The sequence below is a fragment of the Lepisosteus oculatus genome, chromosome 4 (genome assembly GCF_040954835.1).
Source record: "Lepisosteus oculatus isolate fLepOcu1 chromosome 4, fLepOcu1.hap2, whole genome shotgun sequence".
NCBI classification, from domain to species: Eukaryota; Metazoa; Chordata; class Actinopteri; order Semionotiformes; family Lepisosteidae; genus Lepisosteus; species Lepisosteus oculatus.
In genome coordinates, this window is record NC_090699.1 from 65,334,553 (window position 1) to 65,437,846 (window position 103,294).

Genomic DNA, 103,294 nt, shown 5'->3' on the forward strand with positions numbered 1-103,294 from the left:
TTCCAGGATTTAAGTGGATCCCGAGTTCTTAAAACACAAATCACAGCCATGTCTGGTCTTTTGTGTGTACCAAGAAAAACAGGTGTGTGCAGATTCAGTGACAAAATGAAGTCCCAAGTCAAAACTGTACTCCAGCGGTGCAATGTAGTTCTTGAAGTGAAAAAACACCACTCACCTTCACCGCAGTCAAGTCATCCGGCAGCGTGATGTCATTCACTCATTCATCCTGGTTCGCCGCACGTTTCCAGACAAGTAACACGCCTCCGAGAACATGCCCTTCCCACATCGTTAGCACCCTCTGACCTTAAATCAATTAAACTGATGAGAGCCCTGGTGGTGAGTAATTCAATTACCTGGCTCACGGCCGCAGCCCAGAAATGCGTCAGTGTATAGAAACGCACCAGCGCGTTTACAGAACAGCGAGTTCCCGAACGAGCGCACTTTCCGCCCCGTCCTGTCCACACGCCCCCCTGGAGGAATAAAGACCCAGGGCTCACGCCAGCTGTTCCTGATCAGTTTATTGGTAGCTGTACTGTACAAAACGTGACAGGGGAGAAAGTGGGGGAGTCGGGGGGCAGGGGGGTGGCGGCGGCGGCCACGGCGGCTTTGGGGAGGGTGGTAGTTCGGCGCCTGCAGACAGAAGGGGGCGCCCTCACCCCAAGGTTTCCCACACTGCCTTGCTACAGAGATGCACAGAGCAGTCCAGCTCCTCTATAACCTCCACAAGCAGGCCCTGAACCCAGAGGGTGCCTGTCCAGCTCCTCTTCAGAGTGCGTTCAAACCACCGAAGGGCCTGGATGCCTGGAATGGAGTATTTTATGAAAATCCAGGAGGAAAAGGGAGGATTTTGGGATGAAAATCCCAACTCCTGTAGCTCTTGAGAGATAAATGTACATGTCACTTCCTGAAGAAAGCCTGAAAACACTGCTAACGGGGTATGAAGCTGTGAAGCAGCTGCCGCTCCAGATGTCGGGACCAGCGCAGCCCGGGTGTGTTGGGATTCGCTGCAGGCTAGTGGACCGGTAGGGAAGAGCCGCAGAGGCGAGAGGAAAGGGCCACGCAGAAACGTCTTCGTGCAGGACAGACACGCACGCGCACACACACGCGCGCACAGAGAGACGCACAGCACAAGGGAGCAGCGGAGGACCCAGCTTCGCAGACGTGGGGGGCAGGGGGTGATGTTTATCACGAAGGTTGTGTACCCTCACAGCACACACACACGCACACACTGCTGCGTGCAATACAAGCGCAGCACTTTCCAGAGAGTCTTTTACCAACTTAGACGAAAGAGGCAGCCCTCATTCCCAGCACTGCTGTGCACCAAGCCCAGCTCCCTCCCGCGGAGCAGACAGGCCCAGCCTCACGGGTGTGCGTGACGGGAGATTTTCCAGTAGTGACCATGTGCGAGGGAGACAGACACGCCAGATGAGGTCTCTCCCAGCCCCTGCTCACTCGTGAGCTCCGAGCTAACTCCCATCATGCCCGCAGACCAGGAGCTCTAGACTGGCCCAGACTTCGGCAGGAGGTGACGTCACTCCTGTCCACGGCTCGGAGCACGAGCCCAGTCCCCCCCGCTCCCAGAGAACAGCAGGACAGTCGGCTACTGCAAGGCTCCAATGTAAAAACGCACAGCGGCCTGCGAGACTCTCGGACCCAGGCAAACAGACGACGGTCTGGGCTCTGGGCTATGGCTTCAGTAGAAATTACGAAGGAAAAAAACAAAACAAATTCATGCTCACCCCTATCTTAACATCTGAAGCCATAAAACAAATCAACAGGTCTGAATTAACAGCTCGATCTCAAAGCCCCTCTTGACCAGGCCTTTCAAAATACTCATAGGCACCTGCGATGCATCTTCACAGCACTGTTTATTTTTAGGTTGTGTCTCAGCTCTTGAACAACACAGACTGTTCTGTGCATAAGACATAGCACAACGCCCCCAATCCATCATCACATCTCAATGTCTCCCGTTTCTTCACTACTTTTAAATATTTGTCCTTATGCAGCCTATTCACATACCGCATACATATTTTTCTAAAAAATATGCCAAAAAATGGATAAAATCATAATCCCTTAAAAAACATAAAGCAGTCAACCTTCTGGATATCCTACTGCACAGGGCTCACCAGTGGGCCCTCATGATGCACTGCCACCTAGTGGTGGCAGGCAGGATTCTTGGAGCTCAGGCTGACCAGGCGAGACAGCTGCAGGGACCTGCTGAACATGAATCTCATCCCCACCCCTGTCCAGTCTGGAACGATCCCTCAAGACGAAGGCAGGCTGTTATTTCTGCCTGACCTCTAGGGGGTGCTGTTGAGAGGTCAACTAAATTAACCTGCGGTGATATTCCCTCACAAGTCAGTCCAGGACACCGCCCTCGGCGAGATCAGGCAACGGGACTCTGGCTCCGGTATGCATGCAGGGATGGGAAGACCTCTGGGCTTCGACGTTTGACCCCCCCTGTCCCTCTGTCCTTCCCACCAACGCTTCATGATCCCAGTGACCCCCCAGCTGAGGAACTGAACCCCTGGGCAGAAGGAGTGCCTGTCACAGCACAGGCAGGAAGACGGAGAGCCTGGTCACCAGCGAGACGGACAGGCCAGCAGGCTGGCACAGACGTGGCCAGAGAAAGCCAAGTCGATCCCCTCGGTCTTGCGCAGGACAGCCCGTGTGCTGAAAGAAGCCCGTTGAGCTTGCTGTGCCGGAATCCGGGAATCCTCCGGGGTCTGTCCCCGCGTCCTAACTCCACCAACGGCTCGGGCTACAGGCTGGTCCGTCCGCCCCGCGTCTAGTCCAGCTGTCGGACTAGTGGAGCTGTGTTACCGGAGAGCTCCGGTCCCACTGGTGCAGCCAAACACACGCACCTGCACCGGTCGACTGCGGTGGAGCAGACAGACGCAGGCGGAAGCAGCACTGGGGAGAGGCCTGGGACGAGAACGGCCCGGCCGGCGGTCTCCAGCGCTGCCGCTGGGGGGAAGAGTCCGGCTACAGCGCAGCAGTGGCGTTCTGGGTGAAGGCAGCGTGCGCGGGGGTCCATGGTCCACTACCTGCAGAGGACGCCCATGGCCGGCCCAGGCCCAGTCCCCACCACCGCCCCCGCCGACAGAGCAGCGCCTGGGCCGGTTTGACCCTGGACCTCCGGGCGCCACGGGCAGAGCTGCCGTCTCCAGCCTGCTGACCGGCCCACGGTCCGACAGCACCGAGAAGGGGAAACTTCGAAGGGACGTCGGAGACGCCACGTCTCGCAGGGGAGCCACGGACGACGTCCCGATGGAAAGAATGGAAAACGGGTAACTGAAGACCTGAAAGTGGACGTTTTATGTGAGCGGAAAAAACTCCCTCACCTCTTCAACGACTGGGAAGACGACCTGCACACACCTGCAGGCGTTTTCTCCGCGGGGGGAGACCGGAGTCTCCCCATTACTGTTCCTTCCTGAGCAATCAATGAAACAAGCCGCCTACTTATTTACTTCTCAAGGTCCTCGACAGCTGCTCCCTCGGTCCCCTCCGTCTTCACGCAGGGGGCCGGCAGCTCTGAGGTTAGAGGTCTGGCCATCAGGCGGTTCATTGGATAATTAGCCCAGCCCTGCAACTGAGAGCCCAGCTCCTTCGGGAGCCCAGCGAGACCCCTGCCCCAGCGGGCGCTGCTTCACGAGCCCATAAACACACTGGCCAAAATACGAGGAATCCAGTATGAGAGACGAGGGCGGGCCTGGGTCTCACTCCTGCTGAACAGGCTCTTCAGCCCCACACCACACCCCCGCAGCGGAAGACTTGGGCCCTCCGCCTCTCCACGGCCACGGCGCACGTAACCGCCACGTTTCCGCGGTACGGAGCGGGGGGGGGGCGGGAATCTTAATATTTTGGCCAGCGGGGCATAGTGATTCTTTTTTAAAAAATTAAAATTATTGCAAACTCTATAAGAGAATACTCTTCCAATCTGACGAAGCATCCCGCCAGCGCGGGGTCGGAAAACAAATGATGCAGTGGGACAAAGGAGGGGGCAAAGGAAGAGGATGCTCTCGGTCCACCCCTCCGCGGACTCGGGTCGGCTCTGCAGCACCAGGGGCAGCGGGTGACCCCAGTTTTCACACACACACACCCCCACCCTCCTCCACTCCGACGCCAGGGCAGGTCTGCAGGCTCTGTGAGTCTGTGATGGGGGGGGGTAATTGCTCGATTACAGTAGAAGCAGTCCACTCTCCCCCACCCCACCAGAAGCAGTCCAGGGGTCCCCCTACAGCAGGGGGGGATCAGGGACCTCCTTGAGGTACAGGGGGGTGCTGCCTGGGGAGGGATTCTTCTGTGTCCGACCTCCTCTGGCCACAGGGCTGCAGGACCCCACTCCCATCGACTCCTCTCTCCCCTCACATCCTCTGGAAGAGGGGACTGGAAGGGGCGGCCCCTGATCGCCCCCCCACCAAGAATTCACAATTAAAAAAAAACTAAATTCAAATTAAAAAGTTCCAGATAAAACGAAAATGTCCGGAGCAGCAGCAGCAGCAGCATGATGGATCTCCCTCCATCTTCCCGATTCCCACCTCCGTCTGGACCCGGGACGCCTGACCCCCCCCCCCGAGTCCCAGTCCGCACGCCGGCCTCGCCCCCGCCCTCGCGCCGCTAGAACAGCACGCTCTGCCTCCGGCTCTTGCCCTGGGCTGGGAGAGGAGAGAGGAGAGAGAGAGAGGAGAGAGGGATTGCGGCCCCTGCCCTGGCGCCGTGCTCCGCGGCTCGGGTCTCTCGCAGCTGCGCTCCGCACTGGGACAGCGGTCTGTCTGCGCGAGACGCTGCGGGGGGGCCACGCAGCGCTGGGGTCCCGGGTCCCAGTATGGACCTGGGGTGCTGTCTGTGTGGAGTTCGCATGCTCTCCCCCGTGTTCCCCCCCACAGTGCAAAGGCATGCCAATGGTTTAATGGGCTTCTGGGAAAACGGGCCCCGGCGCGAGAGCGAGGGAGTCCGTGTCTGCGTGCCCTGTGATGCGCCAGCGTCCTGTCCGGGCTGTACCCCGCCTCGCGTCTGTTGCTTGCTGGGACAGACGCCGGCTCCCCTGCAGCCCTGAATGTCAGGGAACGGTTTAAGAAACGGCCGCATGGAAATGACATTTTGAACGGGGGTGAAAACGGACCCCAGTTTGGTCGGTTCTGGGGATTGCGCCTGTCTGGGCAGGAGCTGCTGTGTCTAGGGGGACAGAGTCTCAGACTGTGCACCCAACACTTTGGGCCCCAACCTCACTGCGATCATTGTTTACACAGAGATGTCCTTGCACACACAGATCTTTTCTCTGGTGTATGTTAAGAGCAGCTGTGTGTGGATTTTAATGACGTTGATATCTTTGTCCTGGGCTGCTGTGCGTTTCCCATACAGCACTTTGGGATACTTTTGGTCAAGTTCTAGCAGGCTGAAGATGAGATGGGCTGGATGGACTCTGATCACTGGCCTTACGTCCTACACTCAGGGGGACAGATGAACCTTGGACACACCACCGCATCAACATCCACTCTTGGTCCTGGAGGGCTGTGGTCCGGCAGGTTCTGTGGCTAACTCCCACTCCTCAGTGATCCCGACACGCTGACAGTGGTAACACACTACCTGAACGGCTGCTTCAAATGAACCCCTGAAAAGTCCAGGGAGGAACGAAGCCAGAGGGACAGCGCCGCCCTACAGGACCTGGAGTGAACAGCACTGCACTACAAGATACAAAGCCACGCACAGAGGTGCAGAAAGACCACCAGCGCCCATGCACACACACCAGGCCACCATGCTAGGATGCGTTCACACATGGGGTACACACAAATGCCACAAGGGGACCCCGATTCCCGTGTGAAGGCACATATGCAGTGTCAGCACCGACAGCTGCAGGTCCTTCTGCAGGAGTCTGCACACAGCTGGACAGTGACCGGGAGACGAAACGCAAGGAAACTGAAGTCTAAATGCTCAGCAAATTTAACTCCATTTTCCACTTTGAGTTCAGAGGTTTGAATTGGATTTGACCGGCCGATACTCCCCAGTTAGCGTCCGCTTTGTAGAAGAGGCAGGAGGCTGATCCGGTGACAGCTGAAGCAGAGTAACCAGTGGACACTGGGGGAACCCCCAGACAGTAGTGTTTGTGCATGCTCTGATCTGTGCTAGGTGTTGTGCGTCCAGGCTACTCACCTGAACACAGAGGGGGGGACAGGAGTGGTCAAGGGGACACCCCCCCATTGCCCCCGTTAACACTTCACACAAAGACGTCACGTCATGACGTACAGGTGAACTTGGGACTTTCCTGTGGGACAGCTAAGGTGCTAAGGCTCTGTCTGATCTGTAACAGGAGGAGGAGGAGGAGGGTGCTGGGGTCCTGCCCAGTCGCGAGTCCGCTTGGCGCTGCATGCGAACGGAGACGAGGAAGAGGAGGGGGGGACAGGAGAGGAAGAGGCAGCTCTATTTACCGGAGTGGCGGGAGTGTTGCTCAGCCAGTAGACGGGGAGGTGAGAGCGTGGGTTTGACTCCGCGCTTTGGCCCCGTCTTTCTGGAAGTATTCCGATGAGGCAGAGCCCAGTTTTTGGGGTGCTGATGTTGCGTCGTGGGGTGGAGGGTGTGTGGCGGGGAGGGAGAAGAGACAACCACGGTAAAATAAAAAGGAAAGAGGGAAAGATGGAAGGAGAGAAAGAGAGAGAGAGACAGAGAACCATTGAGCACCAGGAAGGCAGACGTCGGAGAACCGCAAAGCTCGGCTCACACTGTCCACTGTTCCGACTGCTGCTACAGCAGCAAGCAGACCTGCTGCCTCTGGGAAATAGCCCCCCCAACGTCGACTACAGCAGGCCCTCTGAGGCCAGGCAGAGGCGAAAGTCAGCACAGAGCACTGACTGGGGGTCGACAGTGAAACAGGCACCCCAGTGCACAAGAGGAAAGGACAACAAAGTACATTCAGGTGCTCTACGCAAAGAGATGCTGCCGTCTGGGACAATCAGGCCAGCGATGTGCTCTGAGCCCATATACTGGGATCCTTGGGGAAGCAGCAGGATGAGATTTCGGGATTCCCAAGCTGTCAACCAGCAGGGTACAGCGGGGCAAACGGAGCTCTTCTCGCTGGAAACTAAGGGAGCAGGGTGCGGCAATGCTTAAGGCTCTGTACTCCCGGCCAGAGGGTCACGGGTTCCAATCCCAAATGGAGCGCTGCTGTTGCACCCATGAGCAAGGAAGGCGCTTCGAATTGGCCCAGTGCGCGCCCTGCTGTGCAAATAGGCGACCCTCCAGGTGGTCAGAGCAGGTGCAGAACCAATCCCACAGCCTGAGAAGGGTCCGTCTGGGCCTCGCGGCGTGAACCGGGCTTGACACAGCAGCCAACAGACAGACCGAGCCAAGGCAGTGAGCGAGGAGGAAAGAGGGACAGACAGACAGAGAGAGAGAGTACAGACAGCACACCGGCAGACCTGACAACACCCTTACAGCCCGGCGCTGCACCTCAGCGGACTGGGCGACGGTCTCGGAAGACGACAGGCCGAGAGCCCGCGCCGTCGGAGGGCCCCTGCACAGCCCCCGAGGCGCCCCCCGTCCCCAGATGCCCAATCCGATCGGACTCGCGCGCTCGCGATTCCAGGGAAGCCAGCCCCAGATCCGGCGACTGCGACCGTTCCCTCTCCCCCTCACCTGATTCGGGGTGTCCCGTCGACCGCTTGCCGGGGTCCCTGTGCAGCTGGATGTCCTTCACGGAGAAGATGGACGCCGCTGGAGAGGAGAGGGAAGACGAGTGAAGTCCCCCACTCCGGTTCTGACCCGTTATAAAGCACTTTGAATGGAGTGTCTAGGAAAGTGCTATATAAGTGTAAGGAATTCTTTTTATTAATTATTGTTGTGGCTCATCAGAAGGCAAGCCCTGCATGCTGTGCAACACACATCCACTAGAGGGCAGAAGAAGCCCGTCTTGGCCAGATTCATTTCCTTTCAACGTCAGTGTGCGCTGTTACAGGCTCTCCACGACTTACAGTGATAATATATCCATCAACACCGATTCCTTGTGCTTCGCACATTCGTAAAGCATCACCTCCTGCTGTTTAAGAGCCTCTGCAGAGTATTTAAAAAACCCAGATCATTAAAACACTCCAGAGAGAGAGGACTCACTGTCGGGTAACGTCTGAACCTGCTCCCCCAAACTCCTGAAGTAGGGGTGTCTAAGGGCCTCCTCCGCTGAGATTCTCGTCTTCGCTTCAAACTGGAGAGAGAGAGGAAGTAAAAGAGAGGAGCAGGGAGAGTCAGGTTCCGAAGTGGAGTACGGATCAGGAATAAAGATGGAAGGGAGAGAGGAAAATGAGACAGATGAAGCAGCTGTTAGCAGGATGTCTAGATATGAGGAGATTCCCAAAAACAAGTATGTTTTCTACTTGTGTATACAAAAAAGAATTCCAGGTACAAACCTACCCTGATGTCCAGACTGTAAGTTGTTCATTAACGAAGGGCCCGGACAGTTTGTTCCTCTATAAGATCAAGTGTGTGTGTGTGTGTGTGTGTGTGTGTGTGTGTGTGAACCTGTGTGTGTGAACCTGTGTGTGTGAACCTGTGTGTGGCACAGGCCTTCCTGGTACCCGGAGGCGAGAGACTCACCTGCAGCAGCTTCGACAGCAGGTCCAGCCCGTCGCTGTCTATCCTGCAGACAGACACACACAGCGCTGAGGTTAGTGGAGAACACCGGCCGTTTGCTCACCTCCACAGCTTAACAGGACATGTCAAAGGAACAGGGGACTTGGACATACTGGACACAGGGAGACAAAGGGGGGGGAGAGACGAAAGGAGAAGGCCGTGGGAGTCTCGAACCCTGGGGCTTTCTAGAAACGGCTGGACGACATCCTCCAAGACAGGACGGGAGGCAGACTTTACGCAAAGGCCTGTGGCATCATGGGACAACAACCCAGCCGTGTTTTTTGAAGAAGGTACTCTGGCTTCTTTTCAAGACACGGCTGGATGACGCACTCCATTCAACGAGCCGGCAATTCTGTGGTCAGGCCAGTCAAGCAAGTCAGTGGTACATTCAGCGACCACCTCTTGCTCCCTCGGCGCCAAGCCGTTAATGGCTCCTGTGGCTCGGCCAGGCACACTCTGAGCAACGGCTCCAGAGCCACCTTGCACAAGCCGGACATGAACATCTCTCGGGGCGGTCGCCGGCGGCGGGACAGACGGGCGGGCAGCGGGACCGTGCCTGGGCGCGTGGTTCACCAGGGGCTCGGCGCAGTAGCGGGGGAAGTTGTAGGACTTGAACTCCTCGTTGGCCGCGATTCCCGGCCACGTCTCTTCCGTGGGCGTCCCTGGAGACGAGAGACGACAGCGCTGCTGAGACCGAGGGCTGAGAGGCGTTGGGGAGAGTCTGAGCAGGGGAGGGGGAGGTCCCCACCACCTCGCCCGCTGAGAGCTGCCCTCGAGGGGCACCTCCGGTCGTGAGGAAGAGGCAGGGGGCGCGGGGCGGCCTTACCCAGGATCCGGAAGATGAGGTGCAGTTCGTCCTCCACCGTGGACCCGGGGAACAGAGGCCGGCCGGTCACCATCTCGTAGAAAATGCAGCCCACTCCCCTGGAGAGAACAGAGAGGGGGGGTGAGGACGGAGAGCCAGATAGCGAGAGGAGGAGGAGGAGGGGAGTAAGAGAGCCACTTAAGCTCCCTGCTCGCGTTTTGTTTTGTTTTTTTACCGTCTTTCCCTGCGGCTTTTAAAGCAGAGGACCTGACCTGAAAGGAAACAGCAGAGCGTGGTAAACCGGCTCCGGCAGCGGCCCTGACCCATTACAGCGCGCTAGCAGGGGCTCCGCGTTAAACCACGGGAAAGGGAAAGTGGGGGGCCGGATGAGCACGGGATGCATGGCGAAGGAGGACGAGAGGGGGGGCAACAGCAGACCCCACGGAGAAGGCCGTGACACGGCCCCCAGGGCTACGGGGCTCTAGTGCAGCGCACTGGGGCAGAAGAGGTGGGGGCATTAACAAGGAGCAGGAAACGAGGTCAGAGCTGCAGAGCTCTCCTCCCCCACAGTGCAGGTGGAGACAGTCCCTGCCCGCGCGCTGGAGACAGTGGGAGAGGAGGAGACGGGCCCTGGGGAGAGGGCAGGGGGCCGTGGGCACTGTGCCACGCGGGCAGGGGCCTCACCACATGTCGATGGGGGTGGAGTACTCCGTGGAGCCCAGCAGGACGTCGGGGGGGCGGTACCACAGGGTCACGACCTCATTGGAGTACGTCTTCGTGGGGACGGACTTGGCCCGGGCCAAACCTGGGACAAAATCGGTAGCAAGACAACGACAACAAAAGAAGATATCTGAGAGAGGGCATCTCGGAGTAAACGTTTCTAAAAAAGATATTAAAACTACCAAGCTCGTGATGATAAATACAGATTTCTGTATTACAAATGCAAACAGACGCCCAGGCATCCCGTATTCGTAACCGCAGAGATACACCAGCAGGAGAGGTCAACATGCAGGCGTGTCCAATTTCAATTATCCAGGCGATTTCTAGCCTGAACCTGCAATACTGGAATGCAAACTGCACACACAGATGCGCCTAAACAAACGTGGCAGCCTCCTCACGAGAGGATAACAATCTCCAGAGTGAAATTCTACCAGCCATGACCAGACCTGCACAGTCCTGCGAGCCAGAGGCACAAACACTGCCCGACGCCCGACTGCCACTGCAGGACACATCCGAATATCTCCAGCCGCATCCCGAGTTCAGAGGATCACGAACTAGGATTCAGAACTAAAGCTTTCCGTTTTTTGACTATTTGTAAGCGACATTTTGCGTCGGTTTTCCTCATCAGTCTCTTTGGTGATGCTACACCCTGTGTCATGTGCTACAGACCCCTGGTGCACGGTCTGTAAACAGCAGGCATGCAGAGGGTATGTCTATATCTGCCAGGTAGAGTAGTAATCACTTCATTCGAGGAGTGTACTGAATACTCAGTGAACAGTAGGGGTTTTCATATACGTACAACCATGAAAACAGAGGACACTGGTGGAAACTATAAGGAGGTGCACTGAACACTGGTCACAGGAGTTGCCTTTGGACAATGTATACTGGCTGTATACAAAGAGCTGCAGGGGCCTGGGCCAAGCTGCCCAGCCACGTCACTAAAGCTGGATAAGACCCTGGGATCAGTACGTTTAACAGCCCCACAAAACTAAGTTACAGGCAGGAGGGGCCGGGCAGCCTTCTCTCCAACATCTAGAAGAGGCGTTTGGACCTGTTCTGTTGCGGGGGTCCAGCAGAGAGGGGGAACCCGGGAACAGGCCGGCCCCCAGGGGCTAACCCCCCCACGGCTCTCACCGAAGTCGGCCAGCTTCAGCTCGCCCCGGTCGCCGATCAGCAGGTTCTGCGGCTTGAGGTCGCGGTGCAGGACCTTGCGCCGGTGGCAGTAGGCCAGGCCGCGCAGCAGCTGGAACAGGAACACCTGGCAGGAAGGGGCAGGAAGGGTCACCGGAGGTCGCCGCGGCCGCCCACCTGCACGCACCGTGCTTGGACACCCCAACCCCCCGCCCCCCCCCTGAGCTCGAGACTTAAATAACCAGCGGGCAGATCTATCCAGGGTACACAGTGCCCTCCTGGTGAGTCAATAGCAAAAGCACACTCCCACACCCACAACACAAGCACACGCTGCACAGAGGCTGTTTACCTAAGGGACACACAACAGTCACACGGGCTCGGGCGTCCTGGCCAGCCCAGACAGCTCAAACAATAGGGGACAGCAGGCCCACGGAGGTACCGCCGGGCCAGGCAGCACTGTCCGGGGCCGAAGAGCTGCGCCGTCTCAAACAGCTCTCGGGCAAACGGAAAAGCAGCCCCGCCCACGCCCACCCCCTCACCTTGACGTTGTGCACGCTCATGATGTTCCTGCAGTCGTCCATGTACTGCTTCAGGTCCTTCTCCTGAAAGCACACAAGAGCGCGGCGGGCTGCTTCAGTCAGTGACCCCCCAGACCGAGCAGCCCCTCCAGTCCCCTGCACACAGCTTCTTCAACTCGCACTCACACACTAACAGTGGGTCTGGGGCCAGACACAGGCGAGGGGCTCAAGTACAGAAGGAAAGGAGGTGAGGGAGCCGGCAGGCAACAGAAGGCACGCACGCACGCACGCACGCACGCACGCACGCACGCACGCACGCACGCACGCACGCACGCACGCACGAAAAAGACACACACACGCACGCGCTGCGCGAAAGAGAGGTGGCGACGGACAGACTCACCAAGTACTCGAAGACCAGGGTCAGGCACTTGTCTGTGTGGATGATGTCATGAAGAGTGACGATGTTTGCGTGTTTCAGGTCCTTCAGCAACGACACTGGGAGCAGAGAGAGATGGGGACAGAGGACAGAGGGGTTGGAGAGAGATGGGGACAGAGGACAGAGGGGTTGGAGAGAGACCGGGAGAGAGGAGAGGAAACAGAAAGGTCAGAAAACATCCAACCAGATTAAGAAAACCTCAGCTCATCTCGGCACGCCCAGGGTAACAGTCCGGAAGCTGCCGTGTGCGGGGGTGCTCCTACCCTCTCTGATGGCCGTGCAGGGCGCCCCCTCCTCGTGCTCCAGCCTGATCTCCTTCAAGGCCACCAGGTTGTCGGTCAGCTTGCTGCGCCCCTTGAACACCGTGGCGTAGGTGCCCTGCGGGAGAGAGGCAGGCTCGAGAAGGGAAGACTACGGGGGGGGGACCCCGACAAAGACAACCCCCGGACTTCTCCCGAACCGACAGGGAAACGGGGACCAGAGGGATGAAGTGAATGATGCTGTGTTTTTTATTATTCTTGTTTTGCAGCCATTTGTTGTTTTTTGTCCCCGATTTGTTGTTTGTTTTTCTTACGCAAAGGGTGGTGGGAGTGTGGAACGAACCGCCCAGCTGTGGCGTTGAAGCCCATTCCCTGGTTCTGTTGAAAAAATTGCTGGATGGGATCCTCAGGTCCTCCTCTCGATTGTGACCCGTCTGTTGTTCTTGCACACAGGCACAACGGGCTACTGCTACCTGTGCCGACGTCTACATTTGTTTTCCATTTTTTATTTAGAATGAATAGTAAAGTGCAAATGACATCATCTCTGGACCTTCAGGTTTCCCTGGCGACCACCGGAATGTCCAGCAGCGCTCTAGAACACCTGGAGTCCAGAGCCCCCAGACTCACCCACCTCCTGTCCCGGCAGCAGACAGACACAGACACGGGGACAATGACAGCAGCAACAGACACAGACACGGGGACAGACACAGGGACAGCAGCAACAGACACAGGGACAGCAGCAACAGACACAGACACGGGGACAGCAACAGCAACAACAGACACAGACACGGGGACAGGGACAGGGACAGCAGCAGCAGACACGGGGGCAGGGGCAGGGACAGCAGCAGCAGACACAGGGGCAGGGACAGGGACAGCAGACACAGGGGCAGGGGCAGGGGCAGCAGCAGACACAGGGGCAGGGACAGCAGCAGCAGACACAGGGACAGGGACAGCAGCAGCAGACACAGGGGCAGGGACAGCAGCAGCAGACACAGGGGCAGGGACAGGGACAGCAGACACAGGGGCAGGGACAGCAGCAGCAGACACAGGGGCAGGGACAGCAGCAGCAGACACAGGGGCAGGGGCAGGGACAGCAGCAGCAGACACAGGGGCAGGGACAGCAGCAGCAGACACAGGGGCAGGGACAGGGACAGCAGACACAGGGGCAGGGACAGGGACAGGGACAGCAGACACAGGGGCAGGGACAGCAGCAGCAGACACAGGGGCAGGGGCAGGGACAGCAGACACAGGGGCAGGGACAGCAGGAGCAGACACAGGGGCAGGGACAGGGACAGCAGACACAGGGGCAGGGGCAGGGACAGCAGACACAGGGGCAGGGGCAGGGACAGCAGCAGCAGACACAGGGGCAGGGACAGCAGCAGCAGACACAGGGGCAGGGACAGGGACAGCAGACACAGGGGCAGGGACAGGGACAGCAGACACAGGGGCAGGGGCAGGGACAGCAGACACAGGGGCAGGGGCAGGGACAGCAGACACAGGGGCAGGGGCAGGGACAGCAGCAGCAGACACAGGGGCAGGGACAGCAGCAGCAGACACAGGGGCAGGGACAGCAGCAGCAGACACAGCCAGGATGAAAGCAGCAGTCGAAACAGAGACAGGAGCGGGAAGGACAGCCATGACAGAAACCCACACGGAGCCCGAAGCCCCCGCAGCAGCCCAGGGGCCCCCCTCAGCTGTCACCATGGGAACCCCGCGGGCGCAGGGACCAGGGGCTGCTAACGCCCCGGACGCACCGCCCACAGGGGTACCCGCGCTCGACCCCCGCGGGCGGGGAGCGGGCGCGGCCGGCGGCCTGGGGGCGGCCCTCTTCCACGTGGAGCAGGCGCTGGAGCTGCTGGAGCGGGCGGGGGGCCGGGACCGGCCGGCCGGGGGCGACGCCGGCGGGCCGGGGGGGCCGCCGCCGCCTGGCGGGCCGGAGGGGGGCGCGTGGGGCGCCCTGTCGGGGCGCATCGCCGCCTGCCTGCTGCAGAGGGCCGCCACGACGATGCGCCTCCTGGCGCAGGGATGGCAGGAGAGGAAGAGGGAGCGAGGAAGAGGAGGCCAAACTTTCCCACACAACTTTGCCGCATACATGGACTCCGATGAATAAAGTACAGAAGCGTGGAATCGAACTCTAGTGTGTGACGTGCAGGAGACAGTTTCGGGTGAATCTACATCCTTTTTTTGCCTGACAGACGCGCTACTTTAAAGAAGCACTTTAAAGAATTAAAAACCCTCGGGTGCATCGCTCGCCCGGGGGAAAAAACAATCTGTTAGACAGCACCTTCCATGCAAACAGGGAGCACAGGATACCTGATAGGGCATGAAGTTTTAATGGAGCATTTCCTCAGTGCCATGAGCATTCTGATCTCGTCAGAGATGAAACAGGAGCTCTGAGCGGTGTGTCTGCTTTACCTGAGTAACGAGCTCACACTCATCAGAGATGAAACAGGAGCTCTGAGCGGTGCTGCTCTGTGCTGTGCGTCTCTGCTTTATCTGAATAATGAGCTCATACTCATCCAAGATGAAACAGCAGCTCTAAGCAGAGTTGCTCGGAGTCATGTGACCCAATGCCTGAATAACAAGCTCACACTCGGAGATGATACAAGAGCTCTGAGCTGCGTTGCTCAGTGCTGCGTGTCCCTGCTTTGTCTGGATAAGAAGAACAGGCCGTAGGTCAACACTTTACAGTGTAGGTGAAAATTAAATAGGCCAGACAGAAAGGCATACCTTTAAATTAGGTGGTAAAAAGATTAAATAAACGGAATATTGTGAGATACTGTAAGAAACACCAATTGTGGCCACGGACAACCTGTTTAAAGAGCCTTTGAATTCTGCTTCATGAATATTTAGTCCTATATGCCGCAATTCATAGGCAGGATATTACAGTGTCACTGTCTCCTCTTACCTCTCCCAGTTTGTCCAGTTTAACGTACGTCTCCAGCTTCCCAAACCCAATCTCGGACTGCAAAGACAAGAGCAGCAGGAAGTTAGCAGTCTGCACTGCCAGACACCTTTACCCTGGCACCTGCCACAGGCCCTGTCGGGTACAACATTCCACAACAGAGGTGACTGCGGTGCAGAAGGGCACACAGCACCATAACTGCAGTCACAATGATGTCACGCCTACAGTAATGTTAGTACAGGGAGGGCGGCCCAAGTGCCACACGGAAAACAAATAGGAAAACCAAACAGAGCAGAAGCTGCACGGAAACCTGTCCTTCTCAAATCCCGGTGGAGTGCTTGACCTTAGGCTGCAGGACAAGTCAGTTTAACTGGGACACTTAAAGACGGGATGGAAGGGGTCGGATGTTCTAAGAATTCGGAAGGGTTCGGGTCATGGGAATGACCACGTCAGGCCCTGGCACAGCGAGCTCACAAGCCAGGGCTGAAGTCTGCTTCTTCTGCGTGCTGGGAGTTCTGGCCCCACGCACGCCACACTCCCTGTCAAAGCTGAGGGCTGACACATCCTCTCCAGCGCTCTCACGCTCACTGCGGCACTGCGGAGTCCGGGCGGGGGGGGTTGGGGGCTGCCTGAGACGAGACCGCCCAGAGCGAACCCCCCCCTCCTTCATCAGCCAGCCTCGGTGGCGCTGGGCAGCGGCTGAGATCACGCCACCGCCCCGGCTGTTTCTGGGCCACCGCTCAAGCAGAAGGAACGAGCAGCGCATGGGTTAGAGCACCCCGGGGCCCCACGTGCTCCAACCCATCCGCGGCCCCTCTCTGCTCCGAGCGCACACGCCGGCCGCGCTGCTCTCGTCCAGTCTCTGCCCACCCTCCGACTCCTCCTGATCGGGCTCGGCCCCCCCGCCGCGCCCTGGGGCGACACGGAACCTCTCCAGCAAAAATACAGCCGCCTGATCTTTAAACGGGCGGCGATGCTGCCAGCTGGACACCGGGGGGCGCCAGCGCTGCCGGCCGGGGGTTTGGGCAGGAAACACACCGAGCGAGCCAGGCCAGCAGCAGAGTGACCCCCGTGCCACACGCCCCGAATCCCCCGCCAGGAGAGGTCCTGTAGAACCTAACATCCCAACCGAGCTCCGGAACAGGGCAGGCACTGAGCTCAGAGACGGGAGCGGCCATTTTATTAGGGACACCTCCTCGCTTTTGGATCGAGCTGCCTTCCTCTGCTTCCTGAGGCCGTTCCAGGGTGAACGATTTCGTTTCCGATTTAAAGTTCCGGGAACAGGCTCCACCTCTCCCGTTCTGCGACGCGGCTCGTGCCAGTTCCTAACCCATCCGCGGGGTTCCTTCAAGGGCCGGTGATCAACGAGCTGATCAATAATTCACTGTTAACACCCCCCTCTCCCTTCCGTGACAAGTAGGGACAGCTGGTGCAGAACAGTGAGGGAGGGGGGGGCTTTCAGCTCCCGAGAAGCATGGCCAAGACGAGGGACAGATGGAGAGGAGAAGACGCTGCAGGCACCTGACAGGACGGGAGACCAGCAGAGCCCTGAGTCAGGACCCCAGCTCTCTTAACATTTACCAGCTGAACACACATACGCCACACACGTTGCCACATTCTGTACGCGCGGCTCTCGGCTCGGTATGTGTCCACTGGCACGATGGCACACCAGAATCGCCGACTGACCGCGGTGCACTCCGCCAGCCCTGGGGTTTCAGTACCTGCGGTCAGTGTCCATCTGTCCTTGTCGACTATTTCTGTGCTCCCCCCGAAACTCTTAACCATGAGCAGCTGCCTTCTTAAAGGGGTTTTTTCCTTGCTTTACAAACCAACTCCCAAAAGAAGACGGCTAACGTTGGAAATGCGTTCTTACAGCCCAGAGGGTCAGCCCCTGCGGTACTGGTGCCACCGGCGGGGGGACTCACCAGCGAGGCGCGCCGGAGCCTGCGGCTCAGGGGCTTGTCAAAGGGCGGGCTGTTCATGGCGAACTTCTCCAGATACCCCTCTGGCAACCGGATGTCCGCAGGGAGAGACAGGCGCTTGTTAATGTCCTGGGGGAGAGGGGGAGAGAGAGAGACAGGCGCTCGTTAATGTCCTGGGGGAGAGAGAGAGAGGGAGAGAGAGACAGGCGCTCGTTAATGTCCTGGGGGAGAGGGGGAGAGAGAGACAGGCGCTTGTTAATGTCCTGGGGTAGAGGGAGAGAGAGAGACAGGCACTCGTTAATGTCCTGGGACAGAGAGAGAGAGGGAGAGAGAGACAGGCGCTCGTTAATGTCCTGGGAGAGGGAGAGAGAGAGAGACAGGCGCTCGTTAATGTCCCGGGACAGAGAGAGAGAGACAGGCGCTCGTTAATGTCCCGGGACAGAGAGAGAGAGACAGGCGCTCGTTAATGTCCCGGGACAGAGAGAGAGACAGGCGCTCGTTAATGTCCCGGGACAGAGAGAGAGACAGGCGCTCGTTAATGTCCCGGGACAGAGAGAGAGACAGGCGCTCGTTAATGTCCCGGGACAGAGAGAGAGACAGGCGCTCGTTAATGTCCCGGGACAGAGAGAAGGGAGGGAGTCGGCTCTCCGCCGCGGTGCGTACCTCTGTGGAGATCCGGCGGTGGCTGCTGTTCCTCATGCGGACCCGGACCGGGCTCTGGACCTCGTCCGAGGAGGTGCCGGACGCCTGGTCGCTCTCCCCGTCCGACCCCATCTTCACATTCTCGTGGACGATGCCTGGGGGGGAGACAGAGGGGGCGTCATCACGGCCGCTCCGGGCCCTGTCTCGCCCCCCTCCCCCCCGGCCTCCCTCCTCATTCCCGGCTTTAATAATCGAACCCCCAGCTGGCTCCATCAGTCCTTTCTGAATTGCGATTTGCCACCCCGTCTCCCAGCACCCGCTTCCACAACTGGGGAAGGAGTCGCCCCCTCACGACGAGCCGGATCCACACCGGGTCTGGGGGTGCTGCCGGTTGGACCCCGCGGCCCGGCCGCACCGCGCAGGGCGAACAGCACCTCCTCCGGTCCACCGCCAGCTCGGGCACCGCGCACTAAACACACGAGGAGTGGCTGGAAATCTCTCTCGTCCTCGGGATCTGGCCGTCTGCAGACAGATTGGACTCTACACACGCACTGGCTGGAGATGGGACGTTTGTAGCCGCAGACGAGCTTCTTATGACATCAGTAAAACAATCCCCGCCAATACCTACCAGAAGCACTATTTTTACGATCGCTGCGAGGCACATTCTCACGCACAAGCAGCTGGCAGCTTTGTGTCATCGAAAATCAGCGTGCATGTATATATATAGAGATTCACACTTGGAGGAACTAACAAGCTCTGGCCCCGTTCTCTTAATTAAGCTCAGGAGGAGGAGGGCACTGGCAGGAGCTCTGCACAGTTAGAACTGGGATCCACGGTAATGACAAATCGTTGCAGAGGACACAGGCTCATCTCGCCTCTTCCACTGTGAGGCAAACAGCTTCTTCCACATAATCAAGCATCCTTCCCTCTCACAGTGGCCTCGGGGGACAGACCAACATTCGCTGCTGCTGCTGCAGGGGGCTCAGTCTCCCACAGCAGACAAGACAGGCAGGGCGGCTGTCCTTCAGATCACAGCTGGGACTCTGACAAGGGAGGCACAGGCCGTATACACGTGCAGGCAGGAAAAAGGGAAGCTCATCATGCACAGAGCCTGCCTCATGTCAGGAGTGCTGCTGTTAATACCTCACACCACCGGCACAGAAAGAACCCGGACAGAGTTCTGACCCACAATCAACCCGGACGGGGTCCTCAACCACAAATGTCACAGGCAGGCAGGTGACGGGAACTGAACCTCCGCAGGTTTTGCACACAAAGGGGCCTCAATACAAGAAGTTGAAATCCAGAAGGTGACTGACAAAGACAAGGCAGACTACATCAGGACCAACGGGAAGCAAAAGCGAGAGGGGACAAGGGGAAACGACCGGCAGGTCCTTTTGCAAAAGCAGATTCCTTGATCGTTTCACAGTAAGACACAAGTCCGCACATCAGTAACACGAGCATAACGGGGCAAAACGGCTTGGGCTCTCATTCCTGCCTCTCGACGCTATCCCAGCTCTCCCTGCCGCGGCCCAATCGCCGCGGGGTTCCAGGACCACCAGTGACAGCAGCGAATACGAGATGCCCTGCCTCCACCTCTCTTAGCGCACAGACCCAGGCTCCTTCGCTACGCCTTCGGGCGCACCCCGCTGTCAGAGGGGCACAGGGGCTCAGCTGGCCGAGATCGGACCCCTCGGGGGCTCTGCCAGCGATACCTGATGGCCCTGAACGGAGAGAGAAATGGCCGACAGCAACTGCCTGTGCACCCCCCCTCTGCTGGCTGCGCCAACCCCGACTGTGACAGGGCCCCCGAGACCCGTCGCCCGACCGCAGCCGGGCTGGCAGAGCAGAAACACGGCCAACGGCACGACACGCCACAGCACATAACCCACCGCTCCGTCTCCGAAAGAGAGCGGGAGAGGGATTCCCGAGGAATCAGGAACTGCAGGTCCAAATCTTCACCTGGCACTGGCTCCTGGCCTACACGGGTCTGCCACCGGGGGGGGCGCACACGCACACTCGCCCCCTCCCCCCGCCGAGCACGGATCTCTCCCCACATGTTTCCAGGCTTTCCCCTCCCCTGCGGGACTCACCGATGCGGTTCCCGATGGGCCGGCACGTCTCCAGGATCTTCAGCATGCGGAAAGGGGAGAGCCTCTGGGGCTCCCGGCTGGGGTCCCCCATCCTCGCCCCTCAAGAGAGGCTCGGGTTCGATTTAGTTATTTATTTCTGAACAGGAAGGAAAAGTTCAAGGTCCCACCTTCTGTCCAAAGCGGGGTTTCCAAGAGAGATTAAACCCCCAATCCCGAGGCGCCTCGGCTTCACCCCGTGCCCAGCAGAGCAAGATCTTCGGAACAAGGATCAAAATCCAGCATCCCTCCAAAACACCAGCGGACGGAAGCCGGTCTCAAAACGAGCTACGCCGACGGGAGCGTCTCTTGACTGGCCGGGTCTGGCCGGGCTGACGGACGCGCAGGTGGGGCAGGCAGGCGCCTGTCCCGCATCCCCAGAGAGCGCGGCTGAACCCGCTGGCTGTCCGGGAAGCAGAGCCCCTTCCGGACCTGGAGGAGGTCCACCAGATCCCACTGCAGCCCCACGGAGCTTATTCTCCCTCTCCTTTCTTCCTCTCCTCTCCTCAGCCCTCTGGCCCTCCCTGCTCCCCTCCCGATCCTCAGAATTCACGGGATCCCGGCCCTTTCCTCTGTCCTCTCCCCGCGTGCCCAGGTCTGCTCCCCGTTCCCTGCGCCGCACATCAGCTGCCTGCCTGCCGGCCCGTCTGCGCGACTCTTTTGTCTCGCCTGCCTGTTCGCGGAGGAAATACCAACGGTGTTGTCTCTCTCTCTCCCTCCCCCCCCCGACACAAACAGTGGAAATACCAGCTAACTAGCGTGAACGTGCACCCCCCTCCTCTCCCCAACAGAGGACAAACCTGCTCTCCGATTCCCAGCCCCCCCCGTCTCCTCCGATCCGGGAGAACACAGTGGAGCAGCCTGCTCGCATGGAACTGAAAGCTACACAGTTGCTCCCTCCTCCCTCCCTCCCTCTCTCTCTCTCTCTCTCCCTCCCTTCAAACAGTCGGGTCAGTCCAGTCCGGTCCGCCCGCCTCTCTCTCTCTCTCTCTCTCCTCCTGTTCAATCGCTCCCTCAGTGCGAACAGTGAGCTCGCCCCTATCCCTGTCCACAGCCTCCCTCCCTCTCCCCGCCAGCAGCAGGGCCTGAACAGGCCAGTGTTTGAGCGGCGCCACTCCCCAGACACGGCCTGGGAACACTGGCCGTTATTCATCTCCGACAGGAGCCCCGCAAAAACACGGAGAGACGGAGGCGCGCTTAACCCCTTCCCGCCCACGGGAGAGACCCGGCCGACTGCTCTGCAGACACCCCGCCTGCCGCTAAGCCAACCCCCCCCCACCAGCCCAGCCCTCATTATCACGGCTCAGAGACCACCCCGCACCGAGGGGCGCTTCAATGAGAGAGCGAGTGCTTCCCCTCGGGGAACCCCTCCATCGGGGGGCGCAACGCCCAGCAGGCACAGCCCTTGGCGGGAGGATGTGCGCCTCCTCATCGAGGCCTGGGGGTGCGTACCCCCCCCCCCCCCGAGCTCTTTCAAGAGGAGCCGCCCACCGGCCCGGCGGGCCGGTACCGGCCGTCAGGGCTCCCCCTCGGCCCGGCCCGGCCCGCAGTGCCCCGCTCCGACTACAGCAACGCCGTTCCGCCCGGCCTGCCTCTTCCAGCTCCTGTGCTCTTCCCCCGCCGGACACCGGCGTCGCCTAGGCAACACCGGACACAAAGCCAGCGACGGAGATGACCGTGACCTACAACCTTCAGGGCTCGCCCCTGTGCTCCCCTGAGCCAGACCCTCTCCTCGGGCGGGGGGGGGTTAGAATAATGAAATCTCACGATCTCCCTCTGCTGGCCTCTCACTCCCAGCGGACTGCGTTCGGATGGACCGCGCTTGGCCGATATCCAAATCCCACACGCCTGTGCGCTGGCACGCCTGTCCTCCAACCAGGGCTGCAGGTTCCAATAACCAAGCGCCCACAAAACCACAAGCCAGAGCTCAGCGAAGCACTTTTTAGATTTTTCTGCTTCCAGGGGTGACGGGGTCTCCACGTGACCCCCCCCAGTCGGCCTCGCTCGAGGGCTGGTCACCCCAGAAATGCTCCTATTTTAGGCCGTTCCCATCACAGAACTGCAGAGGAAACTCAATCACCACTGAAGGCTGGGGAAGGGATCAAACAGCAGATCACTTAATGTGTTAATGTTACAGAAATCTAGCGGATACATTTGTATCTGTGTATACAGCTGGGATTTTCAACAGGAGAAATCGAAGTGAACTACCTTGCTCAGGGGTATAACAGCTGTGCCACCAAGGATGTGAACCCTAAACCTTTCTGTTCAAAGGCCAGAGCCCCTGAACACTACTTCTCACTGCTCCCTATGGTCCCCAAAAAAACCCCAAAAAACCCAGTAAAAACTAGACGTTGCAGTTCCAGAACAAAATGACATTTTGAAACATTCGTTTCACCGCCCGGCAGGACAAAGTATAGCACATCCCACACCCGAGAGCTGGCACTCGGCAAGACCTGGAGTGGATCTCACTGCTCGGCAACAGAGGTCACACAGCGGCTTCCAGAGACAGCCCCCCCAGCGCTCACTCGAACCTGCTGCACCGGGTCAGTCTCCGTACCCCGCTGTCCGCTCCTTAACACCCGACGCTTTCTACAAACAAGGAAAAGGCCAGCAGGGCTCGTTCTCTTGTTCGCTTGCTTTTCCCCTGTTCCATTTGGCGAGGAGCGAGCGAGCGAGCAAGAAAGAGAGGAGTGACCTGGCCACGGCCTGCAGACAGGATCGGTGCTCAAACGCCCGGCCACGCGCACACACAACCCGAAACCACCACCCTCCTCCGCTCGGTAACCGATAAGCCCTCTCCTCCCATTAGAAACACTGACCCTGTAAGGAACCGATAGCTCCTTCAATTACACTCAGAAACAAAGTGGGGTGAGGGTGGGGGCTCTGCAGCTGGCTGGCTGGCAGAAAGTCAAGGCTAATTTAGACATACTTAACAATCTCCACAGACACAAAGCCCCTCGCACCACGGCTAGACAGCAGCTCACACCGAGAGAGATCCGCCAGGAACCTGACCTCACAGCTCACAGCGCGATGCCTCAACTCACTGTAGGGTAAGCAGCAGCACAGGCTGCGTGAGATGCGTTCGGTAATAAGCCATTTCACCCACAGATCTCACCCTGGCTTCTTGCAAGAAACGCTACACATTGGCTTCAGCACGGTTGGGCCCTTTGCACAAAGAGATGCGAGAGCATGGAACAGGCTACCCAGCAGTCCTCCGATCAGCTAGCTATAAGAAAACAAACGAGCTCGACATGCAGAACCCTCATCCGTGAGCAGCATGTTGTGTTCTTATTCAATTCTCATCCAATTCACCCTAGAAAAACCAATACCTATAGGTGGGCAACACGTATTTCACCTTCTGATGAAATAAGTTGCGCTTTCACATTAACGGACTGAAAGCTGTAGTGTATTTAGATCTGTGCTTATTTTAACAAACCACCTGCTGAGATGATCAGAATTAAAGCACTCGAATGCCTGTCGCAGTGTGGGAGAGCAGGAGAACACCAGTGAAGGCGGCCCAAAAAGATGGACTTCTTTGCTTCGAATACCCAGACCTGGGGACAGGCAATGTGGCTTCACTCCCTCTGGAGCAAGAAGAAGCACTTAAAATGGATCGACAATGAAGACGGTGAGCGGATTGAGCTCATCGCAAACCAGACTGCCTGTCTCTGCACCTGCGATGACGGGATCGGAGCACACATTGATCATTCCAGCCAGAGACCTGGGATCCATAAGGCCAGTTACAGACAAGACACCCAGACAAACGTGCACAGCAGAGGACAACACCATTAAGGAAATGGAAGGGCTGGAGTTAATGTTTAAAGTTTTATGATTCAGCGTGCAGCCTGCCTGTAAGTGCTTGTTACAAACGAGCTTATAAAAATAGATGACATGCCATTCCTATTAATCATGATTACGGCGTTCAAGGATCCAAGATGGGGAACTGGCCAGTAATTGGCTCAGGGATATTGATCTCGTGAGGACAGCGGTCCTTGGGATTTTGTTTAAATTCTTCCTTGCCATTTCCTTAATGGATTCGCCGGTCGTTTCTGGGGTTCTATGTAGCTCGGCGATTTAAATGAAGCCCTTGACTCCTGCTGCAAAAATGATTTTGAAATGTCAGTGCAGTAGTCTTTTAATGATTCATTCCACCAGAGCCCGCGTCCCGCTCCCCGCTGCCTGCCTGGGACGCCGGGACACCGGGACACAGGGCCAGAGAACCGGAGGAGAGGCCCGGATTTCAGACCTGCCGCAAGAGAAACTCCGGAGCAGTTCGTTTCAGCACCGCGGCGGAAGACAGTCCGGTTTCCCGTCCTCTCACTCTGCCTCCGCTGCGCATGTGTCTGACAGGGCGAGAACTGGCCCCTTCGTCTCTCGCCCGCGCCCGCCGCGCGACTGGGCAAAGCAGAAACCCGGAAGAGCCCAGCTGACCCCGCAGGTTAAAAACGTCTCCTTCGCGGAGGGGAGCGTGGGGGGGTCAGGGCTCGGGGCCCTTTTCCGGAGCACCTTCCGTGCGGAGCCTGCGTGTTCTTGTGGGCCTTCTCCCCAGGATCCCCGATTTCCCCCCAGCTGGGCTCCTCTCACCAGCTGCTGTGAACTCTCCCTTTCCCCGCGGCCCTGCGACGGACCCGTGTCCCCCCGGAACGACCCTCACCAGGGATAACCGAGGGGTGTGGAGTCCCGGCGGGGCGATCAGGGAACAGGGCAGTGACTTACGGGGACTCCACTGCGTTCAGCAGCGCCTCCTGGAAGCTAGGCAGCTCATTTCTGCCAAGAAAAATGAATTCAGGTGGGAGAGAAAATCCTCTTCTCTTGTTCTGATCCTGTTTTCCAGTAGTGCTCCCTCCTACCCCTCTCCTCTCTCCTTGTGTCTGCGCGGCTCTCTCCCTCCAGCTACAGACCTGCGGGGGCTCTGCTTCCTATACTTAGTCCTGATCCGGCAGAACTAATCCTGCCGTCTCCTGCTGAGCGACGGCACAGGGACGAGGCAGCGTCTGTGGCTCGGTGGAGCCCCCCGCTGGCAGACCAGAGGGAGCGCGTCTCTGCGCGACAGGCCTGTGGCCCGAGAGAGCCCCTCCAGCAGGCCCTGCAGCCCGTCCTGAAATGGCCGACTCCCAAGCCATGACCACAGCCTTTTTATTCCAAGCGGTTCCAGAGGTTCAGCACTGTAACTCGCAGATCAGTCGGGAAGAAACCAGCCTCTCCAGGCGTTCCTTTCCGCTAAAGCAGCAGTGCTTCTGTACCGAGAACATCAGTTCTTTTCCGATCTCCCGTTTCTTTCCGGATCCTGCAGCCCGGGAGTTAACTGCATTAACAAAGTGAAGCTCCACTGAACTGGAAGCCTTCAATCCCAGCTGCGGCAGCCCTAATGCAGCGCATGGCCCGGCTCCAACCCGTCACGTCGAGCCCTGCGGACAGCAGAGGCACACGGCACAAACGGCAGCTCTCCGGCCGCGGTCCCTGCTCGGCAGACCAAGGACCTGGCCCCACCGCCGCCGCCTCCCGAAACGAGTGGATCAGCAACGGAGAGAAAGAGAACGGGTCGGCACCCCTTTGCACAAAGGGTGGTGGGAGTCTGCAACAGGTTGCCCAAGCCGTGTTGCGGAAACTCACCTTCCAAGATCCTCAGAAGACAGAACGGTCTTCCCCTCCCGATTTACAACCTTTATGATCTTAAAATCACGCGCAACGCCCAGTCCTGGCCGCCCTGGGCCCTGAGGGCTTACAGCTGCCCAGACTTCTCTCTCAGGCTGGGCCTTCTGGACCCCTGTGTGCGCTGGGCATGGCCAGCTGCAGCCTCCTCATCCACCTTGAATCACCCTCTCCCCATCGGTGCTGGCTCTCCAGCGGGGGGCGCCGCCGCAGGGCTGGCAAGGGGTCGAACGAGTGAGGGCGCGTGGGAGGGAAGCACTCCGCCCTGGTGCCAAACAGATCCGCACCCAGAGGTGCGACATCGTGCAAAGAAAATGAAGGAAAATATACAAACCAGGGGCGAAAAGGTCAGGTTAGTCCAGCCCATCAGCAGGTCCAGCACACGGCAGAGTCGGGCACGAGTGGCATTGTTCCTTGGGTCTGTCCCGGGGCTTTCGTGTCTTTCCAGGCCCCGCAGAACCACAGCTCTTCCCCTGACTCGCGACTCTCTCCCCATCTCGCTCTTCCGGGCCGGTGCTGGGCACCGAACCGCCCCGTGACCTCGACCCGGGCAGGGGAGGACCGGTGAGGGGCTCCGGCGGGGCTTGGCCGAAGAAACCGCCCCGATGACCCAAGACCAGGCCTGTCACGTCCAGCCCAGTCCCTGGCATTCTCCCCCGCTCTGTCTGGGTTGGGACACTCTCCACGGAAGCAGGAACGTTCCTTCCCAGAAGAAGAACAATCGGAAGCAGATGCAGACACACCTGCAGCACAGCGCCACGGAAAACGCAGGATCTGCGGTTTCTGTCCCACCCCGAGCTCCGCGGACCCGAAACCGGGCCGGTTATGACAGCCCGACGCGCGCAGCCGAGAGAGGGGAGCTCAGAACGATCATCCTGAGGGGTCAGCTCTTCCTCCGCATCCTGCTGCCCAGGGGCACCACGCACTCCCCTGTTTTCTCATTAAGACACCATCACCGGAGTAAAGACCTGTGCCCTGCTGCAGGCAGAGAACGCACTGCTTTTACAGACTTGTCACAGTACGCTGCGGGTCAGACAAACTTCTGCCCGGCCTGAGGTGGGGCCTGTTGTTGCCTAAAAACCAGACGTCAACACTCAACACCACCAGCAGAGGGCAGCGCGACCCCATTCCCACGCTGGTTCTGCTCTGCGGCAGGAAAAACAGGAGTCAGCGGGATCTTGCACAGACATTTCGCCCGGAGAGGACGGAGGCGGGATGGAGACGAGCACACACACACACACCCACACGTGCGTGCGCGCGAGAGGACAGAGTGCGATGGGGACAGACGGCCGGGCTCACCGAGCGAGCCGGTCCTCTCCAGGGCCAGGTAGGGCCGCTCCCCGGGCGCCGCTGCCGGGTCCCGGCGCAGAGCCGCCCGGCCCAGAGAGCCCGCGTAGTGCCGGAGGAACGAGGGGGCGCTGTGAGAGGGGGCCGGGCGCACAGGGGACACCATGGGCTCTGGGAAACAGAGGAGAGAGGAGACAGGGAGCACACAGGGGGGAGGAGGAGAAGGGAGGAGACAGGGAGGACAGAGGGGAGGAGGAAAGGAGACGGGGAGGACAGAGGAGAGGAGGAAAGGAGGCGGGGAGGACAGAGGAGAGGAGGAAAGGAGGCGGGGAGGACAGAGGAGAGGAGGAAAGGAGACGGGGAGGAGGAAAGGAGACGGGGAGGAGGAGGAGGAGACAGGAGACAGGGAGGACAGGGGGTTGGGGCGAGAGATACAGAAAAACACCAGTAAGAAGAGAGGAAGCAGCAGGAACCCCGAGGGCCCGAGCAGCGTCTGAGCACTCTCTCCTGCGACAGCACTGCAATGTCCTGCGCCCCCTCGTGACGGGGACCCCCACAGGTCAGAGTGTTGAACCCCTGCTGGCGGCCCAACGGCTCTTCAGTCCTCAGTGAATACAATCACGCAGATCTTGTGATCTCAGCACCTGGACAGATTTCTCTCTCCTTGCCCCTCTGGGCATTTCCCTTCCCCGTCTTAAACAGGGTGGGAAACCCCCAGCAAAGACAAAGAGCCCCCCGCCCCCTCATCTCCACTGCTCAGCCCGGGAGTAGGACCCACAGAGCTTCTGCCATCCTCACGCCTGGAGCCCCTGTCACCTGAAAAGGAAAGCGAGGTCATGGGAGCTCGGCGGGGTGGAGACGGGGAGCGGGGATGAACAGCGGACAGGACAAGCGATGGGAGCGGAGGCCAAGGCCGTCGTGCCAAGGACACGGACCGGCCAGACAGGCAGAGGCAGGCAGCAGCCAATGGGAGCGCGAGGTGCAGATGAACCGGCCAATGGGGTGGCGCCGCGCAGCCTGCGGGCGACGGGGAACCAATCTCAGCCAATGAGAGCGCAGGGATCTCGAGCCCGCGTGACGCCAGCGTTCCTCGAGGCCCAGCCGGGAGCACGGGCCCTGAGCCCCCACCTCCAGCGCAGGCTCGTCCGGTCTCGACGGGCCGGCGCGAAGCCAGCAGTCCGGCCCCCCCAGCCGGGCTCTTGCCACCCCCCTGTCCCGACTCTTCCTGAGGCTGGCCTCTCTTTTCCATCACCGCCCCCCCGCAGGACGCTGGCGCACAGCCTGCCACAGCCCCTCCGCGAGAGAGAGGATGGAGAGAACGCAGACACACTGGCCAGACTGCAGCTCTGCAGAGCGACACTGCGTCCTTCAGACGAGGAGAGGCTCAGAGACTGATCGCTCCACACCCTCCGCGGGAGGGAGGGAGAGAGAGAGAGAGAGAGAGAGAGACACGCCGCCGGCATGCCAAGAGACAGAGCTCTGCTGGAGAACTCTCCAAAAAATCTGTCCCGAAGGTCTCTCCACCGTCAGCGGAAACGCACAGGAGCACTGCAGCTCCACTGGAACGTGGGACGGGCGCCAGGAGGAGCGAGGAACACGAGGAGGAAGGCACAAAGGAAGCTTCTGTGCCCAGCGCACCGCGCCCCCAGCTCCCCGGCGCGTGGCAGGAAGAGGCGTGGGAGCCCGGGGCGAGATCCTCCAGCTCCCGAGGCCAGCAGGACCGCGCTGGAAAACAGGCTGACGCTGAAGACCAGCAGCCATGTCACACTGCAACGCACCACTGGAGCTCAGCAGTGTGGGCCTGGCCAGTACCTGGAGGGGAGACTCCTGGGAAAGCTGAGGCTGCTGCTGGGAGAGGTGTCAGTGGGGCCAGCAGGGGGCGCTCACCCTGTGGTCTGTGTGGGTCCTAATGCCCCAGTATAGTGACGGGGACACTACACTGTAAAAAGTCGCTGTCCTTCAGATGAGACGTAAAACGGAGGTCCTGACTCTCTGTGGTCATTAAAAATCCCAGGGCATTCCTTGAAAAGAGTAGGGGTGTTACCTTCGTCACTCTGCTCTCCTCCCCACTGAGAGCTGGGGTGTGGGGGGCGGACTGGAGCATCATGCAGGTGGAGGGTCACACTGGTGGGGGTGGAGGGGATCCCCAATGGCCTGTAAAGTGCTTTTAGTGGAGTGTCCAGACAAGTTCTCACCACACTCATGTAAAAAAAAAAGGCAGGGCATCTGCCGGGCAGAGCAGTCGAGAGAGGGGTCCATCAGCCAGGGAGCCCTCTGTCCCCAACACGCTGGCCGCGGAGGGGGCGTGGCCTGGGGTGGGCGTGTCGGGGGAGGAGCCTGTCTGCACGTCCTTGACGTGCTGCTGCAGAAGCCTGTAGCCATGAAAAAGCTCACAGATGGCTTTTTAAAAACTGGCGATCCTACACGAACGACAGCACTGATGATTGGGCTTGTGGGAAGAGACTGCCTGCCCACCTCTTCCCCCCCCACCTCTGCATACAGGCGTCTCTGCCAGAAAGCAGGTTTGGAAACTGACAATGCCAGATCTGAAGAATAAAACAGGAGCCAAGGCAATAAAAGAGAAGCCCGATAAGGAGTTAAATCCCAGCGGTGAGCTCAGCCGTCTGCACTCGGAGCCAGGCAGGCTGAGCTAATGACTGGGTACGGGTGCTCTCGCCGCCTGCCTGCTCTGACCTGATTTCAGGAGCAGAGATGTGTAATTACAATAATCACACACTACAGCAACGCACGCCCTGGGCTCGCCGCCCCAGCAGTACCGCAGGCCACCACCAGAGGGCCTCCCTACTCTGCCCTCCCTGGCTCCCTTAGCCCAGATTCTGACGGAGCACCTATAAAAGGAATGCCCGACAAAAGTCCTCAAACACATTTTCCAAAGGGAACACATGGTGGAGGAGCCGACAGGTAGGTGTCACCTTAGCTGGCACGGGGCTTCTCTGCTGCGTTGCAGAGTTTTGTGCCGTGATCCTAACAGAGGCGCTCTTTGCCCCCATTAAGCGATTCGGACTGAGAATTAAACACAGAGTTCACGAGACTGTCTCTTGCACAAAGACTGGCAGACTGGGGAGCCCAGGACACGGGGCTGCCCCAGAGCTCCAGACGGGCTGACTGCAGCCCACTGCTACACAGAGATAGCGTGGCTCTGACCCCTGGGTCAGAAGGTCACCCACCCCAGCCCGGAGCAGCCCACAGCCAGCCCAAGGGCTACCGGGCGCCTGTGCCAGACGCCCCAGGAAGACTCGACGGACAAAACGAGGTTTTTCTCCTCTCTGCTCTTTCGGCCGGAATAAAGGCCGTCTGCTGGAGCCAGCCAACCTATTTCATCAGATCGGCAGCCCTGGAAGATTCTCCGATCGGGAAATAAACCCAGGGGACACAGACGAGAAATAACAGGTCACGGCCTGGGACTCCGGGACCAGCACGGGCTCTGGACGCACGGAGCCCGTCTCACCAGACACGAGTAAAAGACCACCAGAGCGCCTGCGAAGCCGCCAACCCGCGCCAGGCACAGTGCCCCCCCCCCTGGGATGTGTTGCGTGGACATGGCGATGACGAGGAGGGGGGAGGGGGGGGGGACGATGGCCGCCGGCTGCCTTACCGTTGTCGCGCGCGGCGGCGGGCTCGTCCAGCGTGATCTGCTCGGCGAGCTCGGACAGCGACTCGTCGACCGGCCGGGCGCTGCGCAGCGTCATGGACAGGCGCCGCTTGATGACCTTCATCCTATCCATCCGGCCCGGCCTGCAAAACAGGAGTCGGGATCAAGACCGGGAGCCAGAGAGCGCGATCCATTTCAGGACCTGGGGGCTGCAGGCTCCCTTCTGAAAGTACTGTATGGCCTTACTGGCCCTGAAGAAGAACAGGGTCCCTTCCAGGCAAAGGCTCAGAACTCGAGACCAGGAACAGGACAGTTTACGCTTGTCGTGCTCCAGATTTTCAGCAAAGCAACAAACATTTACAGTGAAAGAGCAGCGCTTCTCCAGTGATAACAGTACAAGCTTTCTGCTGCTCGAAAGTCTAGGAATGGATCAACATTGCAAAGGAGCAGGACTCCAATGTGCTACCCAGATCATTGGACAGGAACCCAGCAAACTAATCCCCATCTCTGAACTGGCTCCAACACTCCGCGCTCCTCCCCACTGTAAGCTGGTGTGTGTGGGGAGCGGACTGGAGCATCATCCAGATGGGGGTACACACTGATGGTGGTGGGGGGGATCCCCATGACCTGTAAAGCGCTTTGAGGGGGGTGTCCAGAAAAGAGCTACATAAGTGCAAGGATAATTATTACAAGTCTGAGCAGCCTGGACTAAGGATCACAGGCATGAAACAAAATGGACATCTGGAACAGCCTGGCCTTGCGCAGGGAGCAGGGCCTGACGCAGATGCTCACACACAAGAGGCCTGCTGTACCGCAGGGCCTCATTCAAAAGAATGCAGACCCAGTTCTGCAGACTGACCTCCTGGAGCGATCAAGCTGTAAACTACAGGGCACAGAGCTGGTGACTCCGCAGGTAAAGATAAAGCACCAACAACATACATGGGTGGGGGGAAAAAAATCATAATACTAATAAAACCACCCAGAAATCTTTTTCTCCCCTGAACATCTGCGTTTCTGTCCTGCTGCCCCTCCCCGCGCTGATCGCGTTACAGGCGGCGGTACCAATTCAGTGGGTAACCGGGCCTCTCCCCGACCCAGCCCGACCCGCAGTGCCCAGGAGCAATGCCACTGCAGAGCAGAAGCCCGCAGAGACCCGCTTTTCTGGGGACAAAACAGCTGAGGGGCCCGCGGGCCGGAGACGAGACGCCAATCGCCCATCGGACTGCTCGTCCCGCACGGCGCCAGTGGCCCGTCTGGGGATCACAGCCCCCCCAGCGGCAGGGTGGCCCCCCCAGTGCGTCACGTGTGCCTGCTCGCAGCCGACTGACCCTGGGAATTACAGCCTCCCGGCGCCAGTCTGCGGGCCAAAGTCCGGGACTCCGGCTGCAATCCTGCCAACTCCCTCCTCGTCACCCTCCAGCCCCCACCCCCTCCCGGAAACTGCCGGCGTTCCTTGGAAAGCCAGGGCATACGGACACCCGCGACCTCGGCCCCTGGAAAGCCAGGAGTCGTAGTCACTCCCGGAGGATGGGATCCTCGAATCGGCCCGGTGCAGGAGGGGGGGAAGAGGAGAGAGGAACGCAGGCTTTGATCCCGGGACAGACTTTCCATTTCCGGTGGAAAACTGCAAAAGCCCAGCGGGAAAGAACCTGCACCTCCTCTCTCGGTCACAGAGCAGATACCACCACGACCACAACAGCAACGTTCCCAGCGCTCATGGTCACACTGCAGCCTGCTGGCAGAGCGTCTGCATCAGGCCCTGCATCCAGCACCGGAGGCAACAGCCCCCACCCCAAATCAAAAGTCAGACCTCCAAAGCGGAGATAAACAACACGACTGCTGCTACGTGCGGCACGCAGGGCCTGACACAGACTCTCACAGCTGTTATGCCGCAGGTGCCCAGGTCCAGGGGAGGAAGACAGCGCCTGGAGGTGATCCCGCGCGGCGTAGCGAGAGAGCAGGCCTCGCGGATCACACCTGCCCGTTGGGACGCTCGCTGGGGATATTTTTAAGCCTCCGTTCCAGTTCTCCGCGTTATATAACAACTCGGCCACATGACGCGCACACCAGACCCTCCCGTCTCTGATGACCCCCCCCGCCCGAAAAAGAGCAAAGAACCCTCCGATCTCCGCAAGCGTCTTCACCGAGCTGCCCCCCCGCGGGAGAGAGGCCGATCCCAGGAGCTCAGGATGTTCCCCAAACACAGGGAAAATCCATTCCCCGGAGGCCTTGCTCACATCAGCATCCTCGCGAGAAACCGACTCTCCCGGGCCGAGCCAACCTTAAACCCCCACGCCCACCCCACACCCGCCCGCCCGCGCGTTTCACAGAGAGGGGAAACAGCCGGCTCTTCCTCACGAGCCCCGTGCGCGGCACGATGTCCCGGCCGGCCAGCTGAACAGCCCACTCCGTCCCACCCGCCTGCAGGCGGCATCTTCCTCATCGCTGCCCGTCACACGACGGCCGCGGCGGACGAGCCTTCATCTCTCCCGCCACAGTCGCTCCTCCAGCTCAGGACGCAAAGCCCCGCCCGCTCTCCTCCTCCAGCCCGCAGTCTGAGGGCAGACGCGCCCAACCGCCCGCGCCCGCGGGGCAACGGCAAGACTCCCACGGCACGGCGGAGCCGTCTGAACCGCGGCGGGCTCGCCCCCCAACTGGTGAAGGGGAAAAAAAGCCCGGCGCCCGTTTTTTCACGTCTTCCCTCTGCCTCACTCGCGCTAGGGCTAATAGCCACGAGACAAACGCTCCAACCCCCATCCTGACGCCACACGAGCCCCCACATCCCGGAGTGCCCCTGCGGGGCCCCCTCAACCTGCAGACAGACGGCCGGGGAGAACGGGCGACGCTGGCTCATGGATTCCGACGGCGAGGGGGGGGCCGCCTTCCACTCCCGAGACAGGGACCACGGTGGAGAGAGAGCCGGAGGAGGGCCGGGAGAAGCAGGACCATCCCAGCAGGCCGGAAAGGGGAAGTCGGTCAGTCGGCACAGTTGGGCGTGAGAGTGTGAGTGAAAGAGAATGTAAACCTCAGCCCCTGCTTGCACCAAAGAACTGGGGGGGCTCGAGACGAGCTGCCCAGCCCGATACGCTGGCTTCTCTCAAGAACCAGCTGCATGAGATCCTGGGATCGATGAGCGACTAACGACCCAACAGAGCAGGCGGGCCGCAGGGCCCGTTCCTGTACCGTCTCAGGAAGCGAAGAAGTGCTGATCCGCAGAGTCTCTGCCCGCAGACACACAGAGACGGACAGACTTTGCTCCAGGAGGCCTCACTTTCTCTCCGTCACGGTCTTGCCCCGTCACGGGCACAGAGACACCCCCCACAACCCCCACCGCCGCCGCCGCCTCGAATTTTACTGCCCCGAGGTGCACCAGTCTGCATGGCGCAGGCCTGTCCCGAGACCAACAGCTGCTTCACACAACCTTAAAAAAAAGGATTAACAAGGAAACAAAACAAGGATATTGTTTCCTCCAAACAGAAGATCTTGCATAAACCTTTTTGCTCTTTATAGCGCGTCATAAAAGAGCTTTTGTAATGACTAATCTTCCTAAGGTGTGGATTCAATCAGAACTTTGACCCATCAGTCAATTGCCAATTAGAAACCTAGCTCTTGGTTGGATGGAACATTGTGTCTCTTAGCCCAGGGAAACTCAGGTGTTGGGCTGGCTGGTAGATTACACTGGGAGACTGGACTGGAGACACTGCTAGAGACACTGCTGTCCCTCCCCTCTCACACTGACACACAGAACAAGGTGTTGGGCTGGCTGGTAAATTACACTGGGAGACTGGACTGGAGACACTGCTAGAGACACTGCTGTCCCTCTCCTCTGACACTGACACACTCCTGCCTGGACTGGAGACACTGCTCGAGACACTGCTGTCCCTCTCCTCTCACACTGACACTCTCTCACTGGACTGGAGACACTGCTGTCCCTCTCCTCTCACACTGCCCCTGAATTCACTCACTGACACACTCCTGCCTGGACTGGAGACACTGCTGTCCCTCTCCTCTCAATCAGAGACTCCGTACAGATTTACTGTCCTCAGCTGCCTTCGGGGAGACTGTAACCCCTCAGCCACAGACGACCCCCCTTCCTCCAGAGCCAGATCCCCGGAGTTCCCCAGCACACGGCTCCTCAGCTCCAGAAGGAAAGGGGATACGGCTGTTAGAGGAGAAGACGGGAAGTGATCATGCTTTCAATCCACAGAGAGATGGATCGAGAGAAATCAGATTATTTATTCAGAGCTTTTCTTTCTTCCTCCTGACTTTTTTTTCGAGTTGCTAGGTTACCGGTTGCTGCAGAGTTTTTTTTTTTTGTCAAAGCTTGTGTTACATAAAGTCTCTTCCAGGTCAAGCCCGACTCCTGCAACGCCGGCCTAAAATTCCACTCAAGGACCTCGTCGCTGCCCTGCTCGTTAAGGTCGTTAACTGGTGCGCGGTCTTCTTCAGGGTGCCAGACGAGCCATTGGAAGCTGGGTGCTTGATTCGTCAACAGCTGTTAATTGGTCGGTTGTTAAATCCGGTCGCACCTGGCTCTGCAGAGGAGGGGGGGGGGGGGGGGGGTGCATCCGCAGGGGGAACAGCGCCCTCTTGTGGGGAGCCGGAGAATCGCACATCAAGAGCAATCCAACACCAGCCCAGTCCTGACCACCACCTTCCCCTTCCCTTGAAGATCACACCTGCGTGCACCCCCCTTTTGTCAGCAGCTTGGGGAGCTGAGGGCATGCACCCAACAGCTCCAACCCCACCCCACTGGTCCTGATCACTCCCCCTCTGGCAGTCAGTCTGACTGACCTCTAAGACACACCTCAAGCACCAACCGAGATCTCAGAAACGTTTCCACCTCAGTCTTCACCAGACCAAGGGTTGTGCTGGATCACAAAAAACACGAGGGGTTACCCTGGGCTGAACGCGCCCTGAGGAGCCCCCCCATCCCCCCATCCCATCACCCTCCCAATCTTGCACGTCACACAGAGCTCAGTGTAAAACACAACAGAGTCTTATTTCCAGCTGCGACACGTTTCACTCCATTTACTTACTGCATCAGAAGCAAGACTTTAACCAGCTAATAAATCAGGCTGTTTTATGTACAGCCGGTAAGGTCTTGCCACCTGTCCACATAAAACACCAAAATAAGCAAGCTAGCTCGTCTAAAAAGCTTTTGTCTACCTAGGCAAGTCGGGTGAAAACAATTTCCCATCCACCCTGAGACAAACTCCTTTACCCACCATGCACTGCGGTGGGCTCAAATGAAGGACCTTGCTCAGGAGTAAAACAGCCAAACTACCCCCTGGGACTTCAACCGCAATCCCAACCACTACTGCACACCGCAGCCCAAAGCTCACACAGTGTACAACAGCTAGAGACAGAGACAGAGACAGAGACAGAGACAGAGAGACCTGGCTGCCCAGAGAGGACAGGCTGAGCTCCCACTGCCAGCGGGGAGAAACAGAGACAGAGGTGCACTTCCTACTGCACTCCGACTGTCCCACTATTCTGGGATTTGAGAAACATTCTCCCCCCCCAAAATAACAAAACTAATCCCAGAATTCCCACACCACGCCAGAATCACAACGGGTCCCACTCCTACTGGGAGAGGGAGGAGGGAACTCAGCTGAACTGGCAGCCCAGTGTGCGACCTCCCGTCACAGCCCGAGGGACAGTGAGCCCGTCTCTCAATACAGTTCCACGTCGTATGCGAACGTCTTGCATTGCTCATGTCTGTAGACGTCCTGTTAAGAGCATGTGTTCTGGCAATGCTGTAATTCGTCGGGCCCATAGAGCCGTTTGGAGGGAACAGAGGACAGGTCTGGGAGAGTCAGCACACGGGCCGAAAGAAGGGGGAGAGAGAGAGCAAGAGGGAACAGCGGACAGAGGCTGGGGGAAACACCCACAGCTCCGGGACATTAACAGTACTAGTCACCAAGCGGGGCGAGAGGCAGGGGTCAACCCCCAGGCAGACCAGGAGACTGTGGCTTGCCAGGCTGGCTGGGGCTCCCATCTGGCCCGGCGCACGTCAGAACTGATTGGATCATTTGCTCCGTTAGACCCTCCCCCTCATGCCTGCTCCCCCAGGCCCAGCTGGTGAGGCGCCCAGATGTCAGAGTCACCGCAGCGGCCAGGAAGCGGCCCGGGTCACATGACGCCGAGCCATGGCGCTTGTGTCTCCGCTTACACATTTACACAGGGCACCCAGGGCGGGTCCTGGGTCCTGGGACCCATTCCACCACACACACACACACACACACACACACACACACACACACACTCATTAGCTCTCATCCCTGCAGTACAGCTCCCCTCTCCTTGTGGACATCTTTACAGCTCGCTGTCTCGGGAGGGCTGGAAGTATCGCTCAGGGCACCAGTCCTCCTGGCTCCTCGCTGTCCCCCCCCCTGCCCTCTGGGAAGCGTCCCAGGAGCAGAAAGGCACGGACTCGGAGACTGTTTCTTCCCACAAGCCGGCAGATTACTGAGCTCTGCCCCTACCACCGCCACACACCGGGGTTTTGTAAAGTTGTCTAGTATTTAACTTGCTGTTGCTGCTGCTGTTCTGTGTTTAGTTTTAGTGTTTCCTTGGTACTGGAGCACAAATGCAAATACTGGGCTCGTGCGGCTGACGAGCTGAACTGAACGAGCTCTGCTCGGGGCTCGGCGCGAGCGCTCGGTTTGCAGTTCCTTCATCGTGCAGGAGGTCGCCCTTTTACCCGTCGTCTTCCTCACGTCGTTTAAAATCTCCGACCTCTGAGCAGGTCTGAGCACCCCACACCTGCGGCAGAAAACACTGTTGACTGATCCGACATCAAGCACCTTAATGGCACGATTAAGGGCTCCAATTATGTCATTAAGGTTGGCCGCAATAAAAGCCAGGTGCGGCCCCACAGCAGCTGGGCTGGGAACCCCTGGGGTTCCAGGGTCAAAGGAGCCGCAGATGTTGCCCGTGTCCTGAGCCCCATTACTGAAAGAAACAACCCCTCCCAGATTTTCAGCTTACCTACAGAAGGCCCACGTGCAGGACTCTCCAGGCACCCCCCCACCCCAAGACTACACCACTGCGCTGGAATTTAATTTCTCTGCACGGTTAATAATTATACAGTTACCCCCCCGGAGCGACCACAGGTGTAAAACCGATAACTGCTGGGGGGGAGGATGTCAGCTGCCCCCGAGTGCGGTATTTCTCCAACCTCCCGCTCCACACAGGAAGAGCAGACTCTCCGCAAGGTCCGAGGTCAAGGCTGCTGCTCCACCACCAAAAAAAAAATCCGCTTCCTGCCTAGAATGCATTCCCGTACCAGATCGAAAAATCAATAAAGCGCTAGCATACTATTTTTCAGGTTTGTAAGATCCGTCGTATTGCACGGTCCTGTGCCGGGCATGTGGCGAAACCCGGACACGAACACCCATTTAACCTTTAAATCCGGACGGGTTCGACTCACTTAAGCCTTCGCAGGAGCTCAGCTCAGCCTGGCTTGCGCGTTATATAATTTCTCCCCTCACGGGCTGCAGCGCAGGCTGGACGCGTCGGTGCGCATGTTCCCGCACTCCGGAGGGAGAGAGACTCGCCCGTCAATAATTCGTGCGTTAGGGGCGCCGTACCCCGCTCTCCGCCAAGACCCTCGCCCCGCAAAACTCACTAACGTGTCGCTCAGCACCCCGAGGAAGATGAACGCGGGGGGGGGGCTTGTGCGCCGGGTAGCCGCTTCTCCTCTCTTTAAAAGCCGTGCAAATGCCTCGATGGTAACAACACGCAATCGATTCGCCCGGTTACTGCGGCAGCTGGCGTGCGGGGAAGCCGGCGCCGCACGCCAGCGTCACTCGCAGTTCAACAAGACCACGGCGCCGGCCGGCCGGCCACTTTGATTAAACCCCCCCCCACCAGTGTCACGCATTTACCGCCCGCCCGGGAACCCCCCGACTCTTTGGAGTTGTTCTACCTCCCCAAAATAACACCTTTTCACCAGACCGAAAGCGAATCGATGAAACGCGGATCCCGGGGCCTTGATCTCGGCTTCTCCCCGGCTTTTCCTGATTCCAAAAAGCCAGAGAAAGGGCACTGCCTGGCCGGTGACGGTAGCCCAGCTCATCCCGGCCCTGGGGCTGGGTCTTTGTCCAGATAAACACATAACCAAATATCAGCTTGGCCAAGAGGAACTTTGTTTTTCTCCTCACTGCAGCATCTCCTTTAAGCGCAAACCCGCTCGTGTGACCGTTTTCGCGAGCAGTTTAAAATTAGTTTCTTGGGAACTTGGTGGACGCTACAAGATCTCACAACCAGACCGGTTATTATTTCAGGCGTTCGGGAAAACCTCGCCAGACGTCCCAAGGCACTCAACGAAACACAAAGAAGAAACAAAAAAAAAAACGTTTCGGTGATATCTACCTGATCAGAAAAGGTCAGGAGCAGAGAGCACGCAGCTCCGTCCAGAGTTTGGACTTTCAGCTTTCGTTACCTGCGGCATTATAACTTGAACTGATTTAAAAAAAAGGGCAAGATGTGCTCGTCTTAAGAAAAAAAAAACATCTTCAATAAACCGTAAAGGCTACATCTCTAACGCCGTACGACAGCTACACGTACACTAAGACAGAACCCCCAAAAAAGAGCTACAGCTTACCTGGCGCACACCTCACACGAAGATGCAGCAGAATTCACGCCGGGAGCCGGCGGAAAGTTTTCGGCCAGTCTTCCCGTTTCACACTCACCAGTTTGGAGACGGGTCCTTCAGCCTGCCTGCGCACGGCGATACAGCGGCGTCGTGTCCGCTGACACAAGTTATCCTACTCCTCCGCTGAGCCCGCAAGCGTGTTCATTTATTGTAAGATCATTCCGGCTACCCACAGCCCCGCGCGTCCGCGACAGACTGGCGGATGTTCCTTCTGCTGCCCGGGCGACGTGGGGGAAGACTCCGGCGCACAGGGATCGTGATTCAACTCACTGTAAAATCCGCATCACGGCTGGTCCTGTACGTTAAAACCAAAACAACAACATAAAAACACACACACACATATACACAGCGGGGAGTCAGTCTGCCGAAAGATCCGGGAAAACAGCAGCATGAACGCGTGTGTGTGTGTGTTGGTAGATATCGATGCTGCGCCGGTGTGCACCAACAAGGAGAGAGAGAGAGAGGTGGAGACAGGGGAGGAGGAGAAAGAGAGGCTGTAACAGAACCCCCATCCCTGCAACACAGAGAGAGACCTGTTGTTATAAACTGAACAACTGGGGTTCTTGGAGTTGGTCTGGGGTTGGGGGGGCTGGAAAATCGCAGTTTCGCAGAGAGTGGAAAACGGTTCCCAACACACACCGTGGGCGAAACAGGTCGACCGCAGCAGTTCAATTACTAATCGTCATCCGGCAGAAAGAGCCCCCTTCTCTTACACGGGTCCGTGTTGTGGGCCCGGGTGAGAGCGGGTAAATGCAGAGGCATTCGCGGACGCTGTCGTCAGAACAGCAGGTCGTCTCCCCCGCCGTCGGTGACGACCACGCCAGCGATGTTCCCAGCCGGGAAGGAGGGCTTCCCCCTGGTTAGAAACCGAAGCCCACAGGCACAGAGGCGAGGTGTGCGGGCGCCGAGGACGGTGGTCCCCGTCTGGGAGGTGAAAGTTGAATGCCCTCTGACTCGGGCGCTGCTTGGATGCAGAAAAAGAGACAGCCGGGACCCGGTTCTGAATAACAGCAAGGAGACATTCTCCCTCTCCGACATCGCTGTGGTCCGGCCCGGACAAATAGTAAAAAAAAGTTTTCTGATACGCGTTTTGTTGAGATCCTTTGAAAACCCTTGTTCTTAAACTACTAAATTATTTAGCTGGAGCTTTAAAACAAATAAAATTACCCTGGCACCCATTTTTTATACACCTGGGTATTTGACTGGAACGACCTGGGTGAAATAAGGGAACAACTGCAGTGTGAACACAGAGCTGGTCCCAGCGGTATGGAGCAGGGACCTGTGAACTAATCACACAGTACACCAGTCACACACAGGACCACTGTCACACAGTACACCAGTCACACACAGGACCACTGTCACACAGTACCACAACACTAATCACACACAGGACCACTGTCACACAGTACACCAGTCACACACAGGACCACAGTCACACAGTACACCAGTCACACACAGGACCACTGTCACACAGTAACAGAACACTAAGACCACAAAGGTGGAAAAATGATCTCCGTCATAACTATATATGAGACAGAAGATCATCAATAATCAATAAGGTTACAACTCGCCTTTAATTATGCAGGCAAGAGTATTGGGGTGAGCTGTTCTATCTAAATCTCCCCCTGGCCTTTACCAGTCATGGCCTCCTAATAACCCCCCTCTCTGAACTGGCTCCATCCCTCTGCTCTCCTCCCCACTGAGAGCTGCTGTGTGGGGAGGGGACTGGTGGGGGTGGAGGGGATCCCCATGACCTGTAAAGTGCTTCGATTTTATTATTATCATCATTATTGCAGTTTGGTGCTCGTAGGCCCTGGGCACTTTCACTCCCAAGTGTGCAGAAAGAGGGGGAGACGCCGCCTGACATGACGCCCTTTAAACTTCTCTCACGCTAAACCCCGTGACTGATGGGGCGAGTCGAGCGACCAGCACTTCGGTTCCTCTAGTATCTGGAACAGCGCAGGATTATCGATCTGGAGCACCTGGAGTCGATCGCAAGCCTGTTGTTTCAGCTGGGTTTTTTTTTTTGTGGGTCGCTAGTGTTTCCCTCCTCCGTGGGCCCCAAGAATGTCGTAAGGCCCTAGTGCCTCATGGGAAACCCGGCGCTGATTTCAGCTGGGGCGTGTGATCGGGAGAGAACGGCACGGCTGGGACCGTGACGCCGTGAGGAGATGAAAGAGATACCAGCCCCACCCCCCCACCCCCCAGGCCGGACTGCACTTCACGGTGGGGGTGGTGGTGAATTGGGCCCCTCCTGCATGTCAATCGCTTGGACCTCCTTTCGGGTGAGCAGCGCTACGGAACTGATTCCAGTCCGACCGCTGACACCGCTGCTGTGGTCGTCTGCTGATGTCTCAAGACGCCGTCACTGCGAGGATTGGTCATATCGCAGCTAAGCTCGACTGGCTAGAGGAGGGACGGTTATTCTCCATGGACGAACTATTGGCATTCTGTAAAAAAAAAAATGCCACCAAATCACGGCGTACGAATGTATAACCGTTACACGGCATCGCCCACTGATTAGTGCAATCAGAGCGATGAGCTCAGCGTGCCGCACGATGGATCAAGCCTCACGCCCGAGACCTGGCTGATTAAAACGAGCAGCCCCCTTCGACGATCTTCGTGACTTCGTGGGTACGAAGTAGCGTCGTGACGGGGGAGAGTGGGGGCAGCAGCCAGGCGCAACCCGCGCGTCAGCCTCGGGGGACCTCCCGCGCCATGGGGGTGCAGTTCGTTGAAGTTCACCTGTCCGGGCAAGACGTTACTTAAACGAAGCAGTAAGAACTCACACGCCGCCTGGACGCCCTCCACACAGCGGGTCAGGATGCCGGGCAGTGCGGAAACGTCCTTGGCTGAGCCAGTTCAATCTTACCGCCTCACCCCGCTGCCTGTAAGCCAGCTCTGCCGTCCGACCCGTTTTAACCTCCACACACACGCACCCTCGTTACTATCGAAGGCTCCGACGTCCCGGTGCCTTTGTAAGACCTTTCAGATCCATGACGGAAGTTGAGCTCAGTAAATTTAAAGCGGGTTTCACTATCCCCCCCCCAGAGACCACCTCGCTTCTCTTGCCTGCCCTGGTCGATGAGGGGGTGCCTGGGGTGTGGAGCCGCGGACGGTGTTTCAGACCCCGGTTTTCACCTCTCCAAGGCCCCACAACACAGGGGCTCCTCGCTCGTTAAAAACACTTGTCTCTTCTCTGCGTTTGCGATCTACCATTAGTCAGCTCCCTCATACACAACACACACCCCTCACACAACACTCATAACACACACATCCCTCACACAACACACACTCCACACAACACACATCCCCTCCACACAATACACACGCCTTACACAACACACACTCCACACAACATACAACACACACCCTCTACACAACACACACCTCTTCACCCAACACACACAATTACCTCTCACCCAACACACACACCCTCCACACTACACAGACCCCCTCTCGCAACACACACACACCCTCCACACAACACACACCCTCTCACTCAACACATATTATTATTATTATTATTATTATTATTATTATTATTATTATTATTATTATGCAAAGGAACAAGTTACGGGTTTATTCCCTGCTGAAAAGAGAAGAGAGAAAACACAACGTTTCGGCTGGGGAGAAGGGTGAAGAAGGCTTGAGCTGTCTGCCCTGTCTTTCTCCCAACCTGAAGAAGGCTGCTTCCCAGCCGAAACGTTGTGTTTTCTCTCTTCTCTTTTCAGCATGGAATAAACCTCTTACTTGTTCCTTTGCAGACTACGCATGCTGACGCAGCTCCCCACCTGAACTATTACTTATTAGTAGTATCATCATCATCATCATCATCATCACCACAAGCGCCGACTGGCTGCGCTGGGGCCGAGACTGTGTGTATGTGCAGTACTGGGTGTCCGCCGCTAGGGGGGAGTAGCGCGTCTCCCCTCCCCTTGGTCTCCCAGCGCGGTGTCGCTCCTCTCGCCCGAGCCGCTCTCCTCGGCGCCGGCTGCCGCAGTTGTCAGGGTAATGGCGTCGGACCCGTCCGGGCGAGTGCGGCTGAGAGACATATTTGGCCAAGTCGATTGATGCTGTGTTGATATCCGTGACGCTGTCTTCTGGAGCGGGGGGGGAAGAACAAAACAAAACAAAACAACGGTACCCGCGGGAGTAGCAGCGTAAAAGCAGAAATGACTTTTGACCGTCCGGGAAAGACGTGTGTTATTTTCCCGGGGAAGAGTGATTTGTGTTTTGGTTATTGAGATCGCGACGTCGAGAAGACGTCGGTCCGCTTTAAAACAGCCCAGCAGAGTCGATAGGTCTCTCTCTGCAGACCTATTTATATATTTATCGACTTGGCGGACACGGCAGACACGGTGCGTACCAGGTTTGGCGAGCTGGCTGAAATGTCGCAGCTAGCGACGAGTAACCGGCGTTGTTATTGTTGGTGTTGGTGTGTGTGTTTGTGTGTGTGTGTGTTTGGAATAGCAATAATAAAATTGTTTAGTGGGTGAGGTTATCGAGCAAGTGGGTGTCAGTAATGCTCAGGATTTTACGTCAAGAGCAGCCATAACGGGTTCAAAGGGACACGGTTGTAAGTTTCCCCTGGATGTTTGTTTTGGGGGAGAGGACTTGTAGCGACGTCAGTTCTGTCATCCTCAGGAGCCCGGAGCTCCAGGGCGCTTCCTGGGGGAAGGTTATCCGGTGTATCTGCGGACCCCCGAGCTGCTGGCGATGAAGGACGAGCAGCAGGTCGGCCTGGGCCGGCTGGGGCCCAGCCTGCCGGTTCCGCGGGACCGGATCCACCTGCAGAAGAGCAGCGTCTGCTCCCGCTCCTACTTCGTGGTGGTCATGGTCTTCTTCCACGTCTACATCATCAACGTCATTGCCCTGCTGCTGTACGTGCACTACAACAGCGGCCCCGGGGAGCCCCCGGACCCCGCCGCCGGCAGGGCCCCCGAGCCCGACCCGCTGCCCCCTGTCTCGCACGCGGGGCCCGGGGGGGCCCTGTATCTGCCCCGCATCGAGGGCATCAGGGTAAGGAAAGCCCGGCTATGATCCTTACCCCGCTGGTCCGGTTCTCTGTGTGCCCTAGGAGGCCAGCGCTATCCACGCACCTCAGCAGTACTGTGCATCTCGCCCTGCGTCTGACTCGGTTTGCATTGTGTTTCAGAAGGGCTGAGGGGTTGCAGTCATGGGTAACTGCACAAGACATGACCGTTCGCCTATAGCGCCTTTCCCTGTGGAAGGGGATCACTTCTGGGCCCCCAGTGCAGTGCAGTGCAGCCCCCCCCACCCAACTGGGTGGGGCACCGCAGCCCAACAGGGGCAGGAGGGAGAGAAGCTGTTGCACCAGGTGGACTCAGTGGCAGCTGTAGGCAGGCCAGACTGTCCCAGACCAGGCTGGGGTTTAGGCAGGACGCTGGGTTATGACTGATGATGAAAACAATAATTAAAGGTGCATCTTGCACATTTTTTTTTTTACAGAGAGACATAAAAGCCAGTGACAAGCAGTGCAGGAATTCAGTGTGCAGGTGATGAGATAAAATACCTACCCGTGTTTAAAAGTGAACTAAATAGACGTTCTCTGCTCCACGAAAGACTCCCACTTCTCCTCCTGCTTTCTTCTGATCTCTCTCTCTTTGCATTTCCTGCTGCTACCCTCTCTCCCTTCCCTGACACCGTTCTGCATCGGTCGGACCAGTCTGAATGCGTGCTCAAGTTGCATGTGCCATTTCTCTCTCTCCTCCACGTGTTAAAGGGGCTGTTAATGATCAGAACGCCCGGGTTTCTGATCTTTCCTGCCGTTAAAATCCCTACGACACCGGCAGGCCTGGGGCCTCCTGGGGCTAAGCACTGCTGAGTGAAACCGTCTTGTGAGCCGTGAGTCAGTCTAATTGCTTGCTCCCCGTTGTGCAGGTAGGACATGTCCAGAAGGTGGCGCTGGTGCCCGACAAAGTCCATGAGATGAAGACGCTGAGCCTCAAGCCCCTGTTGTTCGGTGAGAGACGAACCTGCTGCATTAATGCACACACGGGGTGTGGGGTGCCGGGGACGGTTGGGGGGTTCTAGATGTCTGGGGGCTTAAAAAATTATAAGAATATGCCCCACCTCACTGGTAAAGTACTCCAGACAGGGGAGTTCGCACTGACTTATCTAATCCCCCCCAACTGTAAATTGTGTAATTAATAAGAATAATTGCTTACAGTTCTATAGCGCTTTTCTGGACACTCCACTCAAAGCACTTTACAGGTAATGGGGATCCCCTCCACCACCACCACCAGTGTGCAGCCCCACCTGGATGATGCGATGGCAGCCATAGTGCACCAGTCCGCTCCCCACACACCAGCTCTCAGTGGGGAGGAGAGCATAGTAACAGTGTAATGCAAAATATTTCACATTTGTCCCAGAATTTGGACTTTTTTCAGTTACTGTAACAAACAGTAATTCTTTTGTCATGACTGTGCTGAATCAGCCTTCGTGGGGCCTGTTTATCAAGAACAGCCTGTACCTGCTGAACAGATAGATTTACGAAAAAAGTAGTTGTTGTTTTCTTTTAGTTGGAAACACTGATGTATTTCATAGTTTCTGATAGTTTAGTTTGCAAAGAAATCTTTATTTCATAGGGACATTCATGATGTATCATTTCGGGGAGATAAAATTAAACGCTTCCTTATTCCCCTAAAAAGAGGTCCAGTCCTGCTGGAGTTGTTCCGGTTCTCCTGGGACTGTGACTGGCCCTCCGGCTGGGCATCCCTCTGGTCTTGTCCTGTGTTGTCCTGACCTTTATTTCCCTGGCTGACTCCGTCACAACAGAGATCCCCCAGTCCGCTCCCCACACAGGGAGAGCGACACGCACTGGTGTCTTCAGGGCTTCTGTGGCACTTCAGGAACGTGAGGTTTCTGGGATGTAACTTGGAAAGACATTTCAGTTTTCTACCGGTGTGTACTGAAACCTTTATTTGCACACAAAGGTACTGTAAAATCTGAAGCACATGGTGATGTGCATCCATACTGTTCAGCGTCATGCCTGGTGAAGTAATTGAGCTTTATACAGCATTTCTAACAGTAGAAAAATATATTTACACATTTTTACAATGCACAATAAGTTCTCATTTGTCACATAGGCTACAAATAATTGTTTTTTTTCTTACATTCTTATCTAGGAATGTCAGATTATGTAGGAACAGCATATTTCACGTGGCTTATAAAACAGGTTTTTCTTATCTGTAATGCTCTGGAAGGGTTCCTTATACATTTACTCCGCACTTCCTGTGCTGCTGAGTAATGGCAGAGTGAGACAGATGTGTGTTTTTCCCCTGGAGGTTGCTGAAGCCTTTCTCGTACCAAAATGACATATAGTACATTTAAAACCCCTTATTATACCCCAGACCTGGTAAGTTAGACTTGGAAGTTTTCACTGCTAACTGCACCGCACCCTAGAACCCAGTTTAATACTTTATAGTACCGTTTCCAGCCTGTAGGGGTTGCTCTCGCCACACTTATCTCTGCACGGTGAGCTGCAGGATTCAAATGAGAAGCCTTGACAAAAAGATAATAAAGATAACCATGGTACAGGCAGCACAAGGTGGTGTTCGTGACTTGGCACAGTGCTGTTCTTTACAGGGTCCGATGCGGAGGTGTGTGACCTCAGTTTGGCAAGATAGCCACGGTATTGTGCAGGGTGTTTGACTTCACGGGCCGGGGCCGGGTCACTGTGTCGTTGTGTCCGCTCCGTCACTCGGGCACGTCACCTCTGAGCCAAGGTCGGCCCCCTTCGATCCAGGAAGGCCCGGCCCCTTCACCAGCGCGTCCGCCCGTGCACGCGTGTGTACACGGAATCGGAACGCGGAACAAGCGTCGCAGAGTAGCTGCAGGGAGCCTGTGGCATCTCCGTGCCACTCCGCCTGTACAAGTTCACCCGCCGCGCCTCGGGGAGGCCCCCCTGGCTGTCCGTCCCCTCCTCCCGGATCTACCCCCGGCAGCGGTGGCGTTTCCATTTCCTGGTGGCCGCCACGAGGTTCCTGTCCCGCTTGTGCCAGCCGTACGCCTTGTGGACCACCAGCCGGCCGCCGCGCACGGCGCCCACGATGACGTAGGTGCCCGCGGGGGGGGCGCGGCGGGTCATGTTGTGCACGCAGGTGGCGTCCCGGTCCAGCCAGAGCTGCAGCCGCGCCCGGACCTCCCCCCCCAGCAGGGGGCCGTGCTTCAGAACTTCGATCCGCGGGTCCAGGGAGAACCGGGTCAGGCTGGCACTGGTGGTGTTCAGCTGCAGGAGGCGTACTTTCACCACTGAGGGGGGGGGCGGAGGGAGAGGCCATCGGTGAGGAAGACACAGGGACAGACCGGCGGTGGGGGAGAGACATAAAGGAGTGAGGAAGAGAGAGGGAGCAAGGGAGAGACAAACACAGCGAAGGAGAGACAGGGAGAGACAAACACAGCGAAAGAGAGACGGAGAGACAAACACAGCGAAAGAGAGACAGGGAGAGACAAACACAGCGAAGGAGAGACAGGGAGAGACAAACACAGCGAAGGAGAGACAAACACAGCGAAGGAGAGACAAACACAGCGAAGGAGAGACAAACACAGCGAAGGAGAGACAAACACAGCGAAGGAGAGACAAACACAGCGAAGGAGAGACAGGGAGAGACAAACACAGCGAAGGAGAGACAGGGAGAGACAAACAGTGAAGGAGAGACAGGGAGAGACAAACAGCGAAGGAGAGACAGGGAGAGACAAACAGCGAAGGAGAGACAGGGAGAGACAAACACAGCGAAGGAGAGACAGGAGAGACAGAATCAGTGAAGGAGAGACAAAGTGAAGGAGACGGCGAGGGAGAGATAGAATCAGTGAAGGAGAGACAGCAAGGAAGAGACATACACTGTGAAGGAGACAGCGAGGGAGAGATAGAATCAGTGAAGGAGAGACAGCAAGGAAGAGACATAGACAGCCAAGGAGACATAAACAGTGAAGGAGAGACAGTGATGCAGGGGGAGACAGACAGTGAAGAAGAGAGGAAGAGTGGAGAAGGAGTGAGCGTGAGAGAGAAGGAGAGTAGTCAAGGAGAGGAGATCATGCAGGTGAGGATGAGGATGGTGATGAGGGAGCGCAGGAAAGGAGAAAGAAGGGAAGCTCCTTACCGAAGTCGTTCCCGCAGAACGTGTCCAGGACGTCCTTGGCAGACGTGGCCTCCTCCAGTTCGCAGTCCCGACAGCTGGCCCGGGGCACCCCTGCAGCAGACACGCGGGGTCAGAGATCTCGTGGACATGAGAGAAGACCGGAGCCTGTCCCGGCAAGCAGCGGGCACGAGGCTGGATGCTCCCTGAACGGGACACCAGTCCATCGCAGGGCAGAGACACAGATGCACACACACTCACACCAGGGCCACTTTTCCCAGAACCCAATTAACCTACCAGCATGTCGGGTTTAATGTGAAGGATTGCTGCCGCTGGGAGTTGCAGCCTGTACTATAGTGTTTTTTTTTGCCTTGCATTAAGTTAAGTTAAATACATTTAAACTACTTGCATAATAAATTATTGCACAGAGTTTACGTGTGTTTAATTTTCCTTAGTTAATGTAATCAGCACAAAGGGGCATCTTAACTGTAGCACCTTAAACTAAAGATTCCTCCACTGTTCTACTTATGGCTTTCAGCTACTTCTGTAAAAGTAGTTCTGTGGGTCAGATTTTAGGGTGATCAGTCCCCAGCGACAGCACAGTACAGCACCAGCACTCCTGGGGTCTGCGCTCCCTCAAAGCCAGAGCAATATCTTGATTCGGCAGCCCTTAATCCACCGGTAAAGCCCAGAGTGGATCAGACTGCTGTGCAGTGGGAGTCTGGCAGGCACAGCGAAGAAGAGACAGTAAAGGAGAGACAGTAAAGCTGGGAGTGGATCAGACTGCTGCGCAGTGGGAGTCTGGTAGTGTGATAGGCACAGCGAAGAAGAGACAGTGAGGGAGAGACAGTAAAGCCCGGAGTGGATCAGACTGCTGCGCAGTGGGAGTCTGGCAGGCACAGCGAAGAAGAGACAGTAAAGGAGAGACAGTAAAGCTGGGAGTGGATCAGACTGCTGCGCAGTGGGAGTCTGGTAGTGTGATAGGCACAGCGAAGAAGAGACAGTGAAGGAGAGACAGTAAAGCCCGGAGTGGATCAGACTGCTGCGCAGTGGGAGTCTGGCAGGCACAGCGAAGAAGAGACAGTAAAGGAGAGACAGTAAAGCTGGGAGTGGATCAGACTGCTGCGCAGTGGGAGTCTGGTAGTGTGATAGGCACAGCGAAGAAGAGACAGTGAGGGAGAGACAGTAAAGCCCGGAGTGGATCAGACTGCTGCGCAGTGGGAGTCTGGCAGGCACAGCGAAGAAGAGACAGTAAAGGAGAGACAGTAAAGCTGGGAGTGGATCAGACTGCTGCGCAGTGGGAGTCTGGTAGTGTGATAGGCACAGCGAAGAAGAGACAGTGAGGGAGAGATGGTAAAGCCCGGAGTGGATCAGACTGCTGCGCAGTGGGAGTCTGGTAGTGTGATAGGCACAGCGAAGAAGAGACAGTGAGGGAGAGATGGTAAAGCCCGGAGTGGATCAGACTGCTGCACAGTGGGAGTCTGGCAGGCACAGCGAAGAAGAGACAGTAAAGGAGAGACAGTAAAGCCCGGAGTGGATCAGACTGCTGCGCAGTGGGAGTCTGGCAGGCACAGCGAAGAAGAGACAGTAAAGGAGAGACAGTAAAGCCCGGAGTGGATCAGACTGCTGCGCAGTGGGAGTCTGGTAGTGTGATAGGCACAGCGAAGAAGAGACAGTGAGGGAGAGACAGTAAAGCCCGGAGTGGATCAGACTGCTGCACAGTGGGAGTCTGGCAGGCACAGCGAAGAAGAGACAGTGAGGGAGAGACAGTAAAGCCCGGAGTGGATCAGACTGCTGCGCAGTGGGAGTCTGGCAGGCCGGATGAGCTCACCCCTGCTGCCGCCGGCGCTGGAGTTGCCGGAGAGGGAGGGGATGCACATCATGTGGTCCGCGGGGAACTGGTCGCAGTCCAGGATGGCGGGCCAGGGGTACCCGTAGCACGCCATGATGGGGGCGCAGCTGAGGCGCACCGCTTCACACAGGCCGCGGCACGGGTAGATGAACCTGCGGGGGCACGCGGAAGCGGACGGGCGTTACCGCCGCACTGCGGGGGCGAAGGTGCTGTCGAGAGAGGCGAAAAGAACGGAGCCGGAGGCGACCTTGGCGCAGGATTCGCCCACCCCTTACCTGTCCAGACAGACGGGCGCGAAGAGAGAGCAGAGGAAGACCCTGGCGTCCGGGTGGCACTCTCGGGCCAGCAGGGGCACCCAGCTGGCGGACTGCTGCGCCGCCTCGCCCCGCGTCTCGTGCCCCAGCAGGTTGGGCAGGCGCATCTCGGTGTAGCCGATGTCCTGGCACAGCGCCATGCTCTCCGGGATGGGCACGCAGCGCGTGGACTTGCCCAGGTCCCAGAGCTGGTGCTCCCCCAGCCCCAGCCCCAGCGCCGGGCTCCACGGCAACAGCAGCAGCAGCATCCAGGGCAGGGAGAGTCGCATCGTCCGGGACGTTTCCGAGCAGGAGAGCTGGAAGAGGAGGGAGGCAGGGAGTGCGCTGTGAAACTCAGGGTACTGCGGGCTCGTGCCGGCTGTCCTGGTGTATTTATACGGGGGGGCGAGGCTCCGTCTTCAGCCTGGCCTGCGTTAGCATGCTGGGGAGGTGAGAGCAGGGAACAATGGAAAGGCCAGTCTGGGAGAGGGGGCAGAGTTGAGGGTGTGGGGGGTGGAGGAGAGGAGGAGAGGAGCACGGGCGGGGGGGGGTGTCAGAGCTAGTTTTTGCCGAGTTTGCTGTGCAGGGAGAAAGAAGGGGGTGGGGCTGCGACTGCTCGTCCTGCCCACGCGGGACTCGACTGGCCCTCTGAAACCAGCTGCCTCTTCCGCCTCGCCTCTCGCTGCCTCACAGCTGGAGGCTGCGAGCGTTGACCCTCGCTCGTCAGACCCCCACCGCTGCTTGGATTTCAGTCTCTGCCCGAAGCCTCGATCCTCTTTTTCTTCCCCCCTGTTTTCTTCCGATTTTCCCCCCTTCCTTCCTGCCTCCCGGTGTAGTGCGGAACTGCTGTCAATCAAGGTCTTGTCTCGGGATCATTCCGGCACTCCGTGAAAGTTATACCGGATGCAGACGCCGTCCAGTTTGAATCCCGGCCCCAGGGACAATGAAGTCACTCCGCGGGGCGAGTGGGATTAAAACTCCGAAGACATGGTAATGAACTCTTGCAGCAAGATGGAAGCCACTGTGGCATCACCAGGACTTTGCTGTCACCTTGCTCTCACTGAGCGTGGCCCAGCTGTCTTCATTGCACTGTCCAGGCTTCTGTAAAATCAACTGGGCAAACGAACATTCGCCCCCCTTTCCTCCCGAAGCAGTAGCAGTAATCCAGCCTTGCTTTACAAGAGCAAGGCAGTAAAGCTGGGTTTAGAATGCTGTCGCACTCTGCACTAGCCTGGTTCCCCCTGGATGTAGCTGTAATACTGTAGGTTGTGCTCTGTCAGTCCCTGAATAGGGCCTCCGGATGATTCAGTATGGTACCAGTTTTGCAAATAAACTCTTTATTTCGTCCGGAAAAAAAATAAAAGTATTAGTTTAGTAGAGGTGCTGAAGTTTCTTCATTAAACCTGTGGCTTAATGGTTGTTAGCTAGTTCACTGATCGCAGTGGTTTCGTGTGTAGAAAGCTGAGGTTCTCAATCCGTTGTTTTGCCTTGTCCTTTTGAAGAAATTGCACTTGGCACAGAATCCCCATTTTGTGCCTCATTAAATTCTTGAATAATAATAATAATAATAAAGTTTATTAATAAACTAAGAAGAATAATGAATTCAAATGAGATCAGAGGCAGAAATATATCTTCAGTCAGTTGTAAGATATGAGGTGCAGAAATGCCCTTTAAAGTTTCTGCCACAGGCTCTGTCCGAGAAGACTTGCATTGTGAGTGCAGGTCTTACACACTGCTGGGAGTGGGTGTGAAAACCGCCCATTGTATTCAGGACCCCTGCATAGTCTCTGAGGGGGACCACGAGTCAATCCTGCAGGCAGCTATTGTGAGCAACGAGCTGTTGAGGAAATTTGCGAACAAAGACTTTGAAGTTCATACATTATTTTCAGAAATTAAGGCTGAATGTTAACAACATTTTGAAATTCTTGTTTGCAATTAACAGTCACTCTTTGTGATTTGCCTTTTTAAATTTTTTTTATAAAGCTTTTATACATTTTATACTTTTTTATGAACGTGGTATTACCGTGTGAACAGTGACGGACATTTTTCTAAGTCACTTTTGTTTTCCAGTGTAGTTTTTGAGCAGAGTGAGAAGGTTATAGTTCAGATCGGTTCTCAGGCCGGCTGCCCTGCGGTGGCACTCTGAGTCGCCGGACAGGACCGGTGTTGTTGCTGTAAAGCCCGCTGAGCCTGGTGAGGGGGTGGCTGCCCCCCCCACTCCTCTCGCGCCCCTCTGCCCCTCTTCCTGCCCAGACAAGCTGGTTGCTTCCTCTCCACGCCGTCCAGGAATTCCTGGATCCCTGGCGCAGCGCCAGGCTCCTGCCAGAGGGAAGAGAGGAGGCTGGAGGGGACAGAGCCGAGTCCTCCTCCCATTCCTGATACTGCACCCCTCCTGGGGTCTGCTCTGCTCTGCGCTGCGAAAGGGACATTTCTGAAGCCTTGTTATCGTTCAAGTCTTGAAATCTTTTCTTTTTTGGGGGGGGGGGGGGTTTAATTTAACACCATCCTGAATCACTGGAAACATCTGGGTCGGCTCCAGTAAGGCAGCAGTGGTTTTAAAACTGCCAACAAGAGGAGTTCCTTTACAGCAAAGGGGGTGGGGGCGTGGAACGAGCTGGGCAGCCATGTCGTTGAAGCCGATACCCTGGCTTCTCTCAAGCTGCTTCTTGTTTGTAATCTTTCTTTTGTTAAATAAAATGCCGTGCATGTAGGTTTTATTGACGGCCAACTTGCCCTCTGGAAACCAGAGGCCCGTGGGGATTTGAAGGGCAGGCACCTGCCAACCCCTGGGAATGGAGAGAGGGGCCATTGTAACAGTAGCAGTGCGGCCAGGTGAGGGGCCGGGACCTGACAGCAACACTGAGCAGCCCTGAGGGGCTGTACAGGCCGTGGAGTGGCCCTGCAGGGGGGCTAAAAAGACACTTATTTTTGTGCTTTTTGAATGAAGGACATTTCGCTCTGGTTGTTTTTAATGGGGCGGTCAGCCCGGTGAGGAGGAGGAGGAGTGGAGCGCCTCGTGGGTACAGGTGTGACGTGGGAGGGGGAGCCCCTCGTATTCTGATGGAAGAGATGTGGCTGTTAGCTCTGCAGTTAGTGCAGAGAGGATCGGCCTGGCACACCCCCGGCCCTGGAGCTCAAAACACTTGAAGGAGTTAACAAAATCAACCCAGCAAAGTTCTTCAGAATGAACAGCGATGGGCACAGGTGGAACTACAGGGAAGCAATAATAATTATTATTATTTTACAGTAAGAGGCGCCTTTTTACAGTATGGTGTCCTCATCACTATACTGGTGCATTAGGACCCACACAGGCCGCAGGGTGAGCGCCCCCTACTGGCCCCACTAACACCTCTTCCAGCAGTAGCCTTAGCTTTCCCAGGTACTGGCCAGGCTCAAACCTGCTGAGCTCCAGTGGGCTGGCAGCTGGGAGCTGCTGGAAGTTCATTCAAAACAGAACTAGTGGCATTCCTTTACACAAAGGCTTGTGGAAATGTGGGGCAGGCTGGGCAGACCGGTCGTTGGACCCGATACCCTGGTTTCTTTTGAGAAACAGGTGGACGAGACCCTCAGATCAATGAGGCACCAAAACGGGCCGTTTGGGCTGAATGGCCCCTCGACGTCAGCCTTTCACATGGTCTTTACGTTATTATGACTGGGGTTTAGCAAGAGAAAAGAGACAAGGAGAGGAGCCCAGGCAGTTCCCAGCCCAGCCTTGAAAACAATGCCAGCAATCTCGGGCACTGAGCATCTCAATAGCAGGATTAAGGTGGGGGGGGGGAGTGTGTGTGTGGAGAGTGGGTGTTTTACATGAAATGTGTTCTCAGCAGTGGGCAGCCCCCCCTGGTTGCCCAGCAGTCAGGGAGACGGGGAGTATGGTGGTACTGGCGGGCCCACCCGCCTGCTATTGTGGCACAGCTCGGACAAAGGGTTACACTCGGCACCGTCGGTCTCCAGGGGGCATCCGTCAGTGAGGTGTTGCGAATGAATGGGTTAACGAGCGGGGGGAAAAAAAAACACAGGAGTCCCCCCACGCCACGCCCCTCCTGGGCCTGTGTTCAGCCAGCGGGGCCCTCCGGTGCACCATCCCTGGCTCCCTGCCGAACGCACTCCATCGGCCCGAGAGGCCGCCTGGCTTTCGAGGAGAAATCCGCTCAGGGGACTTCACCCTCAGAGCCCCACGGCAGGGCGCTGTGGGCTCCTGACGCACCCCTGGCCATTACAAGGGCTCGGGGCCGCGCAACGGCGTTCTGGAAAACTTGTGTCTCTGACCCTCCTGGGCATGGCTGGCCCGCCTTCTTTCTTTTTTTTTTGAAGGCCTGGTTGGCCCATATCTCAGCGAAAAGAGATCGTTGACGAGTATGAGACAAGACAGTAGTGTCAGGCTGACTGAATTGGCCAGTAACCTCGTTCCGGGCGGGAGGTGCCGGTGCCTGTGTCTGCCTCTGTACGTCAACAAGCGTTCAGTGCTCGCCCCTCACAGTGCCCGTTTCCTTAACTGCTGTACCAGCCTCCTCTCCACACCCCTGTGCTACCAGATACAATGTGGAGCTGAAGGGAAAATCCTACACTGACAGGCTGCAGAGCCAGCAGCTCTCTAGTCTCTAATAGAGAAAGACTGCGAGTGGGCCCTGATAAAAGCCGTCGAAACCCTCAAAGACCTTGCCAGTCACCCCACAGGATGTTTTCTTTATCAGCTCAGGGAAATGCAGTCTAATGGACACTGTGCATTTGAAACCCAGAACAGGGGGGGGGGGGGGGGGCACGTCTTTACGCAAAGAGATGTGGGGGTGTGGAGCAAGCCACCAAGCCGTGTTGCTTGGTTTCTTTCAAGTAACGGCCAGGTGAGACCGTCACGTCAGTTAGCTGCCTCTCGCCTGTAATCGTGCCGATGTCCCTGCCCCGCCCACAGAGGTCCCGGGCTTCCTGACGGAGGAGGAGTGCCAGGTGATCGTGCAGCTGGCGAGGCTGAAGGGGCTGACGGAGAGCCAGGTGATGGCGCCCGAGGGTGGGGAGGAGCTGGCCGAGGAGCTGGAGCTCAGCCCGGAGGAGATCTTCAACCTGCTGGACCTGAACCAGGACGGGCAGCTGCAGCTGCAGGAGGTGAGCGGTCAAGAGTCGGGGAGACTGGGGAGTGGACAGGGAGGGATTGCAAAGGGAGCAGAAGAGGGGGGACCCATGGGGTGGCTACAGACTCGGGGGCGCAGGGAGGTGGAGGGTGGGAGCGTAGCATCAGTGAGGGGCAGGTCCAGGGAGGAGGCTGGGTGAGAGGGCATCTCCGCACGGGTTCCCTCGGTCCAGTGTGGGCTAGGAAAGACTCTGTCTTTCAGGTCCTGACCCACTCGCGAGTCCGGGATGGGATCTGGCTGACCCCGGACAGCCTGCGGGAGATCTACGCTGGGCTGAAGGCTGACCCGGATGGCAACGGTAGGAAGCACCAGGATTGTGGATCGTCCATCTCTCGCGGGGCAGGGAGAGGCCGGCAGGGGCTCCTCTCCTCCCTCGTCCCTCGTCCCTCGTCCCTCGTCCCTCGTCTCTGCCACTTTTGTTTTCGTGTGTGAGAGGGCAGGCAGACTGGGAGTCCGCTGTCGCTGGCAGATGTGCCCCGTCTCTCATTAACATCACAGTGAGGAACCCCCCCCCCCCCCTCCTCCCCGACCCCCACCCTCTCTCCTGAAAGGTACTGATCCCGGGTTCCGGAGGGGAAGTGCGTCCAGCTGGCCGGACGTGCGCTGAGCCGTGAGTAACCACACGCTCACCCCCGTGGTTGACCCCTGACCTGCAGCCCCCCCCGTCCTCCCAGAGGAAGGCAGAGGGAGGTGGATAATGAGGAAACTGAGATCCCACGAGTGCTGGGTATCTGGCACTGCTGCCTGTCTCTCTGTCTGTGTGACTCCCCTCCCTCTGTCGTTCTTTCTGTCCGTGCGATCTCCCTGCCTGTCCTTGTGCCCTCTCAAGTTCAGGTTCAAACAGCTGGTTTGGCATGACCGATGAATTACTTTGTGGCCTAAGCAATAAGACCGGAAACATTCACAGACGTCGACAGTAAAAACATTATTGTTAGACATTTGCAACATGAAACCCGGTAGACGGGAAGCAGTTCTGATTCAGGCAGAATTGGGTTTCTTTGCGTTTTTCTACCCTCCCTGTGTGTTTGACTGTCCTGTCCTGGCTGTCTGTCCGTTCGTCCCCCACGTGTCTCGGTCTGTCTGACCCCTCTGCCTGTCTCTGCGGCTCTCTCGCCTGTGGTTCTGTCTGAGCTCCCTGCCCGACCTTCTCTTGCCCGTGCATCTGGTCGGTCTGTCTCATGGGAACACTCACGAGTGGGGGGAGCCATTCAGCTCATCCGGCCCGTGAGGTAGTTAGCAGCGACTTGATCCCAGGATCTCGTCAAGCCATTACTTAACCAGGGTACCGGCTTCCCCAACATGGCTGGGGAGCTTGTTCCATACTCCCACCACACTTTGTGTAAAGAAGAGGCCTCTCTCTCTAGCTCTGTGGCTCTCTTGTCTGTGTTGCTGAGGGAGTGCCCCCCCCCGTCTCCTGTCCGACCGACTCTCCTGTCCGTCTGTCCGCGCCAGGGCTGCTCAGTCTGGAGGAGTTTAAGCGGCTCAGCAGCAACGCGTTCCAGCGTTTCCTGCGCCAGCGCGGGGTGCAGAGGAGCCAGCTGGTCCGCAACAGCAAGCACACCTGGCTGTACCAGGGGGAGGGGGCGCACCGCGTGCTGAGAGCCCTGCGAGAGAGGTCAGAGGGGGGACTGGGGTGAACGCTGACTTCAGAGAGCGCGTGTGGGCGCTTTGCAAGCACACCACGAGCTGAACCAGCGCCTGCCCCCTTGCCCAGGGTCACCCGGCTGACGCGTCTGCCCCCCGTCCTGGTGGAGCTCAGCGAGCCCCTGCAGGTGGTGCGCTACGAGAGAGGCGGGCACTACCACGCCCACCACGACAGCGGGCCGGTCTACCCCGAGACTGTCTGCCACCACACCAAGCTGGCCGCCAACGCCTCCACACCCTTCGAGACCTCCTGCCGGTCAGATACTCTGTCTGCCTGTCTCTGTGCCAGTCTGTCTTGTACCATATAGGTCTCTGTGTGTGGTTCTGTCTCTGTGCCAGTCTGTCTTGTACCATATAGGTCTCTGTGTGTGGTTCTGTCTCTGTGCCAGTCTGTCTTGTACCATATATGTCTCTGTATGTGGTTCTGTCTCTGTGCCAGTCTGTCTTGTACCATATATGTCTCTGTATGTGGTTCTGTCTCTGTGCCAGTCTGTCTTGTACTGTAAATGTCTGTGTGTGTCTTTGTCTCTGTGCCAGTTTGTATTGTACTTGTAATGTGCCCGTGTGTGTGGCTGTGTATCTGTGCCAGTCTGTCTCTATATCTGTCTGTGTGTGGCTCTGTCTGTGTGCTCATAGCCCTGCGTGTTTCCTGGCTGTTGCAGGTACATCACAGTGCTGTTCTACCTGAACACAGTGGATGGAGGGGGAGAGACGGCCTTTCCTGTGGCTGACAACAGGACATACGAGGAGCTGGTAAACCAGGGCAGGGGTCTGTGGTACTGGATGCATCCCAGCCATGTTGTTCACCCTGGTGTCCTTCAAGAAACACCCTCGGGTCAATTAGTCACTAGTAACCAAAAGAGCTAGAAGGTCCCAGACCACGGTTCTTGCATTTTGGATGTTACTCAAAGTTAATAGTTCACACTCGCAAAAATATTTTGGATGGGGCAAAATGATTGTGTTCTAGAATGTCTCCCGTTAGCCTTCCAAAGGTGCGGAGATGTAGCAGGACAGGGTTGTTAAATACCGAGACTTTGTTTGTTGTTGAAGACCCGGGGCCCTGCGTTTTCACCCTTTCAGTCTTTCGGTGTGGCGAGGCCAGCTCTGCCCTGGCCCCGCCGGGACTCAGCCCCCCTCCCTGAGCCTGTGTCCCTGTCCCGTGGGGGTTAGATTCTCCCCGCTGCTGTGTGCGACTCCTTCTTGAGCTCAGCTTGACGGAGTGTATTAATGTGTAACTTTATGCACTGATTTCTAGCTGCTTTTTTTCTAGTCCGTTGTTGACAACAGTATCCCCCAACACCCCCATCACGTCACTTTCAATAACTGCTCGTCCAGTTTAGGGTCATAGGCTGGGAGCACATTCCGGAAAGTATTGGGTGCAAGGCAGGCTACGCCTTGGATTGGACGCCCGTCCATCTTAGGGCGCACGCACAGACACGCACACACTCATACCAGGGGGATTTTGCACGGAAGTCCGTTAGCCTACCAACACGTCCTTGGACAGTCTTTGGACTGTGTGAGGAAACCTGAGCACCCCACACACACACACACACACACACACACCCATCTTCAAAGCTGGGGCGTCGTGGTCTTTTCTGTCCTTTGTTGGCCCCCCCTGTGCCTCACGCGGGGCGCCCATGAGGTCGCCGCGCTCGCTAACCCCCCCCCCCCCCCGCGGAGGGCGGCGCTGCCCGCGGTGCATCATGGGGCGCAGAGACCGGGCTCGCGTGTGGGCCAGCCACCGTAACGACTCCATGCGTGTGTGTGTGTGTGTCAGTCTCTGATCCAGAACGACATCGACCTGCTGGACACCCGCAAGAACTGTGACAAGGGGAACCTGCGTGTGAGGCCCACTCAGGGAACCGCCATCTTCTGGTACAACTACCTCTCCGACGGCAAAGGTACAAAGAGGTCTCTTCCTCCACCCCTTGTCCTGCGTTCGGTTCAGTTTATTTCTCCCGCGCACAAGTGCGGCGAAACGCTTGTTAATGCGGACGCGGCGATATACAAAGACCCGGGGGGATGGCCAGAAACATAAACACAGAACACCAGCAGGAGCAGCAGCCGCAGGGGGTTAAATGACACACAACTGTAAAAGGAACAGGTCAGCACAAGCAGTGTGAGAGGAGAGGAAAAAACGCGCGTCAGTAGTAATGTAGGTGCAGTCGCGTAGGTGAGTTCAGTCAGCGGTAGATGAATTTAGTCAGTGTGTGTGTGTGTGCGCGGGATTGCTGTACGCCCTGCTCTCTGCCCGCAGGCTGGGTGGGCGAGCTGGACGAGTACTCTCTCCATGGGGGCTGCGTGGTCACCCAGGGCACCAAGTGGGTCGCCAACAACTGGATCAACATCGACCCAGACTACCGGCGCCAGGCCCGCTTCCAGCAGATGGTGTCGCAGCAGGAGGGCGAGAGGCACGCTCCCAACCGGGACCGGAACCACAACCCCGACCCGGACCCGCACAGCGGCATGCACAGCGACTTATAGCCCCTGCCTTCTCCTCCACCTCACTTCCTGTAGTGCCCTCTGTTCGTTCAAGGGCCAGCTGGCAGGCTGGCTTGGGGCGATGGTCAGCTCATCCGTCCGGTAGCTGGAGATACCACTGACCCCTCCTGCCTTCTCCATTCTCATACACAGGCCACACAGTCTCATTAATTGCCATGCCGTTCAGGCTGCCTCAGCAGCACCCCAGAACTGGATCAAGCTGATGGTCCCACAGCTCCTGAACACAGAGCCCAAGGAAGATTCACTCCCACCATTCCTGCAGGGATCTGAAGTGGAGACGACAAACCCGCAGACAATCAGGAAGTCACCCATTAGAGTATCGGTACTACAACACGAGGGTCATTGAAGTGGAGGAATGAATCAGGAATCAGTGGTGAGCTTACAGGGGTGTAAGAAGTCAACCCCCCCCCCACCCCCGCCTGCAGAAAGTGGAGCAGTCCACATCTCTTTAACAAACCGAGCCACCAGCGTGCGGGCGATTTGAACAGCCCCAGCCCAGAGCTGTCCAGTGCTGGACCAGTACTTCGTGCAGCTGGCCTGGCGTATGTCCATCACATTTCTGATTTAAGACAGTCTTAACAGTGACGGTGTTCAGTATTAATGTCCAGCTCTGTGTTCACCTCAGCTCGGTTGTCCGGGACCAGTCTGAAGAGACTGTCCGACTGAGTGTTAAATCTTGGAAGAAATACCTGCGAATGCTGACACGGTCCAGGATTGCTGACCAACACTGCCTCATTCCACTGTGTCTCTGCAGTGGCCGTATTATGTCAGGTTCAGAACACTTTACTAACTTTACTCTCCAGCTGGGCACAAACCCAGCCAACACCGTCACCCGGCATCAGAACTCTCCAGAACCTCCTGTCCTCTCTAGCCCTGACCTGTAGCAGCTGCCTCTCAGAGTCAGAGGCACAAGACTCACCAAAGGCAGGTTCCTGCCTCCAAACAGATTCAACTCTCCGGACCTGTCCACAAACTCTGAAACATCCTCCACCTCTCTTCATCTCCCTTGTCCTGATCTGGACAACAGTGTCTGTCTACCTCTCTGTTGTCTTAACACCGGGCTCGCCTGCCAGTCTCTCTCACCTCCTCTCATTTCTGGCTCCTCTCCAAGAGGTGTTTAAAGTCTAGTGGGGATGGTACCACAGATGTGTTTTAAAATTCATTCAAAGACCATTCACTCCAAGACCAGAGAGAGAATTGTCAAACCCACACCCCCTTTTCTGTACCTCTGCTGCTTATAGCTGTAAAGAGCCCTTTACAAACAAGGCAAGAAGAGGAGAGGCCTCAGCTCACCTCTGCCTTGTCTGTGTCAGTCTGATTTAACCCTGAGCCTAGTGCCCCTGCCTTCTCATCCCCTCTTCTCCATAGAGCGCCCCCTGCAGGGAGAGGAAGAGGCGGCAGGGCAGGAAGATGGAGCTTTAGGTTTATGCAACTGTATGTAAGTGCTCACGCGTGTTGTGTGTGTGTGTGTGTGTGTTTTGTTATTTCCACTCGTTCCAAATGGGAATCTGAGCAGGTTTGCGAAGTTCCCCTGTTTGTTTCGACACACAACCTTCCAGGAGTGTCATGACAGATGCTCTCCAAACATAAAAGGAAGGGAGAGCGAGACCTCCCTTTGAAGGTGATGCACAGTTTACAATTTTTTTACCCCGTCAAAGGGATTTCTCGTCACCCCATGATGGCCAGTTTCTGTGTAATTGCACTATTCTTTACAGGGGATGACATGTATGTGTATATATATTTAAGATGCATGGGTACTAAACTGAGTCAACAATTGCAATGTCTTTAAAACTTCACTGCAAGATGTCATAGGACCTCTAAGGGAAGCGGCTATGCTTTCTCCAGCACACCTCCCTCCCTCAGGCCTCGGAAGCACTCAAGTGGAAAAATATGCTTCACCTTCTGTGCATCTTTTCATTTTTGCTTGTCTTTCTCCTTCTCTGACAGTGTGCGTCTCTCGCTTGCTCCATCCCTCTGTGTCTGTATGCTGCTGATGTCTCTCCTTCACCTGTATGTGACTCTGTGTCGCTCTGTCACTCCTCATCTCTCTGTCTCTCTCCCCCTTCTCAGTGTCTGTGTGTGACTGTATCTCCCTCATCTCTGTCAGTCATTCTCACCTGCTATAGCTAAAAGACACTCTCAAACTGTGACACGTTAGCACAGCACTGTTTTTTTTATTGATATTTATTTATTAACGGATATGCTTAATTTAAGTATTCACAGCCATTCTGTTACAAATGTTATTATTATTATTATTATTATTATTGAGAATCTTATTTATTTTGTATTATTATTTTTTCTTGGTTTGAAAATGCACTGAATCACTTTGCTTTATTTAAGGAAATGATATATAAATATATGTTAAAAGACATGAATAATAAAGTTTTTTTTAATCACGTGGACTGATCTTTTTGTTTTTGTTAGGACATTTATCATGTTTGTCATCGGGCCACCCTACATGCAGCTAATACGTGGAGGTGCTGGTATGAAATACAAGTATAGTTTTGTCATCTATATTCTTGTATTATTTAACTTGGTTTTATGTAGGAATGCTGTTAGTGTTTTTTCTTTTCCATCCAGCCAAGCTTTATCCGATTCAGGGTTGCGGGGAAGCTGGAGCCTATCCTGGCAAAACAACAAGCGCAAGTCAGGATACACCCCAGATGGGACACCACTCCATTGCAGGCTACACAGTTAACACACACACACAAACGCTCACACCAGGACCGGTTCTCCCAGAAGCCAGTTAACCCACCAGCAGGTCTGTGGACTATGGGAGGAACCCCACACACCCCCTGGGAGAACATGCGAACTCCACGCAGACAGCACCCCAGGTACAAGGTGGAGGCCAAAGTACAACGGCGGGAAAGGCTTACATTAGGCTCAACAAACTGATCATGACTTCATCAGCCATGCCACTTAACCCCACTGGATGAAACGCTGAACTGAAAGACGAAGGTTTTCTCTCTGCCACGTGCTCCAGGGACTAACAGGTCAATCCAGTTGAAAGGCGTCTGTACCTTTCCCGACAGGCAGGGGAGCTCGAAGATGGGAGTTGGAGCTCTGAGTAAGTGGGAGTATCTGTGCTAGATCTCGTGTTTTGTTGTGAGCAGAGACGACCTTTTCCGGAGCGGTGTAGTGTCCGTCTCCTCTGCTACTTGGCTTCCTGGTCCTGGGTTTGTGTCTGGCCCAGGATACCGTCTGTGTGGAGTCTGCATGTTCTGGAGAGGGGGGGGGGGTGCCCCCAGTTTCCTCTGCTCTCCTGAAGGGGAGTAGTGACTCTGGGATGGGCTGCTCTCGGCTGTCTCTCCTCAAAACCTGCGTCCGGCTGGGGTCCTGTCCTGGCTGGGGAGAGGGAGACGTCCCCTGCTCCCCATCCTGCCTTGCGCCCCGTTCCTGGGAAGCATCCCTCATCCGGACCAGGTGATTTCTGGCAGGAGCCCCGGGATGGACGTTTGTGTCCGAGGGCGACGATATCTTCCCTACACCAGCGATGTAGCAATACACCACAGGTCTGTATTGCACCGTTCATCACAGCCGCAATGGCAATAATATTAATAATAATAATAATTGCTTACACTTATATAGCGATTTTCTGGACACTCCAATCTAAGCGCTTTACAGGTAATGGGGATCCCCTCCACCCCCACCAGTGTGCAGCCCCACCTGGATGAGGCGCCAGTCCGCCCCCCACACACCAGCTCTCAGTGGGGAGGAGAGCAGAGTGATGAAGCCAGTTCAGAGAGGGGGGTTATTAGGAGGCCGTGATGGGCAAAGGCCAGGGGGGAAATTTGGCCAGGATGCAGGGGTAACCCTAACAAGCAGAATGAGCAGTGAAATACGAAACAGGGGCCCCAAGAGGATCCAAGAGGAAAGAGCAATGAAAACAGGTAACAGGAGCCGCTTTTTGACACAAAGATGGAGTGATGGGAGAGTGGATAAGCTTCCCAGCAAAGACTTTGAAGCTGATTCTCTAGATTTTTTTCAATCAATTATCAGCTACTGACCACCAGACGGGCTCTCTGCATCGAAATGTGCTTCGGTACGAGCGACCGGGAAAACTCTTCAGTAAGCGAGCAGGGAAGCAGCACGGCGTCGTTGCACGGCGTGGCCGGTAGATGTCGCCGCAGGACTGTAAAATGGCGAAGGCCGATCTGCGGCGCCTCTCCGCGGACTGGAGGAGGCTCGGCTTTTTCTCCGAGTTAAGCGTGTGTCGCCTCTCGCAATAGCGGTTCTAAAGTAGGTCGCGCTAAAAAAAATAAATTCTTATTTTTGTAAGAGCTTTTTAACGCCTGTGTTTTTGTTTCTGAAAAAGCAAAACACCACGCATGTTTACTGCTAGTGAATCGTTTGTGGGATAGTGTCTTTATTAATTGATTAAGATGAGGGCTAGGGGCACTTGGAGCCTGTGCCGAAATAGCTCAGTTGGGAGAGCGTTAGACTGAAGATCTAAAGGTCCCTGGTTCGATCCCGGGTTTCGGCACGTCTGGTGAGCGGCGTTTGTTTTTTTTTCACCCTTGGACAGCGGTGAAATTCACGAATATCTACACCGAACGGTAAACCAGCTGCACAAGAACTGTCTTTTGAACGTCGTCCAGTTGTAATTTGTTTCTATTGGAAGTAAGACTTTTACGGAAGAAAAACAGGCTCGTCCCTGGGTGGGCTCGAACCACCAACCTTTCGGTTAACAGCCGAACGCGCTAACCGATTGCGCCACAGAGACGCGCACGGCAGTGTCTCTGTCTGCCCTGGGGTGATCCATCATCATCCTCATCGCCGCCGAAACGGGAATTCACAGGTTTATTAGCTTTTCCGATGAATCAAAGCGTTGATAACTTACATTTTAAAAGACATTTAAATTTCGAACAACGAGTTCATGATTTATTATACTAGGCCAGCAGCTGTATCTCCCTGCTGCTCCCAGCTGGCAGCCCGCTGGAGCTCAGCAGGTGTGGGCCTGGCCAGTACCTGGAGGGGAGACTCCTGGGAAAGCTGAGGCTGCTGCTGGGAGAGGTGTCAGTGGGGCCAGTAGGGGGCGCTCACCCTGTGGTCTGTGTGGATTCTAATGCCCCAGTATAGTGACGGGGACGCTACACTGTAAACAGGTGCCGTCCTTCAGATGAGACGTAAAACCGAGGTCCTGACTCTCTGTGGTCATTAACAATCCCAGGGCATTCCTTGAAAAGAGTAGGGGTGTAACCCCAGAGTCCTGGACAAATTTCCCCTGGCCTTTACCAGTCATGGCCTCCTAATAACCCCCCTCTCTGAACTGGCTCCATCACTCTGCTCTCCTCCCCACTGAGAGCTGGAGTGTGGGGGGCGGACTGTTGTTTTATTGGGGCTGCACACTGGTGGTGTGTGTGTATGACAGGGGTCTGTGTGTGTAGGTGCCAGAGTGTGTCTCTGTGTGTGTGTGTGGGTGCCAGTGTGTCTGTGAGTCTGTGTGTGTAGGTGCCAGCATGTGTCTGTGTGTGTAGGTGCCAGTATGTGTCTGTGTGTCTGTGTGTGTAGGTGCCAGTGTGTGTCTGTGTGTCTGTGTGTGTAGGTTCCAGTGTGTGTCTGTGTGTGTAGGTACCAGTGTGTGTCTGTGTGTAGGTGCCAGTGTGTGTTTGTATGGTTGTGTGTGTAGGTGCCATTGTGTGTCTGTGTGTGTAGGTTCCTGTGTGTGTCTGTGTGTCTGTGTGTCTGTGTGTGTAGGTACCAGTGTGTCTCTGTGTGTCTGTGTGTGTAGGTGCCAGTGTGTGTCTGTGTGTAGGTGCCAGTGTGTGTTTGTATGGTTGTGTGTGTAGGTGCCATTGTGTGTCTGTGTGTGTAGGTTCCAGTGTATGTCTGTGTGTGTCTGTGTGTAGGTGCCAGTGTGTGCCAGTGTGTGTCTGTGTGTAGGTGCCAGTGTGTGTCTGTGTGTGTCTGTGTGTAGGTGCCTACCAGTGTGTCTCTGTGTGTCTGTGTGTGTAGGTGCCTCTGGTGCCAGTGTGTGTCTGTGTGTGTAGGTGCCAGTGTGTGTCTGTGTGTGTCTGTGTGTAGGTGCCAGTGTGTGTCTGTGTGTGTAGGTTCCAGTGTGTGTCTGTGTGTGTCTGTGTGTAGGTTCCAGTGTGTGTCTGTGTGTCTGTGTGTGTAGGTTCCTGTGTGTGTCTGTGTGTAGGTGCCAGTGTGTGTCTGTGTGTGTAGGTGCCAGTGTGTGTTTGTTTGGTTGTGTGTGTAGGTGCCAGTGTGTGTCTGTGTGTGTAGGTGCCAGTGTGTGTCTGTGTGTGTCTGTGTGTAGGTTCCAGTGTATGTCTGTGTGTGTAGGTGCCAGTGTGTGTCTGTGTGTCTGTGTGTGTAGGTGCCAGTGTGTCTGTGTGTAGGTGCCAGTGTGTGTCTGTGTGAGAGGATTGCGGTGATGCGGCGCGGTGCTCAGACACGCACGGAGACTGGCCAATAGGACTCCGGTGGGCGGTGCGGGAGAGGGGGGGTGAGGCCGGTGTGACTGATCTGCGGGGCTGACGAGCTCGCATTCCCGGTCAGAGCTGAGCGACGGACCGCTTCCCGGGGCACCGCGCCGTGCCGGTCCAGCAGACTCCGAGCGCCGAGCACCTCCGCCGTCTCCGACTTGCTGTTTCCTCGCCCCTCAGGCTCATCAATGCGATTCTTCAGACTCACCTTCAAGTGCTTTGTCGATTGCTTTTGAATTAACCTCTCCCCCCCCCACCCCACACGCCCGCAAAATAATACAAAAATAATTATACAAAAATAATCAAATACGAAATAAAACGCGAGTGGAGTCTGCGACACATACAAATAAACCGCCGATTGAAACCACAACCTCTAAGGACAGGAAAGGAAATCCGCTTGATCACGTCTCCGGAGATGGAAGATCCCAGTCCGGGTAAGTGGTTATTATTATTATTATTATTATTATTATTATTATTATTATTTAAATAGCGATCGCCACCCATCTCGCTCCCATGAGCCTTAACACTCATTACAAAAATTCCCAGGACGCTCCTCTGCGATTCGCTCGAGTCTTATACGTTAATCGAGAAGGTCGGCAGTGCCGCAGGTCCCGGGGGGAGCTGATCTCCTTAACCCTCGTCTCGTGGGATTCCAGCCCCCGGGAGAGAGAGAGAGAATTCCCCTCTTTGCTGGGCACTGTATTTATATATATAGCTAGAAATGACCCGCCCGTCGGCCGTGAGAAAGTTGCTTAGCGCCCGGGAGGAGGAAATCGTCTCACGGTACCGGCTGTCCTCTCCGTCCTCTGGGCAGGTCGTCCTCACCCGCTGGCCTGCTGTCCGGCCTGGGTCAGCTGTCCTGGCAGGTCACAGCGCCACCTGCTGCACATCCAGCTCCAGCCCGGTGCTGGGGGCACTGGAGTCCACTGGTTTGTGCTCCAACCTGAGCCAGACAGTTCAACAGCTCGCCTGGTGGTCTGCTTGCTTGGGCGGCGCAGGGGCGAGAATCGCTGCCTCGCGTTGCTGGGGCCCCGGGGTCAGTTCCGGACCCGGCCTGCTGTGCGTGTGGAGTTTGCATGCCCTCCCCACCTTTCCTCCGGGCGGATTCCCTCCGGGCGGTCTGGTTTCCTCCCATCGTCCAAAGACACGCCGCTTGGCGGGTTAATTGGACTGTGGAGGAAAAAAAAATTGGCCCTGGGCTGACTGTGTGCGCGTGCCCTGTGACGGACTGACGTCCCGCCCCGGGGTGTGCCCTGCCTTGCACTGCGGCCTGCTGGGATAGACTCCAGCTCCCCCGCAACCCCGAACTGGACAGATCTGTGGATTTAAATGGAGGGATGGATTTAAACATGAACCCGTCAGTCGACACCTGTGTGCCTCCACCTCTTTATACCCGCTGGTGGTCCTGCCCAGCACCAGCACACGTGGTGTCTGTGCTCAGCCCTGGGGTCTGGGGCCGAGAGCTGTGGCCTGCGGTCAGCGACCGAGCGCACCAGTCAGCAGTCCTGCACACGTCCTGCACCTGGGGCAGTTTCCACACACTGGCGGCTTAACATGTGTGTGTGTGTGTGCTCACCATTCTATATGTGCACACGTGTGTGAGCGCGACTCTGTGAGCCCAGGATATGTGTATGCATGTGTGTGTGTGCAATGTGTGTGTGTATATGATTTTGTGCATTTGTGCGTGTGTGCTTGTGTGTCTGTATCAGAGCCTTCAGCCTCGGGCCAGTCCTTGAGTCTCTCTGCCACTGTGGGAGTGTGTGTCTGTGTTTGTGCTTGTGCTTGTGCAGAGAGACCCAGCTCTTAATTACAAAGCGCTCAGAAGAGCAGCCAGAATCTGGGACGGGATGCTCTGAGGCGGGAGATCCAGTTCCTGGTTCGAGAAGCCTGTCCGCACGTAGACTATCCCCACCCCAGCGCTTCCCATCAGCCCCGGCCTCTCCCTGCTCCTGATTTCTCTCGCTCTCGCTCTCGGTGTCCAGCAGGGGGCAGTGTCGCGCTGCCCGGCGAGGAGGAGGAGCAGGCGGTGGTGACACCCCTCGTGGACCCCGCGCCGGGGGAGGGGGGCGCGGGGGGGGGCCCCGGCGGGGCGGAGCGGGAGACCTGGGCGCGGCAGATGGACTTCATCATGTCCTGCGTGGGCTTCGCCGTGGGTCTGGGCAACGTGTGGCGCTTCCCGTACCTGTGCTACAAGAACGGAGGAGGTGAGGGCGCGGGCCTGCACCCGCATGTGTGCGCTGACCCCTGACCCCTGACCCCTGACCCCTCGAACCCGGCTCGCTCCCTCCAGCGCAGTGCACGTGCCCCAGCTCTCCTCGTTTCCCGAATTTGCACCTGTCGCTGCCCTCCTGATCCCGCTGGGGTGTGGCCCTGAGGCCCCGGGCGCGCAGGGTGCAGAGAGCGAGGGGAGGGCCAGGGGGGGGAGAGGAGGTGACAGGACGTGGGAGAGGAGCAGGGACAGGGAGTTATCTGGGGTCTGGGGGGTCCTGATCAAATGTGTGTTCTGTGGCTTTGCTCTAACACGTTGAAAGCAGAACGTTTTTTGTCTTCCGGGATTTGAGCAGGGGTGACCCCTCTCCCCCTCCTCCACTACCCCTCCCGGGCAGTGCTGGGATAGATCCGGCCCCGGAGGTGGACAGGGTGGGGACACGGAGGCAGGGGCCGGGGCAGAAGGAGCAGGAAGGTGGGGGGAGGGTGGGAATGCTCCGAGCTGTGAGCCGGAGGGGCGGACAGGGAGAGCTGGGGGCTGGAGGAGGGGTGGTGAGTGTCGGCACGCACGTAGCCCAGCTCCCGGGACAGCGCAGACTCGCCGCACTCCCCCACAGCACAGTTGACGTCTGCAGTCGCTCCTGCAGATAAACTGCCCAGCCAGAAACCCCGCGCTGCCTGGCCACTCCCTGCGGCCGTGAGGCAGAAACACTGCCAACACACTCACTCCCTGCTTCCTTGGCCTCGGACTCTCAGTGCCATCGGTAACCAGGCCGAATCTCAGTGCCATCGGTAACCAGGCCGAATCTCAGTGTCCCTGGGGGTGGGGTTGGGGTTGGGGTGTGTCCGGGGGGGGCGTGTCCTGCAGTTGGCACGGCCTGGCCCGGGGATGGGGGGCGTGGAGGCGGTGTCCTGCAGTTCAGCAGATCTCGGAGCTGTCTGATCCAATACCGCGTGCAATGAGCCTCTCGGGAGCCTCAGGCGCTGCTAGAGCCAAAGAAAGAAATAACGGGATGTCTTTTTCCTGCATCTAGTTTGTTCATCTGTCATCTCCTGCTGCATTGTCACCCTTATAATCTTGTCCAGAGAATTCCCTTCCCTGGCTTTCTTGTTCTTTTCTGGGGTTTGCTCTTTTATTTCTATTTCTCTGCCCCTCTCCATCACTCTCTGTCCCTCTCACTCTCTCAATACTTTTTTCAATTCCAGGTGCTTTATTGGCATGACCGATGAGTACAATCAGTGCTGCCAAAGCAAAACAAATACTGTTAACAGAAAACAAAAATCTACAGACATTTACTGTACATCTACAGCTGGCTCAGAGGACTCTTTGTTGGGCTCAGCTCTTGGCTCAGCAGGGGAGTTTTGGTCGCTGTTTTTTAGGTGTAGCCAATACTTTATTGCTCTCTTCTGGATGTTTATCAACAGTGGGTACTGGCCTAATTCGGCCCTGCATGCGTTGTTAGGGGTTTTTCTCTGCACACGGAGGATGTTTCACTCTCTGTCACTCTTGCTCTCCTGTTCCCTCCTCCTCCCCTCTCTCTGAAAGGGGACAGAGTATGACAGGGCGCCTCTCTAATGGTGCAGCTGCTGACCGGGATGGAAATGACTTCAGTTTGGCCCTGGACCGACTGCGCCCTCCTCCCTCCTCTCTGTCCCTCCCCTCCCTCTCTCCCTCGCTCTCTCAAATTCAAGTTCAACAGCTATAATGTCACGACCGGTAAACTACAGTGTTGCCAAATCATATACAACATCTACAGACATTTACTCCCTCTCTGTCCCTCTCTCTGGCTCCTCTCCCTCCTCTCTCTCTCTGCCCCTCTCTCTCCCTCCTCTCTCTCCCTCCTCTCTCTCCCTCCTCTCTCTCCCTCCTCTCTCTGCCTCCCTCTCTGTCCCTCTCCCTCTCTCTCCCTCATCTCTCTCCCTCCTCTCTCTCCCTCTCTCTCCCTCCACTCTCTGCCTCCCTCTCTGTCCCTCTCCCTCCTCTCTCTCTCTGTTCCTCTCTCTCCCTCTCTCTCCCTCATCTCTCTCCCTCTCTCTCCCTCATCTCTCTCCCTCTCTCTCCCTCCTCTCTCTGCCTCCCTCTCTGTCCCTCTCCCTCTCTCTCCCTCCTCTCTCTCCCTCCTCTCTCTCCCTCTCTCTCCCTCATCTCTCTCCCTCCTCTCTCTCCCTCCTCTCTCTCCCTCCTCTCTCTCCCTCATCTCTCTCCCTCCTCTCTCTCCCTCATCTCTCTCCCTCATCTCTCTCCCTCTCTCTCCCTCCTCTCTCTCCCTCCCTCCCTGTCCCTCTTCCTCTCTCTCCCTCCTCTCTCTCCCTCATCTCTCTCCCTCTCTTTCCCTCCTCTCTCTCCCTCATCTCTCTCCCTCTCTTTCCCTCCTCTCTCTCCCTCTCTCTCCCTCCTCTCTCTCCCTCTCTCTCCCTCCTCTCTCTCCCTCTCTCTCCCTCCCTCTCTGTCCCTCTCCCTCTCTCTCCCTCATCTCTCTCCCTCTCTTTCCCTCCTCTCTCTCCCTCCTCTCTCTCCCTCTCTCTCCCTCCTCTCTCTCCCTCCTCTCTCTCCCTCCTCTCTCTCCCTCATCTCTCTCCCTCTCTCTCCCTCCTCTCTCTCCCTCCCTCCCTGTCCCTCTTCCTCTCTCTCCCTCCTCTCTCTCCCTCATCTCTCTCCCTCTCTTTCCCTCCTCTCTCTCCCTCATCTCTCTCCCTCTCTTTCCCTCCTCTCTCTCCCTCCTCTCTCTCCCTCTCTCTCCCTCTCTCTCCCTCCTCTCTCTCCCTCCTCTCTCTCCCTCTCTCTCCCTCCTCTCTCTCCCTCCTCTCTCTCCCTCATCTCTCTCCCTCTCTCTCCCTCCTCTCTCTGCCTCCCTCTCTGTCCCTCTCCCTCTCTCTCCCTCCTCTCTCTCCCTCATCTCTCTCCCTCTCTCTCCCTCCTCTCTCTCCCTCCTCTCTCTCCCTCCTCTCTGTCCCTCTCCGCAGTTGTTTGCCCTTATAAGGTCAGTGTGCTGGGGCCTGTGGATTCTCCCCAGTGCAGGAGAGATTGTTGGAGTGGGTGAGTGCTGCTCTAGACAGCCTCTCTCTCTGACCGCCCAGTCTCTGTCCTTGTCGCCTGTCCCGCCGGTCACAGTGTTGCTCTGAGCAGACAGCCTGTTCTGTCCTCCCTGCTGGTCCTGACGTCGCAGGGTAGGGATGTGTCCTCCCCAGAAACAAACAGATACAGAATTCCGGGAAATTTTTCAGCAGCTCGAACCCCCTGCCCACAGTGCCATGCCCCCGCACACCCTCTCCCAAGGACAGCAGTCATTTCTCTTTCCTCCTGTCTCTCTCTCCTCCTGTCTCTGTGTCCTCCTACCTCTCTCCCCTCCTGTCTCTCTCTCTCCCTCCTACCTCTCTCCTCCTGTCTCTGTGTCCTCCTACCTCTCTCCTCCTGTCTCTCTGTCTCCTCCTGTCTTTCTTTCTCTCCTGCCTCTCTCCTCCTGTCTCTCTCTCTCCTACCTCTCTCCCCCTGTCTCTGTGTCCTCCTACCTCTCTCCTCCTGTCTCTCTCTCCCCCCATCTCTCTCTCCTCCTGTCTCTCTCTTCTCTCTCCCCCTATTTTCTCTCTTTTAAAAGTAAGGACGGAGCTCCAGTTCATTATTTGGCTGGGAAAATTAAAATGTCTAAACCTAACCCCTAACCTTTGACCCTGACCCCTGACCTTTACCCCCAGCCCAAAAGGCTATGTATCCTTATAGCATCCTTAACTTTAACGTGCAGGATGGGTCCTCTAGTACTGGTTTGCTGATCATGAAATATATTTCTAAATGTTGAATGAATTAGCCTAGTTAATTAAATGAAAGCATGTTTTATTGGATAATAGTAGCTATCATTTCACACAGCGACCAGACACAGCTGGTGTGTGTTGCATGTTGCAGGCGTGTTTCTGATCCCCTATATGCTGATCGTGTTCATCGGAGGGGTACCTGTGTTCTTCCTGGAGATCGCCCTGGGGCAGTTCATGAAGAAAGGAGGGGCCTCCGCCTGGAACATCGCTCCCCTCTTCAAAGGTAACTCCTCCACAGGGATAGGGGGCGCTGTGCTGCTGCAGCTACAGTCCTGGGCTCTGGATGCAAGTCTATGGTGGTGGTGAGTGGCTGTCTACTTTATCACATGGAGATAAAGTTCAGTGAGATGGAATGTGCGAGATATTCGCATATATAAATTTACAGGTAGCACAGAAAGAGATACACACAGGGCAGAAACAGTAGGAACATCTGTATCAATACTAATATAAAAGCAAAAGAAAGTCCATGTGGCACAAGCTACAGAATATGGCATTAATGTCAGTTAAAAAACAGACTGTAATGCATTTAGCCATTTGTAACAAACGTATTAACATGTTTTCACAATCATGATGCAGTTTTATAAACACTCCGCTGAAGTCACATTTCCTTTGCATCAGTTCTATACATAGCAAAAACATCAAATTAAACTCCAATCACACACAACAGCACTCACGGCTGAAATCTTCTTAAAGGAATCTCCTGAATCTCTCCTCTCTCCTCCTTCTCTCCTCTCCATCCCTCTCTCCTCTCTCCCCCTCTCCTCTCTCCTCCCTCTCTCCTGTCTCTGTCTCAGGGCTGGGCCTGGCCTCTATGGTGATCGTCTTTTTCTGCAACACCTACTACATCATGATCCTGGTGTGGGGTCTGTATTACCTGCTGCACTCCTTCACAGACCCCCTGCCCTGGGCCACCTGCGGCCACCCCTGGAACACCGCCAACTGCACCCAGGTCTTCCGAGGACAGGGGTCCTGTGCCAACCGCTCGGCACCGCCCGACCTCAACCTGTCCCTCCTGCTGCCCCTCCCTCCCAACTCCAGCTGCGAGGAGATGGAGGGCCGGCGCTCTCCCATCATCGAGTTCTGGGAGTGAGTACTCCCCCTTCACCTGCTGTCTGTCTCTGCCTGGACAAGTCTCTGTCTGTCTGGGTGTCTCTGCCTGGACATGTCTCTGTCAGCCTGCGTGTCTCTGCCTGGACAAGTCTCTGTCTGTCTGGGTGTCTCTGCCTGGACATGTCTCTGTCAGCCTGCGTGTCTCTGCCTGGACATGTCTCTGTCAGCCTGCGTGTCTCTGCCTGGACAAGTCTCTGTCTGTCTGGGTGTCTCTGCCTGGACATGTCTCTGTCAGCCTGCATGTCTCTGCCTGGACAAGTCTCTGTCTGTCTGCGTGTCTCTGCCTGGACATGTCTCTGTCAGCCTGCGTGTCTCTGCCTGGACAAGTCTCTGTCTGCTTGCGTGTCTCTGCCTGACTGTGTCCCTGTCTGTCCTTCTGTCTGTGTCCCAGCCTGTCTGTCTGTCTCTGCCTGGACAAGTCTCTGTCTGTCTGTCTGTTTCTCTGCCTGACCGTGTCCGTGTCTCTGTCTGTCTGTCTGTTTCTCTGCCTGACCGTGTCCCTGTCTCTGTCTGTCTCTCAGACACAAGGTGCTGCGCTTGTCAGGGGGCCTGGACGAGCCAGGCCAGATTAACGGCCAGATGACACTCTGCCTGCTGGCCACCTGGGTCATCGTCTATTTCTGTGTGTGGAAGGGAGTGAAGTCTGCAGGCAAGGTGAGGGAGATGAGGGGCAGTGTGTGGGGGGACAGGGGCAGTGTGTGGGGGTGACAGGGAGAGTGGGGGTGTTACAGGGAGAGTGTGTTTGGAAGTTTAGCAGACGCGTTGTGTGGAGCCTCAGGAGAATTTGCTCTTCACAGTGTGTGGTTGGTAAAGGGCAGCGTGCTCTAATGACATTCCGCTCGCGCACCCCAGTGAACCCCACGTTACCCCAACCTGCCCCCCACCCCACAGAGTCTCCCCCTCGACCTCCCAGCAGAGGCTGTAGACCGTGCTCTCCTGAACAAGGAGCTCCATTCAGGTCTGCGCACTAATCCGATTAGGAACGTTTTGGTGTGAGTCTGTTTTTCCACGTTTTTTTCATCTTTGGATCTGCTAAATCCCTTCCAGCGTCTCGGAGACAAAAAGACTTGCTGCTGGGTACAGAGGTGGCTGATGGGGAGGAATGGGGAACTTTAAAAAGGCAGTGTAATGATGATAATAATTCATAATTTAATAATAATTTATTACACTTCTATAGCGCTTTTCTGGACACTCCGGTCAGAGCGCAGTACAGGTAATGGGGATCCCCTCCACCCCCACCAGTGTGTACCCCCACCTGGATGATGCTCCAGTCCGCTCCCCACACACCAGCTCTCAGTGAGGAGGAGAGCAGAGTGATGGAGCCTGTTCAGAGAGGGGGGTTATTCGGAGGCCATGACTGTTAAAGACCAGGGGGAGATTTGGCCAGGACACTGGGGTAACACCCCTACTCTTTTCTGGAAATGCCCTGGGATTTTTAATGACAACAGAGAGTCAGGACCTCGGTTTTAGGTCTCATCCAAAGGACGGTGCCCATCATTATACTGGGGCATTAGTACACACATAGACCACAGGGTGAGCGCCCCCTGCTGGCCCCACTAACACCTCTTCCAGCAGCAGCCTCAGCTTTCCCAGGAGTCTCCCATCCAGGTACTGGCCAGGCTCCCACTGCTGAGCTCCAGCGGGCGGCCAGCTGGGAGTCGCAGGATGATATGGCTGCTGGTGGTACAGACACCACATCTGTGTGTCTCACCTTCACTCTTTCTCACCCTCACCCCTTTCTTTCTTTTTCCCCTCTCCCATCCATTTCTCTCCCTCTCTCTCTCCTTCTCCCATCCCTCTCTCTCCCTGCCTCTCCCTCTGTCTCGTGCTCTCTGCCTCCCCCTACAGGTGGTGTATTTCACAGCTCTGTTCCCCTACCTGGTGCTGGTGGTGCTCTTGGCTCACGGCGTGACCCTGCCCGGAGCTCTGGACGGCATCATCTACTACCTGAGACCAGACTGGTCCAAACTGGGGGAGGCGCAGGTCAGTGGGGGAGGGGGTCGCCCTGGGGGGTCCTGTGTGTCTCACACCCCTCCCACCAGCCCCGAGAGCGGGGTCACCCCATCACACAGCAGTGTGAAAAGGAACAAGGAGCTGGTGTGTGTGACCCATGTGTCTGTGAGCAGGTGTGGATCGACGCCGGAACTCAGATCTTCTTCTCTTACGCCATCGGCCTGGGCGCCCTGACTGCACTGGGCAGTTACAACCGCTTCCACAACAACTGCTACCAGTGAGTCTTCACAGAGCTGTCTCCAGCACAGTGCCTACTGGACTGTATGGGACTGACTGTGCAGCACAGTGCCTACTGGACTGTATGGGACTGACTGTGCAGCATAGTGCCTACTGGACTGTATGGGACTGACTGTGCAGCATAGTGCCTACTGGACTGTATGGGACTGACTGTGCAGCACAGTTTGTATTAAACTGTATGGGACTGACTGTGCAGCACAGTGCCTACTGGACTGTATGGGACTGACTGTGCAGCACAGTGCCTACTGGACTGTATGGGACTGACTGTGCAGCATAGTGCCTACTGGACTGTATGGGACTGACTGTGCAGCACAGTTTGTATTAAACTGTATGGGACTGACTGTGCAGCACAGTTTGTATTAAACTGTATGGGACTGACTGTGCAGCACAGTGGCTACTGGACTGTATTTGACTGACTGTGCAGCACAGTGCCTACTGGACTGTATGGGACTGACTGTGCAGCACAGTTTGTATTAAACTGTATGGGACTGACTGTGCAGCACAGTGGCTACTGGACTGTATGGGACTGACTGTGCAGCACAGTGCCTACTGGATTGTATGGGACTAACTGTGCAGCACAGTTTGTATTAAACTGTATGGGACTGACTGTGCAGCACAGTGCCTACTGGACTGTATGGGACTGACTGTGCAGCACAGTCTGTACTGGACTGTATGGGACTGACTGTGCAGCACAGTCTGTACTGGACTGTATGGGACTGATTTGTGTGCATCACAGTCTGTACTGGACTGTATGGGACTGACTGTGTGCATCACAGTCTGTACTGGACTGTATGGGACTGATTTGTGTGCATCACAGTCTGTACTGGACTGTATGGGACTGACTGTGTGCAGCACAGTCCGTACTGGACTGTATGGGACTGACTGTGCAGCACAGTCTGTACTGGACTGTATGGGGCTGACTGTGTGCATCACAGTCTGTACTGGACTGTATGGGACTGATTTGTGTGCATCACACTCTGTACTGGACTGTATGGGACTGACTGTGTGCATCACAGTCTGTACTGGACTGTATGGGACTGACTGTGTGCATCACAGTCTGTACTGGACTGTATGGGACTGATTTGTGTGCATCACAGTCTGTACTAGACTGTATGGGACTGACTGTGTGCATCACAGTCTGTACTGGACTGTATGGGACTGACTGTGTGCATCACAGTCTGTACTGGACTGTATGGGACTGACTGTGCATCACAGTCTGTACTGGACTGTATGGGACTGACTATGTGCATCACAGTCTGTACTGGACTGTATGGGACTGACTGTGTGCATCACAGTCTGTACTGGACTGTATGGGACTGACTGTGTGCAGCACAGTCTGTACTGGACTGTATGGGACTGACTGTGCATCACAGTCTGTACTGGACTGTATGGGACTGACTATGTGCATCACAGTCTGTACTGGACTGTATGGGACTGATTTGTGTGCATCACAGTCTGTACTGGACTGTATGGGACTGATTTGTGTGCATCACAGTCTGTACTGGACTGTATGGGACTGATTTGTGTGCATCACAGTCTGTACTGGACTGTATGGGACTGACTGTGTGCAGCACAGTCTGTACTGGACTGTATGGGACTGACTGCATCACAGTCTGTACTGGACTGTATGGGACTGACTGCAGCACAGTCTGTACAGTTCTATATTGGATTTTGGGTCTGTACAGAGCAATCTGTTCAGGACTGTGTGGGACTGACTGCACAGAACCTAGCCTAGTGCCTGTACAGGACAGGACCCGCTATCGTGGCTCATGTAAGGCTCTGTGCCTGTATCCTCTTTGTGGACGTGCTCGGTCGTGCCTACCTGCGTGGCTGCAGAGCTGCGGAGTACGGCCCTCTCTCCTGATCTCTGTGTGTGTGGCAGGGATGCCTATGTCCTGGCCCTGATCAACAGCGGCACCAGTTTCTTCGCGGGCTTCGTGGTCTTCTCCGTGCTGGGCTTCATGGCCGCCGAGCAGGGCGTCGACATCTCCAGGGTGGCGGAGTCTGGTGAGAGAGGCCTGCTCTCACACTTCTCTCTCTCCGCTCCTCTCTGTCTCATCTCTCTCTCCTCTCTTTTTCTCACTCCCTCTTCCTCTCCTCTCTGCTTCTCTACGGCTTCCCCCTTTTTTCATAATGGCTTCTATAAAACACTAACACCTGCCCCCAGGCACCGACCCCTCCCACCCCTCTCTTCCTGACACCTGCCCCCAGGCACCGACCCCTCCCACCCCATGTCTCTCTTCATAATGGCTGCCCTAAAACTCCGCACCCTCCCTCCCTCCCTCTCTCTCAGGTCCAGGCCTGGCCTTCATTGCCTACCCGAAGGCAGTGACCCTGATGCCCCTGGCACCCGTCTGGGCGGCTCTCTTCTTCTTGATGCTGCTCATCCTGGGGCTGGACAGCCAGGTAACACTGCCCAGAAACCTGCCCCACCCCCAAAAAAAACAGCAGCCCTCTGTACCTCAAAATAGCCCCCGAGCCTACATCTCTTGCCTTCTGTGCTCACATCAGTTACGCTGGCACTTGGTGGTATAGCTCTGTTGGCATACACTTGTCTTCATCCTGGCTTCTTCCTCCAGTGAGCTTGAGCGTACACTCTTTGTAATCAGCTAAACATGTGCTGATGTCACTGTAAAGACGTGCTGATGTCATGCCAAGATGTGCTGATGTCATGCTAAAGACGTGCTGATGTCATGTTAAAGACATGCTGATGTCACCCTAAAGATGAGCTGATGTCACGCTAAAAACATGCAGATGTCACGCTAAAGACGTGCTGAGGTCACGCTAAAGATGCTAAAGATGCAGCAGTGCATTACATTTAGAGAAAATAAGTCCAGTGGCAAAAATTGGAAATAAAAGGAAAAGTGGCCCTTCATGTATCTGAACAGTACAGTGCCCCCTCGACTGTTTTCTTCGTTATATCTCTCTTGAGTAATGAACGATGGTAAGGCAGCGATTTGATGACATTGCAGGATGGCAGTAACTCCAGAATTTTCCCTCAGTTCACTTCCATCCATCCATCAATCATCGGAGAGCCGCCCAGGCAAGAATCGCAGCTGCCTGGAGCCAGTCCCGAAATCACAGGGGACCAGGCAGGACCCCAGTCCATCGCAGGGCGCCCACACGCAGAGAGAGATTTGAGACCCCAGTTCACCTCACCGAGCATGTCATTGGAAAAGGGAGAGGACGCGGGGGGGCGATCACAGAGAGAACCTGCAGACTCCACACAGAAGGCTTGCCAGCCTCGTTTCGGACCCTATGCCCCAAGGGCAGCGGCGACAACAGCCACATCACTGTGCTGCCTCTCAGAGCATTTAGAAAGGCAGATATGCCTGTTGTGCTGGAAACCCCCCTCGCTTTCTAACCGGACGAGAGGAAGGGATTTGGTAGCGTCTGCGCTCCAAGGTGAATCCAGAACACACCCCCTCCACCTGCCCTGCTCCAGTAGGTCCGGTGATCCGCACGGCTATCCAGCATCAGGCTCCTTTCCGTCCTCCTCTCCCACACAGTTCGTCGGAGTGGAGGGGTTCATCACTGGGATTCTGGACATGCTGCCCGGATCGCTGGCGGGGTCTGTCCGGCGTGAGGTTGTCGTGGCGATCTGCTGCCTCACCTGCTTCGTCATTGACCTCTCCATGGTGACCGAGGTGAGGGGTCAGGGACGGGGGCGGGGGGCGCTGGGATCAGCACAGGGCTGGGGAAGGCATTCATTAATCAGAAACATGGACAGTGAAACCTCTTTCTCTCCCTTCTCCTCTGTTTTCCTCTTTCTCATGGCATGTTCTTCTGGCTCCATAACTGCCTCCGCCTCTCTCCTCTCCCACCTCGCCTCCCCCCTTTCTCTTGCTCCTGTCCCCCTCTCTCCCCACACTGTCCCTCCTCCCTGTCAATCTCTCCATCGCTCCCTCCCGCTCTCTCTGTCTCTGCAGGGGGGGATGTATGTGTTCCAGCTGTTTGATTACTACTCCGCCAGCGGGATCACGCTTCTGTGGCAGGCCTTCTGGGAGTGTGTCGTGGTGGCCTGGGTCTATGGTAAGAGCGCCCCCTACTGGACTGGGCAGGTACTGCCGCCTGGGGAAGACCAGCGATAGACAGCTCTTCGCCCGCACCAGGGCCGGTATGGTGACTGAAGAACTGCACAGGTCCTGGCCTCCACACAAGAGCAGGTGGTGAAATCCGTCAGGGTTCACACAGCAGTACTCCCAAGGGAATCACGTTACCATCCCTGAGCTGTTTCTGTGTGTGTTTGTTAGACTGAGTGCCAGTCTGTGTGTAAGTAGAAGGAAGCATGAATTCCTCACGTTCTCAGTGTGGAATCAGCCTGTGTGTGGCTTTGCAGCAAGTGCTCACTGATGCAGCTCCCCGTACCGCACTGATACTGACCTCTGACCTCTGACCCCTCTCCCAGGGGCTGACCGCTTCATGGACGACGTGGCGCGGATGATTGGGTATCGCCCACTACCCTTCATGAAGTGGTGCTGGTCCTACATCACCCCTTGCCTGTGTGTGGTGAGTCAGCTGCACAGTACAGTATAGACACAGTATAGGCAGTGGAGTACAGTCAGTGCTTGTATACCAGGGGTACAGTATCGACACCATACAGTACAGTATAGACACAGTATAGACAGTGGAGTACAGTCAGTGCTTGTACACCAGGTGTACAGTAAAGTATAGACACCGTACAGTACAGTATAGACACAGTATAGACAGTGGAGTACAGTCAGTGCTTGTACACCAGGTGTACAGTAAAGTATAGACACCGTACAGTACAGTATAGACACAGTATAGACAGTGGAGTACAGTCAGTGCTTGTACACCAGGTGTACAGTAAAGTATAGACACCGTACAGTACAGTATAGACACAGTATAGACAGTGGAGTACAGTCAGTGCTTGTACACCAGGGGTACAGTACAGTATAGACACCGTACAGTACAATGTATAGACAGTGGAGTACAGTCAGTGCTTGTACACCAGGGGTACAGTACAGTATAGACACCGTACAGTACAATATAGACAGTATAGACAGTGAAGTACAGTCAGTGCTTGTACACCAGGTGTACAGTACAGTATAGACACCTGATCTACAGTATAGACAATGCTTATGCACCAGGGGTACAGTACAGTATAGACACCCAGTGTAGAGTATAGACAGTGCTTGTGCACCAGGGGTACAGTATAGACACCTGTTGTATTGGACAGTATGTGTAGTATAAGTCCTGCATTTTGCACCAGTACTAATACAGCCACTGAAAAGTGTATACATAGTATTTATACTCCTGGAGTCGTATATATACAGTTTTTGAACAGAATACATATACATACTTTAGGTACATAAGGTTTAGGTACTGACATACTGAATACAGATACATAAACAGTATTGAGTGTAGAAAAAAACAGTACTAGTTTAAGAGAACAGAACCTACTGGAGTCTGTGTAGAAAGGTTTGAAGCCTCAGGACCTCAGATGGTATAAGGAAACCCCCATTGTACGAATGCAATTGTCTGTAGGGGCTGTGTGTATGATTTCCAGAGCTGATCTCCGAGAGAAATTCTAGCCTTTCCAAGTCTGCCCCCTCTTGCGCCCTCTGGTGGTCACGGGGAGAAGTGTCTGCTGGCAGGTTCACGCTGGTAACGTGGAGAGAGGAGGGTAATGACTTTTTTAATAATGTTCATGCTCAGTTTTTAAACGTCAGCAGTGTCACACACTCCTGTTCCTTCGAAAGAAATCTGCTCGCCTGCGAAAGCTCACTGCGTTAATACAAGCCCAAGCCCAATTATTTCCTTTTCCTTTCACACTACTAATGAACTAATTAGGACTGGTGGCTGTCTGAGGGTTAAAAGGAGAAAGTCCCTTGACTGGTCAGTACCCAGCAAACAGCTCTGCAGACTGGTCATCGGGCAGGGGGTTGTGTTCGCGCCACCAGAGAGTTTCCCGACGAGCAGAGCACAGAGTGCGGACCACAGGCCGGGTCTGGGGTCTGGTCTCTGCTCTGCGGCCCAGTCCCAGCTGAGCAGGAGGGGATGACGTCCCAGCCCGTGCTGCAGGCCAGGCCGGAGTTTGGTGCTCGTAGGCCCTGGGCACTTTCACTCCCAAGTGTGCAGAAAGAGGGGGAGACGTCGCCTGACATGACGCCCTTTAAACTTCTCTCACGCTAAACCCCGTGACTGATGGGGCGAGTCGAGTGACCAGCACTTCGGTTCCTCTAGTATCTGGAACAGCCGCTCGAGAGCGCAGGATTATCGATCTGGAGCACCTGGAGTCGATCGCAAGCCTGTTGTTCCAGCTGGTTTCTCTTTAGACACCAGTGTTTCCCTCCTTCGTGGGCCCTAGGCCCTGCGCCTGCAGTGCCTCATGGGAAACCCGGCGCTGGCTGGAGGGGATGCAGGGTCTCTTGGGAATAAGCCAGCTTCGTCTTTGAGCTGGGGGCAGGGAGGGCAGGTGAGAGGGTATCGGACGTGCAGTGCTGTGCCAGTTCTCACCCCCCCCCGCCGCTGTGTGCCCTCAGGGGATCTTCCTGTTCCATGTGGTGAACCACCGCCCCCTGTCCTACAGCTCGTCCTACGTGTACCCCTGGTGGGGCGAGGCTCTGGGCTGGGCCCTGGCTCTGTCCTCCATGCTCTGCATCCCGCTCAGCGTGCTCTACAAACTGCTGCACTGCAAGGGCTCCCTGAGAGAGGTCTGTCCCCTGTGTGTGCCCCCTGCCTGTGTGTGCCCCCTGCCTGTGTGTGCCCCCTGCCTGTCTGTGTACCTGTCTGTCTCTGTACCTGTGTGTGCCCCCTGCCTGTCTGTGTACCTGTCTGTCTCTGTACCTGTGTGTGCCCCCTGCCTGTCTGTGTACCTGTCTGTCTCTGTACCTGTGTGTGCCCCCTGCCTGTCTGTGTACCTGTGTGCCCCCTGCCTGTCTGTGTACCTGTCTGTCTCTGTACCTGTGTGTGCCCCCTGCCTGTCTGTGTACCTGTCTGTCTCTGTACCTGTGTGTGCCCCCTGCCTGTCTGTGTACCTGTGTGCCACCTGTCTGTCTCCATACCTGTGTGCCCCCTGTATGTCTCTGTATCTGTATGTGCCCCCTGTCTGTCTCTGTACCTGTGTGTGTCCCCTGTCTGTCTCTGTACCGATCTGTCTCTGTACCTGTGTGCCCCCTGTCTGTCTGTGTACCTGTGTGTCTCTGTACCTGTGTGTGCCCCCTGTGTGTGCCCCCTGTGTGTGCCCCCTGTCTGTCTGTGTACCTGTGTGTCTCTGTACCTGTGTGTGCCCCCTGCCTGTCTGTGTACCTGTGTGCCACCTGTCTGTCTCCATACCTGTGTGCCACCTGTGTGTGCCCTCTGTCTCTGTACCTGTGTGCCCCCTGTCTGTCTGTGTACCTGTGTGCCACCTGTCTGTCTCCATACCTGTGTTCCACCTGTGTGTGCCCCCTGTCTGTCTCTGTACCTGTGTGTCACCAGTGTGTCATCTGTGTGCTTCTTGTGACCTGTATGTCTTTGTGCCTGTCTTTCTGACAGTATTTCTGTCTCTCTGACAGTGGCAGTATGTGTGCCGGTCTGTCTGTCTGTGACAGTGGGTGTGAGTGCCAGTCTGTCTGTCTGACAGTGTGTGTGTGTGCCCACCTGTGCCACTGTGACAGATGTCCGTCTCTCCCTAGCGCTGGCAGTACCTGACGACCCCCATCTGGGGGCGGCACCACCTGGAGTATCTCGCCCCCGAGTCTGAGGCCAAGCTGCTGCCTGTCCCTGGCCAGGACAAGGCCAACCTGCTCTTCGAGAGCATCATCTAGCCCGTGACGCACTCCATCCACATCCTGCGCCCTTGCCCGTGTGCCACCTTATTGCCTGCCCTGCCACTGGCTCTCCTTCCCCGGCCTGCTCATGGGACAGTGCAGTCAGTCAGGGTCACGGGGTCACGGAGCCAGAGTACTGTATCTGCACACCTCCTTCCACATACCCACAAACCCCGCACACCAAAGACGAGACCACAGACGCTCTCTCACATCGGTGTCCTCCTCTCCGCCTCTCTACACCCCCCCCCCCCGTCTCTGTGCCCTGCTGCCTGCCCAGCAGTACCGGGGGGCGATTATCAGACACACACACTCACACACCCACCAATTCTGGGACCGAGCCTGATTCAGTAGTGCAGTGCTTAATACTTTGGCATTAACTCACCTGACACGCCCCCCCCCGGCTCGAGGAGTGAGCCAGGGAGTGCTGGAGGGAGGGGGGTACCAGCCAGTACTTATTTACACACTGCAGAGAGGAAGCTCGAGATAAGAAGCTGACCTCCTCCATTTGGGGAAGATGGCACAGGACTAGATCACCAGACGTATTCGTTCAGTGTGTTAGGACCCCTCAACAGACCCCCCCCCGTCTCTGGTCACCCACGTTCTGTCTCTCCTCGCCACCCCCCCCATCTCTGTGCCATTGCATGACCCCTGTGCCGCAGTGTTGTGCAGTGACTGTGTTGCGTTGTGCCAGTGTTGTGTGGGTGTGTCTGTCACAGGGCTGACCCCAGCTGCCCCCCCCACACACCGTCCAGTAGGGGAGCACAAGTATAGTGAAGGTCACCCCGAAACTGACCGTCCCAACCGGCTCTCCCAAATCACAGCAATGGTCTCGGCCGTCGATGGGGCTGTGATTGGGGGTGACATCTGCTGAGAACGGGGTGATTCACTTGTTATTCCAAAAACAGGCAGCCGGGTGGTCGTCTCCCGCTGCTGTGATGTTTTGTTTTTTCTTGGCTCGTGTCAGTTTTGTCCACTTCCCGTTCCCAGGTGATGGGTGACCCCACTAGCAAGGGGGTGCATATGGGAAAGGCCAAGGGGAAAGCAGAATCAGACACCGGGAACTGGTTCGTTTGTTCGAGAAATAAAGCTTTTACTCCATGATCCCTGATCACAGATCAACCGTTCGACCGGTGAGAGATCTCCAAGAGGTCCTGTGCTATGCGTTGTGTTTGTTAAGTCATAGCTGGGTTTAAGAGGTAATTAAGGAGCAGCTACCATGTCATATTCCTTCTTGGTCTGAGTCCTGTGGGATTGTTCCCTGTCTGTACTGTAAGATTCCTGGTTCTGCCTGAGTGTCCAGTCGGTCAGTCACTGTATTCACAGCCCAGAGACAAAAGGGGGACACACACACACACAGTTTCCCCACTTCCTGTCCAGACTGCAGCAGGAAATACCTTTTATGGTGGAGTGGTGGTTTAATTCTGGCCTGGATACATTCTGTGTGGAGTTTGCATGCTCTCCCTATGTTCACAAAGGTGTGCTCAGGGTGCTTTAATGACATGCAGTCTAAGTGAACTGTTTTCTCCAAAGGGCTCAATATGCGTGTGGATTGCCATAGACTGGGGCCAGTGTCCAGAATACAGTTGGAATATTATCTTTGCATCCTGCAGAGCGCAGACTTAAAATCCCACTGCCTGACAGCAGCGAATTAATTCCCCAGTGCTGCTAGAGAACGGGTACAGACGAGAGGAGTCGAGTCCACACTGCTGTGCATTAGCTGCCCTTTGAGCCAAAGGAGTTTTTCTCCCTGCCCTTTCTTACATAATTCCAAACTAATGAGCACAGCAGAGTCCCGTACCTCACTGCTTTGGAATATCTAAATCCCCCCCCAGGCAGGAATCTGGAATCTGGAATGGTGCCGCACTTGAAAGGAAAAGCTGAGCCGGGCACTGTGTCATAAGTACTTTAATTATACCAGGCTTTGTGGAGCTGAGATGATCAGGTGAAAATGAATGTAGTGATATTAAAATGTGCTGGTATTCGACCACTGCTTACAGAATCCCTGGTGTGGTTCAATAAGTGCTACAAAAAAAACGAGCAGGATTTCAGTATATTGTAATATAAGCATCGCTAATACGAGATGCAAGATGCATCCCAGTGTTTCTTGATTTTTTAATATGGATATACTAATTACTTGCCCAAGAGTGTGGTGCGTGAGGGACCTTACTGTGCCAAGGGTCTGCAAGGGCCCGGCTGGTTCTGTGTGGTTTTGAGGTGGGGGGGGGGCTGCTTCCTAGCCCAGCACTCCCTGCCCTGTGTTCGAAACCCAAGTTAACAGTGTCAGGTGAGGCTCTGGCCGTCGTCGGCTCTCTTTAGCCGAAAACCGTCCTCTGTGTTTTGGAAACATTTCTGCGCCGAACGCAGGACTGTTGTAGAATCCCTCTAGTCCTCCCCCTGTGTCCACCTGGACTGATGCCCCCTTAAGCATGCTGTCATAGCTCTGTAAGCACAGACAGTACCGGCCTGGTCCGGGGGCTTAAACTGAAGCTGATGGAGTGAGATTGTGGGGGGCACAGACCCGTCACAGACCCCTGTGTCTGGTGCCTACGTGGCCGTGTGGTGGTCCGGAGTAAGGATCTCACCCAGCGCCTGCCCGGCGGAGAGACGTGGGGGGGACACACTGGGGTCCCCTTTCCGTGGCGCAGAAGCACCCGAGCCACCCTGGTCCCGTACTGCCTGTGGAGCAGTCTGTGCTTTGGTGAAGTCTGTCTTTTTTGTACCCGCCCCCCCGGCTGTGGCCTCCTGCTGGGTTCTGGCACCCCAGCAGCACGGAGAGGGGACACAGCGCCACGCCGAGCACAGCAAAGAGCAATAAAAGATTCTGAGATGGAGCCCTGTGTGCCTCGTCTTTCCTGCTCCCGTCCGGGATCCCGGCCCGGGGCGCCCATGGCAACAGAACACGCGGGGGTGAGGAGGGCGTGGAGGTCTCGGCTTTTATTGGCGTTAACGACCGACCGCTCCTCGGCTCCGTTGGTATAATTTAAACACACATGCGCGCAGACGTACACTCGCACACGCGCACACAGGTGTACAGTACGGACGAGTGTACTGGACGGTCCTGCACGCGGACAGGAGGAGAGCAAAGGCCCGCCCTTGCTCTCCAGCGGCTCTGCACAACGGCTGCTCCAGATTCGCCTCGCAGGGAACCGGCGCGGGGTTTTAAATCTCCCGTCCTGCGCTCGGTCTCTGTCCCCCTCTCACTCTGTAGCCTGTAGTGCTGCCTTCACCGGAGCCAGGCCGTTGCCCCGGCAACAGGCAGTTCTCCTCGCCGTGGCGACCTGTTTCTGTTGTGCAGCCGCCTCAGTGGGGCAGAGAGGGAGGGAGTGATGGAGACAGAGAGGGAGATGGAGGGGTGATGACAAGAAAGGCTAGGGTGAGGCATCTGAAGAATCCCCCTGTCTTGCTTGGCCCTCTGGAAATCCTCCCCCTTCTGGTCAAAGCTTGGAACTACAGCAGACACCCTGCAAAGGCAGTTGACAGCCATTAGTGACAGAAAGCTGATTTTTTCACTGCAGGTTATTCTTCCACTCTGTCAGCACTGTGTCAGAATGCTCGAGTGCCACGGGGCTCACCAGAGAGCTGGTGTCATAGCTGGGCACAAGGGCGCCCCCTCTGTGGCTCAGGCAGTACAGCACGGCGTCGTGCACGGAGGTGAAGAGCCGAGCCTTCGTGATGCTCTGTGTGAAGAAGTCTCCACGCTCCAGCTGCTCCAGCACACAGGCTGAGGACACAGACACAGTGAGAGACTGCACTGAGCTCACACTGCCTGTCAGCTCTCACACACACAGACACAGTGAGAGACTGCACTGCATTGAGCTCACACTGCCTGTCAGCTCTCACACACACACACACAGTGAGAGACTGCACTGCACTGAGCTCACACTGCCTGTCAGCTCTCACACACACACACACAGACACACAGACACAGTGAGAGACTGCACTGCACTGAGCTCACACTGCCTGTCAGCTCTCACACACACACAGACACAGTGAGAGACTGCACTGCACTGAGCTCACACTGCCTGTCAGCTCTCACACACACACACACACACAGACACAGTGAGAGACTGCACTGCACTGAGCTCACACTGCCTGTCAGCTCTCACACACACACACACAGACACAGTGAGAGACTGCACTGCACTGAGCTCACACTGCCTGTCAGCTCTCACACACACAGACACAGTGAGAGACTGCACTGCACTGAGCTCACACTGCCTGTCAGCTCTCACACACACAGACACAGACACAGTGAGAGACTGCACTGCACTGAGCTCACACTGCCTGTCAGCTCTCACACACACACACACAGACACAGTGAGAGACTGCACTGCACTGAGCTCACACTGCCTGTCAGCTCTCACACTCACACACTCATTGCCTCCTTCAATATCGTCACACTCAGTTTCCCAGCAGCGGGACAGTCATGGCAGGAGCTGAGCTGCTGTGATCCGGGGTGCTCACCCTGACAGCCGGTCATGTACACGTCCACATCGATCTCCCCAAAATCCAGGAATATCTGCAAGACGGGAACGGGGAAGAATTATCTAAAAATGCGAATCTGACTGCAAAATAGACCAGATTTTTCATCTGTGAAGCTATGCATCAGGAATCAGTCTCTAGCACCCTCCTTCCTCCCTTTACTCCTTCTCTGGCTTTCACTCCTCCTCTTCCTCTCCTTTCCCCCACCCCTCCCCTTCATCTCTCCTCGTCCCCGCTCCTCCTCTTCCTCCCTGCCCCGTTCCCCGGCTCCCTCTCTCACTCACGTTCCTCAGCGTCTTGATGCCCACGGTGTCGATGAAGTTGGCGGCGCTCAGGTCCAGGATGATGGAGTGGATGTCCCAGGTCCACTTGCCCAGCGATCCGATGGACAGCCGCTCCAGGTCGCGGCTCAGCGTGTCGTCGGAGGACAGCGTGGTGGTGTCTCCGTCCAGCTCGGACGCGGAGCCCAGCGTGGCGGTGTCCGGGTCGCCGGTCTTCAGGTACTCCCAGGTGGCCTGGGCCTTGGCCGACTTCGGCACCACGAACACGGTGCCGTTCTCCCGGCTCCGCAGAGACCCCTCCTTCTCCCGCCACAGCGCCGCCTCCTTCTCCACGCTGAACACCGCGGGCTGGCGGGCGTGGCCCGGCGGGGGGGCACGTGGGGCTGCTGCCTGGGGCAGAGAGGCAGGGGTGAGAGGAGGAAGGAGTGGTGGAAGGGGACTCCACGAGTCTTGTAGATCCTCTCCCTTTGCACGGATTTTAATGCGGCTTTGCGCCTTTAACAGAGTCACGTGGACATCTGCTTGTGAACAATAGCACACTGACCGACATCTGGGCCCTGAGCAGTGTTCTGCCTGGGCTGTCCTGCTGCAGGTCCAGTCATCACACACACTGCATTAGTGGTGAGCAGTGGATTAGAGTCTGCATACTGCTCTCTTGGCTGTCCTGCTGCAGGTCCAGTCATCACACACACTGCATTAGTGGTGAGCAGTGGATTAGAGTCTGCATACTGCTCTCTTGGCCTCTCTCTGGGCTGTCCTGCTGCAGGTCCAGTCATCACACACACTGCATTAGTGGTTAGCAGTGGATTAGAGTCTGCATACTGCTCTCTGGGCTGTCCTGCTGCAGGTCCAGTCATCACACACACTGCATTAGTGGTGAGCAGTGGATTAGAGTCTGCATACTGCTCTCTTGGCCTCTCTCTGGGCTGTCCTGCTGCAGGTCCAGTCATCACACACCCTGCATTAGTGGTTAGCAGTGGATTAGAGTCTGCATACTGCTCTCTTGGCCTCTCTCTGGGCTGTCCTGCTGCAGGTCCAGTCATCACACACACTGCATTAGTGGTTAGCAGTGGATTAGAGTCTGCATACTGCTCTCTTGGCCTCTCTCTGGGCTGTCCTGCTGCAGGTCCAGTCATCACACACCCTGCATTAGTGGTTAGCAGTGGATTAGAGTCTGCATACTGCTCTCTTGGCCTCTCTCTGGGCTGTCCTGCTGCAGGTCCAGTCATCACACACACTGCATTAGTGGTGAGCAGTGGATTAGAGTCTGCATACTGCTCTCTTGGCCTCTCTCTGGGCTGTCCTGCTGCAGGTCCAGTCATCACACACACTGCATTAGTGGTTAGCAGTGGATTAGAGTCTGCATACTGCTCTCTTGGCCTCTCTCTGGGCTGTCCTGCTGCAGGTCCAGTCATCACACACACTGCATTAGTGGTGAGCAGTGGATTAGAGTCTGCATACTGCTCTCTTGGCCTCTCTCTGGGCTCTCCTCTGCTCCCTCTTCTCTCTCCTCCGCTGTGTGGCCTCCAGCTTCTTCTTGTAGATCAGCAGCTTTCCGATGTCGATCCCACTCTGGGCACAGAGAAACCGCGGACAGTGAGTTGTGGGCGGAGCGTTGGCACTGTGGCTGGAAGGTTGCCGGTTCAAATCCCGCGACCGGCAGAGGAATCCTACTCTGTTGGGCCCCTGAGTAAGGCTCTTAACCCCTCATAAATGGCTGACCCTAAGCTTCTCTGTGTCTGAATGTCTCATGCAAGTGGGGGTATGTGAAAAGACAAAAGTCCTCATGCAAGAAATTGTATGTGTTTTTGGATATGTAATATTTTATTATGTGTCATTGTTGTAAATGTCTGTAGTTTTTTTGTTTCATGTCAATTTTATTTTTGTTTGCTTTGGCAACACTGATTGCACTCATCGGTCATGCCAATAAAGCACCTGGAGTTCTGGGAATGCTCCGGAAGTGAGCGGCAGGCGGGCGGAGTCGGTCAGGGAGGCTCACCTTTTCTTTCAGCGCCTCCAGGTACATGTCAGCGTTGGCAAAGTACATGGTGGCGGAGGAGTGGAAGATGGTGATGCCTGGGATCTCCCTGGCCTGGAGAACAGGAGCAGACAGGAGCGTGTCACAGAGGCAGGGCGTCTAACACCCCACCCCCGCAGCCTGACGTGGCAGTGAGAAGAGGAGACACTTTACTCAAAGGGTGGTGGGAGTGGGGGACAAGCTGGTCAGCCAATGTGCTGAAGCCGATCTCCTGGCTTCTTTCAAGCGCAGAGCTGGGTGAGATGTTGGGATCAATAAGCGACTAACGGCCACACTGGCTGGGGGGGGCTGAATCCTCTCAGCGGTTCCTGTCCTCACCTCAGAGTACGTCTCCACGTCCAGGTAGATCTCAGTGCCGGGAATCTGCCCCAGGACGGAGAAGCGAGGGCTGAGGAGAGAGATCAGAGAGCAGGCAAACTGAGTCGAGCACAGATGTGGGGCAGGAAGATTCTGGTACGACACCACACAGGGGAAGCACAGAATTAGTGCAGACGTCTGAGGAGTCCACAGCCTCTCACCTCGGAAGTGTGTCAAACCCGTATTATTCAGGGCTTTGCACATTACACAACAGCTTGATTCAATCGGCCCTTTATTCTCTTAGAGCTCATTAGGCTTGGACTCGAGGGGGTTCCCATCGATCCTACTCCCGTTTTCCCATGAAATAGGAAGTCATAGGAAGAGAAAGGATCTGTAATCCTGAAATCGACACACGGGGAGAGGGAGGGGGTAAGGCGTGTCCCCACCCGGAGGTGTCCCCACCCGGAGGTGTCCAGGAGGTGCCGAGAAGAGTCACACCAAGGAGAGAGACGGAGAAAGAGAGGGGGATGCAGGAACGCGTGCAGAGGAAGAGGGGGAGAGGGACAGGGAGAGGGACAGGGAGGCAGAGACAGCAGAGAGAGACTGACCGCTGTGTCCTGAAGATGACGGTCAGCAGGGCGAAGGCGATGGAGGCGGCCAGTCCCAGGTCCAGGTTCAGCAGCAGCGTGCAGATCAGGGTCACGACCCACACCAGCTGCAGGGGCAGAGGGGAAAGGTCAGGGGCCGGGGGTCAGGAACCTCGCTGCCTGCCTGGCTAGGCTGTGCTGTGGCAGTGTGGGTGTTCTGATACAGGCCACTGGAGCAGGTAGGGTCATCTGCTCATGTTCCTGAGGTTCGTCCAGCACTGTTTGCTCCCATCGCTCTGACCTGTTTCCTTGTGTCTGTGTCAACATGGGCCTCGAACTGCCCCGCCCCTCTGTGCCCCCCCCTGCCTCGCCCTGACCTCCCCTCCTCGCCCCTCCGTGCCCTGCCCTCACTGCCCCACCCTCCCCTCTCCGCCCCTCTGTGCCCCGCCCTGCCCTCACTGCCCCACCCCTCTGTGCCCCGCCCTGGCCTCACTGCCCCACCCCTCTGTGCCCCGCCCTGCCCTCACTGCCCCACCCCTCTGTGCCCTGCCCTGCCCTGCCCTCACTGCCCCACCCCTCTGTACCCTGCCCTGCCCTCACTGCCCCACCCCTCTGTGCCCCGCCCTGCCCTCACTGCCCCACCCCTCTGTGCCCCGCCCTGCCCTCACTGCCCCACCCCTGTGTGCCCCGCCCTGCCCTCACTGCCCCACCCCTCTGTGCCCCGCCCTACCCTCACTGCCCCACCCCTCTGTGCCCCGCCCAGCCCTCACTGCCCCACCCCTCTGTGCCCCGCCCTGCCCTCACTGCCACACCCCTCTGTGCCCCGCCCTGCCCTCACTGCCCCACCCCTCTGTGCCCCGCCCTGCCCCACCCCTCTGTGCCCCGCCCTGCCCTCACTGCCACACCCCTCTGTGCCCCGCCCTGCCCTCACTGCCACACCCTTCTGTGCCCTGCCCAGCCCTCACTGCCCCACCCCTCTGTGCCCTGCCCTGCCCTCACTGCCCCACCCCTCTGTGCCCCGCCCTGCCCTCACTGCCACACCCCTCTGTGCCCCGCCCTGCCCTCACTGCCACACCCCTCTGTGCCCCGCCCTGCCCTCCGCTCCCCACCCCTCTACCCCCTCACCAGGTCGACCCGGCTGGTCCTCCACAGCATGCAGATGTCCCCGTACTGCCGGAACATCCCCCTGAGGTTGGCGAACACGATGGCCGACAGCACAGCCTGCGACACAGGATGTAGCATCAGGGAAGGATGTGAGAGATCTGTCTTCCTAACCGTATTCTCCACTGTCTTCCAAATCTGTACCTACCTGTCCAGTCTCTACCTATCTGGATATCTAATCTACTGCCCTTCTATGCATAAGTACCTATTTATCTAATCTACCTTTTTCCTATTTAATCTACTGTGTCTTTATCTATTATCCGTTATGTCTGTCTAGTTCATCTGTCTGCGCTGTTGCACCTCCTGTCCAGAGGAGCAGTGGGTCACATCACACAGAGCAGGAAAAAGGAAGAGACACAGACGGGAAGAAAGCTGACACGACAGCTCAGGACAGGATCCCTCACATGACCAACTGTTGCACAATGGAGAGGGGGGGGTGGGGGCTCCTGGAGTGTGGGGGATCGGGGGCTTTCGGTGGGAGTCTGAGCCCCAAAGGGGGACCCTACCTTGGGCAGCTCCTGGAACAGTGAGCCCAGTTTCAGCACGGTGATCAGGACGATCCCTGAGGACACCAGCCCCGCTATCTGAAAGGACACACAGACGTGAGGCTCCATCAACTCTGCAGACAATGGATAAACCGGAACACGATAATCTGCCAGAAAACCACAGACAGCTAAAACTAACAGATCACCCCATTCGGGACAATAATAACACAAGAACAGCTCTTGGGGTCTGACACAGTGGAGGGACACTGTGAAGGAAAAACCGGATTGCTGCGGTAAGTGGTGTTGGGGGACCACTAGGAGGACCTCATCCCTCTGGGCCAGAAGTTCTAACCCAATGTAAAGTAACGCTGTGTTATAGGAGGTGCTGGCCTGCGCGTGAGATGTTAAACTGAGGTTCTGTGCACTGGGACTAGATCCCAGGACAATGACTGGAAGAGAAGTGACCCCAGGGGCTACAACTCCTCTCTGGTCTGATCTGTCCTCCCTGCAGTTCCCCCTGAATCCACCTGGTGGAGCAGTTCCTCCCCCCCCCGACCTGCTGGTGCAGAATGGCTGCTGGGTGTCTCCAAGGCGGGGGGGTTTGAGACTGGCCCCCTCCCATATGCAAAGCACTGAGGTGTCCTGTGGGATGAGAAGGGTGATGTCCCATTCGGTTGGTGCGCTGAACGAGGGCGGGGGCTCACCTGGGTCTTGCCCCCTGTGCTCTCCTGTATCAGGCTGCGGGACATGGAGGAGCAGACGGAGTAGCACTGGAAAAACCCCCCGAACGTGTTACTGAGGCCCAGAGCCACCAGCTCCTGTAGAGAGCAGGGAGAGGCTGTGGTCACCAACGCCAACGAGGATAAAGAGCATGGAGAGAGAGAGAGAGACCCTGACTACTAACGAGCATTCTCTAATGGGTATAAAGAGCATGGAGAGAGAGACCATGGCCACTAACGAGGATTTGGTAACGAGTATAAGGAGCATAGAGAGAGAGACCATGAGCATTCGCTAATGAGTAGATGAAAGAGAGACCGTGGTGACTAATGAGTATAAATGGAGAGAGAGACCGTGGTCACTTATGAGCATTTGTAACAAGTATCAATAGCAGGGAGAGGAGGATCGTGGTTACTAATGACAGGGGACACAGCAGTGAGGACCTGCAGGAGTGTGTATAAGAAGACACACAGAAACCCCCAACAGTAGGTACAAAACTCAAACTCACAGAAGCCATCAAACACTGGCAGTTTGCAGGAAAGAGACAGCAGACTAATCTCCTTCTTCAGCCCCTGCAATGTAAATGTGCACAGACTGGAGCAGCAACACTCACTGACACAATCACAGACACGTACTCGCACTGAAGCGCACCCGTTCACTCACACTCTCAGACACGGACGCACACCCACGCGCACTGACCTGGTTACTGTCCACCTTGTAGCCATGCTTGAGCGCGAAGGTTTTGCCCAGAGAGATGGATATGGCGTAGCCCACGATGGCCAAAGCGAATGCGTCTCCAATCACCTCCCTGAACAGGCTGACGTTTGGGGGTCTGGGGGGCTTCAGACTGGGGGAGGGGGGGGAGAGAGAGCATCACAGGGCTGCAGGGGGCTGTCCTGCTCAGCAGCACAGGCTTCACTACCACTTGTGGAATCTCTGGTGTGCAACCGATACGGGCTTTCCTGAAGACCAAGTACAACACACCCACCCTCATCTGTCCGTTCACCCCGGTCTCCCTGCGTGCCTTCACTGCTGCCCCCCTACTCTCGAAACCCCCGGTGAGCCCCGGTCACACACTCACCCGCTAGGAATCACCCCCACCACCTCAACGCCGTACCGGGGGTCCAGCCAGGCCAGGTTGGAGACGAGGGTCCCGACCACGATCTGCGACACAGGCGCACAGAGGCAGGGAAAGGCAAACCAGTGAGATCCCCAACATCGAGTTCCTCGGCAAGCCGACCCACCCCCGATCCGTTTGGAAATGGCGTTTCGCAGCGTTTTAAGCGCAGGTTATCGAACTGTCACTAGCAGGCCCTGAGTCTAGCCACGCGGACTGGTAGGCTGAGAGCTCTGCGTCTCAGTGGGCAGACCTGCACAGGTGCAATGTGGCGGAGAGGTGGCTTAAGAGCACAGTTTCCACTTCTCATACTGGATGACGGAATGAAATTAAAAATCTGTGAACCAAACAGCCCATGGACTGTGTCTCCGTATGACAGCTGTCCCCTGCAGCACATACAGTACATTTAAACCACAGGGTCTTCAGTATCACCCCAGGCCGTGGTCGGCTGGGGGCAGGATGTTTCGGAGGCCTAACACAGGTCAGAGCCTGTGTGTCCTGCAGACATGGATCCTCTCCCCACCACTGGAGTCAATTGACTGGAGGAAAGAAGGGAGGGTATCACCTTGTTCCACACTCCCACAACCCTCCTGTTTTCAGTTTTCAATGCTCTTTCACATAGTTTCCCCCTGTGTCCACTGGTTGTCCTGTCAGACTCTTGCTCTCTCCTTTGGGAGCAGTGGCTCATCCGTCCACAGTGGAGTTGCGATGCTCTGCTGGAACCTGGTTTTCTCTCACAGCTCTCCTTTCTGCACTGATGGCCATCATCATTGACTGGTCAAGAGTCACTCACACTAAGACTAACTGCTACTGCCCACTGGCCAAAATTCTACAGCCCTCCCATGACCTGGCCAGTCCCTGGATATCAATCTTCAAGAGATTACATGGGCTATCTTCAAACTATTTCCAGACAGGTATCTCATAAACCCAGCTCCCTGGAGTCTCATTGGGAACGAGAAAAAGGAGAAAGGGGATTTAATGGTCTCTTACCATGATGAGCTCTATTGGAATGGGCAGGGGCAGCTTGTGGCTGAATGCAGCGCTGAGCTCCTTTGATGTGACCAGAACCACCAGAGACACCACACTGACCACCAGGGTGCCCAGGTTGGTCTCGGGCAGCAAACGGCAAACATCTATCAGTGTCTGGAGAGAGGGAGGGGGCAGGAGAGGAAGAGAGAGAGAAAGAGAGGTCAGTCAGGGATAAGAAAGGGAGAGAACTCTGGGACTGAAGACATTACTCCAGCAGAGAGAGAGAGAGAGAGAGAGAGAGTACTGATACTCACACACCAGGGTGAGAGAGAGAGTGAGGAAGAGGCTGAAGACATTACTCCAGCAGAGAGAGAGTACTGATACTCACATACACCAGGGCTAGAGGGCCGCTGTGTCGTTTGGGGTGGATGCCGAAGATGTATTTGAGCTGCGTGATGACAACATAAGTGGCAGCAGCTGTGGTGTACCCCCTGACCAGAGGCTCGGACAGGTAGGTCACCACGAAGCCGAACCGCACCAGACCCAGGACCACCTGCACAGAGGGAAGAGCTTCAGAAGGCAGACAGGGAGACATGTCTGAACACTAAACCACAGTCTGGGTGCCTGTGGCACAGCCCAGGATACTGTCAATTTAATCCAATGCATGCTCTCTTTTTCCATTTCTATTGGAAATCAGAAAAGTAGTAGTTTAAGCAGGTATTAGTCAATGCATCAGACCATTAAATATTCATTGGACAGTGGACAAATGTTTTATTTTAATCGATTCCCAGCCATTCCCAGTTCCTTGAATTGCAGGGGTGCAGGAAATCACAAGGCCTATGGAAAGCATAAACAGGGATACAGATATGGTATACCTTTTCCTGTTATGCTTGGAATTCGTGCACTTATAAGGATTTTTCATACATCAAAATGTCCCTCCTGAGTTACCATAAATGGCATGTTTAGAAGATCTTCGGTCATATATTTAAGCACTCTTATTCTCTCTTCTTCAACATGCACAGAGCATAACCCTGTCACAGCGTGCAGAGATCTGAACCCCTTCACACGCAGATCCTACCCTACCGGCTAGGCCGAGGGCGTGGGAAAGCGCTGGGCTCTGTCAAGCTGTCAGACAGCGGTTCACTCCCTCGCTCGATGTACCTGGAAAATCCCAGCCAGGACAGTGGCCGCCACGGCCACCTGGACCCTCTGAGCATCTCGTGCCGCGATGTCGATGACGCCTGACCCGTTGGTGCCGTTTACCAGGAAGTCGTGGTCTGGAGCCACGCGCTCCGTCACCCCGCCCACCATAATGCTGACCACCGCAAAGGTGCCTGTGTATGGACACACACCGGAGAACTACATCACAAAGCACAGAACCGGCCCGGCCCGGCCCAGCCCAGGTGCTGAGCTGACCAGTGGAGTTCCAGCCATTAGGGCCACAGCGACAGGGACTCACCTATCGAGATGTGCCGGGATGTCCCGAAGATGAAATACACCAGGAAGGGGTAGAGGGAGGAGTACAGGCCGAACACAGGGGGCACCGAGGCCAGGAGAGCGTAGGCCATCCCTGCAGGGCAAGAACAGTGCTGCTTCAGACTCCATCTTAAACTCTAACAACACGGTAAGAAACATGACTTCCCTTTCTTCTTTAAATCTACAGATCTTGATGTGTGATACAAGCTCATTCAGGCTTCTCCTTTGGGGTACCTCTCAATCTATGTACGTTACCATGGTAATCTCCCTTCACGGAGAGTCTCACCCTGCGGCAGGTGCATGATGCCCACGCTGATCCCGGAGACGAGGTCCCCCAGGGCGTAGTCCCTGAAGGAGTAACGGGGCAGCCAGGAGAGGACAGGGACACACCTGAGCACCACACGCTTCAGCCTGGGGCCTGAGCAGCTGGAGAGAGAGACACAGTGAGACACAGCACTGCAGAGCACAGAGACACAGCACTGCAGAGCACAGAGACCAGAGACACAGTGAGACACAGCACTGCAGAGCACAGAGACCAGAGACACAGCACTGCAGAGCACAGAGCTCAGGGAGACACAGTGAGACACAGCACTGCACAGCACAGAAACCAGAGAGACACACAGTGAGGCACAGCACTGCAGAGCACAGAGACCAGAGACACAGTGAAACACAGCACTGCAGAGCACAGAGACCAGAGAGACACACAGTGAGACACAGCACTGCAGAGCACAGAGACCAGAGAGACACACAGTGAGACACAGCACTGCAGAGCACAGAAACCAGAGAGACACAGTGAGACACAGCACTGCAGAGCACAGAGCTCCGAGAGACACAGTGAGACACAGCACTGCAGAGCACAGAGCTGAGGGTGAGAGAAACTACAAGACACATACGAAAGAGTGACATGGTACAGAGAAACAGGCAGCTAGTCTTTTCTCCCTAGACTGCTGAAAGTCATCCAACTGTCTAACTCATTAGCAATCCCTGACCTGACATAACAGGCCTGAAATGAAACAGGCTCTCAATGCTCTCTAAATGATTTTTTTCACTCTTTAGCATGTCTCAAACTTCAAGGTTCATGGCTGGTGACCTGGAAGAGCTATAAAGGCAAAGATTAATCCGCCATTAATCAGAGGTTATTCAGTGCCAATCCAACTGTACAGTATATGGCAGGGATGGAAAATTTCATAATATGAATGCAATCTTTACCCTCTGTGTAGAAATCTGGTGTTGTCTGGTTTATCGGTCTGCTGTAGGTCATTCAAGTGCCTAACTCGATAGCAAAAATCCCTGACTTGATATAACCTAGATATAAGCCACAACTGACTTAAAAACGAATATACCCATCTGTAAGAAATAGACGTATCCGTGAGAAAAAGGAGAGTTTAATAAATAAACTGCCACTACAGATTCTGAAGCCACGAGATCAGTCAGAATTTCCTTTCCCTGTTTTTCTGTTTAGACAAGAGTGTACCGAGCCGGGCAGCTGTACAGATGTGAGGTGTCCCTTCTCAAGGTGCAAACTCATGTCCAGAATAAGAAATGCATTAGAAATACACTGTAGTACAACCTGCAGTATTCCACATAGCAGACTAACGGAATGAACTATATTTCAAAAAGGCGAAAGGTATATCTGTTGTCTAAAAATATGGCACATTAACTCAATGTATTCACTGGTCCGACCAGCTACCTGGGTAAACAAATAGTCTTTCTGGTTTTGGGAGATGCGATTCAGAGGACAGTCTGGCATGAACACATTTGAAAAACGCCTATTTTCTGGTGACTGGTTAATCTTCGGTATTTGCCGCACTTTAAGCTTTGTGGTTTTTGAATGTTATTGCAGTGTTATGTGCTTCTACTGCATTGTGCAGTGTTTGGACAGTCTCACTTTCAAAGGTGCTGTAGGAGAATTAGGATTACGATGTAGCAGATTGTTAGCTTGGGCTTTTCGAAACCGTCTGGCATCTTAGCAATGGACCTGAACTCTTCCAAACAGTTCTTCTGACAAACACAAGCGATGCTCAGCCTTATTTTAATGAATGGTTTCACTGTGTCAGAGAGGTTTTACTGTGTTTTGTATCTGCACTTTCCATAGAGGTCTTAAAAAATCCACTTCAAACTGTTTCCGATAAGGATCTTTGGACAGGAATGAATTGTATGGAAATTGCTTTTTATTAGCGCTTGGTCCTAGTGAAATTTGGACGAGCCCCCCGGCCGGCCCCTGCAGAGGGAGGAGAGATTGGTGGGGGGGGGCAGCCCAGGTGGAGATGAGGAGATGAGGAAGAGGAGGACGCGGGTGACGAGGCTCACGTGTGGTACTCACTGCGTGTTTTCTTTCTCATTTAGGAAACGGTGACAAGAGTGATTAGGAGCTTCAGCGGTTCTGGGGTGAGATTGATTCGGCTGCTGTCATTCTGCCCCAGACTTTCACTCCAGCCAGGACTGTCCCCCGGGGACACTGTTGTCCTACGTGGATGCAGCACACTGCGGAGGGCTGCTTTACCCCGTGTCTATTTCCCCCCGGGTCGCGGCGAGTGTGTCCGATAGGAGCCGGAGCTGCGTGTCCGGGTCTGGGCCGGGACAGCTGAGATCGGCCGGCGTGTGTTCGGACAGTGAGAGCCCCCGGCCCCCGGCACTCATTCAAGCGTGGCAGCAGAGTGGACGTGCGGCCCCCTTGGGGGGGTCTCAGTGTCTGTGTGAGCGCCCCCCTGCCCCGGCCCTTACCTGAGCGAGTCTCTGAGCCTGTGTGCCAGCAGGGCCTGGGGTCCCGGCTCCCTCCGCTGTGCCACCTCCTCCAGGGTCTCCTCGTCCAGCACCCGTCTCTCCACACTGTATTCCAGGCTCCTCTGCCTCATGTCTGCCCCTCCGCCTCTCATAGTGCTGCTGCCCGGGACTGTTCCACTCTCTGTGTCTGTGACTATTCCACTCTGTGTGTGTGTGTGACTGTTCCACTCCTACCTGCTCCACTCTCTGTGTCTGTGACTATTCCACTCTGTGTGTGTGTGTGACTGTTCCACTCCCACCTGTTCCACTCTGTGTGTGTGTGTGACTGTTCCACTCTCTCTGTGTCTGTGTATATTCCACTCTGTGTGTGTGTGGCTGTTCCACTCCCACCTGTTTCATTCTCTCTGTGTGTGTGACTGCTCCACTCTCTGCCTGTGACTGCTCCACTCTCTCTGTGTGTGACTATTCCACTCCTACCTGTTCCTGTCTCTGTGTGTGACAGTTCCACACCTTATGTAAGTATTTCTCTCTCTTTGTGTGACAGTTCCACACCTCAGCTGCCTGTGTCTCTCTGTATAGCGCCCCAGTCCAGCTCTGCAGGGGTCTGTCACTATAGCGCCCCAGTCCAGCTCTGCAGGGGTCTGTCACTATAGCGCCCCAGTCCAGCTCTGCAGTCGTCTGTCACTATAGCGCCCCAGTCCAGCTCTGCAGGGGTCTGTCTGTACCTGTCTGACCCCGATCAGACCCTGGCTGGTCTCTTCCTGTGCCTGTCAGTCTGTCTCTCTCTCTGCCCCTTCCTTGTGGGTCGCGGTTTGCCCGTCTGCGGCCTGTGCTGACCTTCCTCCTGCTCCTGCCCTCCCGTGCACGGGTCTGGCAGGGGACGCCCTGCGCACAGCCGAGCCAGGTGCCGGCAGCAGCCCTGAGGGCCAGCGTCCTTTCTGTGCCTCGGAAAAACAACAGCCCGCCCTGTCTGAACGGGCGAAAATGGCAAATTAAAATAAAAACGAAACGCGCGGGGCGTGCGGCGGCCCAGGGTCCTGGCTGAGGTGCGCGCTGCCTCCTCTGTTCGAGTGGAAGGGCGCTCCTGCAGGGCGCCTTTTGTACGCTGGGACAGCGGGGGGGGGCAGTCCATCTTGTAATGAGTAATTATCGGGTGTGGTGCTGGCGGCCCCACCACATTAGAAAGACTTTAACCCTTTCGGCATTGTTCCTGCGGCACGAAGCGCTGAGCGGCACCCAGATTGCACTAGACTGAACGCGGGGGGCTGCTTTGAAGGGGGGGGGGGGCGTGAACTCACAGCTCCGAAACCAGTTTTGGTAAGACCGACGGTGGGAGGTTTTGCATCATTTTCTTTACATTTACCTGCATGACTCGGTAAACGCAAGAGGTTGCAACCTGTTCCGGGATGATGTGCAGCTCCGGCACTGTCTGCCCCACGATCACAACAAGAGCGCAGGGAGGTCAGACTGTTCAAGTACCCCAGCAGGACTGACCCGGGGCAACGGGGTCAAAACCGCTCCTGTTACACACAGCCCTGGGCTCGTGGTTGACCGGGTCGTCTCGGTACCTCTCCGCGGCTCCCCCGTTCTTTATAAGACAAATGTCCCAGAGGGAGTCCGAGTTCAAAATGCATCAATATCCGACAGAACAAAACTCCGTCTTAACCCGTCGGGCCGTCTCGGTGACTGAACCTTCAAATCATACAAACCAAGGCGAGAAGAAATAAAAAAGAGTGAATTAACAACAACAACAACAACAACAACAGAACAATACGCCGCAGGACAAAATCTTACAAATCTGAACACAATAACTTAAACATTTTACATACTGGCAAAAGTAAATACTGGCAGGAAAACTTATATCAGACCCCTCCCACAGCCTCAACTCTGAATATCAACTTCTTCCTTCTGGGAAACGTTTCAGGGCTCCCAAATGTAACTCTATCCAATGTAATGAACTATCCATTAAAGCTGTCGACGCAAATGTCGAGGATCAACACCATTTTGACTCTTACAACCCACTTGAGTGCGATATGTTCTTGTGATGTGTTATAAATGTTACATGTTGTTATGTGTCATAGTGCTCACGTGCAAGAGTGATAGAAAAACGTGCCATGTTTTTTTTTAGGAACAAGTAATAGGTTTATTCCATGCTGAAAAAAAGAAGAAAGAGAACACAACGTTTCGGCCGTGGAGCCTTCTTCAGGTGCTTAGAAGGCTCCACGGCCGAAACGTTGTGTTCTCTTTCTTCTTTTTTTCAGCATGGAATAAACCTATTACTTGTTCCTTTGCAGCCTACGCATGCTGACGCAGCTACCCACCTGAACTATGTTTTTTTTTTATTCTTTTGTTTGCATTTAATTGCATTTGTTAACGTATTTAAATGAGGGCCGTGTTTCCATAAAAAAAATCCCCCAGGGGACAAGAGAATCTGATCTTATCTGACTGCACATCGATTTTTTTGTTTGTTTTTAAATGGAGTTTCAGTAACAGTGCGTTTCCCCACCTCACAGACACGAAAGGACCGGCATTAGACGGGTAGGGTTTTTTTTGGGGGGGGGCGACGGTGATATCTACTCCTCTAACGCCGCAAGCCCGCGGGCTGCCCGGCCTCTGACGCCACAGCCCCCCCGGGTGACGCTCGTCCGGCTCGCGGAGTGATGACCGCGCGCGAATCCCTAACCACATTAGCGAGAATGACAACGCAGCACCGCTGGAAATAGCATCGTGCCGGAAGGGGCCCGGCGCAGGGCGCCAGGGCGGTTAACGAGCCGTGAAGACTCCTCGTCCGGGCCCAGGCGGAGGGTCTGACCCCTTGTCTCTGCGTCCCGAGCTCCAAGGCGTCCCCGTGCAACGTCCGCGCCTCGTCAGCACAGGTCGATTAATTGTTTTTCCCCTTTGCTGTTTGTATTTTGCCTTTTTGCTTAATAATCACCCTTACACATTGTAACAGCACGGGAGAGGTGTAGCCACTGCGGATTGAGCCCCCTTGGGAACAAGAGAGTCCAAGAACAGGGCGCTTTGAGCATGGGGGGGGGATCTGGGGGGATCTGGGGGGACAGGTTTGGCTCGGCCTGCTTGGTCAGCGGGCAGCCTCCTGGCCACAGGGCGAGGAGCTCGGACCCCATTCGGGAGTGACCGGGGGGCAGCAGCAGGGAGGAGATGGGCTGGGGGGGAGGGGTTTGTGCTTCATATGTAGAGCTAATTTCTGTCAGGTGCAGCTGTGTGACATTGACCTGTCCTGGTTATCCCTCCAGGACGACCAGCAATAAAAAAAAAAGCACAGAAGGAAAAGTGCAGCCAGACACTGTATCTGACACGCTGGACATGGGGGTGATAAACTTGGCAGACAGACTGGGAGTAAACATGACCTCGGGGGAGCGGTGTACTAGATGGGTACAGATACCTAGACTTCTAGGAAGAGGAAGATGCATTTGAATGTCATTAGCATTTCAACTGGAAAAACATCCCAGCCTTGACAGGTCGACGTCACCAAGGCTGAGCACAGCAGAGCACTGCATACACAGCAACAGCTAACAGCTGTAGCAGGGAACTGACTAACT

General features: G+C 56.1%; 5 protein-coding genes, 1 long non-coding RNA gene and 2 other non-coding genes across 22 annotated transcripts; 3 read left to right on the forward strand and 5 right to left on the reverse strand.

Annotated features, from left to right (window-relative positions):
• Positions 1-503: 503 nt before the first annotated feature.
• LOC102682506 (cyclin-dependent kinase 17-like) lies at positions 504-39,746 on the reverse strand. 9 transcript variants are annotated; one of them, XM_069189557.1, is made up of 18 exons: positions 39,336-39,746; positions 30,640-30,779; positions 27,036-27,194; positions 17,980-18,113; positions 17,320-17,445; positions 15,398-15,454; positions 12,493-12,607; positions 12,194-12,288; positions 11,815-11,877; positions 11,279-11,402; positions 10,109-10,229; positions 9,446-9,543; positions 9,176-9,281; positions 8,584-8,626; positions 8,104-8,194; positions 7,633-7,710; positions 6,429-6,549; positions 1,850-4,658 (listed from the first exon to the last, which is right to left on the reverse strand). In XM_069189557.1, the coding sequence occupies exons 2-17, from the start codon at positions 30,767-30,769 to the stop codon at positions 6,449-6,451; spliced, it is 1,641 nt and encodes a 546-aa protein (XP_069045658.1). In that variant the 5' UTR covers positions 30,770-30,779; positions 39,336-39,746; the 3' UTR covers positions 1,850-4,658; positions 6,429-6,448. The 9 variants fall into 9 exon arrangements, with proteins under 9 accessions (XP_069045654.1, XP_069045655.1, XP_069045656.1 ...); XM_069189553.1 differs by lacking the exons at positions 1,850-4,658; positions 6,429-6,549 and adding an exon at positions 504-801; XM_069189554.1 differs by lacking the exons at positions 1,850-4,658; positions 6,429-6,549; positions 39,336-39,746 and adding exons at positions 504-801; positions 39,248-39,330.
• A 3,516-nt stretch (positions 39,747-43,262) lies between these two features.
• LOC102682708 (transmembrane prolyl 4-hydroxylase) lies at positions 43,263-62,212 on the forward strand. The gene is made up of 10 exons (XM_015348290.2): positions 43,263-43,659; positions 43,946-44,320; positions 45,203-45,284; positions 55,454-55,644; positions 55,872-55,968; positions 57,123-57,285; positions 57,385-57,570; positions 57,977-58,067; positions 59,092-59,215; positions 59,572-62,212. Exons 2-10 carry the CDS (start codon positions 44,018-44,020, stop codon positions 59,796-59,798), a joined length of 1,464 nt encoding a protein of 487 aa, XP_015203776.2. The 5' UTR covers positions 43,263-43,659; positions 43,946-44,017; the 3' UTR covers positions 59,799-62,212.
• On the reverse strand, positions 45,895-51,041 carry LOC102697092 (secreted frizzled-related protein 5). Its single transcript, XM_006631057.3, has 5 exons — positions 50,527-51,041; positions 50,231-50,403; positions 48,424-48,513; positions 46,752-47,575; positions 45,895-46,197 (listed from the first exon to the last, which is right to left on the reverse strand). The coding sequence occupies exons 1-4, from the start codon at positions 50,832-50,834 to the stop codon at positions 47,256-47,258; spliced, it is 891 nt and encodes a 296-aa protein (XP_006631120.2). The 5' UTR covers positions 50,835-51,041; the 3' UTR covers positions 45,895-46,197; positions 46,752-47,255.
• Positions 62,213-64,226: 2,014 nt separating the features above from the next.
• trnaf-gaa (transfer RNA phenylalanine (anticodon GAA)) lies at positions 64,227-64,299 on the forward strand. The gene has a single exon. It is a non-coding gene; the product is annotated as a tRNA-Phe (tRNA).
• A 166-nt stretch (positions 64,300-64,465) lies between these two features.
• On the reverse strand, positions 64,466-64,539 carry trnan-guu (transfer RNA asparagine (anticodon GUU)). The gene has a single exon. It is a non-coding gene; the product is annotated as a tRNA-Asn (tRNA).
• Positions 64,540-66,227: 1,688 nt separating this feature from the next.
• On the forward strand, positions 66,228-83,703 carry LOC102697293 (sodium- and chloride-dependent creatine transporter 1). 6 transcript variants are annotated; one of them, XM_069189564.1, is made up of 14 exons: positions 66,229-66,681; positions 68,230-68,451; positions 72,354-72,485; positions 73,156-73,348; positions 73,894-74,026; positions 75,221-75,355; positions 75,499-75,602; positions 77,505-77,629; positions 77,916-78,028; positions 79,132-79,269; positions 79,552-79,654; positions 80,031-80,131; positions 82,129-82,308; positions 82,343-83,136. In XM_069189564.1, the coding sequence occupies exons 1-14, from the start codon at positions 66,663-66,665 to the stop codon at positions 83,117-83,119; spliced, it is 2,475 nt and encodes an 824-aa protein (XP_069045665.1). In that variant the 5' UTR covers positions 66,229-66,662; the 3' UTR covers positions 83,120-83,136. The 6 variants fall into 6 exon arrangements, with proteins under 6 accessions (XP_069045666.1, XP_069045665.1, XP_069045664.1 ...); XM_069189563.1 differs by having other exon boundaries at positions 66,231-66,681; positions 68,233-68,451; positions 73,057-73,348; XM_069189562.1 differs by having other exon boundaries at positions 66,232-66,681; positions 73,057-73,348.
• On the reverse strand, positions 71,967-77,519 carry LOC138238454 (uncharacterized). 2 transcript variants are annotated; one of them, XR_011189498.1, is made up of 3 exons: positions 77,445-77,519; positions 72,402-72,576; positions 71,967-72,041 (listed from the first exon to the last, which is right to left on the reverse strand). It is a non-coding gene; the product is annotated as an uncharacterized lncRNA (long non-coding RNA). The 2 variants fall into 2 exon arrangements; XR_011189499.1 differs by lacking the exon at positions 77,445-77,519 and adding an exon at positions 72,937-73,061.
• A 1,584-nt stretch (positions 83,704-85,287) lies between the features above and the next one.
• Positions 85,288-100,867, reverse strand: LOC102682908 (solute carrier family 26 member 6). Its single transcript, XM_069189566.1, has 19 exons — positions 99,732-100,867; positions 97,294-97,433; positions 96,991-97,101; positions 96,693-96,865; positions 95,920-96,084; positions 95,553-95,705; positions 94,527-94,609; positions 94,145-94,292; positions 93,433-93,546; positions 92,750-92,827; positions 92,208-92,303; positions 91,104-91,210; positions 90,517-90,586; positions 90,160-90,252; positions 89,622-89,732; positions 88,164-88,550; positions 87,862-87,916; positions 86,970-87,118; positions 85,288-86,858 (listed from the first exon to the last, which is right to left on the reverse strand). The coding sequence occupies exons 1-19, from the start codon at positions 99,881-99,883 to the stop codon at positions 86,832-86,834; spliced, it is 2,412 nt and encodes an 803-aa protein (XP_069045667.1). The 5' UTR covers positions 99,884-100,867; the 3' UTR covers positions 85,288-86,831.
• Positions 100,868-103,294: the final 2,427 nt, after the last annotated feature.

Excerpts from the sequence above, each read along its gene's own strand:
- LOC102682506 (XM_069189553.1), bottom strand. The coding sequence starts at position 30,769 with ATGGATAGGATGAAGGTCATCAAGCGGCGCCTGTCCATGACGCTGCGC. Across the intron at positions 12,608-15,397 it reads AACTGGACAAACTGGGAGAG|GGCACCTACGCCACGGTGTT; the intron begins GTAAGAGGAGAC and ends TCTCTCCCGCAG. Across the intron at positions 9,544-10,108 it reads TCCACCCCCATCGACATGTG|GGGAGTGGGCTGCATTTTCT; the intron begins GTGAGGCCCCTG and ends TGTTCTCTCCAG.
- LOC102682708 (XM_015348290.2), top strand. The coding sequence starts at position 44,018 with ATGAAGGACGAGCAGCAGGTCGGCCTGGGCCGGCTGGGGCCCAGCCTG. Across the intron at positions 55,645-55,871 it reads GGCAGCTGCAGCTGCAGGAG|GTCCTGACCCACTCGCGAGT; the intron begins GTGAGCGGTCAA and ends TCTGTCTTTCAG. Across the intron at positions 57,286-57,384 it reads CTGAGAGCCCTGCGAGAGAG|GGTCACCCGGCTGACGCGTC; the intron begins GTCAGAGGGGGG and ends CCCCTTGCCCAG.
- LOC102697092 (XM_006631057.3), bottom strand. The coding sequence starts at position 50,834 with ATGCGACTCTCCCTGCCCTGGATGCTGCTGCTGCTGTTGCCGTGGAGC. Across the intron at positions 50,404-50,526 it reads GCGCCCGTCTGTCTGGACAG|GTTCATCTACCCGTGCCGCG; the intron begins GTAAGGGGTGGG and ends GTGCCCCCGCAG. Across the intron at positions 48,514-50,230 it reads CAGCGCCGGCGGCAGCAGGG|GGGTGCCCCGGGCCAGCTGT; the intron begins GTGAGCTCATCC and ends TGTCTGCTGCAG.
- LOC102697293 (XM_069189562.1), top strand. Across the intron at positions 75,603-77,504 it reads TTCCACAACAACTGCTACCA|GGATGCCTATGTCCTGGCCC; the intron begins GTGAGTCTTCAC and ends TGTGTGTGGCAG. Across the intron at positions 80,132-82,128 it reads TCACCCCTTGCCTGTGTGTG|GGGATCTTCCTGTTCCATGT; the intron begins GTGAGTCAGCTG and ends GTGTGCCCTCAG.
- LOC102682908 (XM_069189566.1), bottom strand. The coding sequence starts at position 99,883 with ATGAGAGGCGGAGGGGCAGACATGAGGCAGAGGAGCCTGGAATACAGT. Across the intron at positions 93,547-94,144 it reads ACAAGGTGGACAGTAACCAG|GAGCTGGTGGCTCTGGGCCT; the intron begins GTCAGTGCGCGT and ends TGCTCTCTACAG. Across the intron at positions 92,828-93,432 it reads GCACAGGGGGCAAGACCCAG|ATAGCGGGGCTGGTGTCCTC; the intron begins GTGAGCCCCCGC and ends GTGTCCTTTCAG.